The sequence below is a fragment of the Uloborus diversus genome, chromosome 1 (assembly GCF_026930045.1).
Source record: "Uloborus diversus isolate 005 chromosome 1, Udiv.v.3.1, whole genome shotgun sequence".
Lineage (NCBI taxonomy): Eukaryota > Metazoa > Arthropoda > Arachnida > Araneae > Uloboridae > Uloborus > Uloborus diversus.
Window position 1 is genome coordinate 94,391,544 of NC_072731.1, and position 144,179 is coordinate 94,535,722.

The 144,179-nt window shown below is 32.9% G+C and overlaps 1 protein-coding gene across 1 annotated transcript; it reads left to right on the plus strand.

The window, feature by feature from the left end:
- Positions 1 to 29,903: 29,903 nt before the first annotated feature.
- LOC129226516 (3-hydroxyanthranilate 3,4-dioxygenase-like) lies at positions 29,904 to 96,600 on the plus strand. Its single transcript, XM_054861457.1, has 9 exons — positions 29,904 to 30,100; positions 31,297 to 31,378; positions 38,518 to 38,601; positions 53,058 to 53,164; positions 55,529 to 55,659; positions 61,172 to 61,320; positions 89,764 to 89,832; positions 91,554 to 91,636; positions 96,362 to 96,600. The coding sequence occupies exons 1-9, from the start codon at positions 30,018 to 30,020 to the stop codon at positions 96,426 to 96,428; spliced, it is 855 nt and encodes a 284-aa protein (XP_054717432.1). The 5' UTR covers positions 29,904 to 30,017; the 3' UTR covers positions 96,429 to 96,600.
- The last annotated feature ends 47,579 nt before the right edge of the window (positions 96,601 to 144,179 follow it).

Consider the following 144,179-nt stretch of genomic DNA (forward strand, 5'->3'; position numbering starts at 1 on the left):
TATTTTTTGTCTATTCGTTGCGTTTATAAAAAAAATCTTGTGTGTAGATTTGTTTTGTGTTGCTCAATGATGTGAAAAATTAGTGACGAGACTGAAAAATTAACACAAAAGCGTAAAAAGGGAACATAACGAAAGGAAAAAGCAATTAGAAACTTGTATTAAAACCGATAGTTTGATGTGGAAAAAGTAGCAGCGAAAAGACATGAAGAAAATAATGGTGACTTACGTTCGGAAGTTTCGAAACCTTTTGCTTGGGGTATAAGGATCTCGCTAATTCGCATCCGAATGCTACTTAGCACAGAGCTGCACAAAATATGCCAAAACATTTTTTATAAAGCTCTAAAAAGTAGTAGTGGAAAGAGCATAGTATAAATTCTTTTTCACACATAAATTATTTCCCCTCATCTCCCTATCTTCGAGGTATAAGGTCTATCAAAATTTTAGTACAAATGCTAAAATCTAGGCAAGAATAAGAAGGTACCCTCGACTTCATCCATCTTCAAAGCAAGTGAACAAAGTCACGCATTTCTCATCGAAACTCGCTGAATTTGGCACCTTTTTTCTTAACCTCATATTTCAATAACGAACAGAGGGGAGAACATAATTTGTGTTCAAGATTGCTACTTTCTATGATATTTTGATTGCTTTTAATTTAGACGTTATTACACTGTTATATGGTTTTCTGGTTTGGCCATCGACAATTATGTTCCTGAAGTGAATGCATGATACCATTAGCTGAAGAAAAGGGGAAAAATAAGCTTCAGATGTGTTAATTAAAAAGAAAAGATAGTTATTTTAAATTTAAAACAAGTAAGACATGAAAAAGGGGTACTTTACAGGAAACATTTTTCCAACAGCTAATATTTAATTTCGATGATCCGTTATCTTGGCAGATCTTCTGAAAGGGACGTTTTCTTAAAATATTTATCAGTTATTTTTAAGACGTATCAACCAGACCTATAAGACCCCAGGGCCATAGACACTGTATAACCAAAAGTATTAGGACACTCTCAAAAATTCACATTTTGAAGGATTTCTCAGGAAATAGAAGACCAATTGCTTTGTAACTTTTGTCACATAAAAGGTGTGATCCAGCTATCATTTTCCATTAAAAGTAATATCACCATCGCGTTTTGGAGATCAGTCAGAGGAAAACAAAAATGATTTTTGATCATCATTCATCGTACATAGCTGAGAATAAGCTGCAAATTTCAGAGCATAGTTGGCTTACTATGTACAATTATTTTACATACTTTCGAGAAAATATCACTGATATTCACAAAGATATGAACATTTGCTTCAAAACTACGAGTTTTATTTGAAGGTTTTTGTCCATAAACACGCAAAGTTTTTCATCAATGCTTACCAACGTTTCAGAAAACTTGACAGCATATAAGAAAAGTGTAATACTAAATTTTGAAATTGAAATGTTAAAAATTTTGAAAAATTATGGACATTGAATCACTTAATGTTTTACTGCGCATACGCGAAAGATAGAAATTAAAATCTTTCATAATCTAAAATCCAACTAGATTCCTCAACTCACAAAAAAATTCCAGTTCAATATCTTAAAAATTCAGAAAGTTATCCGCGTTTTAATGAGCCGAATTTCAACAATTAATGGATAGGTGACGAGTCTTGAGGGCTCGTTCGAAAGTTTCCAACATTTGCTTGGAATACTTCAGTGTGATTCATGATAACAAAAGATAATTTGCAAAAATCCCTCACGATTCGTCGCCTGTCTAAGAATTGTTAAAATTTGGCTCATTAGATCGTTGATAACTTTCATAATTTTTTAAGATATTGAACTGGATTTTTTTGTGAGTTGAGGAATCTAGTGGGGTTTTAGATTATCAAAGTTAGTGCTATCTTTCGCACATGTGCAGGGAAAAATTAGCTGCTTTAAATGTCCATATTGTATCAAATTTTCAACATTTTAATTTGAAATTTTAGTATTACACTTCTCTTGTATGCTGTCAAGTTTTCTGAAAGTTTGATAAACTATGATGGAAAAATGTGCGTATTATGAGCCAAAAACCTTGAAACAAGTGTGTAGTTTTGAATGAAATGCTCATATCTTCGTGAATGTCAGTGATATTTTCTCGAGAGTATGTAAAATATTTGTACATAGTAAGCAAACTATGTTCTGAAATTTGCAGCTTATCCTCAGATTTTTACGATGAATGATGATCAAAATTTTTTTTGTTTTCCTCAAGTTGTGACTGATTCCCCAAAAGCGAGGGTGATAGCACTTTATTGTAAAATGACAGCTGGATCATACTTTTTATTTGAAAAAAGTTACAAAGCAATTGGTCTTTTATTTCCTGAGAAATCCGTAAAAATGTAAATTTTTGAAAGTGTCCTAATGTTTTTGATTATATAGTGTATTTGACCCCCCCCCCCCCAAGTGGGATTTACAATTTAATCTTAATAGACTATATCGCTACTTCTCGTATTGCAGTAGTTGTAACCAAACTCTTGGATAGTGAAGATATTCAATGCGTGGTCTGACGTGCAAGGTCCCTTACAAAATCCCTGACTCTTTCTGGAGATGTTTGACCGCTTTTGACAAAGATGTGAATCAGAGGGATCACTTAACGAACGTGACTAAGAGTAATCTAAAACTTCTCTAGGGACTTCAACAACAGTGAACTGTCCGGGGGAAGAGAAATAGACCGTTTTATTTGAGCCCAATTATTGCACTAATGATTTCTCTCCTCTTCCGATTTGTGGGCACCATACTCCAAAGACAAAAGCTGTATTCACCCATTTAAAAATATATTGACGTTTCAAGAGGATTTCGCTGACGCTTCTCAACATCTCCTCGACAACATCGTCATCATCATGCTTAGGCGAAGTAAATCTACATCATATTCAAAAGTGGTTATATCATCTTTAAAAGCAAAGTATTTAAGTAAAATTAGACGATTTTCAAATTTGTTACTCTTTTTTCCTTTTTATTACGTATAATGTCTATATTTAGGATTAATTAATTTCTGATAACTCTTAAAGCAAAAAGAAAAAGAAAAAACAAAGTTCAGAAACAGAAAAGAGGTAAATATGTTTAATTGTAAAAAGTACTACACTCGATCATTCAAGTTAAAATCCAAACTGGAAGAATAGGTTGAATTTTTCTTACGAATAGAGTTTCTGTGTATTTCCTATTATAATTGCGGTTTATTTAAAAGAAATGTCATTAGTGTCAACTTGATTTCTAATTCACGCTGGTTTATCCTCCTATTGCGTATTTTAGAATTTGGCGGTCTTAGTATAAGGTCGGAGTCGATGTGCTACGCTTTTTCTCGCGTTGCATTTGCAGAAAAAAGTATACTTCTTAGAGTTTTGACATAAATGAGTGACGCCAAACAATTTGGACGGTTACATTTAAGACAGGTTTACCATGACAACCAGTTTTCTTTTCTTTTCTTTTCATTTTTTAAAATTCACGTATACACGTTTTCTGCTTCGAAATAAAAAGACATGATGATAAATGAAAATACACGTATGAAATGACAAACAGTCAAAGACATGTTTTACTAAATCAGTTGATACTTTCAAAAAAAGACATATTTTGTGATCATTTCCATTTTATCAATTACAATCTTATTCTTATTGCATCAGTAAGAAACAAATCGAAATATTAAAAAAATAATAATAATAAATGAATGAATATAAAGTGGTAAATATTCACACCTTTACTTCGCGCTGTAATTTATGTAATAACGTAAACACAGTTTACAGAGAAAACAATTTAGGTTAAAAATTGTTCAAACCCCGGAAGTAGATTTATTAATTGTAAGAATGTTTGTATCTGTGTAACAACAGTAGCAAAAATATAATACAGTAGTTTCTTAACGATATTTCATTTTTTATGTTGAAAAATAAGAGTTCTGGTTTTAAGATGTATGTTTGCAGTCAAGTTAAAATCAAAATAAGATTAAGAAAAAGACTAGACATTAATTGAAGCCTCAAATAATGTAGGACACCAAAATCTTTCACATGTCTTTCTTTTTTCTTTTAAACTGAGGTTCCTACTGAGCAAAAAAAATGGTGGGCTGAAACAATACAATCAGATATTAAATGAAATGAAATGAAAAAAAAAACACTAGTTAAAATTGCCAAATTACTTTAATTATGAAAACTGATATCAATCGTTCTTTCTTTTAACAGTGTTATTTAATGCTGAATTGCACCTGAGTTATACTTTCCTCCAACATACCAGTTGTCCAATTACTCTCTTCAAATACGTCGGCAGCGATCCATTTATTTTCTTTTTATGCATTGCCACGAAAGAAGAAACCCGAATCCAGAAAATATTTACCTCATAAATACATAAGTGCCATACCATCTTTCAAAAGGAGTGACAACTTTCCAAATCCGTTTGGCAGTTCCACTTTCCATTTGTCAAGTACACTTTCTTATTGATTAAGAGTCTGGACATATTGAGCACTCAAAATAAACTATGAATGATATTGATAAATGATGCATTTCTTGCTGATACCAGCTCTGTTATGATTTTTATAAGGTATGAAATTAATCATAGTGTTCGAGTGATACATTTGCTAACAAGGTTATTTGAAATTCTATGTAATTGTTACGGGAAGAAAGATCCATGAGAATTTTATAAACATTTTTATAAATCATGTACTTTTTTCTACAAAAAAAATATAGGAGAGGGTTACCCAAAGCGGTTAGGCCTTCGTATGCTCCCCCCATGGTGTGTTAACGGCGATGAATACATATATCGTGTTTACCCGAACACCCCCGAGTAATTATCAGTCCCAACGAAGCAGCGGTGAAGCAGCATGGCACAACCAGGCTTAAAAAAATGATACATTAAAAAAAATGAAGTTTTGTAACTTGTGATTAGTCGGAGACCAGCTTATTTTTTTTAATTGTCAATAATATTAACTTGCTCTGGCACTATCTACCTAAAAACTACAATGGTCATTCCGGTTTTTTTAATTATTAATTTAAGGTTATAATTATTGAAATAAAAAACGTGCCTTGGGTATAGGATTTAATCATATATTTATTTAAAATCTTTTGACTCGTATGCCGACTTAGATTTTTTCTTTCAAAGTATAACTTTAAAAAGTTTTTTTTAGGGTGGCACTATTACACTGTAAAAAAATTCCGAAACGTTACTGGTTATTTCCGTGGAACGTTTCGTGATTTCAGAGGTTTTCACCTATTTCCCCAAAAAATCAAGTATCTTCGAAAAAAAGTTTCCTGAATTCCTAAAAGATGCACGAATGAAGACCTTGCACTGGTGTGAAAAATATTTTTTGCTACCAGTTTAAATATTGACGGAGCGTGTTTATTAAGTGTATCGGCTTTAGATTGTTTATGGCCCGTCCGAATTGACTAAGCTTCCGATGGGAGCAAATAAGTCACTGGATAGCTACGTAGCTTTGCGAGGCAGGAATTGCAGGCAAAGAATATGCTTGGATCTTGCTTGCAATTGTAGCGTGGCCGTGGTTTCTCTAATACTTCTGGAGCTTTCTTGGTAAATCAAGAAGGTTCTAAACAAATAAATTAAACCTATTTAATTTTTCTAGAAGGTTCACGACTGGCTTTAATGAGGGAGATTTCTTAATATTTCAGAAAGGTTACTGACTTTTATCAGAAAACGTTCCTGGTTTTTGTAAGTTATGTTACTGACTGAAATTGGGCACATCAGCTGCCTATTATTTTCCAGGAATGTTTCTCAATCGTTTTTACAGTGTAATTAACTCAGTTATTTCTTTATGATTTATAGACAAATGTACTGACTTGAAATTGAATAAGTACAACTGTTTTATACTTTTTTATATAATGGCAGGTAGCTAGTCAACTATTTTAATCATTTATAACTTCATATTTGATTGGAAAATGTACCCGAACCAGAATTAGTTAAGCTTACTCGCTTTGGGCTCAATGGTAGGGCAAAGCGGGTTTTTCACATGTTTGTTAAGTTTGATAATAAATAAATATTGGGTTAGTAATAATACAAAAATCATTTTTTATTTTGAATTTCAAGAACCCTGCTTGGAATTAAAACCGAAATTGTTGCGATTAAAATCCAAAAAATACAATTTTCGAGCGTTCTTCGAAAACCCACTCGCTTTGTGCCAACCTCCCTTATGTTGTTGTAGTTGTTTACAATCCTTCATTGATCCAGCGGCAGCTAGATCAGATTCATGATGCCATGAAACCTAGCGAAGTCAAGCACCAGTAGTGGGTTAGCACAGACACCTGCCAGAGTGAACCCCAAACATCCAAGGATGTGGTCGGGGGATGCCGGTTTCAGATTGCATTTGCTGCACAAAGAGAAGATCTTACACCCAGAGTCGAAAATCATGTTCTTCAGATAACCACTTATGAGTCTCGAGACGGCCGTTTGATCATGTCTGTCACCCTCGAAATCTAACGAGCCTCCCGGGGTCTTCCTGCAGTACCAGGGATGGGCGGGAGGGGTGATCCAGACTTGCCTGTCTCCTTGTTTCTTCATAGAGAAAATTTCCTTATAAGTTAATGTGAATTCCTGGTTGGGCAACTCTGAACAACCTCTTTTAGCCAAGATGTCTGCGGCTTCATTGCCATGGATGTTTACATGAGAGGGATTCCACTGAAAGTGGACTTCCCTTCCCTTGGTTAGGTTTTTGAGATGGGTGATAATCTGAATACCCACAAGGTCGCACACACTGCTCCAGTTCTGTAGGTATTGAATCGAGCTCCGACTATCAGTAGGGATTCAAATGTCACCATATTTAGTGTCATGAAGGATGGTATTTAATCCTTCATTTATGGCGATTAATTCACTTCTGAATACCGAACAGTTACCCGGGTTGCATCTGGAAAGCTGAACAGAAAGACTTTCGATAAAGACACCACTCCCAGTGTTATTCAATTCATCTTTACTGCCATCTGTGTAAATCAAAATGGCATCACTCGGGATGCCATCTATAATTTCTAGGGCCAACTGTCTTAAATAATCTGGAGCATCTGTGTTTTTGTTAGTGACGGACATAGGTTCAGTATGGAAATGAACTCCGGGTAGGCCCACAATCGGGCTCACACAAGGTCTTAGAGAGGACTGCTCTACTGATTTAGAAATTATCTTCATATTATCAGCCAAACTAAATGGGATATATTTCTTTAATCTTTGATTATTTATCCAATTACACAAATATTCTGATGTTCTATTATGGTTTCCATAGCTGCGTACTTTGTTAAAATATTTAACCAAAGTTGATTTTCTTTCAAGACCAAGTGGTGGAAGATTTGCCTCATAGAGTACAATATCGTTCGGGCAGCTGCTTTTCAAACCTGTTATGATACGAGCTGCACATAACTGAACCCTCTCTAATTTGGAGAGATTCGTTAAAGAGGCGCTGAAGTATATTGGGGACCCATACTCTAGGATAGGTCTAATAAGAGCAATATACGTTACCCTGAGTGTTTTTGCATCAGCATCCCAATTTCTTCCACTGATGTACTTAAGATGTTCAGGCTCTTGCGACTCTTGTTGACCAAATGTAGTAAGTGCCCATTGCACGTGATCTCAGGATCCAAAACGAAACCCAGGTACTTAGGATGTTTGACATATGAGAGAAGCTGGTTATTAAAGAGAATCGGGGGGCGATACGAGTAAAGATGTTTATTAGTAGTAAAGAAACCCGTATATGACTTTGAAACATTAAAAACCAGTTTGAAGTCATCTGCAAAGTTCTTATATATCAAAGGAAAAGGATTGATTTTCCCCCCATATCATCCTGCGTCGGTTGAAAAAGTAGCCCTATTTTTTAGTTTTTTAATTTAGTGGTTGTGTCGTTAAAATGTAATTTTATCCGTTTTTCTTGTAGCTGAAAGTTCTTTGACAACCTATTGTTTCAAACCCTTTCAAAAGTTTTTAATGTTTACTGGTTTTTTATTACTTGTTTTAAACTACTGTTGTTTATACCTTTCTCTCCAAAACATTTTTACTTTTTTCATGTCCTGATTTTTTATTTATGTATAAATTTTAAACTAAAAAATCGTTTGGCGCAGTATACCCCTCAAGGGCTCTTGAGCCATTAAAAATAAGTAAACCAAACCAAACCAACTGAAAAAGTAGCTTCCGTTTTTATTAGTATTACACACACAAAATCGTATAGCAATAACAATATGAGGAATATCCTATTTATATATTAAGGAGCCTCGCCCCCTCAAAAAAAAAAAAAAAAAAAAAGTCGATTTTTCAAAGCAAACACCCTCTTATATTTTTCCTTTTATGTTAAAACGATTGCAAAAAACGTTTCATTTAATTTGAATAACGGTAACCCGTGCCGACGTTCGGCTGAAAGTGTAAACCAGCGCTGTGTACTGAACCGAATCGAAAAAAATTTTTTTTTGGAAGTTCGAAACTATATATCGATAAAACGCTGCATACATGCATCACAAAAAAAATTGAAATCAAAAAAAAAAATAATTTGGTGACAAGCAAGAGGGCTAAAATTTAATTTTCCTGAAAAAAATTTTTTTTTTCTATACATGTATATATTTTTTGAATGTGAAGTAAGTTTTAAGAAGTTGTCAAGCTGAAAATAATAAACAGTAGAGTCTATAATAATCGTTATAAATAGCAATCACTGTCCTCTAGCAAAATTTAAGCATCCCACATAGTACTCAAAATATGGATTTTTTCAATTTTAAGTTCAATTTTTCATTTTAAATATGTTTTTTTATTATTCATTTGCAAATGTTGATTTAAAAATGTGTTCAATAATAATTTTTGATTTTTATCTTTTATTTAAATGAATATGTAATTTTTTAAAGCATAAATCGCTTTAAAAAGCATAAAATTCTTTTGAAGAAAATTATAAATGTTAGACCTCCTGCTGGAGACCTAAATATTTTTTAATTTGGATAAAAATATTTTTGTGATACATGTGAGGCTATAAGCGCGCGTTTTATCTGCATGAAATTTTAAATTTACAATTTTTGTTTTATTCGAACTATTACACAGGACTGGTTTATACTTTTAGACACAAGGTTTGTCGTGGTTCAAATTATATGAAACTTTTTTTACTATTGTTTTGACCTAAAAAAAAAACTGTAAGCGACTTAAAAAACCGTTTTTTTTTTTTTTTTTTTTTGGACACCCAAATGTATATGCGTTGACAAAAAAAGAAAATCTGGTTTTTTTATTTTAAACATATTAATTTTTTATCAAAGAGTACTATTCTATTCAATGATTTTCTCCGATTGGAATTAATTTTCGTCATATATAAAATAAAATGCATGTCCCCAACATATTCTTCGCCATATATTAAATTTTATTTTGAAAATTGAACAGAAGCTTTGAACTTTAAGGCTTACGTGAAAATAGGGATTTGAATTGAAATTTCACTAACGTACAAAACTAGTTTCATCCATATTTGGGCGTTCCCTTCTTTAGAAGTTTCAAACTGATAAGCTTAACAGGCAAAATATTCGTGCTTAATATTCCGCTCTTCATATTTGCATAATTTATTTCGAAGAATCTTGAAGAAAGTAACGGAAGACTGAATAGTGTCTTTATTTTTAATGAATACGGTTTTACGGAATAGATGATCCGCATTACGAATAAAATATCGTTGTTAGTTATGACCTTAAAAAGGCTAGTGATATGCTAAAAATGTTCTGCAAGTATTTTTTTCATAGCTAAAAGTAATTTCCTTGACCTATACTTACACTAATCTCGATTCAAAATATCTACCTAATCAGTGTTTATGAACTAAAGAAATTCTAGCATTTCTTCATGGTTTTAGAGTTTATTATATTTAAGCGTAAAATGTAAACGAACATTCTTTCAAAATGTGCATAACAAAGAATAGACTAAGTTTTGTTTAATTTATTCTCCTTTTTCGGAAAGCATGTCCTAGACATAACTTTTCAGCTTTTTGATAAAATATTTAAAAAATATATAAAATAAAATATTTAAAGTTTCAAATTAAATCGAGTTTACCCTAGAATTGCTTTAAAAAAATGCTACAGAATAGCACTCTATAGACGAGTGAATGTAATCAGCTTTAATGTCAAACAAACTGTACTGCTCAATGTGAGAGCGATTGAAGTTACCATCCATACCATTAACTGTGAGAACATTCATTCATTCATTTATGCATATTTCGTCAGTGTTGTTTAACAGAGACGAGAAGAAACAGAGTTGACAGTAGAGACGATTAATCGGCATTGCAACGATTAATCGGCAGTACCGATTAATCGACCATAATCGGCTACTTTGCTGATTTATTACAATCGGTCTAATTTTGCCGATTAATTGACGGATTTTTTAATGTATTTTTTTAAGTATAACTTTAACAAGAAATTACGATGAATACATCAATTAGCAATTAATGAATTTAATTTTCTGTATACATTACTATAACATGCAGCAGGAAAGTGTTCAGAGTACAAACAAATAGTTGAGAAAGTGCGTAAAACTGAATGAAATATTTATTCCATCCTTAGCACCCCACTCCCACTCTTTTCCCACCAACAACTATGCAGCTTTTTTTTTTGTTTTATTATTAATGTTATTTATATTTATATTTTGAAGGACTGCAATACAACAGAAATTAACAAATGTGTATATGATACACTGTAAAAAAAATCCGGAAACGTTTCTGAGTATTTCGGAATCCTCTTTCTGTAATGTCCAGAAACGTGTCTGAGTACTTCGGAATCCTCTTTCTGTAATTTTCAGAAACGTTTCTGAGTATTTCGGAATCCTCTTTCCATAATTTCCAGAAATGTTTGAGTATTCTGTGCAGCTGTGGTTCATGAAAGTTTCGAAAACGTTTCCGAGTATTTCGGAATTCTCCAAACAATTTTCAAAAACGTTTCCGAGAATTTCGGAATCCTTTTTCCGTGATTTTTTCTAAAATATAATTCTTTATTATAGTATTGCATACCATATCAGTTTCAATTCTTTCATATCTAAGAGCAATAATACAAGCAATTTTAGAATCATTCGTGGATTTTTTTTTTTTGGAATTTCTAATGACAAATAGCATGGTTAACAGCATAACATATGCACAGTTATAAATTTTTGAAAAATTATGAAATAATCTAGTAGTTTCATTCCTAATCACAAAATCGTCGGGGAATTGGAGTGGGGGTACCTTCTGAAAAGTGGGGATTGTTTGTTAAACAATCTTAAACTTCAGTTTTTCTCTCAATATTTTCAAGACAAAACTATCAACATATTGTATTTTTAATGCAGAACTTAAAAACATATCTTGTATCAAACTTGATAGCTTTTATCTTCGGATAAAATTTGACAGGACTTACCTACCCTTCGCGTTCCTAAATTCGTTCACCTCAAGTCAATTTCTCTGACGAACAAAGTGTACTGAAAAGTACCAACAGAGAAATTGATGAATTTAAATATGACACCAAGTCCCCCTGCTGGAACCATTCGGGTTGATTCTTCTGTTCTTGCCCTTTTCCAGTTCATCACAAATATAAATACTTATTCAAAATAAGTTACTGATTTTATTTTTACAGTGTGCGCAAAATGCATTATATATTTTATTTATTAAAACATTGAACTCTATTACATGATTATTCCATTTCATATATACGAGAATACCCCCCCCCCCCACCATAAGAGTGATGGTGCACCCATAAAATGCCATGAAGCGCCCCCCCCCCTTGAAAAAGCAACATCATATACATTATAAATCAAAGTATCATATACATTATAAATCAAAGTATCATATAAATTATAAGTCAAATACTTTAATATGGTGTAAAAATACAAAATTATTTTATTAAGTCTTTTTTTTTTTTTTTTTGCTTTTGGTAAAATTGAGGCTCGTAAAACGAAAAAAATGAAGACACTTTTAAATACATATATGTATCTATTTGTTAAAAAAATTAATACACATTTAACTAATTTAAAGCGTTTCGCTAATGCAAATATTTAAAGAGATATCGTCATTTAGATAATACTGAAGCACTATGTTCCTAATTACAAGAGATAGTTTTTTTTTTACTTCATACAATCTAGCTACGCTGTTTACAAGAGAATGAAAACATGCAACCTTAAAGACGAACTATCAAACCTGACAATTCGCATATTATAACATTTAATTCATAATGCTTGATACATAAATGTTCAGCCAAATATTAACTGAGATTGACACATAAAAACAAAGTACACAATAACACTTATTTAAATTTTTTTATAATCTTCAATTCATAAATTTTACAGAATAAAACTAGACACACTTGCACTTTAAATATGTGTTCTATGTAATGTAAAATATTTTCAAATTGCAATAGTTCACAACGAAAAAATTATACTGAAGAAAATAGTTTTTTTTAACGAGATTTATATGAACTAAATCTCTTAAAAGTAATACAGTTGCAAAGCGACTTACCTATTCGTCGGTGGTGCTCTTTTGCAGGCTTTAGTCACCAAAATGGTGATTTTTATGACAGAATAAAATTCTGCCAACAAAAATTACCCATTTGGTATAGAAAGAAGAAAAGTATCCAAGAAAAAAGTAAATTACCGACACAAGTTATGCGACGCAATGAATTTAGATGGCGTCCTCTCGGCAGTTATTTGGTTTTTAATTTCAGTTTGTATTCCTTCCGCGAGCATGCGTCGAGAATTTGCACTTCGTACTTAAAAATAAGTGACATAGCTTCAAATTCAATCTCATGACGATACATATGCAAGAAAATATAAGACTTTAAAATTATCTTCAGTGAATTCATGCGAGGAACAAAACTTCTACTAATCCCCTTGATGAGTGTTACTTCGCATACATGAGTCAGCACTTGTTTTCATTGTGTGCTTTCGAAAGTTTCAGTTTAGATTTACTGCTGGACTATAAAATTGCCGCGGGAGCTGCGCATGCGTCGACTCTTACTTTCTTGCTAAACGGGAAACGTTTTTGATTATAGCAGAAAACTGCGGAGGGCGTACGAATCTGTGTATTACGGAAAACTTTTTTGTATATTCAGAGAGTTTTCCGAGATTTTTTACAGTGTACCATCGCAGCCTCCGCTTAACTCTCTTCAACTAAAAAGAAAGAGATTCTGATACTTTTGTTTCAATTCAAAAAAAAAAAAAAAAAAAAAAAATCAGGATAATTTTCTTAATTTATGTTTTTATGATACCCTTACCCAACTTTTGATGACACTATTTTTCCCCAGTTATTTTGTTCCTTCTAACTAACTACGTCATACATTTTACAACTTAGTCTTTAAATTTTTAATTTTTGATCGAACAAAAACTTGTTATTATTAAAAATTATTGGATTAAAAAATATGTACATACATTACTTTTATTATTATTTTGTAAACTAATGGTTGAAGTATTTTTTTTTAAAATTAGTTTTTCTATTTAGAATAAATATACAAATAATATACAACGTTTTTCATGTGACAATAATTTTCTCCTTCAGCTTAGTGCGTTTGGATAACTTTCTAATTTTTTTAAAAAATGAAAATTTTGGATTAAATGGCTACTAATAATTAAAAAATAAATTTAAATTAAAAATGCTCTTAAATTAACCTGATGACCACAGGCTACTTCTTAATTATTTTCATTTTTCACGTCTAATTAATATGATGCAATTTTTAAACAAAAATATAAAAAGGAAATTGGATAAAACTTTGGACTAATTTCGAAAAATTAGGAAAGTGAAGAAATATGAATCGTCTCTATGAATTTAACTATTGACTGTTTCTGTCGTAGAAAATGTTAAAAAAAAAAATAATATTAAAAATATAAGTAGTATTAAAAATAATCATTATGATCATTAATCGACTCTACTGATTAATCGGCCGATTTGCTTATCGATGCATTCCTAGTTGACAGTGAAGTGGGTTAAAGATTTCATTGACATACTTTTCACGAAAATTCTAAATAGTAGTTGACAAAATTTCATCATATATTATTGTAAAATATTATTATAAATTTGATGAAACAAAAACCCAGTTTTTTCTCCTATTTCTTGCATTAGTTCTGGGTGGAGTAAGTTCTTACTCCATTCATCGAAATAATTAAACCATTAAAATTAAAAAAAAAATCTATGTTTTAATAAAATTATTTTTTTTTATTCTCAAAATTTTATTGCTTGTTATTTGTATTAAACTTTTTTTTATAATTACTTTTATGTTAAACCTTCCTTATCGGTGTTTACATCACGGGAATAATTATGATAAACAAAATACTGTTCACAATGGCTCCCAACTATTTTTACCCGGAAGACCGTATCTCTAATTACAATGAATTCTGCGGGCCAGAATACATGTAAAAGTAAAAAATACTTCATTTCACTTTTTAAGCAGTATAGAAAAACATGAAAAAACGAAAAAAATAATAATAATAATAATAATAATAATAACCGCAAGCAAATTTTATTGATATGAAGTAAACTTCTGCTTTTTAGAAACAACATTATGATTATTTGACCCCAGGATTCCAATTACCGAATGAAGAGGATCGGCTGCGTTAGAAGCTCCCCTACCATATTTTTCTTCTGGTAAAATTGAGCATAATAACGGGCCCATTGATCAGTTTCATTGGTTTTTACATAGTCCGCGGGTTATAGGTTGTGCACCCTTGCAGTAGAACGTCCAAAATTCGAACCAGTTGGAATAATTGGTAGTTCGTATTTTCAAATTTTTCACATTTTCAAATTTCTATTAACCAGAAACTACCTTTTAGGAAAATAATGGTAAAATAAAGTGGCTTTTCAATATGTATGTACATAACTTACAGTACGTAACGCTACAATATTGTTACAAATTCTGTGAATAGTAATTATTTTTATGATTAATTTGTCGTAATCTAGCTAAATTTGGCGTTTATTAAATTATCTTTCATCTAAAATTATTGTAGTAACGTAATCTGTAAATAGTTTCTTTTAATGAATATACAGCCCCCGTACATTCGGCTGAAGTATACGGACCCCTCATTTCTGAATGATAAAATTTGTGAATGGAAAGAAATAAGAAAATGTAGAACGGTGTAACATTTTCTGGAATAGTTGAGAGGTCTCTTTGGATGTCTATAAATAGCCGTTACGCATGATAAAAAGTCAGTCTCAACTAAGCCGTTGGGCTGAGAGCATTTATTTTGCTCTGTGCGTATTAGCTCTCTTTATTGCGAGGCATTTCGCTGTGTTGTTTCTCGTATTTGGATGTAAATACGTGTGTAACCGTTGAGTTTACGATGTTGATTGTTATTTGCTTAATTGCTGATGATTAATTTAGCAGTTGTCAACGATCTTTCCTGTACATAGTGTAAATAAATCTCCTGTGTTTCTCTCAAGAACTGGGTCGTCCTTTCAAGAAAGTTGGAAGTCGCACCGGATCCGTAACAATATGCAATCATTTTCTTTAACAAAATTTAACAAAACGTAACGCTCATTGTTTACGGAAAATAATTGGAAATTTGTTAAAATTGTTGTGTTTCCCTGACGTTTGCTTTGTTCAAAACTACAAAAACTGTTCGACATCCGATGATACAGCTTTCATGCCTCTACCATGGAATGAATAATGTGTAACTTTTATTCCTTATCATGAATTTGAGACAGCTTCAAAAACGCACATCTAGTGAATTCTTTCTCATAAATATATATATGCTCCTGTGTTGTATTTCAAATTTTCCTGTTGAGGAAGTGAGAAGCAAAGGGATGTAAGTGCCGAAATTAAAACTTTGGAGATAACCGTTACAAATAGAAGCATAACGTCCCTTCTGTTTTGGGACAAGAGATAGAACTAGTAGCCGTGATATGTGCTGTTAAATAGCATGATTTAAAAAATAACTTTTCAATGAAAGCCTATCTACAACCGCAACTTTAAACACGTTTTACTCAAAACCTGAAAATGTACTTTTACGTCCTTTTGCTTCTCACTGCCTCATTTTTATTTGGAGGTTTTCCCTCGGAACAATTCGATTTATTGCATTATCAAAAGCAACTATGACATTAAAGATGCATAACTCTATTTAAACGTTTCGATGGAAATGAAAAATTCAAGACCTTATTCTTATTTAAAACTTATACTTCCTGCGCGTTCATGAAATATGCCTGGTTAAAAACCATTGAAACGAGCGATGGTTCTTTTATGTGGCATTTATCACATTATCATAAGGAGCGAAAGACGAAAAAGATGAATCTTTGAAAACTGTTCATTTCTAGAAAGTCTTTCATCTTATAAGGATGTGAATAGTTTAAAATGAAGAAACAGACATATATTAAAAGACCCAGAAAGAAAAGAAGCTCGGTTGGAAGACATCATGCTATTTTTCTTTGAATCTGTCAGACACAAAAGATTCGAAGAACAAATATTCTGACCTTAGTGATGAGCAGAATGGATTCATTCACACCTTTCTGTGATGACAAGATTTGTCACTTTGAGCTTAAATTAGTTTATTTTCCCCCTTCTTTCATTCTTTTTTTTTTTTTCAATTGACAGGAAAAAATAGCTTGTGTGTGTGTGTGTGTGTGTGTGTGTGTGTGTGTGTTTTGCAGTATTTGTATTTCGCTTAGAATTACGGATGATGTTAGTAGAATAGCGGATTGGTGTGCTTCAATATATTTTTCATTTGAAGTTAAGAGTTTTTTATGTGTCAGTGACATCAATATTTGTTTTTAGCAAGCAGTAATAGAAAGTAGATTTTTTATGCATTTATTCAATAAAAGAGGAGGCCATCCGACATATAGCAACATTTCCGACTGCAGTTTTTTTAAGAGAAAAAAAATTGTTCGTGTTTATTTATTTATTTATGTTTGTTTCTGTTAACATGAGTTTAAGATTTAAAAAAATCTTTGTTATTGAATTTTTTCAAATTTTTGTGTACATAAGTTTAAGCAAGGAAAAAAAATTAATGTCAAAAAATTAGATTTTTTTTTGTTTAAGTGAGGGGAAAAAATAGTTAATGTTTATTATTAAATAATGTATTTGTTTCGTTTACATAAGTTTAAACTAAGAGCTAAAGGGACTTGGTTATGATCCAAAAATAGGCGATTTTTAAGTGTGAATGCACTTAAAGACACTTTGTTTCATGGTTGGGGGGGGGGATTTGGGAGGAATGGCATCGCGTCATTTATATGGCGGAAGAAAATGTGAAAACTTATATTTAACTTGTGTGCTACAGAGGTAGCAGTAAGTATTTAAAGTGTCTACACATCGGGCAAAGTGGGCGTGGTAAAGTGGGCATATTGTAACAATGGCTATAAAACCTTTGCGTATTATTTTAATGTTTGTATAATAGTATGTAAAGTACATCCTGTCTTCATTCATACTTAAAAGAACACCAATGGACGTGCACGCAATAAAATTAAGTTTTTACCAACAATTAAGATATGCATCTACCAGATTAAACGCTTTGATCACCTTACCCAGTTCAAAAGTCAGGACGACTCGAAGTATTAATACCGTAATCAGTTTGGCTGTGAAATCTATGAGAAACAGCGAAGCTATTAACAGTATGACAGTAACGTATTCACAAGGCAACCGCTTGTATTAGAGGAGAAGTTTGCTTGTAAGCAGCATTTCCTTCTCCCTCCACAGTAGAATACTTTGTTTTCTCTTCTATTTTTTCTTATTTTATTTTATTTTACAATGGTGCGTACAATTACTTTTTCAATCGCCTTGAGCAAAAAAGATGCAATAGCAAAAATAGCTTGAAAAAAAGAAAGGAATAGTTTTTCTTCCTCTTAAGTCATTTCGTCTACTCCTCTTTTTTCCAAAAGAAAAACAAGAATTAAATAAATTAAAGCTCTAAAAAGAAATATCCCCCCTCTCCAGGGCTGACGAGAGACCATGCCAGCCCAGTCGGAAACTAGGGGGCCTGGTCCTTGAAAGGACTCGAATAAGAATCGGAGTTGTATAAATCTTACAAGCTTTATAGGTGGGCCCGGTGACCAATCTGACAAGGCGCCTGGCGTGGTTCTCGGCGACCCCGTGTCCTCCTGCCATTTTCCCTCACACATTTGTTAAGGAAGAACAAAACAGTAGCTTGATCATGAATGCATGGAAGAATATTTAAGGGCGTCTAATATTTTTCTTTTTTTTTTTAAGGAGCGTTAAGACCTTTACTACAAAGCCTCCGCGTTTGAACTTTTCGAGCAAACAAGGTTTTATCCGAACTGGATTATTATGCCTTAAAATTTAATAAGGGCAGTTAACTGATTAACATGTAGATACATATTTTCATTTTTGTATAACAACGCTTTATTTATTTATTTTTTTTTTTCATCTTTTAAATAGTTTTTTTAATTTGTTATTTTTTAATTGTTTTTGTTTTCAGATATCTTTAATTAATTCAGATACGTTCAGATAGGTTATAATTAGTATAAAATTTTTGTTATTGTTATTCTATTTTTGTGTATTTCTTCCTTTTTTTACTTTCACAAAAAGTAAACTAAACAAGAAAACATGCAAAACAAAAAAAAAAAGGAAAAAAAAAACACCCGAGTTCATTTGAACAGCACAGCACCTATCCCGCAAAGGAGAGGGCAGACTGCTCTCTTGAATAAAAGGGAATATCCAACGTTGTTTAGCACAAATAAACAGATTACAGAATACACGTGTTTCGGGGTTTCAAGGAACCCCTTTTTCAGTTCAAAGGTGTGAGTTTCTAGATGTAAAGACACCCAGTAAAAGCCGTATTTGACCAAACACCTTTGAATCGAAAACGGGGTGTCTTGAAACCCCGAAACACGTGTATTTTGCAATCTGTTTATTTGTGCTAAACAACATATTGGATATTTACTGTTATTCCTCGGCACAAAGGTATTTATTTATTGCTATGCTCTTAAAGTCTCAGGATATGTGGTGTTTTGGGGCGGCAGTGGTGCAGCCGGGGAGAAGTTTTGAACTCAATCTCCCCCCCCCCCGGGCCCCGCGCTGCCTTACTCTGGCACTGCCCCTCTCCCTCCCTTTCCAAAAACTTTGTTTTAACACATATTACCCAGAATACGATAGTTTTTATACATATACGAATGACTATGACCAGTGGCGGCAATTTTTAGGGGGGGGGGACTGCCACCACACTTTTTTCATCGTCAAAAAGATTGCCTAAACGTTAAGTTTTAAATTTCAAAACATTCTAGGCAGGAGCGGACTGGTTGACTTTGGCCCAGTCGGGAAAAGAATATTTTGGCCCAGATCTGTAAATTAAAAAAGTTAAATTAAACAGTGCCGGATCTCAATTCTTCCGAATCGAGCAAAGACATTAAACTAATAAGTACCTTTTTTAAAACTTCTCTTAAAAAGTACCCTTTTAGCTGAAAGCACACTGCCCCTTTTTTAGTCTGGGGGAAACACTAGTTCCCTCTGGGCATATTTTTCTGAAAAGGAAATCAATTTAAGGTATAGTGCAGAGCAGATAAAAGGGTTACGGAGCTATCCCACGGAAATTTCTATAGGTGAAATTTTAAGCTATCTTTAGAGACTTCAAGAGAATGGCGAAGGTTCGAAGAGTTTGGCAATTTTTCGATATTTAAATCTGAAAAACACAATTGAGGGTCTTAATCTAAGAACCAGGTAAGTCCAGACTCACTCATTTTTGGTAAGACCAACAAATAATATCAGTGTCCGATAGAAAGGCTAATATCTTTCCCATGTTATTTACTGCAAAGCAGAGATCTGATCTTACATCTGTGTCTCGTTGTTGCACCAGTCGGAACACAGGGGTGACACATCGGGTGTTTTAAGAGGCAGTTTTCTCATTTTAGGGGGGGAAGCAGTGGCGTAGCTAGTGTGGGCAGAGATGGGCACGGCTGGTACTTTTTTCAGGGCGGCAATTTCACACTTTTGATGCGAAAAAAAAATGCATTTCCCAATAAGGAAATTGCGTTGTTAAACCCTCAATAAATGTCACATTTTTCGGGAAGAGCAACCGAACCTTCCTATCCCTTAACGTCACCAAGCAGCCCAAACGTGCAGTTTTAGGTCTTCAATCTCGAAATATTTCCAAGGGATAACGCCCACCCCATCCTTCACATCACATTTTTTAGCGTAATACTGGGTTTTTAAAACTTCAATACCAACAAATTCCTGAGGGCAGTCAAAACCTGACTCTTCCCGTTACATGATTAAAGATAGTATGTTCTGAAATAAAAGGGGGGGGGGTATTTAGAACATCAACTTCTAACTTTAAAGTTCCCATCTCATTCAGAGTCTCCCAAAATTGCTTCAGGTTGGGTTTTTGAAACTTAATTTTCCAGAAAATTCTAAGGAAGAGACTCTGAATGTCCACGAAATCACCTAAAGTCATCACAGTTGGCTCCAAATTCTGTTTTTAGAAATTTCTGAGGGAAGCCCGCAAAGCCTTTTATTTCTCAATAATGAAGAGCTTAAAATGAGCAACATTTTCAAAGAAGATTTCAGGAGGGAAAACTTTCTTCGAACTCTCTCTCTCTCTCTCTGCTAACGTTGTCTGTCAAACAACGGATCAAGTCACGTTTTTAGGACGTCATTTTCAAAGAGTTTCCAGAGAAGATGGGGAAGCTCCCAATTTCTTCCCAACGTTTGGTAGACTTCCCAACATATTTGGAAAAATTTTCGTCACCCGTTTATGCTACCAATGATAGCCTACAACAACGTTTTTGAAACTTCGGCATCGAAAAATTTCCAAAAAGCTCCCGAACGTTCCCTATTATATTTAACGTCATCAAAGATACCCTAGAATTGATTTCAAATTGGAAAATATTTCGGGAGGAAAATCTAGTATTTGTTGGAGTTAGGGTTCCCTTACACCACTAAATACGGCCTACATATACGTGTTACGCCCCTGAACCTTCCCCGATCTCTTCATGTATCTAAAAGATAGCCTAAAATTACTTTTTTAACACTTCAACTTCGGAAAATTTCCTTAAGAAGTCCCGACCCCCCGACATCACCAAAGGAAGCATAAAACTGCTTTTAATTTTGAAAAAGAAAAAAAAAACATCTGGAGGGAGCTCCAAGTCTCTTTTCCATTAGTGTTGCTAAAAAATCCCTAAAAATCCGACTTTTGACTTAACTATTGGAATTTTTCGGTGGGGCTCGGAATTCCTTTTTTTTTTCTTCTGCAAGAAAAATATGTAGAAAAAAAGAGTTTATTTTCCTCTTAATTAACATCTTGTTATTCCTTTAAATATTTGAATTCACTAGCTACTTCCCATCCGAAGGGTGGCACATTGGGGAACCACCCTGGTCGCCAGAAAGTGATGAAAATGAGATGAAAAATCTTGCATAGCGATAAATTACGATTGACCAATGAAATCTCTTGCCAACTGACAGCATTTAGTAGAATCTGTCACAACCAGTGAGTACCAGGGGTGTGCACAGAAATTTTGGGGCCCGTCACAAATGACTTTTACTGGCCTCCCTCCATCTTGTTCACCCCTACGTCCCTACATATATTTCACTCCTTATTTAAAAATCTCGGTCCCCCTTCAGGCTCGAAACCGGGCCAACAGGTGTCTTCCCCCTTGTGCATGCCAATGCTAATGTATCAACCCCTCCAAAGCATGGCCATGGCCCACTCATTTATAGCATGGCCGGGGCCATTTTGCCTAATGGTGCAAGTCTCTGCAATTTTTGTTAATAGATATAGATATTTTGTTAATAGATAGGCAAATATAAGTATTTAACGCTCTTTTTTCGTCCCGAGCACTTTTTCAGGCCGCGTCGGGACCCAATTTCTCTGACCTCCTCCCATTTCTTCAATGTGGGAGCAGTGACCCCCAGAAGTAAAAACTAGAGAAAAAGTTGATGAGAGAGGAAAGTATTTGCACGTGTGGATTTCGGCTCTTTACTTTGGTCCCTGCTTAGGATGGGGGGAAAAAAGTGTTTCCAAACGCTTTTTTTACATAGAGTAAACAAATTACATGTTTTTTATACCTTGACACTTTAAAAAGTTTTATGGGTGAATTTAAATGTATTAAATTCAATAAAAAAAAAACTGCTTGAAGTGACCCACTCGGCGGTTGGCCCAGTCGGGGATCCCCGACTAGCCGACCTGGCCTTTAAATTCACAGATGACCTAAATTTGATCTATAAAGACACTCCAGTTTGTGGGGGGGGGGGGATCAGGAAGAGAATCCTCCTGAATGGCGTAAAACTGCGTTTTTAGGACTCCAATTTTAAAAAAAAATCAGATATCATTTTCAGAAAGAAGTTCAAGTATGAGTTCTTAGGATTTCATCAGTTAAAAAAAAAAATACTGATAGAACCTCCGAACCCTTTTGTTCCGCCTTCAGTCAATAAAAGATAAGTCTGAAATAACGTTTTAAAAGACGTATACATTTTGCAAAGTTTAAAATGTATTTAAGTCCTTCTAAGTTTGCTAAAGATGACTTTAATTTGCGTCTTTAAGATATCAGTTTAAGATTTTTTTTCCAGGAAAATCACCATAAACAGATTAAGCTTTGTTTTTATAAAAATTATTATTAATTAAAATGTAATTTAATTTATTATTAACGTAATTATTATTAGATTTTCTTTAAAAAAAATACTGGGGACAACATTGGAAACTCCTTTTTATTCCCCAAACGATGACAAAACTATTCTAAAACGGCGTTTTTTAAACCATAATTCCAAACCATTTACGCGGGAGAATTGTCACTTCCAGCCAAAAAATAGTCTTGCTCCCGCACATTTTAAGTCCCAGTCGCCGCCTCTGATTATGACCATAAACCCCACCTATTCTGGATGAGCTAATGTTGGGCATGGTTGTTTTCAGGGACAAAGCATTTAGTAAGACGGGAACGGGGAAATGGGGGGCACCATTGCTCATGAGGGAAGGGCATTAAATAGCAAATTTTGAGAAGGATTCGAAGTCAATAAACAATTTCTTTGGTATGTGCTGCCATCTTTTGGGACTACTTGAAACAAATTATATAAGAAAATATAAAACATGTTTTATATCTAAACACAGACTGTTAATTTTCCCAATAAAAAAATCAAAAGTCTCAAGAATACCCTGTTTTCCAGAAAAATACTGTAGCAAATAAAGGAAGACTAATTTGGCGTAGCCAGAAAGAAGTTGAAAAGAAATAGAGTTTGATTTCGCTCGGGAAGGGGGGTTGGGGGAATCGTCAAAGTTTAGCCCCGGTCAGAAAAATAAAAATTCGGAGTTTCTGGGAGAAGGGAGAAATACATTTCCAAATCTCCATTTGGTTACGCTCCTGTGACTAGTCTGGCTATATCTGACTGTAATTGCACAAATTGATGCAATTTGAGCTGAAAAGAAACAAATACGCATAAGGAACTAATTTGAGGTTTCATTACTTATTCTTCTTTTTTGCCTCTTTACATTTTGCCACCATGAAATTTTTCACCCCTAAAATCTGCAATCAACTTCATAAAACAACAAAGTAGTATTGGTATCAATTAAGTCCTCCCAGTATGTTAAATTGTACTGTGAAAATTTCTCATGTTAACTTTCTGAGTTTGTAATTGTACGTAATTATTAGAATAAATTCAATATCTATCATTCAAGTTCACCCATTATATCATTCAGATTCTACATTCTATCTTAATCTACCATTCAAAAAAAAATGATATTTTTTTCTGCTTTGATTCATGAGAAATTAAAAATAGTAAGACCCCCCCCCCCAAAAAAAAAAAACAAATAATTATAATAAAAATTGAAAAAGATATTAAAGAACATTCCAACTTTAATAGAGCAAATTTCAATTAGAAATTCCAAAGTAATAAGATATTTAGAAACGTTACACGAAATAGCAGATATAATATTAACAGTTGCAGAAAACATTAACAATTAAGAAAACAATTATGAATTAAGAAAACATTAATGTCATGGAGTTGGTAGCTGGTGAAATAAACAATTTTGGAACTAATTTTTAAAAAAATTTGATTGTTAAAATAAAATTAGTTTACTTCTCTTGTGGGGTTGGATTAATCTGACATCTCGGATGGGGGCAGGGGGGGGGGGTTATGAACTAGAAATTTTATGTAAAATTGGAAACTTGTTTTCAAATCCTTGTAACGCCATAGCAACACTTAGTTAAAAATGTAGTTACTTCATATATCTCAATGAGATTTATAGAAAATTATGTTTATGTAATGATGTACAAATACACGTCGTATTATTCAGATGAATTTTTGTCACGTTACTAAGTCAATATCTCAGACGATAATATCTTAATAAGATAGTCTCAGAACGAAACAAAACAAGCTACTCATGTGCGTAGTTTGTTTACGTTTTTCTCTGCATTGGACGGTAATCAAGGGTGAAAGATCGGAGCGTAAGTGACTGAACAAATGACTGATGTTGATATTGCCACATCGTGAACAAAATACTTTTTTTTTAAATATAGTAGAAGTGGAATAAACAAAACAGAAAGCATTGAATTAAATAATAATAATAATAATTACAGGTAATACCCAAAATACCGATAATTTACCGTATTGAACACGAGTTTCGTCACATTGCAAAACAGCACGAAATATCTAAATTCGGTATACCAGCATTGCAAGAGGTATATTTCTCTGATTAAACGGGCAGGTCCTGAATATCGAACAGATCAACCTGTTCATTGTTTATTCATATTTGAGAAAAAAAAATAGCAAAAATTCAAATATCGTGTAAAAAATTGATATTCTCCTATGCTTATTATTTTTTTCCTCGTTAATTAATCACTTCCGTTCTTTTTCAACCGCGGGAAAAAATAATTATAAAAATGTATTTTTCCCCGCTCTTTCGAATGAGTTTAAAATTATACGATACGATATTCATTTCAAATAGAAAGATCCAAATAAGCTTCGAATAAGAAAAAAAAAGAACTATTGACCTAATTTTTTTTGAAATGGTCTGTAAACCTTCCCAGCCCTAACTAACACAAACCCTGAAAATTTCAATGAATTCAGTCCGGTAGTTTCTGAGTTACTCCGGACATACCCGTTTAAAGTTGGTTTTATTTTTTAAAGGTTGAACAAAACAACCATTACAATTCATAGAATGAAATTGTTTTTAGTCCTCATCACGCTTGCACTATTTGTGCAGTGAACTGCGAAGTCCACTATATAGTTATATGATTTAATAACTACTTTTTTTTGTCTGTGAACTCAAAAGCCTTGAGTGAAATGTTAGGTTTTTGTCGATAAACAACATTAACATGGTCTTAGCAGTTGTTCAACAAATAAGAAATATCATTAACTAACTTCCTAGAGGAAAACTTCAACTTTTCGACGGTTCTTTTTTGTCTTTCTTTGACAACGCAGTATTTATTATCTTGTAATCTCACAGTATGATTTCGAACAAAACGGTTGCGTTTCTACGAGAAAACCAATATCAAAATGCGGTTAATAAAAAATTAAACAATTATTTTTAAAATCTTGGAAACGAGATGTAGACTTTTATACTTTATTTGGAAGGGATTTTTTTTTTTTTAAATCTAAACAGAACATATTATAAATTCAACAAAATAAGATGCAAGAAAGTGAGTTTCAGAGCAGATGTGTGATGAACATACTACGAAAAAAAAATGCAATAATTAACGTTTGATTGAATAAATATGATTTGACAAGTTAGGAAGAAACATATCAGAATTCGAAAATGTTCGTATTCTTCATTAACTTTCAATCCTATTTTCGAGTCACCTCTCGGGTGTATTACCCGGCGTAAACTCCACCCATAGTGATGCTGCTTACGCTAAAATTTGTGGTCGTCGGAAATGACAAAATCACGTTGACATTGAATTCATTAAAAAAAAAAAAAAAAACTAAACTTTCTCGATTTGAAGATCTTATCCGATTTCAATATTTCTTATGTTTGTCAATGGGTTTCAGTACTTTTCGTGCGTTAACGAGAATGCGTAAACGACTCGGTTTACAAAAAAAATATCAGATGAAGGTAACATTTTGGCAAGTTGATTTTTTATGACTACAAATACACATACGAATGTATAATTTAGTACCTTCAAATTGATTTTTCATTCAAAATAACTAAGACTATGACACAATGCTTAATTTTATATTAGCAAGTTAATATTTTGCTCCACGCATGATTCTGAATTAAATAATGGTTTATTTTCTCCAAAATTGGCCTTAAATTACAGCTAAGTGCAGTAGTAAGATGCTATAAAAGTTTTTATAAGCTCATAAAGTGGTAAATATTTTTTTTAGCTACAAATTTTAAAACATATTTTTCTACACCTATTAAAACCTATTAAATTGAGTATAAGGCGCCGATGGTTCAAAAATTTAGCCATCAACATCGGCATGGATGCCGACTGGCATGGATGATGCTAGCTTGGAGAAAACATCGGCTCAGCGGCCTTGGAAAACATCTTAATGCTAATGTATCGGCATTTAGATTATTAGGCTTTTATTTATTTATTATTAGGCTATTATATTCATTTATTATTATATTCATATATTCTATACATCTATTCATTTATTATTATATTCATATATTCTATACATCTATTCATTTATTATTATATTCATATATTATATACATCTATTCATTTATTATTATATTCATATATTATATACTTATATTCATTTATTTTTAGGCTTATATTGATCTTTTTTTTACTGTATAATTAAAAGTAAGTAAAGCTTAAGGCCCGAAATAGGGAAGCAACGGGACCAACACCAGGTTTGAACTTAGGAAATATGCCGAGTTTCGGATCATTAGCGAAATTTCTACAACATGGCTGACACTTATCAAACGCTCACTTTAATGAAATTTTTAAGATTTTTTTTTTCTTTTTAGTTGAAATAATTACAGTATGTATTAGCATTTAAGCGGAGCAGTTTAGTACAAAAAACGAGGCTCAAAAAATTTGGGAGATCAACCAAACTCGCGGGAAAAAATTTCCAAGAATTTTCCTTCCCGAACAGAAATTGAAAACCTCGATATTTCCCCCCGATTTTAGCTCACCACTTTTATCTTCACTAAACGAATACAGTGGCTCCCAAAAGTGTTAGTACACTTTGAAATATTTTAGTAAAACCGAATTAACGCGAAACTGAATTCGAATATGAAGTCCAGTATTTTTTCACATCATTCCTACGTCATTCTAAATAAAACCCTGCAGTTTTGTCAAAATATTGTCGGATATTCTTTTTGAAATGGGTCAAAAAACGAAGAGACAGAGAAATACCGCGCCACAAAAGTCATCGTACACTCAAATATTTTCGAATAAATTCATGATTAAAATTATCATATACGTTTATTTAATATTTTTGCATTGTGTTGACCCTTGAAAGTCATTTGGCTTTAATTTTTTGCTTATTTATTCCTTAATATTGTGCTTAATACTATAAAATGGCTGGTATTCGTAAAAAACAACAAACACCATTCGAAATTTGATTTTTTTTTCTTCGCGGTAGCTTTAAATTGGTTTGAAATGTCTCAAAATTAGATAATTTACGCCATTCCATAGTAAAGTGCTAGATAAAATGCTTTAAAGAAAAGAATCGGACCGAAAACAAGGTAAGAAAATGTCAACTGGCAAAGTTAACAAAGCGTGATCGGAGATTTAAAGTTAAAAAAATTTATGAAAAATACAGATTTGAGTGATGTAAATGTTTCTGCAGAGTTAAATTAAAAGTTTTACATTTAATTTTCACCTAAAATTGTTCACCAAGTTCTCTGATTAGCTGGATTAAATAGGATCTCTTCCCGCAGAAATTTTCTTGGTCGTGCGAAAAACAGAAAGCTTACGCTTTTCGTCGCAAAATCAATGATAAATACGCTCAAAACGTTTTGAAACAACGTCTTACTTATAGATGAAAATAAATTCAACATTTTTGGTTAAATTGTTGTAATAGATAATATATATGTAAGTAGAAAAAAAAATTGGAACTCAATCTTAAGAACTTAGTTGGATCAGTTAATCAGGACGGTGGAGGTGTTCTAGTGTGAGGGTGCATGTCAGCATCAGGACTTGGTAGTTTGGAATTTTTTGATGAAATAATGAATCATGCCGTTCCTTTAAATATTTTAAAAACCAATTTTGAACTCTTAGCCAAAAATTTGGTTATCGGAAACAACTTTGTTTTTAATCAAGATAACGATAAGAAGCACACGGCTTTCAACGTTTGCTTCTAGTGCCCCGAAAATTGTCCCAAAGTTTAGAAAATACCCCCTCAATCTCCAGCTTTGAACTTAATGCAACATATTTAGAGATATCTGGTGGCTAGATTACGAAAATACGGCTTTGAAACGAAAATAGAGCTAGAAACAGTAGGACTCAAAGTGTGGTTGAACACTTGCTCAGAAATTACGCAAAAAAAAAAAAAAAAAAAGAATGAAATTTATTCCCAGGCGTTTAAAAGGTGTTGTTGATACCGTATGATATTTTGCTAAATAAAAACTTAAGAAAAATTAGATTATTCAATAGTATATAGACATTTTTAAGAATGTACGAAAACTTTTGTGAGATAAATTTTTCAGCATTTTTTGGTTTTTCATTTTTAAAAAATTAAGTTTTAATATTTTTTAAAAACTTTTCACGTAATTTTGTTAAAAATTGATCATAGATCTTATAGTTAAATACCTATTCCGAAATATTAATTCTAACCAATGGATAGGGCCCAATTTCGCTGAAAGTCGTAGGTGTACGAACACTTTTGGGAGACACTGTACATACTCGCAAATTCTGATGTATAATCTGGTACTTTATTGAAGACTTAAGCTGCAATAAACGCTCAATCGTAAGAATAGTGCCGGAAACGCAGAATTCAGGGTTTGTAGGGCGATTATAATCCCTTAAAAGTCATTTTCCTTTTCACTTTTGAGACTGAGACCTAAAAAGAAAATAGTTTTTTCACTGAAATCCTAATATATATATATATATATATATATATATATATATATATATATATATATATATATATATATATATATATATATATATATATATATATATATATATATATATATATATATATATTTACTTATTTATTTATTTATTTATTTTAAAGAGAAAAAATGCTAAACTAACATCACTATGAATCTTAATGAGTTAACAAAAAGGCGTTTAGAAAAATTTATGAAAAATGAAAAAACTATTGCATCTCTTTTTTCTTTTCTTTTTTGTTTGTTAATGATAATAATAGATTTTGAAAAAATTAAAGGTAATCTGAGAACAAAGGTAATCTCAGAACTTAATAATTGAACTTTACATTTTTTCCCATAACATATTTCTAAAAAAAACATTAAATAAAGAATTTTTTAAAAAATACGATGAAATTTTCCATTTTTTCGGATTTTTAAGCACATTGCGTAATTAGAGGTTCGAAACCAATATCATTTTTTTCTTTGTTTTGTTTTTTTATTAATTATTTTTAAAACTTTTTTAATCATTTTTGCGCGTCACCCTAATACACACAAAATAGATAGTTTACTTATTTATTTATTTTCTCACTATCATTCTTTCTTTTAAAACTTACGTTGAAATGATGCGTACTTTAAATATTTTCTTGCATTTTGAATGTTTTATTTAAATGAAATGTCCAATTTAAAGCATTTTGTTTCTTATTTTACATCTTCTACTTTATTCCGCAACCTAATCAAAGAATCCAGTGTTCTAGTGCTACTTTGTTCTGCAACGTGCTTTTGTATTAAAAATGCATAGCAACACAAATGTCTTAAATGTTGCACATTTAACAATTTCTTTCAAAATGAAAAAGACATGAAAGCAACTTTAGCAAATAAATTTAGATTTATACGAAGCATTGAAATAATTTGTAACATTTCAGAAATAAAAAAATTAAAAAAAGGAACACGAGTCTCCCAAACTTCCTTTAGTCATGCCTCATCAATTTCCTTTCAGTGAAAAGTGTTATCTCTGACGGGCCCCTAACCTTGCTACAACATTATCAGGTCAAGAAATATCAGGTCATTCAGTTATCTGCACTGAAGAACAGTCCAAGTTTCTTCTTGAGCGAGTGGTTTAAGATATTCTTCGGTAAACAAGCCGTACCGTTTCGTCTGAAATAGGGAGAAATTTTTACCTCAGATGTGATTTCTTTGGTTAAGTTTTTTAAGTTTGTAGTAGGTTTAAAATCTTTAAATGGCACCTGTAATTAATGACGTAAACGCGTGGCTTGACGAAAATAAGAAATATTTTCAACCACCAATATGTAACAAATTAATGTAAGTACAGTTTTTTCCATCTTCTATAAACGAAAACTGTAATAAATAAATAAATAAATAAATAAATACTCATAAATTAATTAATTAAAAAATGTAAAAACATTACAAACTTATAAAGTAACACTTAATGCTCTTTTCTTTAAATCACTGCAAAATTTTTAAAGCAAGTTCAAAATGTAATACAAGCCAGAACATTTTTTTCTTATATTCAAAATTCATATCTAAACTACAGTTAAGCTTTACATGCCGTCAGTTTGGAGAAACTAACTTAAGCTTCTCTGTACAACTAACCAGAAATAAGTATTAAGCAGTTGATTATTCTGTTTATTAATATTTTCTTTTTGAGTAGGCTTGATAGAAAAACTAATGTTTTCAAATTAAACTAATTTTACGAATTCATTAAATTAAAATTAAGTGATAGAATTTCATTTCAAAGATATAGTATTTCATTTTCTATAAATTTTAAATTATTTCATTACTGTTAACAATAAATAAAGGACTTACAAAACTGAAATTTGAGAAGTGAACTTTAGATACTGCAAGGAACAAGGAACTTCTTTAGCTTTACTTCTCTTTTTTTCTTTTGGCTCAATCTATTTATTTTATTTTTTTGTTATTTATTTATTTTTTTAATAAATGTTATTTAATGTTACTTACGAAATGGGATTTAAAAAGATAAAGTATATTATTCAGAAAAGTTACGTAATATATAATTAGAATTTTACAACGAACAAAAAAGGAAAAGAATAAATTAATTTGAATTATGCCATTTTGAATTCAAATTATGTTTTTCGCAATCACGAGTGTGTTTGTATGTAGGCGTGTGTGTTTGTATCGAGGCATGAATAAGTGGGTATGCCTGTGTGTGTATAGGTATATGTATGTATGCGTGTGTGTTTATGTCTGTATGCAGGCTTGAGTGTGTGTGTATATAAGTGTGCGTATGTATGCGTGGGTGTTTGTCTGTGTGCAGACATGAGTGTGTGTGTGTGTGTATGTGTCTGTGCAGGTGTGTGTATGTATGCGTGGGTATGTTGGATATGGACGCAACCTGGAGACTGTTTTCGCTAGTGGAGCAGCATCGTGAGGCCGGCTGTTACAGAGGGAGGCGGTGGGAAAATAAAATCATAGGAACTTCAAAACAGTCAAATGAGAACAATAAGCAATTGTGATTGCACAATAATATTTAATTTTAGGCATCAAGATGGACAATTGAAAGCTTTTTTTGTTGGAGGACCAAACTCAAGAAAAGATTTTCATATGGAAGCTGGAGAAGAGGTAATTTTCAATAGAAACATCCTTCTACTGTTGATCTGTTTGCATTTATAATTCATTGATTTCATTTTTTAAGTGAAAAAAAAAATCAACGAGACATTTGTTGACCTAACGTATCTGTTGTAATATATATTAGCGTTAAAAAGGTAGATATTTACAGGATTATTAAAGAGGAAATTTGGTTCTTACGACCCAAAAAATTTGGTTACCCATTTTTACATAATTTCTACGAACTGAATAGAGAACAGATTTTTTCTTTAACCCAGGTTTATGAATTAATCCTTCAATATCCTTTTTATGAGTTATTTTCTCTAAATTTAGAAAAAGAGCTATAAAACAGTTTGTTACATATTTATATGTATGAGAAGCACAATATATTGGTTTTATTAAAATGCTGTTATGTGTTTTTGTTTTAAATCCAAAACTAATTTCTAAAATTTCATCTAGAGTTATGTTTGCTTTTCATTTAGATATTTCTTCAATGGTACTTTAAAGTTCAGTTGGGTCATAAAAGATGAACACTATTTTTCTTAATGTGGAGAATAACATATTTGCTTACCCATACTAAACAAGTAAACTGTAGGTGCTAGAATCCTATCCAAAAAAAAGGCAACTTACTTAAGGGGAGTCAATACTATTTTTCGAATATGAGAAAAAATGTACTTCAGTAAATGCAACTAGATGTATGAAATAGGTGGTGAAAATTTCAAAGCCTAACACAATTTAGTTTCTGAGAAAAAGGAACATTTAGTTTCAAAAATACCATTTCAAGATATTGCAATTTAAAGGTGAAAATCTTACCTCATCAGAATAGGTTTATATTTTTTCAAAGCTTATTTTAACTTACTTCTAATATGAGCACGATCAAGAAGTTTGTATCATTAAAAAAATATTGAAATGAAATTTGAAAATATATAAAAATCAAATTTTTGAAAGTATTTAGGGTATTGCCTCCCCTTAAAAGATATAAATGAAAATTATGGTGTGAAAACTATAAAACTCTGACAGAGAAGGGGGACAAATATATATAATTTCCACTTTGTAATAGTGAATATTTTTAGAAAATTCAAAAAATATCATTGATTGTGCAAAACGTTTAAATAAGTGAATAATACAATCGATATTTTCCTTTTATATCATTTTTCCTATTCTAGACCTTGAAATTGATTTTTTTTTTCATTTCCTTTCAATCTCACAAATTAAGCTCAGTTTTATACTGTTTAACCAAAATTAGAAACTTAGAACTAAGTTCGCAAAAAAATAAGTTTTCTTTTGGAAAGAGAAAATGACAATATGAATACTTTGGTTAAACTTTTTTTTTATTTAATTAACTGATTTTCCATAGACAGTTGAATGAAAATCAAGAGAATATCTTTGATTAATTAAAATAATTAATTCTTCCTCACTAGGCCGGCTATTTCTATCGAAATTCTTCAATCTTTTCCAATAAATCGTTAGACTTTTGCAAAATGTTAATTGGAATGGGTATAGATGGCATGGTGATTTTAATTGATAATTGCTTCTGAAACTTTTAATATGGTGTATGCAGTAAAGTAAAAATAATTACACAAAAATTGAGCATGCACGTCCACTTTTTGGAATTTAATGATGGGGATTTTTGAAAGTATGCAATACAGGCACGTGGCTAGAACTTCGTTAAAGGGGAGCGGGGGGTCCAAGGTTGCATGAACTTCAAAGGAGGTATCCTATACCAGAATTATTAGCAGATAATTACATTAAGATGAATCCAATTAAAACCAGTTATTAAAATATGATTATCTGTTACAGTTAATGAAATAATTGAAATTGATAGAGCCATTTGTTAAAATTTGTTAACAAAAATGTTATATTTCATGGTAAATTAGTTATTGTTAGTTTATAAAATTAACATAAAAATAAAAGTTATCCCACACAAAGTTTCCGAACATAGGTAGAAAATATTCCATCACATAAGCGTCCTCTCAAGCATTATGTTTCTAATGCTTTTGAAATGAGTGATATAATTCCTATTAAGGAAACTAGTTTAGACGGATCAAAAAATTCATTTTTTTTTTAATGTCATGAAATGTTAGTAGAACTATTCAAGAATATGTTGCCAAAATTTCAATTCGAAATTCCGTTTAGTTCCAATGCTATGAGCACTTAAAAATTTTGAAAGATTGGAAAATGTTCACATCATTTTTTTTTTCAATCGCGTGTTTCTCGAAACGACTTTTTTTCAACTGGTGTGCATTCTAGTGCAAAATGTTATTCGTCAGTCGTTTCTGAAATTTTATATGAATATTCTTTATTTAATTACACTTTATATGAAACTAATTCTGAGATGATGATACAATTAAAAATATTTTTTTAATGTGAAAAAGGTGAACAAAACAATTTTGACTTCAAGAATGCACACCAGCAACAAGTTCTGATGACGACCATCCATGGACATCAGCTTCTAACTCTTCTATCTCTGGCAGAAATAACTTGAAAAAAGTACAAAGTATACCTCAAAATATGAATAAAATATCCTTCAAGTTTGGACAAATTCTAATTATTTATTCCCTGTTGAAAAAAATCACGAAGAACACTAAAATTTCTGCCTCCTAAACTGGTTCCCCCCCCCCCTTAATAAACAGTTCGCAATAAAAGAAAATAGGAAAATAAAAACGATTCTAAGAATTACTTAGAAAATGGTTAGGTGATAATGAAATAAAATATTAAAACTTTGTAATATATTTCAACAAAATATGCTCATATATACTTATGCTCATTTTGTTTGAAAAATACACACAAACACACTTTAAATCTGTATCTATGGTATATAAAGTTTACAACATTCTTTCGGCAATCCGAAACAGAATGAAATTTTTAATCTTATACGTTTTTTAATTATCATTTCTAATCATCATTTAAAATCTTAAACAAACTGTTAACTCTATGAGGAAGGCATCTAAGCATCTATTGATGTAACCATTTTTATTTATTTTTTCTTTGGCCAATTTACACAGTGTGTTCAGTTGACTGAAAAAAGAGAGAGAGAAGAAAGAAAGAAAGAAGGGTCTCAAGCAAAGCCACTGTGCCTCAAAGGCTGTTCGAAAAACTTCATATTAAATATTAGAAAATGCGTATTGACGTTTATTTTATCATTATCATTGTATCATTATATATTTTTTTTTTTTTTTTGTTGCAACGAATTGGTAAAATAAGCTATCGTTGGTTCAAATATGTTTTTTTTTCTTTCTATAATGGGGCTGCGTTAGAGTCTTTAGCCTGGTACGAACCACAGATATGCATGACATTCAGTTGTCCATATGTCACCGTTAAGGCGCGGATGTGAATGGCACAAGAAATTTTGACGTTTCCACCAGATGGGGCCAGTTAAGCTCTCTTTGATGCGAAACTGCACTAGAGATTTAATTTTTTTCAAGGGCATTCAAAGCAAAAGTAATACCTAAGGGATCTTTTACATGCCGAGTAATGGAATGTTTAATGAATTAAATTAAGCACCTTTTTATTTTGTTAACATTTTTGAAAAATGCAAAGGATTGATTTTTACAAATATTTTTATAAGGTCATGAATGATTTAAATACTATTATTGGCAATGTTCCTCTGATGTTTTCGATTTGACTCAGAGAATTTGGCGATTTGTTTAAGAGATCAGGAGGGGGCATTAAAACCACCTGTCTGACCACCAAACATGAGTTCTGTTTATTCGGCCGATTCAAAACAACTTCTGCACAAATCAGTCTTTTCAAATTAAAAATATAATTGTAATGAACTACCGAGATAATAACTATAATGAGCTCTATTACGAATCATCGTCACAATATTTGATTCTAAAATTGGTTTGTTTACTAGCAGTATGCAAGTGTCGAAGACTAAAATCTCATAATTTGGCGTAAAATGTCAAATTTTGATCATTAAGGTTGTCTTCACCCTGTTTGCGATGATCTAGAAGCATCAAACTAGATACATTTTCAAGAATGTGTAAGTATAAAGTTAACCAACTTTTGGAAACAAGCGTAAAAACTTCTGCTCCTCATAGCCTCAGTTTGCAAATTTTTTACTCCTAAATCATCTATCTGATGTTCTAAAGTTTAAAGACGGTAAAAAAACGCTTAGAATAATTGTGGTTAAAACTCCAGTATTGATTTAAATCAATGTTTCAAAATTTATATAACAATAATAACATTTCTGGTTCATTCATTTTCAAATTGGGTATAACTTCCATTAGGAAGAATTTTTGCAATTATTCTGTATTCTCGAGAATTTTATAACGCTGATAATTACTTTTTTTCTTGTTTTAAGGTGATTTTAGTAAAACCCACTCTATTGCAAGAAATAGCAATAATTTTAATTTGAAGAAAATAAGAATATAAAAAAATTATAACAATAATATAGAAGTTTAAAAAAAAAGGAAATTTTTTACCTCGCATGTTCACCTTTTTCAATTCTTTACTTGTAACACAGTAGATAGCAAAATATGTCACCTAGTGATTCCGAGTTAAATGCACATGTCTGTTTTTTGTTACGTTTTAAGCCACCTTCGAATTTACTTCCTCATTATAAAAGCAGCAAATAACAATCAGAAAATTTATTGCAGTGAAGCAAATACGAATTTGTTTTACTTGAAAAACGGAGCAACGCCGAAGAAAATATATTTTCTTCAATTAAAATTGACTAGCTAATTTTCGCTTGGGACCATAGAATCACAATTCAATAAGAGTTAAAAGTAATAATTTCAAATAAAGTATTTTAATTACATATGTTAATATGGCCAAAATTGCAATTTCATAAACTGATCGCAGTAATATTCAAGTAATTTTCAACTTCATTCTTCGCTTCATAAAATTTTGATACAGCGAAAAGTAATTTCGTTACATCCACTTCAATTCTATTTGTTCATTTATTTTAAATATTTTACCTTCAACCACATATTCTTTTTAGGCATTTAATATACTCCATGGTCATGTTTAAATACATCTGTAAGAGGGAAAACATACGTAAAAAATTTAGTTTTTTACTCAGAAAGAGAAAGAAGTCTTTCAATGTTAATTTGAGCTAAAAATAAGACGTTTAGTATCCAACAATGTAAAGCGTAAGTTTTCAAAAAAAAAAAAGCAGAAAAAAACTCCGCCCTTTTCGCGATTACAAAAGCCGTTTTATCAGTTCAAAACTTGCAAGCTTCCTGGGGCATAAGTAACCCATTATTGTTAAAAATAAACTGAAATTTATCAAAATATAGACTGACTGAAAATGAATCATAAGAAAAATATAAAGAAATAGTAAAACTAAATTAAGGAGTATAAATAAATAAAATTATGTATAGAGAGTTTGATATAAACTATATTTTATAAAACTCTAGAGTTTAAGGCTATAAGGGATATATATTTTGAGTATAAAGTTAAGGGTAAAAATTAATAAATTAATAATTAATATTCATTTTTTCTCGTCCTCAAGCACTCGAAATGAGCAGAATATCTTTTTCGTTGCTGTCTTAGAAATTTAACTGAATTTTTAATTGGGAAAACATTAACTCATAAAATTGACCTATTGTTAAGAAAGCTTTAGCTGCAACTTACCTAGTTCATGTAAACTTCATTTTCTTCTGATTACAATTTTGTTCAAGGTATATTTTCCAATGTGTGGTAGAAAAAAAAAATGTGTTCTAACAGAAATGAATAGGAATTATCACCACAGCCGTACCTCACTCTGGCTGCAGCTGCAACATGTGTAATGAAGTCCTAACGTAAGAAGAATAAATAAAAAAAAAAAAGCACGCCAATGAGACTGTAGGGCTGCGGAAGTGACAATGCATGTAGGTTTTTATTTACTTTGCTGACGGTAATCTTTGGGGTTTTTCGGTTTCAGTCAATCCGGGCGGAATTTCAAGGTCACGACCCGATAGACTCGGCCGCTGGAAAATTGCCGATTAATGGGAATATTTAAGGGGAAAACACTGGGGTTGAAAGAAAAAAAAATCTCTTTTGGAAAAATTTTTGTTGATAAAAAAAGACAGTGGTCATCCGGGAAGGGGTGGGCGGACCTCAGAACCCCCCCCCCCACCCTCTTGGCTACGCTCTTGGTGCAAAATACGTATAGTTACTTAGTTTTCCAGAAAGTTTTCACAACACCTATCACCGGCATTAGCTAATTAATTTAAATATGGATTAAAGAGCAATGTCCGAGTTTGCCGATACATCGAAATCAAATGTAATACAATCCGGTTGCGTCAAGAAATAGAATTTATAGTCGACTTAAACTGCTGAATATTGTTTACATTTCGAAAAGTTTCTGAACTCAACAAAAAAGCTTTTTCAGGTTTTCTGAAGCTTAGATGGTAAAGCATGTTGGGCTGAAATCCTGTTAGAGGCACGCATGTATCCTGATAATGTTTCATCTCACTGAAACTGAAAGTTGTAAAACCTTCAGCCATCCATACGAATATTTCGAGTTCGGCTAAATAAGTTTGAAAAATTCATTAGAAGTCCCTTACCTGGAATAAAACTCTACATTGAGCGATAGGAATTATTCTAATTTTCACCGAAATCCCTTAAGTGTTGTTTGTGATGTGGGAGTGTTATGAATGTTGCGAGAGCGACACGCTAGACAATTAAAACGGCTGTAATGACACCAATAGTTTCTGTATAACTGCATTTTTTTAAGCGCCCCCTTCTTCGCTCTTAAATACAAAAGTATGTATTTTTGGAAACTACTGAAAGAAAAATTGCTTCCTCCATCAACTAGCGATTTGAAGGACGCCCATCCGTCTGTTTTTACTATGAAACGAAATATGTACTGATCCAGTATAGCGGTTGCTGAAGTATAATTTTCGAACGGTCTATAATCTTTTTACAAAACTCCGCAAGTCTGCTGGAATATTTGTTCGAAAACAGTTGTTACTGGGGGGAAATTCTATCAGACAAACAATCAAATGCGTTTTTCTAAAATTTATTATTATTTTTTTTACTGACGGAGGTTTTCCTCTGAACGCTTAATTTCTATTATGAAACGTTTGTTTTGTTCTCTATTCTTGTATATGACTAAGTTGCAAGTTTTGATATTGCCGGAGAATTTTTGAATTGTAAGCAGATTATCGAAATGTATTCAAAAACTATTAAATCTTTAATAATAATAATAATTATTATTATTTCAGTTTTTTTACATGCTTAAAGGAGACATGAGACTTGTGGTTTCTGAAAAAGGCCAGTTTAAAGATTTGCCAATACGAGAAGGCGAGGTAAGATAATCATCAGTTTTCTTTCTGAGTTTTCTTGTGAACCGACTTTTATATGTAAACAAAACAACTAAATATTTTTAAAGATATTAGAAATAGAACAAAAATAGACAAGGAAGATCTGTTGACGTGCTTTAATGTTATCCTAATGCTGTATATTCCGACGCCACAAGTCAAAAGGGCTGTCCTTGTCCATCTTTCCATGAAGACGTCACAGACGTGGTACTGTATTGAGGTTTCGACATAGGTTTGCGTGTGATTTCTGCATGGTCTATCTCTTCTGCGCACACAGTTGTTGCGTTTAGTAAGCATCGTGCAAGTAATATGATTTCACGTTACAAAGACCTTCACGTTCATCACGCTTCATTCACATCAGGTTTGTTGGTCGCGATCAAAGTTGCAGCCCCTTCAACACTCAGTCCTAACTATCCATCATTTTTGATTAAGTGAGTATAAAGGATTGCTGATATACTGGGCGCGTTATATATATATATATGGCTGTCTAGTTATAGGGGAGGGGGTATTTCTTAGCAGGGTTCTTGAACTTTAAAATAAAAAGTGATTTTGTATTATTTCAAACCCAATATTTATTTATTATCAAATCTTACAAACATTGTAAAAACCCGCTTCGCCCTACCAGTGAGCCCAAAGCGGGTAAACTTAACTAATTGTGGTTTGGTACATTTTCCAATCAAATATGAAGTTATAAATGATTAAAATAGTTGACTAACTACCTGCCATTATATTAAAAAAAATATAAAATATTCGTACTTATCCAATTTCCTGTCAGTACATTTGTTTACAAAACATAAAGAAATAACTGAGTTAATTAATAGACTAATTAATTGCCATCCAAAAAAAAAAAAAAAACTTTTTAAAGTTATACTTATCATACTGAAAGAGAAAGTCTAAGTCAGCACACGGGTCAAGAAATTTTAAATAAATATACGATTAAATCCTATATCCCCGCTTTGCTCAAAGGCACGTTTTTTATTTCAATAACTATAACCTAAATTTATAATTACAAAAATCGGAATGATCATCGTAGTTTATAGGTGGATAGTGTCAGAATAAGTTAATATTATTGACAATAAAAAAAACCCAGCTGGTCTTCGACTAATCACAAGTTACAAAATTTCATTTTTTTTTTTAAATGAATCATTTTTTTTTTTTTTAAATTTTAAGCCTGGTTGCGCCATGCCGCTTCACTACTGCTTCACAGGGACTGCTAATAACTCGGGGGTGTTCGGGTAAACACGACATACGTATTTATCGCCACTAACACACCATGAGGGGGACATACAAAGGCCTACCCGCTGTGGGCCACCCTCCCCTACGGAATACTGAATCTTATTCTCCACCCGATTGTTTTGGTGTTTTAATAAGGACTTTGGAATCTCATTAATATTAATCATGGCCTCAAAAAGCTACTGTCTGTTTTCCTAGAGTTTTCAAATAACAAGAAAAATAACGAAAATCAACGATATTATTATTATTACTTTTTTGATTCGTCAACTACATAAATTAGACATTCTAGAACGATTAACAATTTTTTTTAACACCAGTTAACTACCGTGAATGATGCAGAAACACATTTTTCTAATACAAGGCAATCTTGACAAAAACACATTTGTAATAACTGTTGCTACACTTTTGCAAGTTGAATACAAACTGCTTGCTGACAACACTTTGTCATAGGTTAGTTTTTCACGATGAAGACAAAATCACGATCTCGCAAATTTGTACTATACTACATAGAAAAATGGGATCATCGCCTTGTCGGTCTACATGACCTTATTAGGCGCACCCACATTACATCAACGTTACACATTACAAGATCTCTCGTGACATGAGAAGGAAAACTGATCGTAGAGCATCACTAATTCCCCTTCATTGTTGCCCTTGTTGTAATGAAGTCTTCACATTCTGCCAGACATATCTCCCTCTCCGTAATTAAAGATACTAGGTAACATTTCTGAGGAAATAAGGTTAATTAAAATGTAACACGAACAAACTGTCTGGTATGAATGACTCACATAATTGAAAGGAAATTTATATTGTGAAGTAATAATTTACTAAAAGCGTTTATTTTCAAATCAAAAATTAAAGAAATAAGAAAGAAACAATATTTTATTAAGTGAATGCATGTAGGCTTTATTTTAAAAATATTGTATTGCTTCAAAAAGCATAAAACTTTCAAAAAGCAACGTATTCCTTGCAACGTATTGTTAAGTAGTTAAATGGGTTTTTAAATATTATGACAGTCAAAGTGATCCCTGTCTTAGAAGTTTTTGACACACTTGAAAACAACTTTTTTCACATTAGGAAATAAACAGTCTAGCGAGATGTGTTCAGCGATCTGTAAGAAACACAGACAACTTTCAAATTGATTGACATACATCCACTACAAAAATTAATTTATTTAAGTTAACTTACCCTTTAGTTTCAATGTTATTCATTCACTTGCAATACTGTATTACATAAATTTAGTACAATATTTACAGAGAATGTGTAGCGTACTTTTAAGAAAAAGAAAAACCTAATCAAATTTAATCCAAATTTCTTAATTTCTAGGTCACTCCTAAAATGACAGTAATTTCTCTTTTGATAACATTTCGGACCTCAATGTTACTTTGTCCCAGAAATTTTATTTGAATCGTTATCACACAGGAAGTATGCTTGGAATTTTTTTTCCAAAACAACTCAATTTCGGCCATTACAATTTTTTTTTCTTTTTTTCAAAAATATAGTGTAGCAAAAAAGTTTGTTTTCTTTGCACTATAATATTGGAGTGCTAAGCCTTATCAAAGTGCTTAAAAAATGCTTTAAGAAAATATGTGCTACAACGCAAACGAATAAATGTTGCATTCAATTAATGGTGATAGATTTTTTTCCTGTACGGAAAAAAATTGTATGAAACATAAAATTAGTACAGTCATACAGTCAACTGTCGATAACGCGAAGTCTTAAGAGCCCGGCTGTAACGTTCGAGAGATCGGTAGTTTGCGTTATCGGAAGTCCCTTTTCCAGTCTTCTGAAGAATATTTTTTATTTAATTTTCCAGGAGTAGTACATTATGGATAGATAATAACACTTATATGATTCAATTGAAAATCCAACGTAAATAAAGCAAAAATGAGCACGAAAATACAGCAAATAGCTGTTTCAAAGTTACAATACATTCTCTTCATTACTGCGAAAAAATAATTAATTAATTAATAAAATAACGTGCTCTCACGCACCGTCTGAAAGAGCATGAAAATTATGTTAAACATAAAGATGCTCGTTCCTCCATCGCTCAGCATTGTTATGACTTCTGACCACTGTTTTGATTTTTCATCTGCTAAATTTATTTTTAAATGTTCTTCGGTCTATGACCTCGATTTTTGGGAAACTTACTAGATTTTGAAAAATTCCCATTCTCTAGTCAGTGATTTTTCCAGCACTTCTTCTTCGTGGTTGTTCGTTTTTTTTTTTTTCTACCTCTTTTTGTTTCCTGCCTTCTGATTGGCTATCCCTCCCGCTGGCTGTGCGCCACGGGATGACTTGTTCTTCGCCGATTGGTCACTTGTCTTTTATCGTCAGTTTCTATTGGTTGGCTCATTTGGTATAAATACCGGTGTTCACGGGGTTGACGTCAATTTTCTCGCGACTTTCTGGTTGTTTGTTGAGTCTTTTCTTTCTTTCTTTTTTTTTTTTTTTTTGCACTGATGAAGAGGCTCCATCGTAGCCTTGAAATAGCTATTTGCTGTATTTTCATGCTCATTCGAGCTTAAGTTAAGTTGGTTTTTCAATTTAATTATATTGTATCACAAAGCTTATTTGAACTCTTGTCATATAACACTTATAGTTTGGATATATTTAATTATTAGTATTACGTAAAAGTATCTTTACAGATAATACATTTCATTGAGATACTTCAAAAAAGGAGGTTACTTTTGACTGCTTTCATTTTTTTTTATCGCATCTTATAACGCTGTGACGATTTCCAAAAACATCTTGAAAACTGCGGAGATGACCTTCAGAGGGTGGCGCGTGTGACCGACGCAGGACCCCTGGTGTGTTTGATCCCGGGTGTTGAATAGATCGGTGGACAAGGCCAGGTTTTTGACGGTATCGCCTCTTTTCAACACCAAATCGAACGCAGTACTTAGTGTCTGATTTTGGAAGCGGACCGTAGGCAGGATGTAGACCGTGCGGAGCCAACGTCCTAGCAAATGAAAATTGCTCTTTAAACCAAGGTCGATCGCCACGCCATCACTCGTCCAATGAAAAATAATTACCGGACAAGACACACGCCCCTTGATGAGGAGGCGAAAACAAAATTAAAGATTTGGAGACTTGCAAAAAGATTTCGGGTAGATCGGACGCTCTGACGTGCCCGAATGTGAAGAGCTCAAAAGAGCTGGACTTTGATAATGTGTGATTGGCATCGGATATAGCCCTCGTCGTGAGGAGTTCACGAGACATTATGTTTACCACGAACATTAATTTTTATTGCTGTAAATAAATTATTTAACCAAGAGGATTTACTCCAGTTGAAATGATGTACAAGATAATTGCTGTAAATAAAAATTGAAGTCAAGTATAGTCTGTGACAAATAGTTTGCCGCCAGATCCAGCGCTAGCCAGGTGAATCCTAAATTCGTCACAACGCCATTAAGTTTGTATCTCGTAAGCCCTTTTTTTTCGCGTGATTTCAGTTTGTATTTCTTTTAAACGTATTTTTGTCCTAAAAGTAGATTTTTTGTGTCACCCAGAAAACAAAGGCGCCTTTTTTTCATTTTTTGAAAAAAATCTAAGACTCTCAAAGATTTAGCCAGCAATAAAATTTTACACCGTCAACCATGGCAAAAAGTAGTTCAATCGACTATTTCTCTCGTAATCCTGCAACATTGTACCGTATTACCCCACATTAGCTGGCATGTCGGAAAAAAAAACGAGGTTGACCAGCATGCCGGGAAAACGCGAATTTTCCGGCATGCCGGATAATTCGAGGTTTATTTTTTAACAAAATATAAGTCAAGTCAAAGAATATTTTTCAGTCTAAAAAAATTTGTTTATTTAATCAAGAATGGAAGTATATTAGTAAGAGAAAATTCTTTATTGCATATAATATGTGCTAGTTATCTATGGTAGGTCATTATTAATGGATTTAATTATATGCCAACAAAGTAATCAATTCAGAAGCAATAGTTGTTACTGCGATTCGTTCATAATCTTTTTTAATAAATTGTTTTAGGCTCCTTTTAGAGAAGTAAGTTAATTTCATTTATTGAATGGCTATGGCAAATTCTTTAGCACTGGCTTAGGGGCGGTAACTTACTGCTTAAATGCTTCCTTAGTTTTAATTTTAATTTTTATAAAATTATTCGTTATTGAATAACATTTTTCTTGTTAAAATAACAAATGACATTGTTAGTTTATATATTTACAAGATAAAACTGTTTATTAATAATTATGAGATATGTATAGAACTTACATTATTTTTCGAAGCTGAGCATATGTATATTTCTTATAATGTTAATTTTTTTCCAAACCTCGATTTTTCCGGCATGCCGGAAAGGACATAGCGAGTACTATTGAAAATCTGGTGATCCCCAAATTTTGCGACCGGCCGGCTAATGCAGGGAAATAGAGGATTAAGGAACACTATGGTAAATAAATTATCCCTCTCACACAAGCTGAAAAGTAAAGCAATGCATTTAAAAAAGAAAAAAAGCTTTTTTTTTTCTTATTTTGACTGCATTTTTATGCATGCAACGGAAACGAAACTCTCGTAAAAACTTCGATTTAAAAGAAGTCAATTCGAGATATAGAGAAAACTTTTTATTGAGGACAATACATTATTTCGGGACCGAATGAAAACTTCCGAGATAAAGGAATATTCGAGCTATAAGATTTCAAGCTATCGAGAGCAGAATGCATATCTGTGTCTGTTATTTACGTATCGCAGAAACGGCTCTGATGTTATCTTTCTTTAAAAAAGAATATTTTGTATCACGGGACATAACAGAAAAAAGTTCTCAAATTTTTCGAATTAGAGATGCTTCAAAGTCGTTGAGATAGGGATTTATAATTTTTTCGTTAGACGTCAAATGTTAAACTCAAAACTACAAACAATCTTTTATAGACTTATCAGTATCGTGCGATTTAGTTTTAAACATAAGATAATGCCTTTTTTGTTTGTGTAGAATGGGTATGTGGATCTGGTTTTGCTGCGTTTTGTAACTATATTATCAGGAATAAGTTATTTAATCTTGAGTTGCATAAGGAAAGGTAAAAGTTCTTACACGTACGTACATTAAAAAAACATATTGTAGGCAGTCGTCTATTTTATGATGCATTTAGAAAACTTTTCTGAGCTCTTTAGGGCTTAAAAGAATAGAAACTGCTCTATTTTGGCGGCTAATATTTTAGTTTTTAATTTTTACTTAAACGTTTTCTGATTTGCAAGCATTTCTATCATTTTCTGCAAGCTTCCTGAAAATGAGTTAGAGTAATAAATAAATGATCAAGACCTCAAAATAGATTCCACCCATGCTTACTGATTTTGCAATTCTTTAAATATTTCTAAAATGAGAACTAATCCCAGAGATTGTCAAAAAGGTTACTGTTTCAGAAATTTTTTCGGTAAAAGCTTTATTAGACACAAGCTTGGTTTGAGTTTAAAATTGATGCAACAAACTTCTAATAAGTTAAACGCGACGCACTTTTAATGAATCAAACTGAAATCTAGGTATTAAAAGCTAATTAAAGTCACAGTTATATAAGAGCTTCAAATGTTTGACGTCATTGGAAAATTCATTTTAAGCGGATCATTTAAATTTTCTTCTTGTAAGAATGGAGGCTGTAAGTGATAATAATGGGATCACTGCCTCAGAATTTGTCAGCAACGGAAGGATGACGTCAAGGCAGATTCATCGCTGATGTGGTACAAGATCGTTGTTAAAATTGTATTAAAATAGCAACTAACGGTGAGTTCAGTTAAATTTGATGCGAATATGGCAATTTATCATACAGCTTGAAAAGTAGATTTACCCTAATAAAAGATAAAAATTATCCGAATTACAATTGATCTGTCTTAATATGATCACGTTTAATGCGAAATCAAGGCTAAAATGATCATTTTGTTCGTTAAGTTTTGTTTGCCATCTAATATCTAAAAAAGAAATTTACAGTATTGAACCACGAACACTTCAAATAAAGATATTAGAAATTTTAGTTTGTCTTAGCCGAGACTTTCAATTTACTGTACGTATTATACGTGAAATTTTTAATGTAATTAGATGGCAAACAAAACTTAACGAACAAAATTAGCATTTTGTTCGTTAAATTTTCAAGGCTAAAATGAGCATCTTGTTCGTTAAATTTTCAAGGCTAAAATGAGCACTTTGTTCGTTAAGTTTTGTTTGCCATCTAATTACATTAAAAATTTCACGCATAATACGTACAGTAAATTGAAAGTATCGGCTAAGACGAACAAAAATTTCTGATCTTTATTTGAAATGTTCGTGGTTCAATACTATAAATTCCTTTTTTAGAAATTATTTATCATTTTTTTAGGTAGTAGAAGTCCCATTGTATATCGAGAAGAAAATATTAAATATTTTTTGCACAGAAAATGAAGCCCGTACTTGAGCAATTCAATTTACTCGGAGATAAAACTGTTCATCCTCCATTGTGGATTACAACCTATTCCGCGGTTGTCCATTATCGTCTTCCTTTTTCAATATTTTCCAAAAACATTCATTTATAAGAAATAGTGTTTTTTTTCTGAATGTACTTATAGATTACAATGTATGTATTGTAGTAATATTTTCGAAATATAAGATAAGCATTTCTTCGTTTTTTCACAGAATCAGTCATTCACGGTTGATACGAATTAACGACTAATACGAATAAACTCATGGATTTTTGACATTTCGTATCAATCAAGTTCAACTGTATCAATAAACAATCATATTTTTCCAATACGATGCAAATTCAGGAGCTCATTTCAGAGATTTTTTATACCCCATCCAAATGTATTTAAAACGTATTATTCAATTCAATTTCATTTCAATCAAAGGATTTTTTTTATACAAAACTTAATTTCACATTTAAAATAAAGTAAACACATACACATTAACATATTTTGCCCTCTCTATTAGAAACTCTCTGATTGAGTAGAATAGATGGGAATAAAGGCTATAACAATAGATTGACATTTTCGTAAACATTTTTTTTTTAAGTTTTAAATATAATGGGGTTATTTCTTTCGGTAAAAAGAACTACTTTTAGTCACTGAAATCGATAGAATACGCAAAATAATAGTGATAATAATTAACAAATAAAAAATTACACGGAGCAGAAAAAACTTTTATTTTGCAAACAGTTATTATTTAATTTTTTAAACATAAGATTTTGGAAATAAGGCATGGTCGTTATGACGTCACAAGTGATGTTTTTGGCGCGCTATATGTTTACGCTTGCCAGGACATGATAATTTGCGCTGTGACATCAGTGAATGGCATTTAATCACTTGTGATGTCATGCTCAGAAGCATAATTAATGATTTTCAATCTGCGCAACGATTAAAAGAACTGTTAAAAAGTATTAAAGTAGTTGAATCTTTTAGAAAATGCTTAAATCCTATGTTTTAAGCAAAAATACTTTTCAAATTTTGTAAACCACCCAATTAGCTATTTCATTCTCATCTGATTTATGTTTCTGAAAAAGAAAACGCTTTTTTGATAGTTCTTATAGCACGATGCCTACGTTATAGGCATTTTCTTTTGGATCTTAATAAAGACATCATTCTCGTACCATCACGAGAGACCTCTACCATGCAGCCATTAAGGTAAATGGAAAACCTGTGTATCGGATAAAAGGAATAAAATGGCGCGACTCGCACTTTTATACGTGATAGCAGTAAATTATTCCTCCCAGCAACGGAAGGAAAAATGCTTTTAGTACCTTTCCAAGGGCTCCTGCAGATATAGAAACTTGTATCTGATTTTCGGAGCCAGTTTAGGATCTGATCACAGTTTTTGCGTAAAGTTCTAGAGACGATTTAGAAACTTATTGGGAAACAAAAACATGGCCGTCTTTTGGCTCAGGAAACTTGTTCTGTCTCCTGAACTCGTAAAAGGCATTATAAAAATATTAATATACGTACATATGATTTTATATACGTATATAAAAATATTAATATACGTATATGTTGATTTTTTTTTTTTTTTTTGCTACAACTAAATTAGGAATAAGCTATTTTTATAAAAACTTACCCTTCTGGAAATCCTTCTTTAATACATTCGGGGTTCTTTACACTATTACGAATAATTTATGAAAACGAACTTTAAAGGCAGCGTAGAGATTCTGAACGTTTAAGTATCTTTACCAATAATAAAACTGAAAGTTTGTATGTCTGGATCTCTGGATATCCGGATCTCTGGATATCTGGATGTCTGTTACGCGCATAGCGCCTAGACTGTTCGGCTGATTTTCATGAAATTTGGCACAAAGTTAATTCGTAGCATAGGGGTGAGCACCACGAAGCGATTTTTCGAAAATTCTATTTTTTTTTCTATTCCAATTTTGAAAACATTTTATCGAGCATTTTATCATAACATGGACGAGTAAATTATCATAACATGGGCGAGTAAATTATCATAACATGAACGAGTAAATTATCATATTATGGAAGAGTAAATTATCATAACATGAACGAGTAAATTATCATAACATGAACGAGTAAACTATCACAACGTGGACAACTAAATTATCATATCGTGGACGAGCAAATTACTATAACATGGGCGGACAAATAAACATAGCAAATTAGCAAGAAATTCATTATCCATTATTTGTAAATATACAGGCGAACCAAATGACCTTTTAATTTTATACTACGGGCAAAGCCGTGCGGGTACTGCTAGTGGTAAATAAGATAATTCATATGGAGAAAATATATTTTCTTCCATGTCATACAGGATATTTGAAAAAAATATTAATGTGTCTGTCTTGAAAATGAGGTAAAATATTTTTCTGCTGAGTGATATATTATTATAAAAAAGATAACACTCAGCAGGTATAAGAGCAGAAACGTATAAACTTTAAAATTCAATAAGTGAAAAAAAAAAAAAAATCATCTGATGAATATAGATATTGAAAACAAAATTCTATTCTTTTGTTCTGAACTTAAACTTTTTTAAAGTGTAACATAATAAAATACATTTTTCATAAGTGCTACTTTACATTCATTTTATAAAAACATTTATATTCAGAAAGGTTATTATACATAATTATTTCTTATAGTTTTCTGCAATTGCTAATAATTTCTCCTGCCGTATTTCTAATGAAATCACGAATTAAATAAATAAAGTAACAATATTACTTTTTACTATTACGACTAGCATCAAAGTTGTTCTAATGGTAAAAGGCATAGATTAAAAACTATATAACTGACAAAACTCAAGGAATAACGATCTTAACTTTGAAACCCTTGCGCTCATACGTATGCTCTAATTCTTCATTATAGCGAGAATATTTTCATTAAAAATGAAGAATAGATGCAGTTAAAGATTTTATCGGAAGAATGAAAAATATGATTACCGAGCTAAAAAGTTCCCAAACGAGTGAGAAAATTCTTCTTGACACAGAAAAATGAGCTTTTTGATTAAAGGAACCAAAAAAAAAAAAAAAAAATTAAGATGTAAAATATAAATGAAGTTTTTTACATTTCTTTTTTTAAAGTTTCGAAGGAAATAAAAATTGTGCAATATAATCTTTAAAACAACAGAAACGTCATTTTTCAGAATATTTTATGCACACATGCAGTAATTTGAGATTAAAAATATATTTGAACTACCACACCCATAAGATAAATAAATACCTTTGTGCTGAACAGTAAAGTAAGACAAAACAACGTTAGAAGAAGCACAAATTTGTAAATTACAGCAGACACGTGTTTCGGCGTTACAGGGAACGCCTTTTTCAATGCAAAAAATAATGAGCTTATGGATGAAAAGACATCCGACAAAAGCTTTTGTCATAAGCTCATTATTTTTTGGATTGAAAAAGGCGTTCCCTGTAACGCCAAAACACTTTTCTGCTGTAATTTACAAATTTGTGCTTCTTCTAACGTTGTTTTGTCTTACTTTACCACACCCATACTTAATTAATGCATTTAAATTATCATTTGGGACTGTGATATTGAAGAACATGTGTACTTCAGAAAGCGAGTTAACAGATATTACTGCCGATCAGCAATATTTGCTATTTCAGGTGTAAGCTACCGAAAGTATTTGACTGTTAGATTTTTCGAAACGAGAACCAAGTTCTTAGATTTGAACTTTCAGATTTTAATGCAGATGACTAAAATGAACTTACTCAAACAGAAAACCAGTAAAGGTAGGTGAAAAAACAACCTAATATTTAAAAAAAAAAAAAATCGATTTTGTGACTCTGAGAAATTTAAACAGCCCCAGTGCTCTTCTTTCTTAAGTGGATGAATTATTGAGAAAAATTGAAGAAATTTACTAAACTCAAATGCACTGCTTAAACTGAAATTTACTCTTTCTTTCTTGATTTTTTCATAACCACGTTTACAAAGATTTTATTTGCGCCAGCCGTTATAGCGAAAAAGGTATTAACTCTTAAAGATTTGAAACTTTGCAAAAATAGTAATTGAACATATTACTGTGATATAAACCTCAAAAAGTTGATGAATTCACATGCAGTATGTGGTTTTGAAATGATGATCAATTAAATTTAGGGGCAAAAATCACGTATTTCGGGAGAATGTTTGAAACATTTATCGACAATATCTGTTTTTAGTTAATTATTTCAACATTGGAGGGTCATATCACTCTCTGGTATCTTACGCAGAGAAAGACACAAAAAGTTTAAAAACTGTGAAAAAGCAATTGCACTGGAAGTGGTAAGGAAATGGTAATTGTTTTTGCTAAAAATATGGCTATTTTATTGAAAAAAGTTATAGATCATTTTTTTTCAACAAATATGCACTCAAAATGTGTTATTTATGTCATATTTGATAATCGCCTAAAGTTTTGGAAAGGTGCAATGAATATTTAAGAAAAAAATATTTAGTGCGTTCGCATACCCTAAAATACATCACCTTATTTACTTCCTCACCATTCCCACTCTCAAGCTATTGAGCGATATAAGTTAAAAAAATACCTTTGTGCATATAAAGCAAAGTAAGAAATATCGTCGATTCGCACAAACTGCCAACTACTGCACACAAGTGTTTTGGTGCTAAAACGAATGCCTTTTTAAATGCCAAAGAACGTTTGGCATTTAAAAAGGCATTCGTTTTTGTGCCTTTGTCGGATGGCAAAAATGCGTTTTTGTCGGATGTCTTTTCATCTAAAAGCTCATTTCCTTTGCATTGAAAAGGGCGTTGCTTGTAACGCAGAAACACCTGTCTGCAGTAATCTGCAATGAAGGCTATCTAACGTTGCTTCTTATTACGTTACGTAAGAAAAGTGTGTTAGATTCAATACTAAAAATAGGAAACTGTTGGAATTAGACGTTTTTATCAGCGGAAACCAAATAAGCAAGCTTGTACAACAAAGCTAACGTACAATAAATGACAAAAAAAAAAAAAAAAAAAATGGAAAAATGAAAAAAATGGCAGTTCGTGCTCTTTACCTATCCACGGCAGTGTAGACCTATCAATCTCTGGTATTTGTAATTCGGATTAGTTTTTAGTGTCAGTCGTTTAAAATTTTTTATATTCAGGATTTGTATGAAAAATGGGTGAAGAGTAGTGGTGGTGACGGACTATTTTTGTAATACGTGTACACTAAAAAGAATGAAGTAAATTATTTCAAATAAAAAATAGAACTGACTTAAAAAACTGCAGCTGGAAATTGCTCTAAAAAGTAAAAAAAAATTTCATTCTTTGAACAGAATCTGTACTAATTTTTGAAGTCGGCGCAAACGCAGTAGATAAACCAGAAGACTACCCTAGGTTCTTCAATAGAATTTGCATGCAACATTTTTAACACTTTTAATTTGTGAATCAATATAAATGTTTCGTTCCAATTTTGACTGGTTTTTATGAAAAATGTAAATGAAAAATTGTTGTACATCATTTTCACTATCATTTTTGCGCTGACTTCAAAAATTATATTCAAAAAGTAGTATAGATGCTGTTGAAAGAATGAAATTAATTTTACTTTTTTAAAGCAATTTCCAGCTGCAGTTTTTGAAGTCGGTTCTATTTTTTATTTAAAAATTTTTCAGCATTGAAAAACAAGCAGACAACTGTGAAGCGTTTATGATTTAACTAGCTGCGATGCCCGGCTTTGCCCGGTCTACCGTGAAAATAAAAATTATATCAAGTGAGGCGACGTGTATTAAATAATCATGTTTAAATAAAAGAAGAGAAAAAAAAAACCATAATGAAAAATATCCTTTCTAAACAATGACGACAGTTATTAAAATACTTTTAAGAAATTAAAATGAGAAAAATGGATTTAAAAAGCGTAACCGTGGAAATGTAAAATTAAAACGGTTAACAACGTGAATGCAGATGAGATCTTTCGAACTTTATTTTAAAAGGCTTGTAACCTTTTTTTTTCCTTTGGAGATAGAAACTTAGTTTTTCGATCATTGGCCGAAATAGATATGGAGTAAAAAATGACTTTTTTTAATGGTGTCAAAAAGAAAATTGTGTGATTCACTTTTTTATTGATAGATTGAATGAAGAAAGTAGTGCCTAAATTTCAGCTAAGCATAAAAAAATAGAGTTAAAAACGCGAATAATTCCCGCCGTAATTAAGTTAGATCATTGAAACTCATTGCGTAGAACGCAAAAAGTTCTACCCTTTCCAATGTTGCATGATATTAATATGTGCAAATAATTTTTCGACCCTATATTCGAGAATTTACGTGAAAATTGGGCCTAAATTGGAATTAAAAAAAAGAACTACTCATCGATTTTTTTTCGAACTGGTCTGCAAATATTTCCGGTGCTAAAAGAAATATACTGTGAAAATTTTAGGGAAATCGGCCGGGTAGTTCTGGAGTTTTGCGCATTCAAACAAACAGACGCTTTTTGGAGACTTCATTTTTATACTATGTAAAGATACGGTAATATCTGTACTTCAGAGCCAGACTGACGTAAATCCAAAAATTACGGTTTTGAGTTTTTTGTGCATTTTATGCAGAATTCTATTCCGCAACGAGACAGATGAATGTAGTTCTAAAAAACAAAATTCTTAGTACTTATTTGTAACCAGCGTTAAAAGAGCACGCGTCCAATCTTTTCCATGCGCAAGACAGACTGTTTCCCTCTCTACTGTAAAATTACTGTAAAATCGCGATTATGTGACTTACGTTGTTCTGACTCTGAGGTTCAGACATAAAAGTGTTGGAAACAACGCAAAACACTGTAAAATATGATGCTTATTTTGTTCACAAGTGTAATTGTTGAAATTTTTTAATAGGTGTTCCTTCTTCCTAAAGGAATTCCACACTCTCCACAGCGTTCTGAAGACACTATAGGTTTAGTTGTAGAAAGAGAAAGGCTTCCAGAAGAGTTAGATTGTTTAAGGTTCGTTAAGTGAAAATGTATTTTTTTATTGTCATGCTCTCGTTAATTATTAGTTTACACAACCTCTAGTACATGCAAATCTTTGTAGTATTTGATTGATAACAATTAAATTGATTCCACTTAGCGATAGAATGACTCAAGAGTAGATACCGTTCTAACGATATTTTCAATAAAGCGTCTCTAATTGTATCACTTAATCGAAGTGACATTTGGCTCACCGATTGATTTTCATGGAACCTACAGACAAGAAGCTCAAAATGCATTTTTCGCATTTTGCCAGGAGGTAGACAAAAGAAGTTTAGGTGCATAAGCAAGTTGTGTTGTAACTGCAATTAAAAGAAAAGAGCAAAAAAGAAATTATACAAAAAAAAAGTAATAATTTGAACTTTGACATCTTGAATTCAAGTTATGTTTTTCGCAATCACGAGTGTGTGTGTGTGTGGGGGGGGGTATGTTTGTTTGTGTATGGGGGGGGTATGTGTATGTGTGTAGGCATGTGTTTGTGTGGCGGGTGTGGGGGATGTTTATGTGTGGGTAGTTATGTTTATGTGTAGGTGTGTAGGTGTATGTGTGTAGGTGTATATGTGTGTGTGTGTAGACGTACATGTGTGTGAGTGTGTGTGTAGGTGTATGTGTAAGTGTAGGGAAGTAAGTGACGCAACCTGGAGACGGTTTTCGTTAGAGGAGCAGCATCGTGAGGCGGTTGGTCGACGGTGGCGCTGCAGTGGGAGGCAGGAGGGAAATAAAATCATAGGAATTCAAAACTGTCTTTCTAAATCTACTCTCCTCACAAAAATAAGTAAAATGAATTAAGACATGAAAGAAGGCTTAAGATAATTTCAAAATATCGCTGGAAAAATAGTAGGTGATGGAAAACACATACTTTTCGGTCTGCCTGTCTGCTCCTAGCTATTACATTTTGAGAGAATAGTCTGATTTGAACAAACCATTTTTATTCAAAAGTTCTCGACCAAGTTACCTCACTGCTATGTTTAAATTTCCTTAATTAAACGTTTTTCACTTATGTTTGAACAGTTCACAATTTTTAAAATTAGAGCTTATGTTGAAATTAAAGGCATATATCAATCTCGAGCAGAACGTTGGATTTCCCTTGATAATACTAATATGAAAGAACTTTTGACTTAGAGTAAAAGAAAATGTAAAAAAACCAAGAAATAAATAAATAAATAAATAAACGCTTTACAAAGGTTATTTGACAATCCGTTTTTAAACATTAATTATTTTCTGAAATGATAGCTGATTGTAGTTACAGATATCTTACGTTTTTCTTTTCCAGTAGCATAACAATTTTGCATATGTTCTGTATAAAAAGTTGCTTCATTGACATTTATTTAGCGTAAGCATTAGATATCAGTATACAGGGCGTTCCAATTTAACCTGCAAGACCTTTATTTTCGCAACCATTAATCCTAGATGTATACTTCCAATTTCAAAAATGTTCAAAATCAGACTCAGAGTTACGATATTGAAAGTTTGAAGGGAAAAGAAAAATAAGTCAAAAATTACAAAATTAAACTTTTTATACGGCCGCAGGTCTCCTAACTTATATTTAAGGAAATAGTCTCCATTGAAAAGTAATCCCAGCACAAAAAGATCGAAATTAGTACGACTAATATTCACCGAGATATAAAACGCAGCGTTTTGTGACTTACACCACTTTTCATTCGCCGTCAATAACACCTTTTGAGGGAATATATAGCGATTAACAAGTGTTTAAAATCATATTTCTGTATGGAATATGTCTTCTCAAATTGTGCGAGGTTTTGTAATGTGTTTTTGTGTATCATAGCATAAAACTTGCATTTATTTTTTAACAGCACAGAAAAATATAAATACCTTTTTTTTCTTACTTTGACGACCTGTCGTTCTTCTGAAAGGGGGATAAGTTCCAATCTCATCTTCTGCATGGTCCCTTAAAACTTTGAACTCGAATTTCTCTTTGAGTTTTGGTCACAAAATGTCAAGTTTTTTGCGTCAGTAATAGTTTTCAGTGGAGATTATTTCTATAAACATTAGTTAGGGGACATAGGGCCTGGATAAATCGTTAAATTTAGTATTATTTAACTCTTTTTTTTTTTTTTTTGCATCAAACTTTCAACATTTTACTCTGCATCTGATTTTGAACATTTTTGCAACTGGAAGTATACATCTAGAACTAACGGTTGCGAAAATAAAGGTCTTGCTGGTTAATACGGAACACCCAGCACAAAATAAACAAATTAAGAAAAAAACACCACTAACCAAACGTAGTTTTATTTCTCAACACACATTTATTTTGATATGCAAAAGCGAAAAGAAACTTTGTCCACAAATTTATATACATTGCTCTTTTTCAATTTTCAGATATTATGTCGAAGACAGTGATGAAATTCTGTACGAAAAATGGTTTCATTGTGATAGTTTAGAAGGACTTGTACCGCTAATTAAAGAATTCTTCGCTTCTGAACAACACAGAACTGGGAAGCCGATACCTGGTATGTAACAGAAAAATGTTCATTTTAGCAATCATAATCGTAATCGATTACATTCCCTCCTAAGTGACTCCAAGCCTGGTACATACCTTACCTATTAAAGTCTCTTTGGAACTTAAAACTATTCGCCAAATAACGTAAAAAATAGTCACCTGCGGCGACCAGCTGGTTCGCCTTTCTATGAACGGAGCTCCAAAAGGAGCGGGGGGGGGGGGGGGGGGGGGAAATTGAAATGTGGTTTGGAGCTGCTTGAAGGCTGGGTTCAAGTAGCCCCATTTTAAGGCAACCAGTGCACTTTTACTAACTTGTATTAGTTACTGTGTTAGATGATATCAGATGTTTCCATGAACTTACATGTGTAAGTTTGCAGACACTAAAAACAACTGTTTAGACAACTTGCAATCATAACCTCAATCAGAAAAAAGGCGGGGATAGCAGAATCTTTGTTTCATGCACCAGCCTCTGTCTTGTACTGATACCTGTCACGGAGAAAATTTTTTAAAGTCTATACATTGATTTTTATAGGACCAGGACGGATTTTAAACACTTTTTTCTCATGGGTTCAAGTAGCCCCTGGAGGCTCACGGTATGTACTCCATGGATCTCAATCTTATCCTACTTGGATAGGGTACCAATTTAGAAATTGCCGGACAGTAGTTCCGACACGTGTCTAGAGTGCCCCCTAAAGTTGTACAATTGAAGGGCTCGGAGCAGAAATGTGACAAGCCACAAACAGTGACTTTTCGATCAAAATTTTTGTTTCTCATAACTAAAATTGGAATAAACATGACGATGGATTATGTCATTTGGAAGAAACATATCTGGTTTTAGTATTGCAGAATATAGAATGTATAATACCTTTGAAAAATTCTAAAAATGTGTTTAGAAGTTGGAAATCGGCCTGCGGAAAATATGGCAACATGTGGCATATCACATTCACACTCTTGCCTCGAGCCCTTCAATTGATGTAACTGCTGCAATGGTGCAACTGCACATTACGTTGATATTGCACTTGCATGGCTAAATAAGCTATATTAAACATTTATAACACTCAGACTACATACGCGTGAGAACTATTCAACATGGGCCCACATCCAAAACAATTATTTTTACTTTCTTCCATATCTAATGTATAGAAGATAGTAATATAGATTAATGAAATTTTTCGAATTTTGAAGGATTTGCACGTTTTGAGGTGTGCTGAGTCCATTTTGTCCATTTTTGGAAATCGAATGTCTGTCTGTGTGTGACCCGATTTTGTTCATGGACGCTCTAAAGCGAAAACTACTACATGAAATCACACGAAAATTGACACACATATGAATAAGTGCCCATTAGTTTTTGACGTCCGTCCATCCAAAGAGGGTGAAGCAATCGAAGGTTTTCCGCGATATGCATGGCTGCTATATATTAGGAAGTAAGAGGCGAAATTGAAAAAAAAAAGGTCCATATGATGCTTTTTCCTACAAAATATAAGTTAAAAATCAGGAAAAGAAGCAATGTAAGCGGTATAGTAAAGGGGCGATTCCACGAAAAGTTGTCCTGACACACTGAAATATTTTTTTTCACACAAACTGAAAATAACTCTTTTTTTAGATTAAAAAATATCAACTGTTTTCAATTTCAGCATCACTTTTTTTTTGTGATTTTGACCATACTTTGCAGCACACAGACAGCAAAAAAAAAAAAAAAAAAAAGCATAGTTATAAAGATAAATTTAAAAGCCATGTTTTTCCTAATCATTAATTTTTTCTTGAAAAAAAAAACTATGAAATAACATTAAAACAAATGTTATACTTGAACTATGAGTTAAAAACTAAAAAGTAAGACTTTTATTAAAATTTCAACCCCAGAAAAAAATAAAACCATACTCAGACCATTTTTTTCGGTAGCACACGTAACGCGTAAAAAGTAAAGTTTTCTCCTAACCTAAATTAGCTGGCTAAAAGAAAAATGTGTCATAATATAAATTAACTTGATATGTTAGTCATATACCTGAAGTTTCATCTTTCTACATTTGGTAAAAAACATTTTTTAGAGCTTCATAAAAGAGGTAACACACGTAACGTTTTTGTATGATTTTCTTCAAATATTAGATCTTTACATTTGGGTATTAAGGTAAGGTTTTAAATTATTCATCTAAACATATATTGTGTGCTGACCCTAAAACTATGCCTCAGTGAAAAAATGAAATAATGTTTCATGTGCAAATATGAGCTTAAAAAATGGTTGTACTTGAAGAATGAGAACAGAACTAAAAGGAAAATTATTTCAATACCTAAACAAAAATGTAAATAAAATATTTGTCATGCATGGCAAAGAGTTTAGTGACAGAGTGAAAAAAAATATAAAATCTTTGGTTTAGGATGAAAAGTATCAGTAAATTGAGAAACATAAAAGTTCAGTCATCAACTGATTTCCTTAATGTAATAAAGCATCCTACATATTCAACCAAAGTATTTTAATTCAATCAAGTTGATACTGAATTGAAGATAACCTGTGCAACAATGTATAATATACTCCAGGGTATCAAAATAATAAATGTTATGTCAGCCAGGAAGAGCTAGAGCAATATCATGGCATGCAGATGATCTGCTCGTTGTATTTTATGCATAATGGGCAATTTAGGTTCACTTTCGTGGCGCTATCTGTTGAGAATTAAGAGAAACTTTTAGAATATATATATATATATATATATATATATATATATATATATATATATATATATATATATATATATATATATATATATATATATATATATATATATATATATATATATATATATATATATATCGTTTTAAATTTTTTTCAATAATATTATAAATAACAGGAATTTCGAATAATAAAAAGCCATTCAGTTACTTTTTCTGAAAAAAAAAAGTAAAAATGTGAATGAAACTATTCTATTATGTGAATTCGTTTCTTAACTATTCTCCCTCTTTTTCTCAATTGTTGCATTATCTAAGTTAGATTATCGGCACATAAAGAAATACTTTGCATCTCTTTAAATTCCTATTTCAGTTGTACCATTTTCATTATTGTTGCAGTACTGTAAACTATACTTTTTAGTTACGCATGTCATTTGATTATTATTTTATGCAGAACTAAACCCAGTATCAATTTTTAAAAGTTAGCATACATTAAAAAAAAAGAAACTAATAACACTGAATGAATAAAATGTTAATTTTCAAAAGTGACATTCATTTTATTTGCATCGATTTACAAGATATAGATTTGCAACGGTACAAATAGAAATGCGGCTCAAAAAAAAAAAAAAAAAAAAAAAAAAGAAAAAAAAAGAAAAAAAAAAGTTCGCTGAAGGAAATTAAAGAAGAAAAAAAAATATTGTTCTAGTTAATGATTTTTTTAGTCTAATAAAAGTTTTAAAGTATAGTGCGGCACATTCTTCACATTTGCTTTCAAAGAATTGTTCTTACTTGCTTTATGCAAAAATTCATATCTTAATAATGATCTTCACTTAGCTGTAATAAATGAGTTCTAAGTTTCAAAACATGTATCCGAAGTAGAGTATAGATATCTTTATAAACGTACCATGAAAATATGAAATCATTGCCTTTCAAAAACAGCCACGGACATACTTCGAAATTACCGAAATGAGGTTTACAAATGAAGGAGACATCACAATTTGAATTTTGCTTGCGCTTGGAGATCTAGCCCACATTTTAAATAATTACAAAACTGTTTTCAAAAGTGTTAGGTAAAAAAATAAATTTTTAGTGCAAACATATTTTGATCTTCAAGCAGTGGCGTCACTACGGGGGGATGGGTGTACGGTCCGCCCCGGGTGTCCTCCGTCTGGGAGGGAGGGGGTGACATCCAAAGTGGAATTGCAAGTTTTGAAAAATATGAAGCAAAATGCATTTTTAAGACAACAAATTTGAAAATCTTCCGGGGGGAGAACCCCCGGACCAACCTTATTTCCACCCCCACATCATAGAGTGAATACTATACTCAGGATTGCATTCATATTGTCAGTACTTAGGCCTAGTAGTGACTTCCTCTTATCACCAACCCTATCCAACACTGTATCAAAGTAATGGTTTCGGACCTAAAAATTATAATGTTTTGCGGAAATAAAAACGCTTGACGTGCACAAAGTAATAATGAATACGTATTTTCAGCAAAACAGGTCACCTTGATTTCCAAGTTGCATAGAGAAAGTAAACTTATACTTATTTTCAATTATTAAAACTTTATTTTTTTATCCGGAAAGAGTAAACTGACTATCCTTGACTTGTATACATTTTTGACGTATGAATACATGATGTGTGTGCATTCTTAATTGCTGTTCGCCTTTTAGAACTTTTAATCACGTATGTGGAAAACCTTTGCAGCAAGGACTGATCCAGAAAGTACTCAAGGGAGGGTGCGGTTGATTTCACATACTACTTACTCTTTTTTAAATTCCCCAACCTTCGCCCAGTAACATCATGGAAGATCGTCTTAAATTACGTTTCTATGTAATATTGACATAAATTAACATTGATCAGTTAAAATAAAAGCGTTTTTTGCTTTTATGAAAAAATCGAGAAAAGCAACTATTTTTCCAAAATTTGGGGAGAAGTTTCTTTTTCCCCCGTAAATGTGCCCTTGGAGAGTGTCTCAACACGGAAGGTTGGTTAATTACAGAGCTCTTTTCAAAATTAACTTATTAGGATAGAAACTGTAGCTGTTTCATCGGGGGAGGGTGAAATTTTTCGAAATTAAAGGTCGAAAAGCGTAATTTTAGGCCTTTTACATGTGTGTTCATACATATAATTTTGAGTCTCATGGTGTGTGGACCCTTCTTCTCTCTCCTGGCCACGCCACAAAGGACTTAAAAACCAGGAGCTCTGCAAGGGGAGTGATACCCTCCTGGTTTTGCATTTTCTTATGGATAAGCACATTTTTGTACAGATATATATGAGACATCGCGAATCAAAAGGATGTACTTTGATTTTTTGAAGTTTATAGTAGAAGGCATTTAACTTTTGAACCTGAGGTAGGCTTTAATTCAAAAGTTTTCCGAAAACAGGCTGTTTTGCAGCACTTCCCAAGGCCATGAATAAAGTTTGACTACGGAGTTGCAGTGAACTGGAAGCGAAAACGGCCCACTTCGTTTTGTAATCGGTAGAATCAGCAACAACGCGCAAACAGTAAATTCTGCGTAGATTTCTCTCGTAGATCCAACCTATTACAAAATGTAGTGATCTGTTTCCGCTACGAGTTCATGAGATATCTTTCCGTGGTCAAGCTTTAATATATTTTGACACCCAACAAAGAACAGGTTCTCCATCTATTTTTACTACAGTTGGGGCAAACCTTACCTGACGCAGATCATAATCATTGCATTTTGAGGCTGTTAGATTAGATTTATCCCAAACCCCACGAATTTTTAGTTTTCTCACTTACATCCTATTGCTTCTTAGGTGCCTTCACGTAAAAATTTTCTTAATTTTTATCTTATTCAAACCTAAGTTTATTTAGTTTGTTTTAATTTGTTCGTTCGCAGGCACGATTCCCATTGATAAGCCAGTGCCTCAAGATATCCAGCGCCAATTAGAACTTCCTTTCTCCCTTAATGAATGGTTAAAACTGCACAGACATCATTTGGATACCAAAGGGAAGAAAACGTTATTTGAAGGAGTTTATGCATCAAGAGTAATTATAACTTTTATTTTCATTTCCTGAAATGCCCAATTAAAGAAAAATATCTTGACATATGTATCTGTTTAAGATGTATTACGTGTCAATGACTGAAATATGTTACCTTTGAGGTAAAGGGTAATCCAGTGGTTTTCGAACGATTTTTATCTGTGTTCCTCTTTATTTTTTCTAATAAAGCTATTGTTTTGCCCCTTTAATTTTCAATAACTCAATTTAAAATGCTGTCCTAAAGCCTCAGTTTATAGGTTATAAAACATTACATTAATTCATATAAAATAATTTCTCTGCTCTAAAAAATTAAAGCATATTTTATAAAACATCTTTTAAATAATTGTTTTGTAACTGCTGATAATTTTATTACATTTAACAACTCACACAAAAATTACAGGAAAATGAATGTTTCAAATGCCGCACACGTAAAGTATTAATTCAATGTTAATGTGATGAAGGGAAGTAGTGGATTTACCATATCGCAATTGCGACTCCCGCTCACTTCCCCCACAACCATAAGGGCTCCGAAAGGCCTAAATGCACTTGATGAATGTTTACTTTACACAGTTCTGTGATGGACAAAGGAGACACGCCCAAAAATGCATCGCAACAGGTTTCTAAACCTGCAAACCCGCTACTGATGGATTGGCTTTCTTTAGAGAGCAAATTTTCTCAAATTGTCATGTTGTTAAAAAGATTTGCCTCAAGCCTGAATGTAGTCGCGATGATAGTATGAAAATTTCTATTTCCTGGACAGGTTTGATTTCTTTTTGTGAGTGTATTAAAAACAATAGGTTGGCAACAGCTGCTGGCCCCCTAAAAGTTATACCGTGCCTCCTAGAGATGGTGCGCACCACAGAGGCGAACTACAGGATACTGTGACCTTAATTTTTTTTCCTGCATTCGGAAAAATTGTGTCTGACAACTTGGCAAATTTGGTTTTCATGAGATGTAAGGTGCGCATAACAGCATTTTATCATTCTACAGAATTTGGAGTTTCTAAGGGCCCCGAAATGCATAAAAAATGCACTTGATGAATATTTTACACAGTTCTGGGGGATGGACAAAAGGGCCACATCGCCCTTCTAAGTCCGCCCTTCTGATTCACGTTCTGAGAATTTCCGACCTTTCAAAAAAGTTGGGGGCGCCTGTGCATCTGAAATCAAAGTTCGCCTTTCTACAATTTCCTTCCTTTGAGATTTCAAGCTTATCTTATTTTTTTTCCTATATGCCCCAGGGGTTCTCAAATTTTTCTGACTCGCAGCAACCTTTGATCAGGGACGTAACTAGAGGGGGGCAGACAGGGCTCGCGCTCCGGGCGCCAGATTTTGGGGGCGCTAAACTGACTAAATAAATGCTTAAATTTAATTTTTTAAAAAAGGACAAGTTATTAGAAGCCCCCCCCCCCAAAAAAAAAAAAAAAACAATCTGTGCTGGTGCCGGCAGAAAATTTGCACGGTTTAATGTGGATAAAGAGTGGGAAGGATAAACAGAGAGAGAGATAGTAGGAGGGCGCACTAAATAGCATGAACGTGTTTTCTCAGAGTGACCAGTACTTGCTGATTTGTTGTATCTTATTTAAGAATTTTCGTCTCGGAGGAGAAATATGGGAGCTAAGCTGAGGGAAGTACACACCAATACAAAACAGCGGAAATGCTCAAATGTCCTTTTTCTACAATTAAACTTCATAAAGCTGTCAACATGATGTCTTCCTCTCAGCTTTTACAATGACGAGAACTTGTCTAGTCCACCCCAAGGGCCTAAGGGAAAATCGTTACACTGTTCCCTTGGCCGTAGCCCATGGCTTAGGAATTGGAGCCACTATCTTGATCCAACAGAACCATTCTCTAAAGAGTATCTTCTCTAGCTCGTACCACGAACTTTTTTTCTGATTTTTACTCTGTTCTCAGGATATTTTTTGCTTATTTTGTATAGTTTTAAATCAATTTTAAAATATGTCGAAAAAAATATTTGAAGTTGAATTCAGAAAGTGAGCGAAAGACCACGAAAAAGAGACCCTCAACAATCTTCGTCTTATTTATCATCGTGGTTAAATGCTAAAGACGTTAGGAGAGTAGGTAAGGCATTGTTTATATAATTTGAATGATGTAATACAAATGTAATACAAATTTTATAATTTTTCTCATTCTTGGAAAACAATCTCGCACTATAATAATGGAGATTCAATTTAAAGTTCGGGAGGCTGCCGATTTTTCTTTAAAAAATACTAGGGTTATTTTGAGGATAAATTGAACTAAAACGATAAATTTTCGACTTAGTTTCAATATATTTTTTCCACCCACACAATATATTATATATGCTTAAATCATCAACGTCAATCAATGTGTCAGAAATCAGGTATTTTTTACGGCTCTAAACTTGAATTTTTCCTTGGTACTTTTGAAGCATATTAATAGTTACAGTAGAACCTCGTTTATCTTGCTTCCGTTTATCCAGATCTCCAGCTTATCCAGATCAAATTTTTAAAGTTAAAAAATATGTTGACTGAAATGATATAATTCTAAATTATGATAGACGGAACGAAACTGTCAATGTAACAAATATTTGCTCTTTATTTTGATTAAATACACAACTCCTGCATAGGATGTGCAATAAATTATAGTCATCTAATAAACAACATGGCATATTTGGAGTGCCATTAATACACCACAGCAGCTGAACTATAAATGATTAAGTGTTTGCGAGTAACAATCCTAATTAATTTTGTTACAGCGTTTTTTTCTGCTTTAAAAGATGTCTGCTTATTTACGAATGTGTTATACAAATTACCCGGATTTTCGTTATCCAGATTGCCTTTAGTCCCCGCTAGTTCGGAAAAATGAAGTTGTGCTATAAATGAAAAAAACCTGAGCGGAAGCGCGCTGAAAACATATAATATTTAACATTTTTAAGATATGTTTTTTTTTTTTTTTTTTTTTAAAGGTTAACAGAAAGAGTTTTGATCTCAAGCACATTAGGTTTCTGTTTTTCTATTAACTGTTTCTCAGATGTATACTATGTGCCATAGTTGGGGGACGTGCGTCCTTTATAAAAATTAGTTCTTGTAATAATTAATATTTAACTGTACAGATTGAGAAAATTCAAAATGTGTTGCACATAAAATTATTAAGATAGAGTTTAAATAAGGTAATCTGTCCTTTTGAACTACAGCAAGAGTATAGTAATATTCAATTATTTTCAAATAAGAAACAAAACCAAACAACCTGCTAAATTTTTTATCGGATTTAAATTTATTTCACGCATTATTGCGATATGTTGCTCTTTTGTAGTTGAATATTGTAATTTTTCTTGCTAATTTCTTCATAGTAGTATGTTAAAATACTGAAAAATAAATAATTGAAAATGTTTGTCGTATTGAAGTTATAATTTTTAATTTATTTTTTAAAAGCAATATTGCAGCAAGTTGTGAATTACTCTCTTGTGAAAATATAAAAATATTTTTCCTTGAATAACTTCATATGTAAAATAATAAATAAAATACTTAATGATTTTTACCCCCTATCGCTATTTTTAATACAGTGATAAAGCTATATAAAAGTTTATAATTACGTAAAAGTCGCATTTATAAGGCTTATGACATTATAGGCAGCGGACTCCTTTTATCACTGCCCAATTCAAATATGGCTTCCAGTGGTGAAACGGTTCAAAAATGATACCAAATGGAATGTTATTTATCTATTTGCTCTACTAGTTAAAGAGTACTCCATCACGGTGTAACGAAAAGTTACGTTACAAGACATGTATAAATTGCAAATGTATTTCCTGTAAAATTCGTCCTTGGCTCATATCAGGCAGTGAGAAGCAAAGGGATGTAAGTGGACATTTTCAAGTTTTGAGTAAAACGCGTATAGCCTAGGTGGTAGGCTTTCGTTGATTTTTTTTTCTAAATCATGCTATACCTCAGCACCTACGAGGGTTACTAGTACTATCTCTTGCCTCAAGACAGATGTGGGGTTCACCTACTATGTGTACTAGGGTGTCCCGAACATTTTTTTTCCGTTTTTCTTAATGCAAGACCTCTCAAAATTTGCGAAATCGATCGTAAATTACAAAAATAATTTGAAAAATAGAATAAAACTATGTCTTCAGGGCTCTACCGATCGTCAAAGTTTTGAAAAATTGTCATTTTTATGGCAACTGAAAAAGAAGTACTGTGAATAAAGTTATAAATTTACTGTGAAATAAAAGCTCGACAGCTGAAATAAAAAGAACGTGATTCGTAATATCAACACGAACAGAAAAAAAAAAAAAAACATATGGTGATTATTACTGTAAATGCCTATATGGGAATAACCCCCATTTCCGCAGCAGAATCGTCCACGAAGCTTGGCGCCACGTCTCGATTTTCATGCAACAATATGTTACTGACGACTTCGACTTTGTTTGGTTTCAACTTGCTAATTCCTTTTACTTGTTTCGAGGGCTTTCTTGGCTTGACTCACGGGTGTTTTCTTCGTAGCCAAAGTAATTTTAATGCTATAAAAGTACAGTTGCAATTGTTAGTGTTATATGCCGATTCTGTTTGTTTTAAGTAATGAGTTCGAGACGTAGTGAGACTACTTGTGCTATAATGGGACCCTACAAGAAACTTGATGATCGGCAGCTACCTACTGTAAAAGACGTCAAAAAATTTATTTTATTTGTCAGGAGCGAACAGAAATGTATGCATAATGGAAAGGACCCTTCCATTTCAGATATATATACGATTGTTTCTGAAAAAATCAACAGTATTTGGACAAAAGCTTCAATTCCAATCGTAACTAAGGAACGAGTAATTCAATTATTAAAATTCTATTTCGAAAAGTACGTCAGTTTGAAACGATACCCCAGAAGCAAACGGAGTGATAGTTTTGAAAATAAACTGAAGTGCTTTTTAGAGTCATCTGAGAAGCTCTTCGACGTTGCGGCTTGTAAGTGCCCTGTATTTGAGTCTTGTTCGTGTTTAAAACCTAAAAAAGTTCCCATCAATGAGAGAAGTTTCTTGTTGGATCAAAGAAATGACAGGAAAATGGTGATAAGAGGTGTCGATAAGAAAGAAACAGCTAGCTTAATGAAACAACAGCAGAGAAAACTTGAAAGGGCAGCAAAAAAATCTTCTACTGAAAATAACGATTCTGTCTCAGCAAATTTTGATGACAATTCGATGCGTGAATTTTCTCCAGAAACGTATCCCATAACAGAGACGAATACGACCTCTACAGGGACACCATCAACTTCAACGACAAATAAAAATACACTGATCTTGCCAACAGTTGCTAAGGTCTGTGATAGATACGGTTTGTCGACGCGATCTGCTGCTGCTGTTGCTTCTGCAGTTTTAGCTGATGTCGGCTTGGTTTCAAAAGAAGATTTAACTCTAGTTGTTGATAAAAACAAAATCCACAGAGCTGTAGCTAAAGCTCGGAAAGAAGCTTCCAAAGATATTGGAAGTATTGTTATAAAAAGCATTTACTTTGATGGACGTAAAGACAAGACTCTGATAAATGAGAAAATAGGAGCTCGTTACCATCGCAAAGAAATTTTAGAAGAGCACATCTCAATTTTAGCAGAACCCGGATCAATTTATTTGGGACACACAACGCCAAGTCGTGGCACTGCAAAGGCAATTCTAACTTCGATTACAGCTCTATTAGAAGGTCAATGCTTGAATTAAGAAGACGTGATTTGCGTTGGATGTGACGGAACTGCAATAAACACCGGTTGGAAGGGTGGCGTGATTCAATATTTAGAGGAGTATTTGGAAAGACCATTGCAATGGTGTGTGTGTATGCTTCATGCCAACGAATTACCCCTTCGTCATTTATTCTTGACCTTAGATGGTTGCACTTTGGGTCCTAAAGAATATTCCGAACCTATTGGAAAACAGTTAGCTGGTTGTGAAAATAAAATGACATTGTCTTTTTGCGCGGTGGATGGTAATTTGCCTAATTTGCCGAAAAATGTGGTTGATGAACTAAGCACGGATCAAAAATATCTTTATGAGATTTGTCAAGCTGTATCAACTGGTTTCTGTAGTCCTGAGCTGGCAAATCGCCAACCTGGAAAAATGGCGCACTCGATAATCGTATACTCAGACTTTATGTAAGTACTCTTAATCCAACAGAAAATTTGCGATTACTTGTTAACTACGTGGTTAAAGTGTAGGCTCCAGTTTGGTTCTTAATCAAGAAAAAGTCATCTTTTAAGGAAGCAGCCAAACATCTTTCTCAAATGATTGTGTACTCTCGATTTTTACCCGAAAACTTGAAATCTGTTGTGTATTCTGTTATCGAAAGAAATGCTTTTTTTGCGCACCCAGAAAACCTGCTGGTCAGTATGTTGTTTGATGATAGGGAGCACATTCGGGAGTTAGCATTACGAAGAATAAAAAAAGCTAGAGAGGCTGAAAGTAGCACTAAACGCAGAATATTTAAAAACACCAAAAATTAACTTCTCTGCTAAAGATTATACGGAAATAATTGTCTGGCAAGAGTGTCAGGTTACAGCACCACCTGACTGGTGTTCTTCGACATATTTCTAACGAGAACCTTCAAATTATGGCAAAAGATAATAGCTTAGAAATCGTTGACTTTCCTTGCCACTCACAATCTGTGGAAAGATGTGTTAAATTAATAACACAGGCTTTACAAATTGTTACTAACGCTACTTCTAGAGATGGCTTCGTTAGAACCAGGTTGCAATCTCGCACAGAAATGCCAAATTTTGGACACAAAAATAAGTTTAAATTCTAAACTTTTGTCATTATTTATAAACTGTAGTTTGTTTATTTTGTTTTCTTGTGCTTTGTTTCATTAGTTTCTTTAAAAAAATGCTTTCTGAACTTTATTTTTGTATTTTTTAAATCATATTGTTTAGGTCTGTCAAAAATGTAAAATATGAAAAACTTCAAAGAGCGGTAGAGCCCTCAAGATGACACGCAATTCCATTTTTTTATACCTTTTTCGTGATCTGTGAAAAATTTCGCAAATTTTGACACCTCTTGTGATAGTGTAGCTCATTTTTTTTTCTCATATATGGACGGGACACCCTAATGTGTACTGGTTATCTCCAAATTTTTAATTTTGCCATTTACATCCCTTTGCTTCTCACTGTCTTAAATGTAATCGTCTCCTCCGTGATTCTGCTCCATTTGCGTTGAAATTTGATAGAATTAAATTTCAGATTTATTTAAGATCTTAATTTTAGGTGTAAGTTCTTGTTTATTGTCTACCATGTGGTGCGTTTAGCTCAATATGATTTTCTGTCGCGCATATACTGAAACTTAAACACCCTCTTTTTAGTTGTAATTTACTTTTTTGGTCTTTTGACCATAATTATTGAATCCTCCACGGCTGATGAGCTCTTGATTTAACCTTTCAACTTTTTCTATCGATTAATGCTTGTATTTTTCTTTTTCTCATTATTATTACTCTTGTGACGTCGTGAGTCACAGATGTAAAGATTAACAATTCCAATCTTTTCATTAAATCAACAGATGTAAAGATTAACAATTCCAATCTTTTCATTAAATCAAAACACACCACGAACAAGGAAGGACTAAACCCCTTTTTAAAATTAACGAAAAAAAAATTTATTTACAAAAAAAAAAAAAATAAAAATCGTTACATTGATGGGGTTACAAAATCAGGCAAACACAGTTGCCTCAGTGGTGGTCACGAAAAAAAAATCACGGTTTCCAACGAAACCGGAGAAATGCCTAAGGGCACCTGTTTCTCTCAAGTCCTAGAGCAATCTGCTTTTTAAAAGTGTGGATCGAGGTCTTTTTCGAAGAAACGGGGCTTGTCCACTAAGCCCCCTTAAAATATCCCATTGGTGGAAACTTGGTGACGAACACTGCTACGTTGTTTTTGTAGAAGAAACCAGGGCCCGGATTCGTTGGTCGACCGGCGCCTCATTAACATGGAGCACACCTCCCCGTCTGCGGTTTTTCGGCAACGACAAAGTCGGACACCGTCCAGGGCTGTCAGGCAAACTCGTCACACCTGGTTTTAAAACTGTCCGAAGTGGTGCCAGACAGTCTAGTCCTTTATGTAGAAGCGGTATTCCAACAAAGGCACAAAGGCGTAGAAGAAGAATAGCTGTCCGTCAGTTCCACAGAGTACGGTCGGGCATCCCCGTCGCACAATGGACGCGCGACATCAAAAAGGGCACAGGACTGAAGATGCCACAGCTCCTCCCCCCTTAGGAAGGAAATTTCGTTGTGCAACCACATCAAATTTCAGGTGACATTGACGTCCAAAACACATTTAGGAAAACGAGGGTGTCCCAGATCAGTGAACTAGACTCCCGAAAAGGCAGCCTCAGTTTAACAGAACATATTCAGAAAAAAAACAAAGACACCCTACCCGTGAACCAACATCAGGTTCTCATGACCTAAAATTCTCTCCTATTTTGTTCGTCATTGCCAAAATTTTCAAAACTAACCTGCGCTACATTAATCAGTTTGGAAATGCACCATACTCCTTTATGATTTTCATGACGTCCAAAACTTTTAAAGTTCTTAATAATCATCCGAAAAATTTAGTAACACAAACTCTCGAGCATAAAATCCCCAAAAATATTTAACACAAATAATTGATCAAATACTTCTTCGACCAAAACAAAAAAAATACATATATAAATACCAAATCCAAATAAATTGCGATAAATGGAAATTAAATACTCCCAAAAAGGTATGTTAATTTACCAGAATTTTTTTACAAATAGCCTCGGGGCCCGTTATGGTTCCTGTCTGCTCAAACCGTCGGCGTTACCATTTCTTTTCCCCGATTTGTGTTCAATTTCGAAATTGAACTGTTGTAGACATAAAGCCCAACGAGTAAGTCTGGCATTCGTTCCCATCATTTTTTTAAGGTATGTGATAGGGGAATGATCGGTTTGTATACGGAAAAATTGGCCGTTTAAATAGTGAGCTAGTTTCTTTAACCCATAAACTATAGCGGCTAACTCCTTTTCGATAACACTATAATTTTTTTCAGCTTTCGAGAACTTTTTACTGAGATATAGAACTGGATGTTCTTCCCCATTATGCATCTGAGCTAGTACAATCCCCATTCCACTCTCACTTGCATCACTTTGGAGAATGAACTCTTTCGAAAAGTCAGGGGCATAAAGAATAGGGCTCTTTAGTAAACTTCCCTTTAAAGCACGGAACGCCTCCTCGCATTCATCCGTCCACACTACCTTTTCTTTTCTGATCCTTCCTTTCAATGCGCTTGTTAAGGGGGCTGCTACCTCGGAAAAGTTCGGAATGTATCTGCCGTAATACCCTACCAATCCTAAGAATGACCGTATTAACGTTTTAGTCGTGGGGGTTGGAAAATCTTGCACGGCTTTTAACTTCGCCTCGCTCGGAGATCTCTTCCCAGAACCGACATCATGCCCCAAAAACCGGACACTATCTTGTGCGAAACGACACTTAGAAGGTTTTACTGTTAATTTTGCGTCACCCAATCGCTCTAGCACTTTGTCCACATCGATCACATGCTGTTCCCAACTTTGCGAATATATGGCTATATCATCAATGTAGGGTGCCGTAAAATGTTCAAAGCCATTCAAAACTTGCGCTAAAAGTTTTACAAAGTAATACGGAGCGTTGAGTAAACCGAACATCATATTCTTTGGGCGATACGTCCCAAAGGGCGTGACAAAAGCCGCGTATCGGCTTGCTCTTTCGGTCAGGGGTATCTGAAAATATCCCTTTGTTAAATCCATCAGCGTTATGTAAGGCGCTGCGCTCACCCGCTCAACTACTTCCTCAATGTTTGGTAAGGGGAAAAACTCCGTGCGCGTAATTGCATTCAACTTACGATAATCTACGCAAGGGCGGGGGTCTTTCCCAGGCACCTCCACTAAAATTAGGGGGCTAGTATAGTCGGACTGCCCGATTTCTACAATTCCCAGATCTAAAAGTCTTTTTATTTCCTCACGCACTATTTCAGTTTGCCGTGGGGACATCCTATAGGGTCACGATCTCACGGGGTCGGCGCTGGTCAGCTCAATGTCCATCGTGACCAATTTAGTACACCCAGGGTCTGAAGAAAACACTCTTTTATGTTTCTGAAGTACTTTCCCTAATTGATCTATTTGTTTTTCCGACACGCGTTTTTCCAAATTGCTAGCCCGCAACATCTCGTGTAAATCAAAATATGTAGGGTCAGGCAAGGGAAAAGGAATCTCAGCTTCTTGCTCGACATCTTCCCCCTCCTCCTCTATTATTAAATTTACTCGTTCGGGGCGCTTATGATAAGGTTTAAGTAAATTTACGTGATAAATGGTGCATTTGTCCCTCCTCTCAGGGACGTCGACAACATAGTTAGTTTCCGATATTTTGCTCGTAACTACTCCTGGACCTATCCAGTTCACTGCCATTTTATTCGCTTTATTTGTCGCCAGTACTAATACCTGATCGCCCACCTTAAATTGCCTATTCACAGCATTCTTGTCATACCAAGCCTTTCTTCGTACCTGCATTTCACTCATTTTTTCTACCGCCAAATCCTGACATCTTTTCAAACGGTTGGTCAAATTTAGAATGTACTCTACTACATTTGGGTCAGATTCTTCTGGCACCATCCAATTCTCATAGAGCAAAGTTTGCGGAGTCCTCAAATTTTTCCCATGAACGAGCTCGGCTGGGCTAAATCCTGTACTCTCATGATTTACTGAACGGAGGGCAAATAAAGCCAACGGTAAATTTTTTTCCCAGTCTTCTCCCGATTCCACGCATAATGCTTTTAATATACGTTTGATGGAAGAATGCATCCTTTCAACCGGATTTGATGACGGGTGACAAATAGAACTGTGTCTAACCTTTATTCCAAACCTGTCAAAGAATTCTGTCGTTAATAAACTGGTGAAGGAGCGCCCTAGATCGCTTTGCACTTCCCGAGGGAACCCAGTCCTGGAGAACGTTTTTAACAAGGCATCAATTACATTCGGGGACTTAATATCGGGCACAGGTATAGCGTCAGGATATTTTGAGGCCATACAGATGGACGTTATTAGATATTTGTTCCCATTTTTTGATAAGGGCAAAACTTCCACAGCATCTATATTTATGACCGCAAACGGTTCTGAAATGATAGGCACGATTTTTAAAGGCGCTTTCTTTCGATCACCTTTCTTTCCTACGCGTTGACAAGCATCACACGCCCTCACATACGACTCAATTTCAGCATAACAATTCGGCCAAAAAAAATGACGCAACACTTTATCCTTCATCTTTGTAGCACCCAAATGGCCTGACGCGCCATCATGACAAAATTTCATAATCTTTTCTGTCAATCTCGAGGGTATACAGAGCTGCACCCTTTCTTCTCCCAGCTTAGATCTACTCAGACGGACCAGTTTTCCTTTCATGCATTTAAAATCCTTTCCCTCCCCTTTCGAAACCTCTTCCCACAAGGGTTTTAGAACAGAACACAATTTCTGCTCTTTCTCGAATGATTTGGAATCTATTTCAGCTAACGCTAATCCCTCAAAAGGCTCTATGGGGGGTAGTGAGCAAGTGTCCAACTCTTCCCCTCCGGGAGGGGGAAAAACGTTTGCGTTCAGAGTTTCCTGTGTTGTGGAATTCACTTCCGTTCCTCCCTGTTTTCGACGTAAACTTCCCCTCGTTTCGACTGCATTTAAGGCCTCTGGTTTTGGATTTGACCGAGAAAATAATTCCGCTGTCCTATTTCCCAAAAGATAGAATCTCGCGTCGCTATCCGTGTTTTTTATCGCTGCCTTAGAATACACACAACCTTCGTCGGTCTCTATGTATATTTTTGCCAAAGGCAAGCATTTACACTCTTCATCTAAAGGTTGCTTCACGTAAACATATTCTCCCGTAAAATCTTCTGTTTTGATCCAACTGCGGGGGCAGACATCGATGGAGGCCCCGCTGTCCCGAAGGATTTTCCGAACCTCCCCATTTATTTTCCCAGTACTTATATAAGGGGCAAAACACTCGCTTAGTTCTTTCGTGTCTCCAATATGATTGATTTGTTCCCCTTGCGCTCTCTTAAATTCGGGGCAATTTGGTTTTATATGTCCCTTTTGTGAACAAAAATAACAAATAATTTCCTTTCTTTTTTCGAAATTACTGTTTTTTTCCCATTTGGGGGGCTCTTTCTTATTAGCACTTTCCGATTTAGTATTGCTAGTTTTTTCCGGATCATTTCCTCCTTTCACCCATTTTTCTTTTTTGTGCGTTTTGGGGTCGTTTTGTTTTCCCTCCGATTTTTTGAAAGTACGCCGAAGGCTCTCGTAGTGATCTAACCTTTCAGCGAGGTCTGACGCCTTGCGGAATTCTTCCCAGGAGTCCAGAAAGTGTTCCCTCACCTCAGCAGGGGTTCTCTTTTTTAACTGCTCCGTGAGCAATAACTCCTTTAACTCCTCGAATGTATTTACCTCCGCGGTTTCTAGCCAATTGTCTAGATAGCTTCTTAATTCGAAGGTGAGATCTGCCCAGGAGGAACCAAACTTCCGATTATGTTCTTCAAACCTAATCCGCAATTCCACAGAATTTAGTTTGAACCTCTTCATTAACAGGCGCTTCATGTGAGGAAAATCGTCGCTTTTCTCAAGGGGTTCCTTCACAATTAGCTCTGCTACTTCCGGGGGCAACAAAGGAATAAGCTGGGAAACCCACCTCTCTTCCTCTATCTCCTCTTTCTTAGCCTGTCTCTCAAAAATTTCAAAAAATAACGGGACATCTAATTGCTTCGGGTCAAATTTTGGAACCAGATGCTTTAAATTTGATCTCCTAGAAGTATCTGTACTCGCTGACCCATTTGAACTCAAGCTAACCGTTTCTGCTGCGGTAGTTAGTTTCAGTTTATCTAGTTCAAATTGTCTTTCTTTGTCTCTTTTCCCGACATTCTCTCTCTAGTTTTTCTCTTTCCCGCTCTCTCTCCCTTTCTATCTCTTCTTTTAAAAGTCTCCAAGTCGATTTTGCAAATTCTTCATCATAATCAGTAGCCCCTACAATCGCTTTCACTATGTACCGACGTGTATCTGAGTCAGACGTTTCCACGCCAAACTCCGAGGCTATCTTTCTCAGATTATCTTTTTCGATTTCAAAAAGAAAAGAACCCATTTTGCACAAATAGATTTTTAGAGCGTTCCCTTTTTTTTTTTTTTTTTTCACAAGCAAAACTCTATTTATTTCATGCAAAATCCACCTAATCACAAAAACAGCATGCACATAAATATCTTTTACAGATCAATTTCAATTGATTTACTTAACCTGAAATCTATATCGTCAAAATAAATCATTAATTTATATGAATTTCCTTTCCAAACTGAAATAGCAAAGATCTGCAAAACAATTCTTTTGCAGTCTAACTCAGAATTTAATTCTCACAAGAAACCTTTAGTCCAATTCTATTTTCGAAAACATTGAAAATTTTTACCAACAATTTTACTCCGCTTAAATTCTCTCAAAACAAACCCACTAAAGCTGCCTCATCGGTAACCAAGAAACAAAGACCGGACTCACCCTTTTCTGCGTCCGTCTTTAACATCAGAGTAATCCAAATCCAATTTGGGGGAATGGCACACACAAAATCTTATAGGTTTCGATCAGCTCTAGGACTACTTTATGTAAAAAAGTACTTAAAGTTTTTAAAAAGAATTATCTTTCAAAATTGCATAAAAATAGAAAGACCAAAGGTAACATGGGTCTGTTTCAATTTTTCTGAAACATAATCGCACCCGCTGCCCACCAAATAAGCTGTGACGTCGTGAGTCACAGATGTAAAGATTAACAATTCCAATCTTTTCATTAAATCAACAGATGTAAAGATTAACAATTCCAATCTTTTCATTAAATCAAAACACACCACGAACAAGGAAGGACTAAACCCCTTTTTAAAATTAACGAAAAAAAAATTTATTTACAAAAAAAAAAAATAAAAATCGTTACATTGATGGGGTTACAAAATCAGGCAAACACAGTTGCCTCAGTGGTGGTCACGAAAAAAAAATCACGGTTTCCCAACGAAACCGGAGAAATGCCTAAGGGCACCTGTTTCTCTCAAGTCCTAGAGCAATCTGCTTTTTAAAAGTGTGGATCGAGGTCTTTTTCGAAGAAACGGGGCTTGTCCACTAAGCCCCCCTTAAAATATCCCATTGGTGGAAACTTGGTGACGAACACTGCTACGTTGTTTTTGTAGAAGAAACCAGGGCCCGGATTCGTTGGTCGACCGGCGCCTCATTAACATGGAGCACACCTCCCCGTCTGCGGTTTTTCGGCAACGACAAAGTCGGACACCGTCCAGGGCTGTCAGGCAAACTCGTCACACCTGGTTTTAAAACTGTCCGAAGTGGTGCCAGACAGTCTAGTCCTTTATGTAGAAGCGGTATTCCAACAAAGGCACAAAGGCGTAGAAGAAGAATAGCTGTCCGTCAGTTCCACAGAGTACGGTCGGGGCCATCCCCGTCGCACAATGGACGCGCGACATCAAAAAGGGCACAGGACTGAAGATGCCACACTCTTAAAAATTGTTTAAAACGTGTTATTTGACTTGTATATTTTATACATTTAGGGTAGACCGACCAGTGAATGAACAGTTAAGCACAATTTCATTTTTAAAAATCCTAGTAATTTTAAATTTTATACAATGCAGATCGTGATAGTTAAAAAAATTTTAATTGATCTATGTAAATATCTGTAAAAAATTTCGGAACTTAAATGGTACCGCTTCCGACTTTTTTAGGTGTTTAAAGAAAAAAATGGCACAACGACCCAGTGAATGAACACCGCGAACCAGTAAATGAACACAAATTGGTCCAGTGAATGAACATGATAAATTTTGATTCAAAAAGAAACTCAGTTTCTTTGAGATCTATCTACCTATATAGCTATCTATATCTATTTATCTATCTATTTATATAACTATCTATATCTATCTTTTATATCTCTATCCACCTATCAATATACTTTTCTATCTATCTATCCATCTACTTATCTATCTATCTATGTACTTATCTATATATCTATCTACCTATCTTCTTATCAGTATATCTACCTATCTATATGTATCCACCAATCTATATACAGTCGGACCTCCATATATCGAAGTAGCAAATTTTCGGAAAAAAATTCGATATACAGAAACGATCTTTTTTTATCCTACAAATCTCCTAAAACCATAAAATTAAAGCTAATTTTACTGTGTAAAACCCAATTTCTAATTTATACGAGCATCGGATTAAATGAAAGTAGAAGAATAAAAAATGAACAGAAATTGCATTTTTACGCCGTCATACATCTTCATTCTTCGGCAATTCACTTGATTCGCAACATTAGGGAGGTTTTGTTTTGACAGTGTAATCGAAAGAAAAGTAAAAAATCAATCTACTTAACTTGAATAATTTTTACAGAAGCTAAAAGGACTAGGAATGATAATCAACAGACAAAAGGGATAACTTGAAACTGATTTTTACAGTGTTACTGGTTACAACTTAGATTTGAAATAAACTTGAGGGAATTAAAGAACTCCAGAACGGAACAAAGACCTATCTACACAGCTTTCAACCCCAGATTCCTTATGAGTTTCGTAGCAACCTTTAGCGAACATAATTTTCTTCCCTAATTTCATTTTTCATGAGACAAACAGTCTGAAGTGGAAAAAAATATAGGAATGTCACGAAATTTTTTTCGCTATATAGAGATTTTTTCGATGTATAGAAAATTTCGACTATATATATATATATATATATATATATATATATATATAATATATTATAATATATATATATATATATATATTATATATATATCTACGTATATCTACTTATCTATCTATCTATTTATATATCGTATCTATCTATTTACTTATCTATATATATATATACTTATCTCTCTACTTATCTACTTACCTATCTCTCTATCTGTCTATATATCTATCTATCTCCTTATCAGTATATCTACCTATCTATATCTATCCACCAATCTATCTCTATATTTATCTACCTATATATCTATTTACCTCTTATTTTTTATATATCTATTTCTATATCTTCCTCTATCTATTTATCTATATATCTATATACAAACATACATACATATCTACTTATCTATTCTCTCTCTTTGTAAATATATTTCTATTTCTCTATCTGTCTATCTACCTGTCTATCTATCAAGAGCAAGGGCGCCCATATAGGGGGCAAGGGGGAAGGGCTCGAGCCCCCCCCCCTTAGAAATTAGAACTTCCTTGCTTTTAGTACTTTTTTTCTTGCAAAAATGTAAAAACATTTCTTCTCCAGCCATTAATGAATAAGTTATTAAAAATGTCAAATTTTAATGACTCTAATCTGTCCTGAAATCTGCTTTCATGGGGAAAATATCCTGCTAAACCATGGTTAAAATATCTGAGCCCCCCCTTACAATTTTCCATATGGGCGCCATGATCAAGAGAGATAAAGATACAGAAAGATAGATGTAGGTAGGTAGGTTAATATACAGGTAGAGATATAGATAGATAAAAGTTAAAACACATGAAAAAGTGCATTGTTTACAAAGACAAAAATAAAGAAGATATAAAATATGTAATGAAATACATAAATAAATAAGCATATAAAACTATCTGCATTACAAAAAAGTACAAAAATGAAAATATCTCAAAGAAACTTCAAATTTCTTTTTAATCAAAAGCAATTTTGCCAGTGTTCATTCACTGGGTTTTCGCAATTTTTCGTACCCAGTGACTGAACACCCCTCTGCATGAAAATCTATATGCATTCTGCATTGACTGAAACAATTTAAATCCATAGTCTAATCATGTATACTTAATTTTTTTTTCGTAGAGTTAAAAAATAAATTTATCGATAAAAATAATATGTATCAAAATAATTGCTAGTACGAAACCAGCCTTATTATTTTGAAAGAGAGAAAGAACGATTCACGGCAGTAAAAATTTCAAATTTTTTCCAGGAAAAAAATACGTATCCAAAGTAACCAATCAGGTGTCAGATAGCTTAGAATATCAATAAAGAACGCTTTTGTAGTGAATTTATTCAGAAAAAAAAGATTTGGAAGCTTATTTTTTAAAAAAAATGACGTGTTGTTCATGGGGGGGGGGGGGTTGAACTGGGTGGTGTTCACTCACTAGTCGGTCTACCCTACTTGGCTTTTAAGTTTTGCTGCATTGCGCATCTATGGGGCTTTTGTTTGGTCTTTTCAATATTCTTTACTTGTATTATAATTATAATAATAATACTTTATATATATATATATATATGGAGCCTGTATTTTCTCTGTAATGTATGTGAGGGGCCCTGGTGTTGACGTTCTATCCTTTCTCGGGGATTTTTTTTTCTTAGTTTGTTTTGTATGGGGGAAGGGGGGGGGGGGCGGCGGCGCCGGAGCGAGGTCTTGCCCGTGTTCGAAAAATGACCTAAGACAATGACACTTACTACTTCAATCTTTTATCCCTGAAAGTTTCTCTTTTTCTGAATTTACTGTGGAAAATAATAAATTTTGCGACTCGTTACGGAACCCTTCTCATCCTTCGAAGGAACCCAAGGGTTCCGCGGAACACACCTTGGGAATCGCTGGTCTTTTTGATCACATTTTTCAAACCCCACCTAACATATTTATGTATACCATGAGCCCTTCGTGCCACACCTCGCCTCTTACGGCACCCAGTTTGAGAACTCCTGGATTACACGATATAGTAAACACAAACACAAAAAGACACTAATGGCAAGTGGCAATCACATGTTATAGTGCTGCCATCTGTTGTGAAAAGTAAAACACAAAACATAAATTAAAAAAAAAACTACTTCAGACATTTCCATCAGGCCGTGATAACTGATTACACGAAGTGCACCCTTCGCTTTGAGAAAAAAAAAAAAAAAAAAAAAAAATACACATTTTTGTGACTATGTTTCTTATTTTTTTCCAATAGAATATGCATGGAGGATGTAACATCCCACTCCCCCTGAAAAATTTGGCAATAACGCTTCTGCTTTCCGCTGAGGAATGTAATTACAAAATTACAATGCTATTTTAGATGCATCTATTCTTGCTGTAAAGTTATATGAAAAGAAATGATTCTAGTTTGACAATACTATGAAATATTATTTAAATGTGATTTTATTTTTTACTAGAAATAATGTTTATTTTATTTATTTACTTTTTTAAAGCAAGTTAGGAAGATTGCCAATTGCTTCCACTTTGAATTCAGACGTCTTAAGGAGGCAAACTATTTCTTTTCAATTTTACCTGGCCAGTCACATGACCCTTTTAATAAAATTTCTACTCGAAAAATAGTTTCACAAACTTGAATTTTTTGTCAAAATTCTTAGGAAGTTTCGCCTTACTTTTCGACAATTTAAATTTCGGCCAAGAACTGATTCTGAAAAATTAACCATTTGACATTGAAACAAGAAAATACCTAACGTGTTCAATAACACTGAAGCAAAAAAGAAAATTTCATTTTAATATCTTTTCATCACATATATGGTAACTTGGTAACTCAAAAAATGTACTAAATTTCGATTTTTTGATTCATACAAGAGTTTAAAGAAAATATATCAATTTGCTCTGTAGTTGTATTAAAAATTTAATATTTTAAACTCTATTTCTTTCTTGCCGTTAATGATCTCACGCCAGAGGCTGCTCGTTGGAAAGGTCAGAGAGGGCCTGCGCCCCCTCACTTTTTTCAGACAATAATTCGTATCTTTTTATTCATTTTCTCCCTTTTCTTTCTTTCTTCTTCTTCTTTTTTTTTTTTTTTTTTTTTGTGCTTGCGCGTGTGCTTGAAATTAAAAAAAAAAATGGATTGCACATGCGGAAGGGAAAGGAGGGGTCGGAAAATATTTTTCAAAATGTTCTTTGTTTCATTTTTTTCCTGAAATGTGTATCTTAATATTTTCAACTTTTCCTTAAAAAAATATCGGTTGGAAGCCAGCCGTCATTTTAACACACAACACAAGATTGTGTGATCACACAAGACATTTATTTGTCAACAAGCATTTTGGTCTTAGAAACTTCTAAAAACGTATCTGAGAAAAACAATAGGGCAGAAGAGATTTTAATTCGAAAAAAAATAATTATGTTAGGAAAAATCTTGATTTTTTTTAAAAAGAAATAATTAAATATTTCAGAATAATTAAATATTCAGAAATATTAAAATATTTCAATCGCTACAGCTAATTATTCAGCTAGTTGTTCCCCCTCCCTTCCCGTCCATCTTTCTTTTTCAAGTTCGTCTGAAAATAAGAGTCTCTCCTCCGAATCCCCCTTTCCTTCCCGCCAAAAACATTACAGAACATCTTAACTTTCATTTCTAGATCTCAGTTTCGTAAACATTTCAGTGGAAAACTCCGAACACCTTGCAACATCGCTTAAAATTGTGTGTTCGAAAATCGCTTAAAATTGCGTTTTTGAAGCTTCAATTTCAAAAAATTGTTGTCCCTAATAATGTTACCAAATATGGTCCTTTAAGACCTCATTTTCAGAAAATATTCGGGCAATCATGAAAAATTTAAGTGGAATATTCTCTGAACCCCTCCTCATAATATCATAGAATATTGTGCTTAAGTTTTTAGAACTTCAGTTTTGAAAAAAAAGTAAGGGATCTCTAATTCCCTAAATCTCTAAAATCTTCTAAGTTTGTCTACAATTGCGTTTTTGGAACTGCAATTTCGAAGTATTGGTGGGGGGGGGGGAGGAAGAATTGATATATATTTATTTAAAAAAAAAGAAACACGGTTCGGGAGAGTCCCGGAGCTCCCTTCCTTACACTTAGGTCAAAAAGTAGGGCCTATAACCGCGTTTTAAGGATTTAATTTCTATAAATTTCTGCGGAGTCCCTCTACCGTTCTTTCCCCTAACATCACCAAAGACAGTCTTAAATTGTGTTTTTGAAATTAACAAATTTCAAAATTGAGAGATTTGAGCAAATCAAATTAAGCAAAATGTTGGCACCCCCCCCCCCCCCCTTTATTGTGCCCAACTCCCCTCCTTCTTCTTAAAAGCTATTTTCTTGCTCCGTCACTGTCGTGTTGTGTCGTATGTGCGTATCTGCATATATCGTTACAAGATCATTTTTTTTTATTCAAAAAATTTCTTGCCTTTGTTACACAAAAATTATTACTTTTAAATTACTGCTCATGTAGTAAATAGTTCGATATTTTTTTGTCTTTGTCTGCATAAAAATTCTGAATCTGGCCTACGGAGGCCGGCGGAATCATATGCAGAAAGGTACACCCTCGTTAAATCGCTAAGAATTTTTTTAAAACTAGTCTCTATCTAATTTTAGTTTTTTTTCAAAATTTAGTTTATCTATTTTTATTTTATATATTTTAAAGCAAATACTGAGAGTGAGGCGTACTGCAGCGCCAGAAGGCGTACTGGATATAAACATGAGATTAATAAGTTTCGTGATGTATTTTGTAGCTTTTCCCGGTCTGATTAATAAAATTTTATTTTTGAAAGTCAGGCGGTGAATGTACTCCACCCTGCCTGCAATCATGGATGTAAACATGAGATTAATCTCTTTCGTGATTTATTTTGTATTTTATGTATTTTATAGCTTGTTCTTTGTTTGAAATGAATTTAATTTTTTTTCCACAGATAACTATGTTAAGAACATTTAAGTTAAGAAAAAAAAAAAAAAAACCCCTGGTAAGGACAAACATCGATGTTGACATTCCTGCCCTTGTAAAGAAAGAGGATCGGCCTCAGTTTTCCAATTAAAATTTAAGCAAATTGTTTAATAATCCTTCTGTTTCATCGTTTTATAATCAATAATTCAACTATTAGTTGTTATTGTGTGAGAGGTAAGAGTTTATTGTTCAACCTTTTTGAAATGCGGCTTGCCAGGTGATCAGTGACCGGAATTCTGGCCCGCGGGCTGTTTGCAGTTGGACAGCCCAATGCTACAACATAGTTAAAATGTTACCAGCTAGGTGGCGCTGAAAGCAAATATTTCACCATTTTACTTCGCCCGTTATTTCACTTTGCCTTACATTCCCCTACTAAATTAATTTTAAGCCATCTTTGATGATGTTTCAGATAGGGATGGAGCTTAGGGACTCTTGTACGGATTTTTTTTTTTTTTTTTAAATAAAGATCTTTATACGCATAAGTGAGCCATCTTTGACATCGTTGGAAAAAGAGAATCAAGATTCTTTCCCCAAATTTCTTCGAAATTACAGTCTTTAAAAATGTAGCTGTCGGGGATCTTTTATGAAATTAAGGAAAAAAAGTTGAATTCAGAAAACCATTTCTTGGAACAATCACAGTTGCCACTGCTGGGAAAATCCTTATTATTGGAATTCCTTACTCACGTATTTAAGCCGATTCATTGCATGTCCTTTTTTAACGTACCAAGCAGCGGCATGAAGGAAGATATTAGAGATGCTCTCTCATCTATTTTAAAAAAAAAGCGTTTTTGAAACTTCCTGTTGCATTTAATATTTTTCGAGAAAGACAACAGGCAATGAATATATTTTGCAAATGAGAAAAGCAAAGTGTGCGAAAAGGATTCTGAACTGTAGGTCCTGATATTATTTTGTTAATTACTTTTTAACCTCGCATTAAAAATGTTTGCTATTTTAACATTTTTTGGAGATAATACTTATTTACAAAACTGTTTGCTATTGCTGATATCCGATTATGCCACCAGATTAAAATCGTAATGGAACCATACCGATTATATTTACTCATTTTCTTTGATTTTCAGAACAGGTATTGTTTTCCGAGAACGGAAAGTTAAATTTTGTTAAAAAAATCTAAAGATTTAACAATCAAAATGCAAAATAAAACGCTCATTTCATTTGTCTTTTAGACAAAGAGAGTTCTGATTAATTTCTTCTGAATTTCTTTCCGAGCTTTTCTTATTTTATCTTTTCAAGAAAACTAATAAAATCAAGCCACCAGAGAATATCTTTACTCACTCAGGGATACAATGATTCAAAGACCAGATTATGTGAGATCCTTTTCATTTCTTAAGGAAATAAATTAGCAAAAACAAAACCCTTTTCATTCTTGTTCCAATTGTTTATTGTTTTCTTTTAAATTTCGTCGCAATTAGGTCTCTCTTCAAACGTACCCAGATTAAGAAATATTTGTGCATTAAGAATTAAGCAATTCCTTTTGGGATTCAACATTTTCTTATTAAATTTACCTTCGAGAAGTCGAATTGCTTTTTTTTTTCAACTGTTTCGCTGTAGATTACAACTCTCGAGGGACATTAATTTACGGAACGCATATGAGAGCTTTGAAAATTAAAAGATTATATCTTTTCGCATACACTCTAATCTTGAAGATGAAAGAGTTGCTGAAGAAGATAAAGAAATTTATGTTTAATAAAGTTGTTCTTCTTAACCACTTACTCCGATGTTAAAATTTATTCATTTTCCTATTACAAATGTTTATGCAAAATGTATTCTGAAAAATAGAAAACTAGGACATGAAACAGAACTGACTATTTATATTCAAAATCCAATATGTTGAAGCTTAACTTCAGTATGGATGGATTCAAACTTTTTTGTAAAAACTTTTAAAGACAGTTTTTTTATTGAACATCATATTAAAAAAAAAAAAAAAAAAAAAATTCAAACAGAAAATATAAATTCTTTTTTTTTTAATTTTTTCTTAAAATGAAGTTATACAGTGGACCATCGTTTTACGCAGGTTTATTTTACGCGGTTTCGATTATACGCGGTTTAAGATTTGACACATCTTTTTTTTTATTTTTTGCGAATGAGTTTTGGATTTACGCGGATGCATCAATCAAACACATAAAATTTTCTCCTCTTTCAAAACAACCTCCTAAAGATTGCAGATTACGCGTAATCAACTGCATTTTGACGTACTAATAATCGAGGTTGGGCCACTGAATTCCGATTGGTTCCAGAGCTCTTTCCAGAAGTAATGTTATTAAACTTACACAGTTCAGAACTCACTGGAAGAAGAGCTTTTAGGAGTGACAAAGGAGGCGAAAACCAACGAGGCAACCAACGTCGGTGACGCCCAGCCAAAAGCGTTCACATTGAAAGTTTTGAGCAATTCCTAGACAATAGAAATGATCTCTCTGATTTGTTAGTGAAGAAAGATTCTATCATGGAAATGACGCGAGTGATCATGGATACGTTAAAGCTCTGCAAAGAATTACAGGGAAAAATTCTTAGTGGCTGCCAAAAGACGATCTAGTCAGTTTCTCTTTATAAAAAGAACACGAAATTTATTTATGTTTTCTTTATGCATGATGTGCATTAAAGTCCATATAAGTACACATTAAACTTACTATACAATTAGTCATCACTAGAATGAAGTATATTTTGTTATCTACGGAACCAAACCCCTATTTTAACACCAGTATTAGGTCTCAATTTAAGTGGCATTTCCGTGGAACGTAACCCCTGCGTAAAAAGAGGGTCTACTGTAATTCACTCTTTCAGTAACTGACGAATGAGAAATAAGACATTTATTAACTGCAAAAGGGTGATTCTCCAAAAACCTGACATTTGCTTTTCAAAATAGATTGAATATAAAAATGCTTGAAAAAATCTAAAAAAAGATCATATCTAATCTTTGTTAGGAACTTATTAAGGGAAAAATGGAGGGAACTCACTAAACTACGCTACACCCCTTAAAACAGGCGGTCAAATGTTCACACACCAGGAGAGTAATAAGCAGTTTGTTTCATGGAAGGTTATCAAAAATTAATTATAGTTGTAATATAGAAATAGCTGTAACCTAAACCAATAAGTATGTTATTGCATGACAAAACAAAAGCTACGTAAAACCTCCCTTAACCGACACTTCCTAATAACGAACATTTTTTCGAGTCCCGGTTCCTTTACATAGGTTTTTCCACATTATCCACTATATATATCTTATTCTCCGAATAACGCAGAACTATTCTAACAAAATATTTTTTTTTCCAATTGCTATTTTAAAATTATAAACCAGAAAATTAGTAACAATGTTTGCATTGAATTCTATTGCTTGTTATTTCTAATTTTCTAATTTAGAAAAGTATTTACCTAATTCTAGGATGCTGTGCTCTAATTATCTAAGTCATAAATTTAAAGCAACTTCATTTACCTATTCGAGTAACAATAAAATTAAAAAATGAACAACCAACAAATCTATTTTAAAAAAATTCGTCTGAACAAAAAAAAAACGAAAAAAATAAAATAATAAATAATAATAATAAAATAAAAAAGGACTAAATAAATACGATTTCTCTACTGCCACATCTTTTATTTATCGTTGACAAATTCAGTTTTTTTCTTAAATCATAATCTTATTTTCTCACTTATGTTTTTTAAATAAATTCCATTCTACTAAATGAGAATAGGTAGAGAGGTGAGTTGACTTTTCTTTTGCGCCAGGAGAATGACATTTTCCTTGTAATTTACCTGTTACGTAAGCCCAGGGTTATAATTAAGGTAACTAATGTTATTTTTCTATTCTAACCTCTTAGCTTAACTACACACTATGAGTAGAATTATTATTTTTCTTTTATTTAACACAGAAATGTTGTCCAGGAGAATGACATCAAAAATTCTACGTACCTATATTTGAACTTCAAAGTTTTAGTAAGAACAGCAGACAAATCATATTAACAAAATACTCAAGGAATCCAACAAAATGGTGATAATAAACTATGTTGCAGTACAATATATTAAATTTTTTTATGCAAAATGATTAAACTCATTCTTAGAACAGGAGAATGACATGAAAACCTGTGGACAAATCTAAAAATGACAAACCTTGATTGTTTAAATAATTAAATTTGTTTAAAGAGTGTTATTTTAACTTTTTAAGTAATTTAATACTACAAATCAAATTTGTGGAATGTTGATGTAATATTCTAAAAAAAATTAAGTATATTTGAGAAACAAATGAGGACAGCCAAAACAGTGACTTTCTCGTTGTTTTTGTAGGAAAAAATGCATGAGTTATTGTTTTATAAATAATGGAACAACACCGGAAAAGTTATTTCTAACTATTAAAAAAACAGAGAAAAAATTCTAGGTTAAACAATTTTTGTGTTAGGCTCCTGGGACATAATATAGTTAGGATTTTGAAGAATCACTAAGATACTGCGACTTTTTTTTTTCGGATGTCTTTTCAGTCATAAGTTCACTTACTTTGCATTGAAAGAGGGGTTCCTTGCAACACAAAGCACTCGTCTGCATTAATCTGCAATTTGTTAACCGACTTCAAAAAGGAGGCGGTTATCAGTTCATACCGTATGTATGTTTTTTTTTTGTTTGTCCACTCATAGCGTCTCACCTAGTGAACCGATTTTGATGATTCTTTTTTTAATGGATAGAGGATGGCTCAACTTAGGTCCCATTACTTTGTTTGACCATATTTGTTCTTTAAATAAAAAGTTATGGGCAAAAAACAGTAAATTTCCCTATTAAATGATTAAAATCATATTGTAGCGAAGTTCGCTCTTTTCATCCGTGGATAACGGTGGCTCAGTGGCTCAGTGGTAGAATTCTCCTCTCCTACACGAGCAAATCGGGTTCAAATCCCGACTAGGACAAAGTGAATTTTACTAAAATTTCGTTTCAACTGTTTCCCGTATTTTCTCGAATGTTCTATTAATTTCTGTATCTTTTCAAGTCTGGAAAGTTCCAGCACTTTTTCAAGTTGTATATAAGGAGATGTAACGTTCATTCGTGGTTCTGAATAAAGAGCTCGAGTTGAGACTAACGAGTATTCGCTTCATTTGGCTTTCACATTGTCTTCGCTATCTTCATCTACGCGACAATATGAAACTCATTGTTATAAAAGTTTGGTGCCATATAACTGTAACATTAATAGTAATTGTAATGATAATTTTGAATAAAGGCTTTTCTAAAGCAATACAGTGATATAGAGCCGCACTTCTTACTAGGTAACTTCTTACTTTTACTGAAATATCTACATTTACACTAAAAAGAATGAAATAAAAAAATTTTGAAAAAAAAAAAAAATAGAACCGACTTCAAAATTGCTCTAAAAAGTGAAAAATAATTTTATTCTTTAAACACCTTCGATAATACTTTTAAACATAATTTTTGAAGTTGGCGCAAAAACAAAAAGTAAAATCCATTATAACCATGCTTCGTTCATATTTGTATCAAAAAATCATCCAAACTTAGGAACGAAACATTTATATCGTTACTCAAATATGCGTAATGCATGTGGTAGTGAAGAAACTGGACCTGGTTAAATTTATACTTGTAGTTGAGTTATGGCTGTGAATGATTTTATCGATCGTTTTTGCGCCAACTTCAAAAATTATGTTTAAAAGTATTATCGAAGGTGTTTAAAGAATAAAATTATTTTTCACTTTTTAGAGCAATTTTGAAGTCGGTTCTATTTTTTTTTCAAAATTTTTTTTGTTATTAGACGTTGTAACTTTTCAAGCATATAGGTATTTATTAAACTTTTAGACGTATATTATTGTGACTAAAATAAATTATAAAAGCACTGTTAATAAAGCATAAAAGAAGCAAAGTTCGTTTTTTTTTTTGTTTGCTCTATGAAATCTTTTTGAAATTATTTAATGGTGTATTTTATCCTGTGTAGCTGCGTCTGCTTCTTTGGCCCCTGTTTCACAGTTTTCCTCTTACTCCGATTCTAAACAAATATTCCAGTATAGCGAATAAAGATAACTAATCTAAAGCAAATAACTGCCACGTGCTTGAAAACATGTGTAATGGGGGTTACAAGCAAAACTTTTTGTACGCAAGGTAAATGAGTTTATGGGTGAAAGAACATCTGATAAGCTTTATTCACATTGTTTTTATCATTTATATTTTCATAATGAAGAACCTGTATTGACATTCCATTTAATATTTCTGCATTTCCATCTTTTTTTTTTTTAAATTACGTTTAAGTTGTTTTTTTCAAACACTGAACATATACAGCTGCTAGAAGCTTTGTTGCTATACGTATGGTTGTTATTAATATCAAATTCAACAATAATATGAGCAAATAACAACACATTAAAGCACTATAAGCGGTTCTTAAAATACGGATAATGCTAGGAATTTTCTCATTACTCAGTCTAAATCAATGCTTGTTTAATCTTTTAATTAAATGATCTTTTAATTTTGGCAAACAAAATTATGTTTGCACTGCTATTAAAGAAACATAATTAAAAGTCACTTAATAACAAATTTGACCTCTGAAGAGTTGTAAAGAACATTAATATCCTGAAATAACTTTAATAAACACTCGAAGAAAAGTTTCCAATTTACCTTTAGTAAAGTATTCAGCAAAATTGGTCCAGTCAAAATCAGCCTTTTGAACGAGCTTAAAGCAGGTTGGGAATAAAGTTTCTTTGTTTAGACTCCCACAAAATATTTTATTGATTAATATTATATTTATTTCAATGTATAAATATAATCAGACATTTCAATTCTTCTATGAATTTATAATCTGTTCACACATTTATTTAAAAGAAATTAGGGGGTAAAAACTTATTTGACTAATATCCGTGAGTGTGTAATACGCTCAGCACATCTGGTGTAATGTCGCAGGTGTAATATACATTTTCCAGCATAAGTGAGTTTTGTATAATTTCAAGCCTAACATTTATTTATTATCATTTTTTACAAACATTTGAAAAACCCGCTTTGCCCCTACCAGGGGGCCCAAAGCGGGTAAGCTTGACTAATTGTGGTTTGGTATAATATTTGCCAATAAAATATAAAGTTATAAATGATTAAGATAGTTGACTAGCTAACTGCCATTATATTAAAAAATGTAAAACAGTTGTACTTATCCAATTTAAAGTCAACACATTTGTTCATAAAACATAAAGAAATAACTGACTAAATTAATAGGCTGATTAATTGCCATCCTAAAAAATAACTTTTTAAAGTTCTACTTATCCTATTGAAATAGAAAATCTAAGTTAGCACATGAGTCAAGAAATTATAAATAAATAAATGATTAAATCCTATACCCGTTTTGCCCGACCCACTTTGCCCAAAGGCACGTTTTTTATTTCAATAATTATAACCCTAAGTTTAAAAATGAAACAAATGAAACATAGTAATTTGTAGGTGAATGATGTCAGAATAATGTAATATTATTGGCAAGCAAAAAAAAAAAAAAAAAAAAAAGCTGGTCTTCGACTAATCACAAGTTACAAAACTTCATTTTTTTTAAAAAGAAATGCATCATTTTTTAATGTTAAGCCTGGTCGCCATGCCGCTTCACTGATGCTTCGCTGGGACTGCTAAAAACTCGGGGGTGTTCATGTAAGCACGACATACGTATGCATCGCGGCTTACATATCATACGAAGGGGCATACGAAGGCCTACCCGCTTTGGGCCACCCTCCCCTATGTGCGCGTTACTCTTACATTTGACAAAGTTATTATTTTGTTGTTTTAAACAGATAAAATTGTATACTCTCATGTTATAGGACGAAAACAAATGTTTTTTGCCCCCCATCTTTATAGGTCAATGTTCTAGGAGCTGGGATACACAAACCGGATCTGGATGTTCCTGAAACCTTTTTATGGCAACTGGTATAGTGAAAAATGTTTTTAAAATGATTTTCTTAAAATACTTTTTGTTTAATTCTAAAGGTTTCTTTAGTTTTAACGTCCATAAATACTTCTTGCGACTTCAAAATCATTTCCTTATAAACCTCCTTCAAACTATAACAAATGAATATTAATAAATGTCGAATTAAACTCAAACCAAACCATAGTACCTCTCTGAACTTCAATAGCCTGCAAAAATTTTGATAATGGAAACCGTATCGGATACGCACTATCTGAAATATTATCAAATTAACTGAGTGAAAACCATATCAAGCAATACTTAACTGTAATAATACTAAAAATACATTTAGAAAAAGAGAGAAATACTCTACATCGGCTCTGATGCATGCACAATAAACTCTTTAATGATCAACATTAAAGTCAAATAGTAAATTAATTTTAAGTAGGCATACAGTAAAATAAAGGAAACGAAACGCATCGCACCTAAATGCATTTAAGTTGCTCAGTTATATACTGCTACTAATATTGGGACAAACCGCAACAAAAGTAATAACAATACATTTCATATCGTAAATGAGAAAAGGTTCTTCCATAATTTGCGTTACCCGTTTTTTGATTGAATGTAAAACAACCTTTTACTGATATGTATCAATTTTTTTTAGATTAGTTTCTAAAAAAATGCATTTTAAATCAAGCATTTGTGCTTTAAGAATTTTTACATAAAATCAAGTTTAAATAAAGGAAGAAAACAGGAATAAAATTAATTTCAGTATATTCAGTTTGCAAGTATGAAAGGTTATTCTCTACGCGAACTTTTCATTAAGTAAAATGTATAATATTTTCTGTAATTATTATTTTCATTTGTATATGTAAAATCAGTATTTGCTTCAGTTGAATTTACAGTTCAGACAAAAATAATAGCCACAAATTTGGTTTGAATTAAGTTATGTTTGGAGAATGAACTTCTGAACTGAATAATTCGGCACTATTTTCTAACAAAAAATAGAATTAAACTATCTTATTTGTCTTACTAATGAATGCTTCAAATCTACGTATTTATTAAGAAAACAAAATATTATTTCTTTAAAAAAGATAACTTTAAACTCAATCGGATGAGTTATTTTCATACTTACTCTGCTGTTTGTTTTCTAGGTCATGATGTGTATTTGCGTGACGCAAAAAAGAAAAAAAAATCTCTTTATCTATTACTGATAAACTTGCTAAAATTTTTTGATTGTATTTTCTTGTAATCATTCACAAATGAATTTCCGATCAATCACATCTGGGAAGCAAATTATCGTTTTTAACGCGAAGTTTTTACTTCGGCTTCCGTACTTTTCCGATGTAAAACCGTTAAATTTAGTTTAATGATTTTTTAAAACCCTTAGGTTCCTTAAATAGTCTTATGGTCTAGCTCTCGAATCCTAGTGCTTGAAAATGTGGAAGCTAGTTTAAAACTATACTTAAGTAAAAGCGAATGTTTAGTGTTTTAGTAAGTATACCACATTAGTTTTAATAAACAATTATAAAGTTAAAATTAAAGACATTTATTCCGTTTTGGCATTTAAATCAAGACTAGGGAACACACTACACTACTACTAAGAGAAACGTGTTACACACATATTCGCTATTAATTTCTTTAAACTCTTTTTATTATTCGTAAAAGTTATATTAATTGAACATAAAAATTACTGTGTAAAACATAATACAATTAAAAAAAATATCTTTTCTATATTTATCAGGAGGGAGTCACGAATCTAAAATCAAATGGGAAGATGTATACAATTAAGAAGAATCAAACTGCACTTTTAAACCAAGGTGAAAAGTAAGTAGCACTCACTTTTTCACATTTGACGACTATTTACGCTTACCCAAATATTTAATGATTAATATAGCAAATTCTACTAGGTTGAGTCAAAAGTTGCTTTTTATTTTCACCAACAAAATAAATGCACAACGAGTCCCCGTTGGTGGAGGTGTCTATTGATGGTGCTTTGGGAAGGACCAAGTTTTGCTGATAATGCTCGAGTGATAGAACTCGGCTGGTGTTGGATAGATTCCAGAAAATTTCGTTATCGACAACAGATCTGGGTTTCTCTTCAAGGGTCGTATCCACCATCCTTGAAACACTTAAACCAATTTTGAGCAGTGCGCTCATTCACAGAACCTGGATCCTCAACATCATTAATTTGTTTTGCCGCTGCCCTTGCGTTCAGACCTTTTTTTCCAGAGGAAACGCAAAATAACACGAATTGCCAGCTTATCATCCCCCATTTCAAGCGACTGCAACGTCTACCCAGGTACGAGAAATCACAGCAACTGATAAGGATTATCAAGGTCAAACTCTGCTCTACCATTTTAGATCAGCTGTAATTTGCATATGTTACAATCAGGGCTGCCAATCTGGGACAGGGAAAATACGAAAAACCTTTTGATCAATCTGGTATTTGAAAGAATTTTTCATCATGCATTTTTTTACTTGTTGCACACACTATGGTCTTTCAATATGCACGGGTAGATGTTGGTGGTATGTCGCGGCCATGCTGTTTTTTGACGTCTATTTAATCTCTTGTTTATTATTCAGTCATATCAAATTACCATGGCACTTTACACAATTGAGCAGCACGCCTGAATGATAAAACTTCATTATCAAAATGAATTTTCGTTTAAGCAAACGCTGCACGCCTCGTGCTTGTTTTATGGCAGATGCGATTGCCCTTCACAACCACATACGATACGACACCAACCCACACGAGATCCACCAGATGGCAATGAATCCGCAAAGAGTAACTGTTTGATGCGGATTTTGAGCCAGTTGCTTAATTGGGGAGTACTTGTTAAAAATCGACGTTGGTGAGGTCATCACCGTCAACAGTGACCGTTCCAAATTGATAACAATAAATTTCTTTTGGCACAAACTTAAGAATATGGATATAGACAACACGTGGTTTCAACCAAACGGTGCTACTTGACACACAGCGAACGACACGAAGCATTTTGCACCAACTATTTGAGGGTATGGTTATCTCTCGCAAAGGTGACGTGAATTGTGTACAACGATCGTGCAATTTGACACAGCTATCTCTTGTAGGATTTCCTAAAAGTAGGTCCATACAAATAAGCCGCAATCGACCGATGGCTTCAAAGACAATACCTCCCACACAGCTTGATTTATTCTATTTAAACATCTACCTGATCGTGCTGAAAAATCATTTAGCATATCGTGGTAAATTTGAGCTACATAATTTTCTGTTTTTGTATGTGCCTTCGAAATAAATCATTTGAAAAAGGACGGGGTTGCTATTTTATTAATTAAAATTCTTAAATTATATTAATCAAAATATATAATAAAAAATAACAAGTTTTATTTGCAGAAATTCATAAGTATTTCAATCAATAGTCATCAATAAAGAATGGCAAACACAGAGGTAAAAGTAAAGTGTAAGAAGCTGTTAAGCTTCTAATGCATATCAGCTCCTGCTAATAAGAAGCTGTGAAAATCGTCACTTATAGTTTGATCACAATACTCAATCAGTCGAACTCTTTACACGTTTTAATAAAATTTTAAAATAAAAGCTATCATTGCAACAAACACTATGGTCTTTAACTAAAAAGTTTAAATGAAAATTCTTTAAAATCCAGGTTATGTTAATAAAAAGTAAAATATGGTCTTGGTAATGGTAACTAAGCATGGCATTGTTCTAAGTACGTGAGACCTAAACATCTACAGAAATTCGAATGAAAGCCAATGGCTAACCTATTTCGCTGGCCTTGACATTCATGAACTTGAACAATTAGTATAGAGTTGAAAAAAACTAAAATATCCTTATCTACACCATCTCTTACAGTTTTACTTGTTAGACTTGTAGTAACATCAACATAACAAACGGGTGTTATTTCTTGCACAGGACCAAACAAATGTAAATTCGGCTTCAATAAAATTCGAGAGGGATTCATAAGCATTTCCGTAAACTTAAATCTCATCCAAAGATTCAAATTTTGAACTAAAAGGTACTGTATTCGCTACTATATTTTCTTATAATGTAATAAATAGTGCAGAATCAAAGGAAGATTTTTTTTAAAACAAAACCAGATCACACATGATTATTAAAAATTGTCACAGGGAAAAAAAAGTTAAACCAAACGGAAAAAAGACAAACACTTGAAATAAATTTTTAAAAGAAGAAAATGAAAGAGAACTTGTGCCTTAGCGCTTCGTTTTTTTGCGGAAGTGACAAAAAGATGCATTCTGTCATCCATGACAAATGGTAGCTTCGTCTACGTAATTTAAATGTCTGTAGCTGTTAAAGAAAATTATATACCTATTTCCGGTTTTCAAGTACAATGTTGAACCTAAAGAACGAATTATTAATATATTTTTTTTTTTCAAAAATGCAGAACATGTTGTAAAAGTGGAATGCTAATTTTTCTTATGTTTCTACGGATGATTAAGGTTGGCATAATCTTTGCTTGCACTGACTGTTAGCTTCACCCTCGAAGATTTTTACATAGTGTGTGATTTTTGCAGATCTTATGCAAATACGGATTAAATAATAAGGCTTGAGTTTCCAAAATTATTTTTACTCATGAGGTAGTGATATGCAATTTTTAAAATGGAGGCTTTGCACATATTCGTTATGGTCACAACTTACTGTTTTTTTTTTCGTTGGTGCTGAAATTTTTTATTCCTATATTTATTTCAGTTTCTTTCTTTTTTTTTAAAACTTTCTTTGGCGATTATTATGCCTCAGTGAGATATAATTTCTACTAGTTTAGGACTGTTCCTGGTAAGTAGTTTTCCCTAGTTTAGAAGAAATATTAAATTTTGCTTTAAAATCTCGATTTTCACAGTAACTTAAAAAAAAAAAAGAAAACATCGTCGTGAAGTCTTCATAATATCAGTTCCATTTCATTCCACCGAGTATCATTCCACCCGTTTCATCCCTCACGTAATTCTTTTCCTACAACATCTCCACATTTTTTTCTTGCTGCTTAAAACGACAACTTAAGTAGCAAATAGCGAAATGTGTCTAAAATCAGAAGTGAGATGAAACTTATCTAATTTAAAATTTAATGCTTCGTAGCATGAACAGTCCCAGTACACTAGCTCACCCTTTTTGATAAAAGAACTATGCGAGGTTAGTACGATCATTTGGTAAAAACAAATAAATTAAATTGTCAGTGATCGATTTGTGAGACATTCTGGACGGTTATGCCTATTGCGAGAGCAAAACATTAACCTTTAAGTGATAGGCCGTTGCTTTTACTTCCAAAATATAAACGGTAAGCTTGTTTGAAATGTTATAACATAGTCAAAAAATCACACTCAGAATGAATTTATTTTAATGACCTTAGAAAAAATGCAAGTATAGTGTGGCTCTTATAAGTTGAGCTATGATCTTGACAATAATGACCTCTTTTTAAGGTAATTGCAAAGTGTATATTCCGCTGAATTGAGTTGTATTACATTCGCAGTAGTCTTTCAAAAGTACTCCAATTCAAATCCATGCCAATAATACGTCCCTTCATTGTTGAAGGCCCCAAAAAGATGATAGTTTTTCAACGCCATAGCTATAATTATAAGATCCACGCTGTAAACGGTTGACAGCAAGCGGGTGTGATAGTAAAATTGAGTAGAAGCAATGGTATGTGCAGAATCTACGACATGTTTCTATTACCCCTGCAATTGGTTTAAAAAAAACCCAAAGCTATTTCTTAATGTGCTGATGGGTGCATCACATGACTTCCTTTTACGCCAATTTAATGATAATAACGCCTAGGAATATGCAAAGAAATACTAAATATTTTCACCCCTAGTTTCTTACGAACCGAAGCAAAGAAAAAAAGCGTTTCACACTGATTCATTTCCCCATTTTTGGCACTTTTAATGTGATTCAGTGATCAACTCTTTAAATATCACCAACATTGGCCAAATTAAAACCAGATTTAAAAATTAAAAAAAAAAAAATTGCCAAATTTTTGACAAGTTGGCGACAAAACTTGGCGGCAAAATGCTTGGCGATATATCGCCAAGTGTTTGCCAAATTATAACACCACTTGAAATTAACAATGATTGAAATTAACAATGATTTCCCCCCAAAAAGGTGTAAAGGATCCCCTACGTACCGAATTTCAACTTTCTAGTACATACCGGTTTTGAGTTATGCGAGATACATACGCACATCCACACATATGCACATACATACGTACATGCTGATGTCACGAGAAAACTCGTTGCAATTCACTCGGGGATCGTCAAAATAGATATTTCGGATGTCTGTACGTTCCTAGGCATATATCCACTTGAGGTCGGGTCGAAGAAAAAACAACTCAACATTCATTCGGGGATGAGCAAAGTGGAAATTAAGGCGGATTTTTGAGTGAAATTTTTTTTGCGAATACAATACTACCTTTTTTGTTAAAGGAAGGTAAAACGTTTTAAAAGAAGATACAAAATTAGTTATTTGAAATAATTGCATTTTTGCAATAAGTGCTGCAAATCAAGTTTAGTATTTTTTATTTTTTTATTTTTCTTTCCTTCTTTTTTCAGATATGAACTGGAAAATGTTGTAGGAAGTCGGACACTATCTGTTGTTATGAATGTTACCGAAACCTAGTTTTGCTCATGACTTCTTTCTTTAGCATCTTGAGATCCATTGTTATGTAACATTGACTGGTTGTAAAATTATTGGCTGCTTGAATAAGAAAATTTTAATTGCGCACTGACTGAAAGAATATACGCAATCTGTGCAAATGAGAATGCTTCAATGCTTAATAAAAAAAGAAAGAATGCTCCTTTTTTGCATTTACTTTGGTGGTCAGTATTTTTATTTAAGAAATAGTGCCTGAAGAACACAACCACTATCAAATTCTCGCCAGCGATGCCCACAAAAGTGCTTTGGAAATATATATTTGCGGGAAAAACAAAAGAGAGATAGATGGAGAGAAAAGATACAGAGAGAGGGGAGGGAAGAGAGTGAGAGAGAATGAGAGAAATGAAGAGAGAGATTGATTCCTATGCATCGTTGAAAAACTAAGTTATTAAAGTGGATTCCAATCAATTATGAATGATGACCGGGATTCAAAATCAAGCCCATGGAATATGTGTCTTACGTTGTTCCACCTATGCCACTATGCGAATGAATTTCTTTCTTTTCTCAAAAATCAACCAATCACGTCGACGGAAATGGCAATAATCAATGCGCAAAAAATAACAAATAAGTAATCCAATGTGGAAACGTCTTGCATATAACCTGAGATTTTGAGTGTTCATACATGAAAATTTCTTCTCACTTACTGCATACGAAAAATTGAGAAAAGTTTCGGAAAAAAGGTTGAAAATGTTCAACCACCCACTGTGTTCAAAATATATCTTTATATAAATACATGAATATTAACATTTTCGGGTAATTCGATCACTCAATTTCATTTTATAAGGACGCATGAGAAATATCGAATTTATTCATATAAAGTATAAAAATTTTTTACTTGGATAAATATTTCGCTACTAAATGTCAAAAATAATATTCAAATACTAATTTATGGTTGAAGTAAAGAAATTCGATACACTCAACTAGCAGATAGTATTGTTATTTTCGTGCGTCAGGATATATTTTCGTCAATAAATAAACTCGAGTCATAAAACACATTTTATTTAGTATGCGACATTAACAATCTTGAAAGCATTGTGGAGTACAAACAGCGATAACCGTTATGTTTACGGAATTTCTGCAACGCGGTTTTTACGACAATGGACACTATAACGTTGGAAAAAGTGCACTTTTTACACTGCATAAATCAAGGAATAAATAACATGGTTTGAATTTTATTATTTTCCCTCAATAACTTCTTTATTTATGAAAATGCATTTTTTTAATGCAAGATATTTCTTTTGCCATGCATAATTATTTAATATGTTTGCAAACAATTTGCGTATTTTGCCGTTAACGTTTTAAACCAGAATCGAGGAGTCGGAAGGAAAATGACTGAATCCGACTCCGTCAACTTTAAAACCATCGACTATGACTCCGACTCCTTTACTCCAAAAACAGTTTGACGCCGTCTCCGCAAGCACTGGCAAAGTTGCAGACTATGAGGAAAAATAAACGACTCCGACTCTTGGAACTTTATACCTTCGACTCCGACTCTTAACTAAAATTTTATTTGACTCTTAGAGTCCGACTCCGAGGTTCTATTTTAAACCATTTTCCTTGTACAAATCGCATCGCTTCAAATGAAGATATTTCTGTATTAGGAGCTTTAGCATAGACTTTTCGTTTTTTTTTAACTGGAAAAAAAACCTGTATAAGTTTAACTATTTAAAGAAAACATTAACTTCATAAAAAATCACAATAAGTTAAAATCATTTTTGCTCGATTACGAACCAAACTCTTTCTTTAAAACTCTAATAACATAATCATAGTGAAATACTAAAAGGGATTAAAGTATAAAATAATTAAAATAAAACTAGTCAGTTTCACGTTACAATCATCATTCATTAGATTGGACTATGAATTCAAAGTATGCTTTGCTCAAAACAAAATGCATTTTTTAAAATTAATGCTATATAAAATTATTAAAAAAAAGTCTTTTAAAGATTTCATTATGATTAAGATTAAAAAAATATATGTCTTTAGACTCTAAGGCTATGATTTCAATATGAAGGAGAGCTTATCAAATTATGAAAGACAAACAGAGAAGATCAATAGAAGTAGAACAAGAGTTCCTTTGTTTCTCTTAACAATGGTTTCTCCAGATGATTTAATTCATAGCCCCTAACGAACTCTATTTGCGTTTTAAAATAAGAAATGAAAAGTGTTATCTAAATTCAGATTCAATGTTTAAATAAGTAAAGGGGGTCATTTTTGTGTGCTTAATTACGCTCCTTATGAAACATTCTCTATAAAATTTAAGATTACAGTTCGTACCTGTAAGCAAAGATTTCGATTTTCCACCAATTTCTTTCGAGACTGCAGTGATTATTTATTTTAATTGTAACTCTTGGGCATTACATATTCTAAAATGCAAGAATACAATAAAGTTGGCAAACTGTAATGCACAGAACTACTAGTGAATTCAGAATTTACTTTCTGGGATTATAATTTCTTCGGTCATAGCAGTCTTTACATGCATAGAAACTACCATATTAAAATTGATAATGTTTTTTTTAAATTAGGGGTTACGGGGTGTGTTTTTCTACAAATCTTACACCCCCCCTCACTGCGTTCTTATAAATGACTAATACAAATTATTAATCAATGTTTAAAGTAAAGTATTTATCAGTGTATTAGAGTAAAGTAGTATTTATGCTGTTCTGGTATAAAGAAAGGGGGTATAAAAAAAGGGCTCTAGTAGTTTTGCCGCCCCAGGCGATGTTGACAAGTGCTGCCCCCTCGTCTTGACTCTTGCGACAAACATTACTGCATCTGAGCGCACGAAATAATATTTGTTTCAATTTTAATTTTTGTTACTGATGTCTTCAAATTGCATGCCTTCTCTTGTGCGCTTCCTTTTTTCCGTTTACTTTTTTCGGTTCTTCTTCATAATGTTCTTTCTTTGAAATTTTTAAGGCGAAATGCCTTATGAAACGATTCGAAGCACAGTGCAGAGTTCCACACAGGTCGACTAGTGAGCTTTTATAACCAAATATAAACATTGATTTTAATCGAACTTGTTCTTACATGCAATTACAGGGTGCGGAGAAAGTTCCCACAGTTTTATTAAATATTTCAATAGGCTGTAAATAACACATAATTCAACAAATCAACAAGTTAAAGCGATAAAGACTCTTTATTGAAACAATAATAATAAAATTAAACAAAAAATTATAACAATTGTTTAAAATTGGCTCCTTGGGCTTTAATACATTTACGGAGCCGCAGTCTGAAATTGCCGAGGATGCTCGCACACTTATCCACCGTCATCTCATTCCAGGCATTTTGCAGTGGTTGGACGACCACTTCGTGGACGGTCGGCAGTCACTCCAGTCTCCTTGTAGCGTTTCACAGCGTCATAGACTGTTTTACTCTTGAATCCAGTCGTTCGAATAATATCGGCTGTTTTCATTCCCTTTTTTCATTCCCTTCTTGTGTAATTCAACGACAGTAACACGCACATTTTCACGATTCATAGCTCACTAATTCAATGAACTAACAAATAACAAATGATTAAATAAACAATATGTGCCAAATAAATCGCCAAGATACGATTTTAACACCAAACGAGCTGATGTGTGCCTCACATGACTTCCTTTTACTCCATTTTAATGTCATTTTCCCATTATTGGCAATTTTAATGTGATTCAATAGTTTAATCTCTAAATATTAAAAACGATGGCCAAATTAAAACCAGATAAAAAAAAAATCGCCAAATTTTCCGCCAAGTTGGCGACAAAACTTGGCGACCAAAAGACTGGCGATATATCGCCAAGTGTCCGCCAAATTGTAACACCACTTAAGTTTGCATTGATATTAACAATGATTTCCCCCCAAAAAGGTGCAAAAGACCCCCTTAGGAGCATCCGAAAGCAACCAAAAGGGGAGGTGCACAACTAGACCCCACTACGAGTCTATGTACCAAATTTCAACTTTCTAGGACATACCATTTTTGAGTTATGCGAGATACATACGCACATACGCACATACACACATACGCACATACATACAGACGTCACGAGAAAAGTCGTTGTAATTACCTCGGTGATGGTCAAAATGGATATTTCGCGTGTCTATACATTCTTAGGCACTTTTCCGCATGTGGTCGAATCGAAAAAAAAACTCAACATTCATTTGGGGGTGAGCAAAATGGAAATTAAGGGCGATTTTTGAGTGAAAATTTTTTCGCGAATACAATACTTCCTTTTTTGTAAAAGGAAGTAAAAAACGTTTTAAACAAAATTGTGGGAACTTTCTCCGCATCCTGTAGATAATAATTAAAGACCTTGTACATTTTAAAGCTCTACCCACTTCATCAGCCACACGATTTGAAAAGAAAAATCCATTGAAAGTTTGTCCTCTTGCCAAAGCAGAGGAAAGTAACCCAAAGATAGGAAACTTAGCACAATAATTTGTGTTAAGAGTTTACAAAATTAAAGACATGCCCGTTGTTTAGAATTTTTCCATGGGGCATAAACTTCGTGAACTCAATGCAGTTTTATCGGAAAAAACCACAGAACCACGTCCACTTTATATGTAAAAACGTTAGTTTTTTTTAAGTAGGGGCACTGACGCCCCCTAAAATTTTAAATGATGGACTCGTATTTAAGAATTTTATGTAAAATTCTCAAAACTCAAGTCTCTTGCCAGAGCAGAAAAAATTAACTCACAGACTTGAAATTTTACTCAGTAGTTTGTGTTAGAAAGTTAAAAAAATACCGCACTAAGGCTTAAAAGTTCAGCAGAATTTAAAATATTTTGTAAAATTACTCTTTATTTGGAGTTTTTCTAAAAATCTCATCTCTCAAGTCTATTGCCATGACATTAACTCAAAGTCATGACATTTTGCACTGTAATTAGCGTTAGGGAGCCTCAAATTTTCCGCACTAAGGCTAAGTGCTCATAAAAAATTTCGATTTTTTCCGCCCACCCTAATGCGTATGTATGTGTATACAGGGTGTTTCTGAACTCTTGGGGAAATCTTTAAGGTCTTATGTGTATATCTTTAAGGTGTCACTTCAGGACAAAAAATGTAATGGCAAAAATAAGGGTCCCAAACGTCTTCCGAAGGAGATAGGCGTCATTAAAGTTTAGGGTCTAAAATTTCAAATGATCATAAAAAACAGAAAAAATGGGCGATTCGTTTGCGGTTTTCGCTAAAATTACTCTTTTTATCAGTATTTTTTTTGAAAATATATTTTGAAGATGTAGTTTAAAAAATGCCGGTAGAGGGCGCTTTAGACTTTGGAGTGACGAAAAACTATTTTTTACAGCTATTTTTGAATCTTATCAGGTTTTTCCTAATGGTTGGAATAAAATTAAAATTTTCAGCTCAAAATCAGAATCATTGGGCGTGATTAAGTGGAGCAAACTGTAGTGTGTTCAGAAATCATAATACACTCTGTCAAAAAAAAAAAAAAAAAAAAACATTAACCCACAAGGAAACGAGCGATCTTCACAAAACTTAAAATGACTGTAGCCTATGACAAGATTAGGAAATGATTACAAGTTCAGAACAAAAGATTGTTTTATTAAAAAGTTATTGACACAATAAAGGTTAAAAAACCATAAGTTGTATAGCATCCTCTAGGAGCTATACAAGGCAAAACATGGCGTAATATGAAGTGAAATAGGTGACCTATTACCACTGGGACTAAAGCGGGACTCATCGTTGAAGATAACATGCCACCTGTATGTCACAACTCAGGTAATCAAGTGCAGCGAAAATCCAATCGACGAAAATCCAATCCACTGCAATGGGCACCGATTCGGGACACCAACGTCTTTCAGTCCACTCAGGATTTTTTTTTCTTGATATCATCAGTTTCTTGGAAAGTGTTAAACGCATGGAAATAATGTTAGCAACCTTGTTGATACGGTAGTGGCCGCTTTTATGATGTGCAATCTTCGCGCTCAATTCTGTTTCTAGAATGCCTTAACCTACCGCAATGGTGTGATTAATTTATTTTTACCTACATTAAGCTACTATTATTACCGCTCCGATGGAGGTGGCGGCAGTTACGCGCGTACAACCAGTCTACCTCTCTAAGACCTACTAAACCTACCTTTAAAGTCCAAAAATTGTTGGTGTACCTTTAAAAGGACGCCCTAGTCACAATAACTTCCTTACACCTCGACAGTTTCGTTTGAAGTTCACTTTAACACAAGCTTTCACACTTTTAATCGTACCTATCTGCGCATCTTGTATGCGCATAGCCCTTTGATTACTGGCGACGAAAATTTAATCATCTCTTACCAAACTTCATTCCTACCGAGTTTGTTGGTTGCAGCTCAATTTATTCTAGATGTATATATGTTTTTGTGATTAAGTGTATTTCAACCTTTGAAGACAGTTCAGATTTCGCTACTTTATCACTCCCAACAATTCAGATTTTAGCTCAAAAGTTAAGTTTAAGTCCAAGCATTAGAAAACATTTAATAAGATTCAAAAATAGCGGTAAAACACAGTTTTTCGTTGTTCCAAAGTCTAAAGCTCAATCTATTGGCATTTTTTAAACCACATTTTTAAAATTTATCTTCAAGAAAATACAGATAAAAAAGAATTTTAGCGAAAAACGCAAACGAATCTACCAATTTTTCCGTTTTTTATGATTATTTGAAATTTTGGACCTTAAACTTTAATGGCGCCTATCTCCTTCGGAAGACGTTTGGGACCCTTATTTTTGCCATTATCTTTTTTTTTTTTTTTTCCAGATGTGTACCATCCCCCTTTAAGTTTTGTCAAGAGTTTAGAAACATGTATATGTATGTAGGTATGTATGCATGCTTCCTATACAAATTCACAATTTATGTCGGATCTCGATCAAATTTGTCAGCGAGTTACTTGGATATCCGAGAAGGAACGTAAGGAGGTTTTCGAGCCCCCAAAAGTACCGAACCGTTCGAGGACCCGAAAGTGAAGTTTTTTTTTTTTACAATATGAGGACATAAAAAGCTCGCAAAATTAAAATATAATATATTTATTGAAACCCTTGATTTTTCTGCATGAGACAAAATATTTTCCAATGTTAAAAGATAATTATAACTATTTTCAACTAATTTCAACTAAACATATAGGAAAGCCTTTAATTATAAATTCATTGTTGACCACGGTCATTGTGGAACAATGCTTTTAGTAAAGTTTGTAGCGTGAAGAAAATCACTGAGAATGATCTGTTGCCATTTTTTTCTCGAATATAAACAAATAAAATTCTGTTGAAAATTTTCCTCTTTGGTTATTTTTTTTTTGCAATCTGTTGGGAAATTTGACGTTTTTTCTTTTGTTTTTTTTTCAAGCGTGATTGTTGAACACGCGTCACTTGACTTAACTTTTATTTTCGAGGACCGTACAAAGTCGAACGACGCAGCTAGTAAACGTTAAAATGAAAAACATAATTGAAATTTCAGGTAAATGGACGCATCTTATGCTAATGTCCTGGAGTATATATTAAAACAATATACTTAAATAAAAAAAAAGAATAATTAAACAATTAACTATTTTCCACTTAAAAAAAGTACTTAAGAGTTGATCAGCATTTACGAATAAAATTGTCAGCCAATATTATGCCTTGGAAAAAATATTTCCTCATTTATATTCTTCCGAAGTTTAGCAAATAATGCTAATTTCTAATTTCGTCCTTTGTTTAAGACTTCAAAAATGTCAAACAGCATTTCAGTAGCGATAATTTCATTACCCTCCCACTATATAAAACGGAATATTTCCTACTGGTAATTAAGCTGAATGCAGCACAATTTCAGTTTTAATTGGAGAGTTTAACTAAAATACGACAATGAAGTAATTTATTTACTGAATTTAGTATGCAAAGTCCTGCATCTTTTAAGTGTTTTAACTGATTTATTCATTACTGCTGAATGAAATGCCCGTAGTGCTATTGTTCAACTTTTGTGTCGACAGTAATTCAATGAAGTCTGATCGGCATGAGAGAAACCCTTTTGTTATTATACCAGAACAAGCAAAGATTATTTCCGTAAAAGGATACATAAAAATAGTTAAATCGTTTTGCAAATTCTTTTTGTTAGCTCGTGTCTTTCATCTTTTTTGCATCTTCTTCGTTAACAAACCTTCTTCGTTCAAATAAAAAAAATGAATAAATTTTTAAACGTAGGGATACGTGAGGCAGTGAGAAGCAAAGGGCCAGATTTAAAAACTTTGGAGATAACCAGTAAAAACGATAGGTGAACCTTTCCTCTATTTTGAGGCAAGAGGTAGTACTAGTGGTCCGAGTAGATGCTGCTAAACAGCATGATTTAGAAAGACCTTTCAATAAAAGCCTACCGTGAAACAAAGTTTTTAACGCATTTTACTCGAAATTTGAAAATGTCCACTTACATCTTTTTGTTTTTCGGTGCCTCATATGTGCTACAATAGAACAAATTTTGCAAACTATGTTTTTCTGTTCACAATTGAAGCAGTGATTGGTAAAGGGATATGAGTGCCAAAATTAAGAATTTGGTTACAATCTGCACAAACGTTAGATGAGCCTCTCCTCTGCGTTGGTGCAAAGAATAGCACTAACATTGATATGTTCTGCTATAAAGCATGATTTAGGAAAAAATAAATCATTGAAAGCGCACCTAGGATCTGAATTTAAAAAAGTGTTTTTCTCGAAACTTAAAATAAAGTCCGCACATACCTTTGCTTCTCACCACTACAATTTTGCATGAAAGCTGATATAATTGATGTAGACTTTTATTTCTTCTTTCAAACACATTTTTAAGTTTTACAACTTAAAAAAGGTTTCAAACTATCTGTTTGATTGTACCCGTATGATGAAACATTTCAAATTATTCAGGAAAACTTCTTCAAATGTAGTTTATTTTGTGAACAAATCTTGATTAATAGAATGAAAAAAAAAAAAAAAAAACATAATTGTTAAAATGATAGAATGCAGCAAAGGGACTTCTATGAAAATTCTCTAAAATATAACTTTATAATAAAATGCTTGTTTTAGATCAGAAAATGCGGAAAAAAAAATCTAGAAATCAAATTCTAATGGTTTAAAGAAGTATCTTTCAGTTATTTTAAAAAATAAGTTCAGTGTTGCATTTATTCTGATCGGGTTTAATTGCAGGGATGGAAAGAGAGAGAAAGAGAGAGGAAAAAAAAACAATTTCAACCAGTGGTTAGAAGTAGCACGCTACAAGTAGCGACGCTGCTACAGTAGCTCCTTTTTTAGTAGTTTGTAGTGTAGTGCACTACTTTTTTAAAAAAAGTAGTGTAGTGAGTTTTTCGATACAAAAAAATAGTAGTTTTTAGCGATTTCTGGAAACTACTTTTCAATAGACTTCAGGAAAAAAAAATCAAAATTCAAACAAATTTGACTGGCGCAAATTGTACACAAGTGCATCAGCGGATGCAATGATAAATAAGACTTATAAAAATGCGAGCTGATGTCAGGCAAATCATTTTGACGCCATACGTTCTATCTGTTTGACGCCATTACTTTGTTTGCCATTGTAATTTTCATATTTCTCCAATAGTATTTGTATTGAACAGAGCTTGACTTAAATATAAAAGTATGAATTAGCGATAATCACCAATTTATTAGCTCCTTTGTTTTTTCTGGCTGCCAAGAATGTACCATAAATGAATGTTTTAGATTACAAAGAGATTATTGTTCCAATACTATTTTTTTGCACTTATTTTCGCGAAAATAATGATATCGGTGATTTCGCGAGTTGAAAATTTCGTGAATTTTATATGAACAGACCGAAGGTTGAAAACAAAAATACGTATTTCGTGAATCTTAAATTTTCGTGACTACGATGGGCACGCGAAAATCGTGAAATTTAAAGTCTCTCGAAAATAAGTGTTTTTACAGTATTTACCAAATAAAGAGGCTACTGTAAATGTTATAGAGTTTCTGTTAAGCTATATGCTAAGTTTTCAAAACTGCTAAAAATATGAATGGATCTTGAACAAAAAAATCGTAACGCATAGTAAATGTTAACTGTAAGCATACAGGCGAACCAAATAACCTTTTAATAAGCAACAACGGGCAAAGTTGTGCGGGTACAGCTAGTTTTTTTTTTTTTTTTTTTTTTTTTTTCAATGTGTCTTCCCGTACAAACAGAAGCATCAACATCCCTCTTCCACCTCCCTACATTCCACTCATGTCATCAGCTCATCTTAGTGAAAGCAAAGTGCAGTTAAATTTTCATTTATGCATTTAATACTGTAGATTTATCAGAGGTGCTTAATAAACGCATATCAAGTATGAATATTTATTGCATTATTAATCTTGTATTATGTGATATAAGTGGCATTATCCATTTAGATTACAGTTGAATTTAATTGATATTTTGCCTATGAAAATAAATATTTTCTTTAGTAAAAAATAATATTTTGGTATGAATTTAGGGATTGCAAACGAGGGGGAAGAAAACGCCATTTTTTAAATCATGATAAAAAAAGTCAAACTCTCATATAAAATATATTGTCTATCGCATGTCATTGGAATAATTTACGCAGTTAACTTCCAGATACATTTTAACAGACCAACATTGAAAATAATAATATTTTGCTGTTCCTTTCTATATTCCGGAAATTGACATGTAAGCATCATTAATTTTACGTTATAGAAATTATAAGCAGTAAAGTTTAGCACTGCCAGAAGAAAAGATTTTTCTTCATAAAGGGCACAAATTTATTGTGACAGAATAAACGGGAATAATTTTGAGCTAAAGAAGTTTGCTTTCAAGACAAATGTCTTACATAAAATTTAGTACAGGGAATGTTTTTTTTTTCATACTATGAAATATTTATTTTGATAAATAGATTACCTTCTATGTATCCTCAAATATATTATGAATTTTTTCAATTCTTAAGAATAAAAGAACGAAAATATTTTATGAAGCAGTAAATGTCGCATAATGTTTCGTGAAATATTTTTATTATTCATGTATTTAAGGGGACACTGGACGTTCAAAAGGAAGAAATTTTTGTCAAATTTTTGAAATTTTTATTTTTTGAATTTATTTGAATATAAGGACAATTTTGTGAGTTTTGTTTTATTTATTATGGTATAGAGAATGACTTAAAATAAGTTTCAGTGTTGTGAAATCAAAATAATTACGCAAGGGACTTTTCAAAGTTTTGTTAATTATCGTTAAGGTTATTTACATTTTTTTAAATAATTGGTCTTCTAATTAAAATTTTCTAATGAAATTTTATAATTAAGCTTGTACCAGTGTTTAAAGTATATGATTAAAATTTCATGCAAATCCATCAATAATTAAAAAAGTCTGTTTTCAAGGTCCAGTATCCCCTTAAAAGGAGAATGGCAAGAAATATTCAAAGTTCTCTTTTTTTTATTTTCATGAGCTTTTCTAAGGAAAGAAGATTTTTTGTTTGGGTCAGATGAAAAGCCATTGCGGACATACAAAGTTCAAACCGTAAATCTGTCAACTTTTACTGAACATAAGAGCTAAAAACTAAGTCGGCAGAAATCATAAAGCAATGCTTCAAAGACAAAACAATTCCATCATACTCCAAAACAATGATGCCATAAAACTGTAAGATAGCAATATATTTATTCATGTATTAGGAAGCTTTTATTTTTGACTAGAAAATCGTCTGTCATGGTATGACGCGTGAAAATTGTTTCTACATTTGAACGAAGCAATTGCCTGCTTGATGATATTTTGGTAGTTGAAATTTTAACCCTAACTCCAGTGGATTAACCCTAAACTCCAGAAGATAGCGCTCATTCTTGACCACTTTTTCGTTTCCTCATTCTCCTAAAATGACAGCCTTACCAGTTAAACAGTTAAGTTACCGGATCCAGTTCAGCCTTATCAAAATAAAGTATTTCCCTGCATGTCAAACATTACCAAAACAATATTATTAAATAATCATGTCGTGGCGCGAGTTTCATTGTTTGTGACATCAGCGTTACTTGATCAGTAAATTTGCTATTATATATATTTTTTTTTGTTTGGAAGAAGTGTGCCACAATACGAAATATTTATTTTTCTTTTTTCGCTTAAAGGACTTCAAATGACGTTATCTTCTTTGGAAATTGACCGATTTTTTGTTCTAATAATAATAACTGGAGATCACATCAAAAGTGTTAAACTTCAAACACTTCTCCTGTAAAATTTCACTTCGTATTGTCGCACTCTTCTTCCAACTAAATGATATAAGGATTGGAAAAAAAAGTTTTCAGTTCAAATGGGGTATTTAGTCGGAACATTAAAAAAAATAACCGAAATTCGTTTTGAAACACTGAAAAGTAAAGGCAGCTCTTAGCAAAAATTTGAACAACTAAGCAAGCTTTCAACGGTCTTTTCAAAAATGTGCTTTTAAATAAAAACAGTAAAAGCAATACTCTCAGATTTGCATCGTTCACTTTCAAGTATTTTTCCATCGTTAGAAAGCTTGCGTCATTTCGGAATCATTCCGAGCTGAGTCAGAATAAACCCAAGAAACTTTCGCCAATTTGATGAAAATTTACACAGCTTAGCGAAAGCATCAATCCGGGCATTCTTTACGCTACCACTTTGTCGAATACAAGGACTTTTCATGAGATTTGAGTTGGATTTTCTGATGCATAACATTATAGTTTGCAGTTTTTCTGTCTTATAAACCCTTTATTCGGCTTACTTAATGACCAAAAACAATGCTTCAAACTATTGTATGTAATAAATGTGTGGGCCGCGACCCTTGGGGAGGTCAAGACGTATTTACTAAGCGGTCGACACTTTTCTTACTTTTCTGATGTATGATACAGTAAAACTTAAAGTAACGCGTTAGACTGGATCAAGAAAAAAACTTTTTAACAAAAAAATTGAACCGCCGAAAAAACTGAAAAGCAAAAAATAATAAACCATTTTAATTAAACCTTAATAACTAAGTTCTTAAACTGATGTAAGTATACCTAAGTATATATTTTTGTAATAATTTAGAATTTTTAATTAACCTTAATAACTCAGTTCTTAAATTAATGTAAGTATACATAAGTAGTTTTGAGTCGGTGCCAAACAAGCTAATTAATTATTTTTGTAAAGCGTGAGGTGCAGCGGTGGCGTATGGCGACACGCCCCTTCGCCGGAAAATGCCGAGAGTTCACGAAGTTAAACCCGAACGTCGTCGAGTGGTCTCGAAGAAGCACGTGTCGAGTATTTGGCTGCTACTGAGCTTTTGCCTCATATACAACAGTCAAAATGTTTATATCATTGTTCATCATACTGAAGAAGGATTTCTCATCTTGTTAAAAGCTCAAATAAATGTTTTTGTGGGTCATAGTATTATTCAGCGTAAGTATGGCATAACAACTGTAGCCGTTGATTGCATACATGATCCTGAAGATTTTTCTCACTAGTTGTTTGCCTCTCTCGTGCGAGGTCCCAAAGGTTTCAAAGCTCCAACGAGAGGTACTTTTTGTTGTATACGATCTACTAGTATTCATGATTTAATGATGGCGTGTGGAGGGAGCATTTTTTGAAACATTTGTGTTTATCGCCGGACATTTCACATTACATTGCTAATTTTATTTGGTTATTTCTTTAAATTTAGGTAATTTAGGGATCTTTGTTTATTTATTGTTTGGCACCGACTCAAAACTACTTAGGTATACTTACATTAATTTAAGAACTGAGTTATTAAGGTTAATTAAAAACTCTAAATTATTACAAAAATATATACTTAGATATACTTACATCAGTTTAAGAATTTAGTTATTAAGGCTTAATTAAAATGGTTTATTATTTTTTGCTTTTCAGTTTTTTCGGCGGTTCAATTTTTTTGTTAAAAAGTTTTTATTTTATAATTTTTTGTGGCTATAAGCTACTAATGTGGCTATAATCTGTATGCTTATATTTTTGATTACTTTTAAAATAGCTACCTACCTTACTTTAGCTATTAACATATATATATATATATATATATATATATATATATATATATATATATATATATATATATATATATATATATATATATATATATATATATATATATATATATATAATCGTATTTTAACAATTATCTGTTGTGTTACATAAATAATTTTAAAAAAGCAGGCTTTATATACTAACATGGGTAGGCCTACAAAAAGATGCTGCTCGGATGAGGAAAAGATGTTTAGAAGAATCTATTAATGAGAAAGAAAAAAGGTTGGAAGCAAACAGAAGAGAATTACATTAACACGTTCACAGGAGAGTTTAGGTCAGCGCGAGGAAAGACTGTCGAGAATGAGAAGCTACAATAACGATAGGTTATTGCAAGAAGGTGATAAGCAGCGCGCTCGTCGTTTAGATATGATAAGAAAGCGACTTTCAAATGAGAGTGAAGAGCAACGCGCTCATCGTTTAGATCTGATAAGAGAGCGACTTTCAAATGAAATTGAGGACGAACGTATGCTGCGTTTGGATGCTGCTCGTAACCGTTCAGCAATGGTGGTACTTCACGAATCTTCCGAGGAGAGAACTAATTGTCTGAGCGCCATGCGACAAGCAGCTCGCGAGCGAAGAAACCAGTGTAACGCAGAAAACTTTAAGAAATCAATTAATGTTTATGCTGACTTGTCGTGTTCAATATGCAAAAAAAATTTTTATCCTCAGCAACGTAGGAAATTGCAAACTAAAAATTTAGGCTCTATTTTGCCTAACGAACTGGTAGCTTTAGGTAATATAATTACTTGTTCACGATGTTCAAACAATATTAAAAAACATAAAACTCCACCCCAGGCCTATTGGAACAAAATGTCGGTAGCTGCAATACCTACAGAAATTGATGAGTTATCGCAAATTGAGAAACGTTTTATTTGCATAGTGCCATTTCTCTTAAAATAATAAAAGTTCAAAATCGTTTGAACCAAGACTGGTGCAAAGGGCAGGCAATCCTTTTTGCTCAGGATGTGGTCGAGCTGGCGGAATAACTTCCGCTTGAACCTAATCAAACTGGATTAGTGCTCGTAGTAGAAAGTCGTGAAAATTTAGAACATTCTAGGGAGTTTCAAATTGATATAGGTAAACTTCAAGTGGCATTGCAGTGGCTCCTAAAGAATAATGCACTGTATAAAGATGTTCGTGTGCATTTTCCTACTGTGATCGATATTTCTACGATAACACAAATTGCTGACGAATTTGCATTTTGTCATCTATTGTACGTTAGCTTTGTTGTACAAACTAACTTATTTGGTTTCCGCTGAAAAAAATATATAACTCCAACATTTTCTTATTGTTAGTACTACTGAATCCAACACACATTTCTTCAAATATCTCGAAAACTCATTTCTGCAGATACTGCCGCTTACCTGCCCACGGCAGTACACACGAGAGACATACAGGTCTGAAGCTCATTCATCGTGAGCTTTTTTTTTTTTTTTTTTGTAATACCCAACTCAGAATCAAAAAACCTTGGAGTGAACAACTAATCACCCCCTCCTCCCCTTAGGGTAAGAATTTTTCCCTCAAATTTATATAGGAACAACTTCAGGCTATACCCTTTCCAATAAAAAAAAGAAGATTCTAAATCGGACTATTCTGTAAAAAGTTATGTGTGGTCATATATAAAAAAAATCTGTGAGTGAACAACAAATCTCCCCTTTTTCCCACCCTTAGGGTAGGAATTTTTTCTCCAAATTTATATGAGACAAACTTTAGGGTATAACCTTTCCAATAAAAAAAGAATTATCAAAATCGGACTATTTTGTAAAAAGTTATGTGTGGTCATACATTAAAAATCTGTGAGTGAACAACAAATCAACCCCTTTTTCCCACCCTTAGGGTAGGATTTTTTTTTCAAAATTTTTATGGGACTACCTTCGGGGTATACCCTTTCCAATAAAAAAAGAATTATCAAAATCAGACTGTTCTGTAAAAAGTTATGCGTGGTCATACATTAAAAAAAAAAAAAAATATACGTGTCGAATTGAGAACCTCCTCCGTTTTTTCGTCGGTTAATAAAGAGCATAATTTGAATTTGCGTAAGTGTCAGAGACATTATTTTCCATTCCTTAGTAACTGTTAATTTCAACGATTAAAAGGGAATGAATTGATAACATAAAGAATTTTTGATTAAGGCAAATATTTGACGTTATGGCTCGTTATGTAGAGGAACGTGGAGAAAAGTGAAATGGTTAAAATGGCCGAGTTCTTTCAAAATGAACCATTCGAAAATTGTCTGAAAATTACAGTATACATAAAAAGGATATTATAAAAGATAAAGATGTATTTTATAATGAAACAGTATTTTTTTTGTTTTTGGCAGTAAATTAGAGTCTTCAAAAATGTCCCCTTTTTTTTCATGGGGCAAAGTGAAATATAAAATATTTTTCTGATGAAATATTTTTTATTCCATTATAACACATATTTTTGATCAAAAGAATTAGTAAATAAGTTGTTTAATGAATAAATGAAAATATAATGAAACAATAAAGGAATTGTTAAATTAATAAATCAATATATGAAGAAAAATAAAGGAGCAAGTAAAATAATGAATGAATAAGAAAATAAGTGAATGAATGAATACATAAGATACTTAATAAATGAAAGAATATTAATGAATGAACTAATAATTGGAAACCTAAGTGATTCATATTAAATAATTGAGTGAGTAAATGAAACAAACTATTTCACTTCGTCCCATCAACTTGACTAATTGTACAATTTATTTAAAATACAAATATGCTTAATATTAACTAAATGAATACTGCATTGAATGTTAGGAGGTCTCAATTCATGTTCATATTGTTAATAATATAAACTTTATCATTTTGTAGTAACAAAAATAATTTTTGACTTAAAACAAAATGTTACGATATGAGTATCAATATTTTCAAAATTGCCTGATTACCAAATACTTTAATCTTAGGCGGTATTTTTGTCCTGACTAAAATAGACTACATAGGGTACTAAATAGTTAAAATAATACCAGATAGGTGGAGCTAAAAGCAGAGTAAATATTTCGCCATTTCACTTTGCCCCGGTATTTCACTTTGTCCCATGTTCCTCTATATTTAAATTAGTATTTTTTGTGGACTGAAGCAAAATAAAGCTGCATTGCTGCCACAGCTGTAATTTGGTTTTCAGTAATAGAAAAATTAACTCTTTTTTTATGGTATGGTTTACAAGCCATTCAGATCAACATTAAGATAGGCAGATGGTTTTATCTGTTATGTTTCAATATAAAAAAAAAGTTTGTTTTTGGACGAGCGTGATACCTCAACTTACTCTGATTTAAAGGATTATTCCTGATTTTACACATGCTATAATTCAGTGGCGTACCTAGCATGGGTGACACCCGGGGCGTTAATTTGTGGTGTCACACCCCCCCTACCCTACAAGCACAAAAGAAAAAAAATGTAAACATGAAAACAAAAATTCATGCAATTTTCAGAATTAACTACATTTGTTCTAACGAAATTTTAAGTGAGCTAATGTGCAAAAAACAAATAAAAGTAGGGGGTCCGTGGGTTCCCCCATGGAAAATTTTCAACTTTGTAGTCTTAATAATGTATTTTAGCTTCATATTCTTGATAAGCTTGCATTTCCACTTTGGGTGTCAGCCCCCAGATGGATGACATCCGAGGTGGACATCCCCCCGCCCCCCGTAGCGGCGCCACTGTATAATTGATATGAATTTTTGTAACGAAATATTTTTAGTGAAAGACATAAAATTGAACTTGTTTTTTTTAAATTCAATTTTATGGTTTATAGCTCAAACAAAAAATTTATGATACTGTGGCATTCCCTTTTAACAAACATCTGACGTAAGAAAACTTTTTGACTTTCAAATATTTTCTTCCTTTCTGAATCAAATAAACCTTCCAAAGTAAATATTTTTATGTCTAAAACACGATTTTTGTATCGTAAATAATCGAAACGTATCATAAACTGTCAAGTAAAATTTTCCCTCCTTTTCATAAATCCAGTGAGTAGTAAACAAATGAAAGAATAGGAAGCTTCAAAGTTCGTTACTTAATATAACAACACGAGCTGATGTACAGGTTAAAATATGTGCTTTAAAAAAGACCTATATCGTAGTCAGAAGCTTTGAAACATAGAAAAAAAATGTTTGACGTTTATTCAAATGCGAGAGAACCAATATTGGATGTACAACAAAGTTATTACTTTTTATATTTGAGTTTATACTATAAATATTTTAAAGAAGTTGACGTCGCTTCTTCAGTGAAACGAAAAATTAACGTATTTTTAGTTGTATAGTGAGTTTTTAAACAAAATTCGACATTAAAATTATTCGTTAAGAAATTTTGTTCTGTTATAGAAAGGTAGAATCAATAAAAAATATTTAAAGGAGTATTTCAACGTGCCACACGTTGTAACATTTTAAGGTTAAAATCGAAATTTTGTATTTATAACTCTTTTTTAAATATTATTTAGCAAATGCTTAAGTTTGTTTTGCTCCTTGATTGTAATTTCGCAACCAAGAACAAAACACGCTACTGCATCATATGAAACAAAGGGAAAAAATCCGCAAATAGCCCCAAGATGGCAGACGTGTCGCTACTTAAGCTACGATCTTAGATTTTCGTCCATTCAGCTTTCTGCATGTTAAGATTATTTCACTAACCAAGATTGTCTTGACTTTTTAGTTTAATAGTTTATTTTAAGTTCTGTAAACACGTTAAAAGTTCAATATAGTATTCTTAAGTACCTGCTGAATCTTTATTTCTTACAGCAATTCATTCTCTACAACAACTCCAGTCTTATTAACGCCCTAGCCAAAATTTGCTTATACCAGGAAGATAAGCCCAACATTGATGGATTTTATCTGAAGTTAAAATCTAGGAAAATCCAGTCACCTTCCAGGAAAAGATTTAAGTGCAGTTAAAAGTACCAAGAAGCATTTCAAAATAGGGATTACGTTAATTAAGCAGGCAAAGGGCTTGTCTAAATCCTAAACTTTCAGAGCGCTGTTGTTATCGCGAAATGTAATTCCTCAGAGATTTTAGATGCAGATAACTAATAATATTTACAGGTGAAGTTAAATTCATTCTAGCTATCAGATAATGCCGAAACATTGTATGAATGTTTCTTTCTGAATTACTGAAAAACTATTAATTTAAATCGGTTCTATCATTTTAATACAATTAATATATTTTCCCCCTAAATTGTTTGGTGCAAATTTTGGTAAGAGACATTTTCTCTTTGCCTGTCACTTTTTCATGTGTAAATGGGTTTCAACAACAAACTTCACACGTTAAAGTAAATTAGTGCTTAGACCTTGTTATTTCAAGAAAGAACTTTTTATTCATTTATTTTATATAACTGGTAAATTGCCCGTCGAGGTAGGACTGGTAAAAATTGCTTCAACATTTAAACGAAGCAATTGCCTGTTTGGTGATACTTTGATAGTTGAAATTGTCACCCTAAGTCCAGTGGATTAACCCTAAACTTCAGTAGATAGCGTTATTTCTCCTAAAATGACAGTCTTACCAGTAAAACAGTTAAGATGCCGGATCCAGTTCAGCCTCTTCCAAAAAAAGAGAAAAAAAAAAGCATTTTCCTGCATGTCAAACATTACCAAAAAATATTATCAAATTATCATGGCGTGGAGCGAGTTTCATTGTTGATGACGTCAGAAGTGTTGCTCAAACATTCGCTATTATATATATGAGGACTAGAAAATCACCCGTCAAGAAGATATGACGGGTGAAACTGGCTTCTACATTTGAACGATGAAATTACCTGTTTGGTGATATTTTGATAGATGAAATTTTGATAGCTGAAATTTTAACACTAACTCCAGTGGATTAAGCCTAAACTCCAGTAGAGAGCGTTCATTGTTGAACACTTTTTAGTTTCTTCATTCTCCTAAAATGACAGCTTTAATAGTAAAACAGTTAAGTTACCGGATGCAGCTCAGTTTTGTCACAATAAAGCCTTTCCCTGCATGTTAAATACTACCAAAACATGTTAAAATATTATCATGCCGTGACGCGAGTTTTATTGTTGATGACATCAGGAGTGTTACTTGACCATTGGAAATTATATATATGAGGATTACAGACAGCCTTTTCTTCTTACTTTATAACCAGTTAGATTATGTTGACACTTTTAACAAAAACTTATGGTGCTACAAAAGGTGATTGCAATGACTTGTGTATTATCACTTTAAATTGAAATGCAGTTTTTTTTTTCAATCTTTAATATAGTTTAATTTAAAAATTTTTTTTAATATTACATTTTTTTTTTTGAAACTATTCGTTTAACAGTGTTGTTTTGGATTCTTTTCGGAGACGAAAGTTGTTTCTAAGCATCCAAACTTTAAATGTAGGAGAAACAACTTTGGGAAGCACATTTCCATTGACAACTTTAAGCGTAAATCTAGGATTCCTTATAACCGTGGAAGGCGTATATTCAACTTGTGTCCAAGAGTGTTTCTACCACAGTCATTTTTCATACGAAATTAAACGTTTCACAGCAAGAGAGAAAGCTTGAGGTTTTACAAAACTTAAAGATTTATCACTTTTGTTTTAAGTTACGAAACATAATTGTGTTCCAATTAATTCATGTTTATACGCTATTTTGAGACAAGAAAAAACTTGTATCAGAGAAAAATGAACTCACATGCAGGCGCAAGTATAGGGGAAACTAGGGAGACTTGACCCAGGTTTTATTTTCCACTTTTTTTTTTTTATTGTAGAATAATAAGAATAAAGTTAAAAAATGTACACAATAATAGTTTGCCATTTTGCGCATTATTATGGCTACAAATAATAGCATAATTCTAAGTAGAAAAGGTTTTAAAAAATATATTCATCACGTCTGCAAAGGGGTCAACTGTCTCTAAAGCTACGGAGACTTGACCCAACACCTATTGAGATATGACCCCATTATGAATGTAAGAAGATTCATAGATATTGAAATCAAAAACGCAGGTTTGATGGTCTTTTTGCTTTAATAAGTGATACATTAAGTGAATGAAAGCAGAAAAGCAAAAGTCCAATTCGAAATTTTATCATCTAAGGCCTAAACAATATTTCAGTTATTTTATTAAGATACAAATCATTGGGCTTAAAGATCAGTAGTATTTTAGTTATTTGTCAGATAAAACCAAATTATTAGATCAAAATATTTTAGATATTCTTTAAGTAAAAAAAAATCCTCCTTCATATTCACAATATTAAAGTTATTGCTTAAATAAAAATAAATCAGTATGGTTTAAATCTCAACATTTTAGCTATTTATAAACAAAAATTTATTGAAAAAAAAATCAAATTAATCTTTGGGTCAAGTCTCCCAAAGTAGCTTTTTCTTGCTTACATTAAATTTTTAGCAACTTAGATCAATAAAATCAAATCATTAGGCCTAAATCACAATATGTTCTCTATTTAAAAAAAAAATTCATTGAAAAAACATCAAATTAAAAAAAAAAAAACATCAAATTAATCTTTGGGTCAAGTCTCCCTCGTTAGCTTAGGGGTCAAAGTTCTTTCGTTGAGGTTTTTTTTAGTTTACCTTAAATTTTTAGCAACTTAGATTAAAGTTTATAAAACTACTGCATATCAATAGATAGCTAGAAAAGTGACTAAAACATGTATAAGTTAGACCGGGGCAGGTTTACGCATGGGGTACGCGTGCGTTTACGGAATACCCTTTTTCCAAAACGAGTTATAACTGAAGAGTCAACAGTCATACCAGATTGATGCTGCTCCCTAGCAAATAAAATCACAAGGTTTTGAGCATCGGTCGAGCTTTGGTTTCGCATGCGGATGCTTTGTGTGCTTCTAGCGAGTCAGTATTGCGTTTGCAATTATATGTTCTTGACGAATCTTGCTTCTTATCATTCCCTCGGATATCCCTTAAACTTTTGCCCAAATGTTTAGAATCACCCTGTATTTACAATGATGCATACGAACATTTAAACAAGGATTCTTTCTGCGTCATTATTAGTTAACGACTTGGAATTGGACAGGGTTTATTCATTATTTTAAATTAAAAAGGTTGATATATCTGGTTCGTATTTGTTCAATACTGGCATTCCTTTGATGAATAGTGCTTGAATTTCATTGCGCTATTATGTACCTCAAAACGCTATTTGAATTACAATCCGGTCGAAAAATTTAGTCGTAGTCATTAATGGAGAACTACAGAAAGCTCCCTCACCTCATCATTTACTTCCACACCAGTAAGTATCAAAGAACTGTACTCAGACTAGAGCCTGCAGGAAATCGCCGCACGAATTTTAAGTGACTTACTAAAGCATTTTAATTGCTTTTCAAAATTCTTCGAATTCTAGATGAGGAAACTTCAAGTTTGTTAACTTCCTGATTAAAGATGATATCTTTGAACCCGGAAGCCAAGTTCGTGGAAGTTTGTTTCCTTCGATTAGGTGCGCAATGTAGCTGAAGAACAAGTTAATTTTTAACAGATGAAAAATCGAAAAAGTCTGTAGTTAAATTGTTAATTTAAAAAACTCTGTACTTCGACACTTTAATTGAAACACGATCTAACCAGTTAAGGAACGTGTGAGAATAATTTCATCTTCTGAAAATCATATAATAAGAAATTCATAGCTTAAAAACGTAGCGTTTGGTACATGATCATTACAAACAATTTTACGAGCGTAAAAGTAGAAGAAAAAAAGAGGAGCATTTTCATGGTTCTGTTGGCATGAAAATTGGTGAAAGGTTAGTTTACAGAATGGTGGTGTGCATCTCGAAACGATTCTTCACAAATACAAAACGTTTGTACTGTGCTGTAAAGCATTTATTTGCAATGTAATGGCTGAATTCGACGAGATTACTGAGTTGATCGGTCACCATTGTACGAAGTGATTTCCTTTTTGAGGAGAAATAGTTCTCCTTTCAAGATAAGATCATATTTCGATATGCATAGGCTTAAATTATTGTAATATTGAGCTAAGTACAATATGTTTTTTGAACGAATATTTTTTTTTCTAATCTTGTTCATTTTCCCCAACTTTTCTTAAATTTAATAAATACTACCGATTAGTTATTTTTACGTCCAGAAAATAGTTATCATATGCACATGTCCTAGGGGAGCCTTAAGTAAAAAACAAAACTATAAACTAATGCTGCAAGACAACTTCCGGTGTTCCACTGTATTATGTTACATTTTTTAACCCGTTATTATTAAAAAATAAAAACAAATACCGATCAATTTAAACCATGACAAAGATTGATCAATAGAAACCTCTGTTGTAATTTTTTTCCTTGTGACTTCCATGAAATTATTGTTGATAAAAATTTAACGATTTATTACTCTTTTAGAAAGTAAAATAATTTATCTACTAGTATTTTTCAGATTTTACAAGTGATTTCAACATATTGGCCAGCTTTGGGACACTTTGCTCTAATAGTGATCAACAAACTGTAATTTTGAAATGGTATTATAAAAATAAATACACTGGTGTGCAAAAATTAAGGACGAGACGGTTTTTTCAATATAACTTTGTACAAAAGCTTTCCAAATCAACACATTTAAAGCTGTAAGATCCCTAACACGTAAGGACATGTGTAATGTAAGCAACACTTACTAAAAGAGAAATCAGAGGGATAAAAAGAATCTTTATTGAAAAAGTAGCATGGAGCGCAATGCGGCTGAAGGCCGAAACATCCCTGTAATGGGTGTCCAGCAAGAAACATCCGGTCTTTAGTAGGGTATATGATCTCCCCCGACTGCTAGGCAGGTTTCACAGCGTCTGCCCATGCTGAGAATGAGGGTGTCAATGAGTTGTTGAGGCATTGCTGCCCATTCGTCTTGCAGCGCCAATCGAAGCTCCCGAATCGTTACTGTGGTAAGGTACGAGCTGCCAAGCGTCTGCCTAGAAAATCCCATACATGCTCGATGGGATTGAGATCCGGAGATCGTGCCGGCCAATCCATACGTTCAATATCCTCACTCTCTAAGAGCTGTTCGGCAGCTACTGTGCGATGACATGGTGCATTGTCGTCCATGAAAAGGAACTGCTTACCCATAGCGCCCAGGGTTTCCGAATACAAGGGCTAGCTCGTTCCTTTGATCTTTTCATCCACCGCGAAGTGGACAGCGAGAGGAGAAAACTCGTTTTTGACGTCATCGGGTACACTCCGCGGGACAATATCCACAGCGTATGCCGAAAGAACTGTAGTATGCCTTAGCTAAAATACAATTTAAGAATTTTTACTCTGTACAAGGGTTGTTTAAGAGGCAGTTGATGGGGCCGAGGTCACTCCCAGACAAGGTTAAAAATCACTCATTATGAATAAGGATATGAATATTGTTTTCAAGGTTTAATTTTAATTTGGAAATGTCTCATAACATTTGACTAGGGTTTCCTCAGAAATAAGCGCCTGCTCCTGCGCTAAATCTGTTGGCAGGTTATTTTTCTTTCATGTTATGCTAAAGTAGACATAAAAGTCACATTTTTTAGAATCGAAAATATTTGTAATTATATTTGAAAGTATTGAAAACGCCTTCACGTGCTGATGGCCTAGTTACTGAAAAAGTTCTGGAAACTTAAGCTTTCCCTCAAGATTTTCAAAGAGCTCAAAACACATCCAAAAAATTAGGAATACAACCTTCCTTTCTGTTTTTTGATGCTTTTTTTTTATGGAATACGAACTTTGAAGCTGCTTCAATAAATAAATGGGGGAAGAATTTTAAAAAGTTAGGGGGTTAAAAGGTAAAGAGCAAGACAAATTTCATAAAATGTGGTGTACGAAGTTATTTTTTAATGTAGGATTTGGTTCAACCCTGTCACAATGCAACTTAATATTATATATAATGATATTTAATTAGCTTAGTAATGGCACTGTGAGACCGTAATAAATTTCCTCAGCCGTAAAATTACAATGCATTTAGATGCAATGCATGAAATTTCTTTGTAAATATTATTCAATAGATTTAACTTAATTTCTTGAACACTGTATCCCCATGCTTAAAATAATTAATAATTCGCATTGATGCGACAATGACTTAAAGATGGGAGAGGGGAGATGGAAAATGAGCACTATATCTTGATTATCTCAATCGTGTATCTATTTTTAGGGGTTTTTTTGTGATCATTTAAAGCTTTCAAATCAGATACATTAGAGTTTTTATGATTGTACAAAAGCTAGGCCATTTAATTGTTCTTCTGTATTGAAAGACCAAAATCTTGACCCATATAAAAATGCTATTGAACTTTTTTTTCGAGTAAGAACATTTGGAAGAATTCGATATTTGAATGAAAAACTTTCTGAGGACAAAAGGTAAGCCGGCAAAAATATATTTTTTTTAATGGACTTAATCACAGAAAAAAACTTTGTAGAATATTCGGAAAGATTTCATTTATTACTGTAACGTAATGATTTGTAGAATTCAGACGGGAAGAAATTTTTCAGTCTACAAATAAGTTAGCTTTATAAATTTAGTGATAATCATTGAAGATTTAAATTTGGTTTACGTTGCTAAATTTCAATATGTTATTTTTAAATTGAAATGATTAAAATGCCGATTAACAATTTCAGTAAACACCTATTAATCTAAACTTCGCTTTATAAATAAAGAACGCGTTAGCGTAATAACGTATTTTTGTAAGGCTGTATTTTTATTTTTTTAACTTTTTCTAATGCAACTTTATATTTCATTCTCTTGAATTCAAAATACCATTTTTACTGTGTTCAAGTATTTTACTTATGAACATTGGTTCAATTTATAGGTTATTTTGCTTAATTCGTTTTAAACGATCTAGATGACATGGATCCTCTATTAGTCCAGGTTAATGAGGTTCTACTTCAGTTTTCAAAAACAACATTTGTTAAGATTCTTGGTCAGAGTTATAGTTACTTCGTAAAAAAAAAAACTTCCTCTAAAAAACATCGGCAGTATTTAGATTCAAATAGGGTATCACGAAATTCCAATATGTTTTAGTTATTCCTTATATCTATCTTATCTCTTTCATTTTCTTTGAGACAAGTTGGAAAAAACAATATTATAATTATTTTTTAAAGTCTAAACTGACAAAATTATGTACACACAAGAGGAAACTTGACAAGCACAGTAAATTATTTTCATTTCTTTATAAGCTCAATTTTATTGTGCGAAATTTCCGCTTTCTACCCCTTTAAAACACGCATATTGGATAAAGAATATCCAAAACTACACAAGAGAAACTAAAAATTTGTATTGTAGATTTTAATTATGTTTATTGTAGATTTTAATTATATTTTTGTTTTTAGTATCGCTTATTAACTTGTCGATGGGACTCAAAACATTTACCCTTGTATTTCATTTTTTTTTTTTTTTGAAACTTAACCCTCAAGAAATTTTTAAACATAAAAATCGGAAAAGAGAGTGAAGAATTACGCAAGCAAGCACTATACAAATGTCCCAGATCGAGTGTACCCGGTGACGTCACTGGCACTTTTCCCCTCGTTCCTACTTTCGCGGCGCTAAGACCCAGCCCTTTTTCTTCTATGGCTCTGCATAGCGCCTCTAAAAAGACGCACATATGGAAGAAGAATCTTGTTACTTTAACGGGTCCCGTTGACTGAACCTGCGTCGAAGATGTGAAGGTCTGTACGACTACCAAGCATGATGCCTCCCCAAACGAGAACACCGCGACCTCCATACCTGTCCCTTTCAATGATGTTTGAGGGATGATTGCGACTTCCCCGCTCTCTCCAGATGAGTATGCGATGAGAATCGCTACTCAGACTGAATCTGCTCTCATCTGTAAAGAGTACTCGTCCCCATTCAGTGTCTCTTCAATTCCGGTGTTCCCGGCACCACAGAGAACGCCTTCTCCGATGGGCAGGCGTTAGAGGTACACACCGTATAGGGCGTCTTGCAAACAGACCACCACCGTGCTGTCTTCTGGCCACGGTAAAACGCGATATCGGTCGTCCAGTCGCCTGTGTCGTGTGTCTAGCGATTTCTCCCGCTGTCTGCCGCCTGTTTCTTCTGGCCTGTAAGACAATATACCGGTCATCTGCAGGTGTGGTTCCTCGTGGACGACCACTACTGAACCCCCGGATAGCTGTTCCTGTAGTTTGAAATTGTCTCCAAAGTCGTGAAACGATGCTGTGAGCACAATTCCGAACTCTGCAGCCACACTTGTCACACTGCGGCCTTCCTCCAACTTCCCAATGATTCGACCTCGGGAAAAAGCATCCAGATGTCGTCTAACAGATTGATTATTCGCCATTTCTCGCTGAGGCAGGAACTCGGTGTGATTTTAACTGCTATACGGCGTGCAATCTCTTTGCCAGAAATACTGATCTTACACCAACAACATGCTTTATACTACTCAGACACTCCCCCATTACGTCTGCCTACATATCTGCGCATGTGCTACCGTACATCACCTTACTTAATCTCCTGATTGCTCTTTCTGTCCGCTCTGCCTCTTCGTTCAGCTAATTTTTCGACTTCGTCCTTAATTTTTGCACACCAGTGTAGATGCATTTTATCTAACAAAACAATGCACTTTATTTGTGTAACAGATAATTGTAAAATTCAACGTAGAAAGCTTCAGCTAAATACAACTAATCAGAGTATAATTAAATATCTTCAAAGCTCAACCACGATGGCTAATATTGCAAAGGCTTTTACATGTTTTATTCAAAACCACAACTCAAGAGAAAACTCTGTACTTTGAAAAATAGGCACAAATCTGCGATTGGCCTGAACCTTTATCAGCTGGTATGTCTTGCAGATTTCACTAAAATTAAACTTGAGAATCGATTAAAAAAAAAGAAAACACTAAAAATAGTCCTTGTGCTGATTGTTTACGCCTTAAGTTTGTTAAAAAGCTGAGCTACCATGCTCGTTCAGTTTTATTGAAAATGGTAAATAATAGGTGGCAATATAGTGTACCTTCTGACATATATTTTTGGCGGAATTATAAAGCGAATGGTCGCTGCCATACCTATAAGGTTTGGAGCATAATAACGGAGAAACTCTCATTACCATCTTTCGGCTATACAGGGTGTTCCTGAATGTTGTGTACAAACTTCGACTGCAGGTAGAAAACATAACAAGCAAGTATCACTCAGGAACATATAGTCGCAAATGCAATGCAGTTGCGCTGCATAAACATGAAACCGGATATTGAAAGATGCGAAACAGCTAAAAATAATGATAAATTATCACAATTGTTGCACACATTAAATTTGACATTACATTTCAGCTTGTAGAAGGGCTTATTTTAATGTTGCGACTGCAGCTGTAATACATGCGTGACAATGACAACGTACCGAGCGTCGTAATTACGAGTCATTTTGACAAGTTCTCTTTCATCGTCACTGCGGCGAATTACGAGTCTTATATTTCAACAACCGCTTTGAATCAAATCTGAAATGTTGCGTATAATCGTCTTTGTGTAATATATATATGACCTGTTTCACATCCGCTAGTGTCTGGCTTTGTGTGCATGTAGTACGTCAGCATTGCGTTTGTGACCATATGTCCCTGAGACTATAGAAAGGGATGAGGTTCGTCTTCCGAACAATGCTTTCTTTAAAAATATGGAGTTAATGGTAATAAAAATCTTAAAACTGAAAATGTATTGAAGCAATATGCCTATGCCACAGCCATTTATCTAGACGCCCACAACAGCAAACGGATTCTACCCGGACCTTTAAGTTTCCTAATACATGGAGAGTTTTCAGCACTTTGACATTTGAGTATAAATTCCAGTAAAAGCCACGTGAATGAATTTTAAACCCATACAATTGATCAATCAACTATTAGAGATAAGTATCCTGTAGATTTAGGGTTACATGTCTATACGGACGTCCCCTTGTTTAACGACGAAGATAGAGTGGGTCGATGTGTATTGTAATTCGTTCCTAAATTTATATAACGATCGAGGCTCATTCCACACATTATGAAGGCGAAATTGAAGCTATTTACGTCATTCAAGCAACTCGTCGTTTGAGCGTCAGCTTTCCAAACAGCAGTAATCTAGTCTGCTCTTCAGAGTCATAAAACCTACATTCTATAAAAATACCTTTTATTTCCCAATTACATATTACAATTAGAACGACACAAAAAAGTTAACATGAACAATAGAATAATTTGAAAAATGGAAAAGAAAAGTTAATAATGTGCTCACAGCGCCACCATGTTTGAATGGATTTCCAAGCAAAAGATATAATTTAAAAATTTTACAGAAAAAATAATTTCTAGTACGTGTATTGCATACAATAAAAAACAGTAGTATTAATAAAAGTAACAGTAAGAATTTTAAGAACCAATAAAAGAATTTTAAGAACTCAAGCTCTTTAAAATATTTCTGTAGTAGTAAGTACTAGTATTAAAATTCTTACAGCTAATAGTAGGGATAATAAGCAGGTTTAAGAAATAGTAGTAATAATAATGTTGGTATCAGTTATAGCAATTGTTTTAACAAAAGTAACAGTAGCACTACCAGTAGCAGTAACAGTAGCTGAGCAATACTGCCGTGCGCAGGTAAACGGAAGTATCTGCAGAAATGAGTTTTCGAGATATTTGAAAAAACGCGTTTTGGATTCAATACTAACTATTGGGATATGTTGGAATTAGACGTCGTTTTCGTGCCTTTTTTTCAGCGGACACCAAGTAAGCGAGCTTGTACAGTAAAGATAACGTATAATAGATGACAAAAATGCAAAAAAATGAAAAATTTGCAGTTATTGTCCTTTACCTCTACACGACAGAATAGTTGTACATAAGTAATGGAAACGGAGCAACAATAGTTTGTGATTATATTAGTTGAACAGATGCAGTAAGCAATAATGCTGCAGCAAACAATACGTTTGGGTAATAGGTGTATTGATATAGATTTAGTTAATATTTGTAAGTGATGCATTTTCCTCTCATTGTTATTTACGATAGAAAATAAAATGATTAAACGAATTGTGGCATGATATTCGAATTTTTCTATTTCGATTTTTCCTCTCTTCCTTTTAATTTTAAACATATCGCTCATTTCCTATTTTATTGAATAAATACCATGACTCGATGAAAGCTAATGACGATGTGGTACTTTTTTTTTCGCCATTGCATATGTATCAAATCTACCCGCGGTGAGGAAGGAGTGACATTTTTACAACCGAATTATTTGAGATGATAAGTAATTCTTCACGTAATTGAAATTCATCGTTTGAAAATGTTTTCTGATATGAAAATTACTTCTGAAATGGTTGCAGGAATAGCTCATACTGCAGCTCTAATCGCTATTTAATGATGTTCTTAGCAATGGGGGAGATGTTAGTTTATAAACTGATGAGAAAAAATACATTCAATTAAATTTGAATTGGAAATATCTGCTTCTTGCTTTTTTCCTCCAGCGCATCATTTTGGTTTGAATCGTTTTAAATATAGAGTTTTATTGAAAAGCAATCATTTTCTCACAAAATAAAAGTTTACAATTAAAAATAAAGCTTTTTCTTACCGGAGTATTTTATGTAACTTATACTGCATCATCAATTGTGCGTTTATCAAAATATAATGCTATGCAGTTTAAGTACTATACAAGAAATGTAAATTATGCATAAGAATAAAAGATTTTTTTAACAATAGCATTCGACTTCATTTTTTACATCACTCATCTTGAATTATTTTTGTAAAAACTTCGTTAATTTAAAAAAAAAAAAAGAAAAGAACGTAGAAAAAAATACTTTTTTGAAAAAAATTTTAAATTTTATGCCTCATGCGGCATATCTAAGTATTTTTTTGATTTGAACAGAACTTTTTGTGTTACATGTGTGCCTGTAGAAGCAACTTTTATCATCTTGACATTTAAAGTTTAAAAAAAATCGACACACCCTAGTGAGCATGTTGTAAAGTCACATTGTTTTTATTTTAAATAATGATAAAACGAAACAGTTCAAACAAATTTCTACGTGAAATTAATCGTAAATCAATTACTAATTACACTCTATAACAAAAAAAAAAAAAAATCGACGAACCAAGAAGGACGCTCGTGATGGCAACATTGGTATTAGAAAGTGATTACAAAATGAAAGCAAAATGATGGTCCATTAGTAGGGCTGGGCGGTATACCGATATAAAGTAATATATCGGCACATATTCTCTACCGTGATGATGATATTCAGATTTCAATCTGTCTGATGTATCGAAAACCGGACTTAATTAAGAACTAATTGAAATAACGACTTAAAATACACATTCATTCATAGTTTTTTGTGCTTAATGAGTGGATCATGCCTGCCAATTCCTCCTTCCTAGAAATTTTACGGATTTTCATGCTTCTTTCCGTTGCCCTGATCACGAGTAAAATTTTCGAGTATTTTCGTGCTTTACAGAGAAAAAAATTTGTATTTCGCCAGTTTTGGTGCTACGGGTGTTTTGTGGATCTGGAATGCAGCACCGCGCCGCGCCGTGTTTAAAGCCAACAAGGTTGCCGTAAGAGAAATTCACTTGTTGCATTCAGATACTCAGATAGAATCCAAAAAAAAAAAAAAAAAGGCACGTTCGATTGAATGAATAACTCTGTGAATCTGAGAACTTACGACATTGTAAGTTAGTAACGGAGTTCGAGAAGTAAAGCCGTTTGCATGTCTTCCAATTTCGACAATGCGCGTTTGCTTTCAATACCGATTGCGTTTTCTTTCAAAATGGTATTGGAACTAGCGGAGTTATATCTTGCTCGTTCAAGATTCGATATTTTATTTGCTATGACTTATTAAACATTGGTTGCGGAATTAGGATAGCATATATTATGATTTCCGGTTTTCCGGGAAACATCGATTTTTTTAGAAAACCGAAAAGCTTGCATTTCTAAACTTGTATGGTTTTTGTAAATTATGTAAAGGAAGAAAATCACTTCAAATTTTTCAAGCACCCTTCGTAAAAATTTCAACAATTTGGTCTATGTTGCGACTCCTCCCCTCACCTCATAAGCGGGGGGACGTTCGCTGTAACAAATATTATTAGAAGCAATTACTGGAATATTACTTATCAAGATGTCCGAGGGCTTTTATCAATTGAAGATCTTGATATGCATAGATAAATGTCTAAATCCCCCCGCCCTCCAAAGTGACCGCCTCAATTTTAATGAACATCCCCCCCCCCAAAATAAACACGAATTAGTATAAAAGAGACTAAAATCCGTTTTAAATAACTTCATTAAAAATTTCAGTGGTGAAGTTCAGTGGTAAAGTTTCAGGTTCTCATGTCCCCCTAATCCAATGGCATGGGCACCTCTACTTCAGCTGTATTAGTATTAGAAAAAAATACTGAAATATTTACTGATCAAGATTTCCGATGACGTTTCTCTATTTCAGATTTTAATATGCAGATGATATAGTTAGGGGTGTAATTTTCGCCAAATGCGTTGCCCCCCCCTCAAATTTACCAAGCCCCCCCACCCGCCAAAAAACATAATCCTCTATCAAAGAGACTAAAATCCTTTTAAAATAACATCTCTGATAATTTCAGATATATAGTCTGCCTCATGATCCCCCCCCCGCCCCATGGAAATCCCTGCTTTAGCAATTATTATTGGAATAAACTACTTTAATATTCACCCTTTCAAAATGTCCGATAGCTTTTCTCTATTGCGTATCTGAATATACAAATTACATAGTTAAGGAAGTCCACCATCCCCCAAGTGCAACGGCACCCCTCAATTTTACCGAGCGTCTCCTCCATCCCCCCCCAAAACGGGCTCCCCTATTGAAAAGTCTGAAATTCTTTAAAAATAACTTCTCTGATAATTTCAGTCGTATAGTAAGCCTCATGCCCCTAGCCCTTCAAATGCCCCCTTCCCCCAGCTTTAGCTATAGAATAAATTGCTGGAATATTTACCTTTCAAGATTTCCGCAGGCTTCTGCAGATCTTAATAAAAATGTAGATAATAATGCTAGGGCAGCCTATCCCCAATAAGTGCGATGGCCCTCCTCAGTTTAAATTTTACCGATCATCCCCCCCTGCCCAAAAAGAAAAAAAAAAAAAAAAAGACTCCCTATTTCAGAAACTAAAGTGCTTTTAAAATAAGTTCCCTGGTAATTTCAATGGTTTAGTCAACTTCAACACCCCCCTACTCCAAATGAGTACTCTGCTCTAACCAATATTATTCGACTAAATTGACGGAATATTTGATCACAAGATGCTCAATCTGTATTGCAGACCTTACAATGTATATGAAGAGACTAAAAATTTTAGAGAATTGGAGAGACTAAATTCCTTGCAAAAAAAAAAAAAAACTTCTCTGATAATTTTAATGGTATACTCAGTATCATGACCCCCCCCCCACACATGGGCACGTCTGCTTTCGCTATTATTCGAATGAATCAATGAAATATTTTTAATTATCTATAAAGTGTCTGAGTATTATTAATGTCCGATTGCGTTTTTCTGTTGCAGATCTTAATATGCAGATGTGATGTAACTAGGGGTTCCCATTTCCCCCAACTGCGATGGCACCCCTCAATTTTACCAAGCCCCCTTTCCCCCCAAAAATTGCGACCCACGTATAAAAAGACATTTCTTCTGAAGTAATGTTTTCAAAAGTTTCAATGGCATAAACTGCCTCATGATCCCCCTGCACACACACAAGAGCATCCTGGCTGTAGCTATCATATTAGAAAAAATTGGTAAAATATTTATTCACCAAGATCGCCGATGGCTTTTCTCTGTTGCAGATACTTACTTATATAACAGGTATTGCATTTATATGCTTTGTAACCCCCTCCCCCATAAAATGTTGAATTTTACGATCTAAATATATCGATATATCGATATTTAGAGAGCGATATATTGCGGTATTAAAATTCTGCTATCACCCAGCAGTATGTATCTATTAGTAAGAAAAGAGCTCTCATGATAAGAGACTTAAGTACCCTGATGAGCCACCTCTAACGTCCTACGTCATTCCGTACCACAGTTACTATAAACGCTAAATTCCTTCGATTAAAACTTATAGGCTTGTCCAATTTGCTGTCTGAAGTGATCCCAGATGTGATCAGTTTGTGACAAATCAAGGCATCGCGCCGGCCAGAAAGTACCTGTATGCTGTTATAGTGCAGAGAATAAATGTTAGGAATATTTGTATACAGTAGCACCCCATAACGTTACTCCAATTGTGAGTGCAGAGTGCCGTTGAAAAGCAAAAGCGATATTACGACATTTACACTGCAGCTTTCTTTAAGAAGAGATAAAATGGAGGCAGTGAACTTTCATTCGTAAAATTCGTTTAATTCATAAATGGAGGCAGTGAACTTTCATTCGTTCCAAGTCACGTGATAGATTTTAAAGCAAAGCATTAAAAAAAAAAAAAAAAAAAACAGGTTTCTTTCGCTAGTGTCACGCAAAACGTTTCAACATTTCGTGGTTGCTGAGTCACTTGACTTGGGGTCTCTACCCCAGCTTTTGCTAAGCAAATCATTGCACTTGCTCTCTCCCATTCACTAACTAATTCCTTTTCCAAGGTCGCTTCCATTTGGAGTAGTGTCGAGTTCGACGGGATTTGACTGCATAAGGATGGAGCCAGATTGTCTTTAAGTAATTTATAATTTTTACTTACCCATATTAATATTTTGCTGCATATGAATAACCGGAATTCTGCCTAAGGAGGGATGAGAGCTCATTAGCTAACAAAAGGAACAACGGATAGAAACACAATTTAAAAATTTTACTCAAAAGAATAATTTTCAAAGCGTGTATTTTATCCCATAAAAATGTCCACGAAGTAAGTAACGTTTAAGGTAACGAAAATAGTGTTCATTTCAAAGCCAAATTTTTGCCTTCAATGTATTTCAAAGGGAAATTTTTAAGTTGTATCTCAAAAAAAGTAAGCTGATGTAAAAAAGTAACTCCAGCTAATAGTTTCATTATCAACGCAAAATTGTTTACCACTGAAATGCTGATCACATTAGGCTTTTGCATTATATATCAAACATTTCTACCTAATATTCCCAGTTCAAGTTCCCGAATTTTAGTTTATTTTGAAATCAGATGAAAACTGCTGAAGTTTAAAACTAAACTTTAAAAATTTAGGAATAGCAGTTACGTACATATGAAAATTTTTGTTCATTCTTTCATGAATCTGATCACATTTCGACAAACCACATTTCGACAAACACATGCGTATACATCATCTGCGAATGCATCGTTTACGAATAGAAGAATAAATTCTTAAATTGTCACACGAAATTTTATTTCGTCTGATTCAAGAATGACATGGAAATAACATAAAAAAAGGAAGTACTCGTCAGATAGCATTATAAATTATGAAGATGTGTTTCTTTGCAATATATGCAACAAAACAAATATTTAAAGTAATATATTTGATGTCAATTACTATCATGCAGCATTCTAGCATTCACACATCATTTATTCACGCGAAACAAATCATTAGCAATAAACTGTATCTTTGCCGTCAAAGATAATGTTTTCTCAGAAAGAACATAAATTAGTTGTGACAGACTAAATGGAAATAATATTTAGCTTAAGAGCTATCGTTCGCTTAGGAGAAAAGGCCTTATTTGAAAATATAATGCATGACTACATTTTATTTTTCTTTCTTCAAATAATTGTTTTACGTGAATGCATTTCCTTCTGCTTGTTCTCTGTGTTAAAACTTTAAAAACTTTATTTTTTAAATACATAGAAAGCGAATATTTAATTACGAAATAAACATTATTTTTGTTGCCTTGAAACCATTTATTTCGTTTGCAATTATTTTGGGGAAACAGTATTAATACTGAATCTGAAGCTGTTCTTTACAGCTTCAATCTACGAAAGGCAGACATTGTATTTTAGATTGAAAAATAGTGAAATTTTATTTTTTTGTCTGTTTACCGAAAAGATTCCTTATGCAATAATTTTTGTTTTCAGTTCTCTAATATTCGATTGCCTTAAAAAGGGGCGTCCATGGTTTTGTTGAGAAAGGCTTTATTTGCAAGATGGAGGTCATGGGCTCTATTCCTAATGATGTTCTGGCTGTCATTTACTTTTCTTTATGTTTTTTGTCTGGTACGTAAATAAAATAAAGTCTAATATCTCTAGGCAAAAGTCCCCATTCTCTCCATATTGCATGCAAACTGGAGACTCGACAACATCAACAGCAAAAGGACAACATATATATTTCGAAGACAATACTTATAATTTATCTATGAGCAGTTTCAATGAAACATAAGAGAAGGATTTTTCGGAGAATTTACTGAGATAGAGACTTATTGCTTAACTTTTATTCCTGACTCTGTTCTGTTTAAAAAATTATGGTGAAAGACATCTATGTGCCACCTACGTGTCAAAATCTGAAATTGAAAATATCTTTTACTTGTAAAACCAATTTCTGGGGTATTTCTTTTTGATTCACTCTAAGCACTCCTGCCGAAAACAGCAGGAGCAAAAAAAAAAAAAAAAAAAAAAAAAAAAAACTCTCTTGTTTGAAAACATGTTCTGATTTTTTTTTTGGCTGGATATAGGAGTTTGGTAGCCACAATATAAAATGTGAGTCAAAAACCATAACCTTCGTTTTTGCGCAAAAGTATTGGCCTACAATTACCAAGGGGCATTTGATTAATTTTAAAATGGGCTTCAAAAAATATATATTCCCCTTTGTTAAAAGGACCAGACTAACGCTCTATCAGTTTCTGAGGAACATATGTTTCATTTACAAAACGTGCGTCAAAATTTATTATCTTGTTCTTACTGAAAAGTGGTCGCCTTCCCCTTTTACGGGGTATTTGGTTTATCTACAAAAATGCTTAAAAAATCCTGGGATTCACAAAGAATGGCCGGATTTCATACGGCCACTGATTCCGGAAAAATGAACCTACTGTTAAACCACGGATTGAATGGAAGTGATAAACGTCCAGTTAAGACGAGTCTATCTGAGTGAGGGAGAAAATTGAAAATTTGAAGCGCGAGTTCCGCTCATTTGAATGAGACTCAGCTTAATTTAGAGGCTAATATACATTTGCAAAAGCTGACATCCCTGCAAACTAATTGATGCATTCATTTCCGCTTGTAAAACGGATATTTGCCTTTCCATGCGCGATCTGACAGTTTACTGCTCTCAAATTGAAGTTTGAACAAAAGAGCAAGTTTTAAAGTTTCAAATGGCTAACTTATTGGTATCTTGTGGAGTGCAACTTTTTAAACACAACACTTCCTCAGTATTGGATAGACCGAAATGGAAAATGTGATTTTGCACATTCTGAGTGGCCCTCGAGGTTGCTAAAGATAACACTCTGTGAATTTTTCTTATGGGGATGTATAGAGGATATTGGGTTCTTATCCCCATTTCCTGCTAATATTGATGAATTGAAGATTCGGATTACTGAAGCAATTATTCTGTTGCCGCGAACATGCTACAAATTGTATGGCAGGCGTTTAAAAACAAGTGTAATATCGTTCGAGCGTCAGAATAAAGCCACCTCCGAGAATCTTTGGAATGATTTAAGTACGTAAAAATAGTTTTTGCTCTTAAAATAGGTTTTACTTCCTTAAAAAATACTTTTTCATTCTTAGAAATATTCATTTTTAAAACCCTACCATTTTTATATAATTTTTTGAATCCCCCAGCATAATAGTCTTTCGTAGAATTCTAAAATAATTTTGTTGTTATATTATATACAAATACGTACTTAATCCGCAAGTCTATTTAAACTTCAAGTATAATTTGTAGTTAAGTGATTTCTCGTTAAAAATGTGTTTTTCAAAACTGACAAAATTACAAGTATATATATATATATATATAACTATATATATATATATATATATATAGAATATATATATATATATATATATATATATATATATATATATATATATATATAACTATATATATATATAACTATATATATATATATAACTATATATATATATATATATATATATATATATATATATATATATATATATATATATATATTATATATATATATATATATATATATATATATATATAACAATTCTTTGCTGTGCTCAGTTTTTCTAATCATAATAATATAAAAAAATGATCCATTTCCGTAATATTTCGTAAAGTTCGAAGAACATTTGTTGTCATGTTTCATCAACTTTATCATAATAAACCTGATAATTTATTATAATAAAGTTTACATAGTAATAAAGTAAAGATACATTTTTTTCATTGGAATGTTAACAGTTTTTGTTTTACAGATTTGCAGCAACGATAGCACGATGAAGTGTATGGCTGTAAAAATAAGTATCTGCTGAAAAATTAGAAAATTTTTTGGAAAAAATTCCAATATGGTCGCTACAAATATATTGCTGAAACCTTACTCATAGTAATATAATCATATTGCTGACAGCTTGCTTATAGTGCTAAAAACATATTGCTGACAACTTACTCAGAGTGCTACAAATCTGAAAGAAAAAACACGTGATTTGACTTCTAAAAGGTTTTCCCTTTTAAAAATATATTTCATAAACTATTACACTTAGCACTATAAATGATGCACAAAAATAAACTGTGAAATTTTTTTTTTCCGTACGTAACTACTTAAACGTGCCCGTTCCGCACTAGCGCAGTCAGAAGTTCTTTCTGGAGATGGTTTTTCGGTCACTACAGTACTTACACTTGTATTAACTACTGAATTAGGATTAGCAACAATGTTAAAACCAAGACCTGGGCTCTGGTCCCCCTCCCAATTTGCTACGCCATTGACGTTCCGCAACACTGGATTGGCCGTGCAGGTGAAGATGATTTACCCTTTATGCGTTGGCCAGCCAGATCCCCAAATCAAACCCCATGTGATATTTTTTGCAAGGTTTCATCAAAGACAATGCTTTATACCACCATTGCAGGCAACATTGCAAGCCAAAAACATAACCTTGCGCCAAAAAACCTAATCAAACCAAACAACACTGCTAGAACTGAAAGATTACATATATGTAGCATTACGAAAAATTGACAGTGAAAAAATCCAAAAGTGTATGTTGTAGGTGTGTGTCGCGTTACGAAAGGCGCACACATTGAACATTTGAGAGGGAAAAAAAACCTTCACGATGTATTTTTATTTTTATGTATCATTTATAGTGCATAGTGTAATAATTTATGAAGTATAAATTTTCAAAACTGGGATATTCTTTTATGCTAACCCTGTGTATCTGTAACACTTCGCTTTAACTTTCATTTGCTTTGTCGTAACATTTATTTGGCAGCCCTTTCAAAAAGTTCTTAACATAGGTTAGGTCAAATAAGTGTAGAATTAAACTGAAAGCAAAAAATCACTGATTTTGTTGTTTCACTACTTCATTTCTTCTAACAAAGATATACTTTTCTCGCAGTTGGATATTTTGTTCATTTGTTGAGCTGAAGACACTTTCAGGGAAATAATTTGTGACTCAAAAATAATTTTACTCTCGAATATAGCGAAAAGGTGTGATAAAATGTCAAATAAAATTCCCCTCTCTTCCTCAAACTGCGAGTGAAATGTAAACAAGTGAAAGAATGGAAAGCTTCAAAGCTCGTTATGAAACTTGATACAAGAATGCAGTATTCAATACGGCTATAAATATCTGCTTTCCGAAGAGTTATATGGCATGGAAAGCTTTGAAGTGTCAGATCAAATTTATGTGACGTTTATTTAAATGGGCAGGAAGGAGTATTGGATGTAAACAGAAATTTATGTTTTGCATCGTCTAACTCTTCAGTCTAAACACTTTATAATGAATAGAGCCTTTGAATTTTTAAAACTCACTTATGTATGATTAATGTATTAAGTAAATGTAAACATATGAATGATTGTACAACGTATAGAAGTTTAATATGAAAATTAGTAATGCGTATAAATCTTAATTATGTTTATTAAAAAAAAATGCAAATCTTATGAGACCTTTTAGTACAGTCTAACTCGCTAATAACGAGCTCAAAGGGACCACGATATTTGCTCGTTTTAACTGAGTGCACGTAAAAAATCGAGATCGTGAAAAAGAAAAAAAAAAAAAAAAACTCATTACAGTTATTTTTCTTCTTCTTTTTAATCACCAAATAAGTACCGATTAAGCTGGTGACTTTGAACTGTCTCAATGTCTCTTGTTTATGTCAATGTTTTTGAGGATTACACACGGTGGCGTACCTAGCATGGTTGATACCAGGGGCGATAATTTGAGGTGTCACCCCCCTCTATAAATGTAAAATAAAAAAAAAAAGTTTTAATATTCTATGTTCATATGAAATCATGAAACTCATACAATTTTCAGAAACAACTATATTTGTGTTACAACGAAATTTTAAGTGGGCTAATGTACGAAAGGCAAATAAAAACTGAAAACTTTTTGTATAACATGCAATAGGCGCAATGTGCAGGCCGTCAAGAGATTAAAAAAGTAAGAGGGTGTATGCAATTGATGGCCTCTTAATTATTTCAAACACAAGGAAAGATAATGGGGTTCATTTTTTCAGTACAAGAGGAAGTCACTACTAGGTCAAAGTATTGACAATATGTACAATATGAATCCTGAGTGTAGTATTCACTCCATGATGTGGGGTGGAAAAAGGGAGCGAGGTCCAGGAGTTTTCCATCGGAAAATTTTCAAATTTTAGTCTCAAAAATGCATTTTAGCTTCATATTTTTAAAAAACTTGCAATTCCGCTTTGCTTCTCCCCCTTCCCCCCAGATGGGTGACACCAGCGGCGCTCCCCCCCCCCCCGTAGCGACGCCACTGTATACACACATATATATTTTGAAATGTTTATTTACTTTACAAATTAAAAAAAGTGCCGCCATCGTTTGTTTTCAGGATTTATGATTCATCACTAGCTTTGGTTGACTTTAAAATGTTCAAGAAACAAAAAAAAAAAAAAAAAAAGGACAAGCTGAGCTGGAAGTCAATGGAAATTTTACGAACACAACAATATTGCTCGTCTTAAGCAAGGTTAGCTCCTTAAAAATGAGTTAAGCTCTCATAGACTTAACATTGTACCAACCAAGTGTATTTGTGATTTCCTCGCTAAATCTGGACTCTCGTCAATTCAGGGCTCGTTATAACCGAATTCGACTGTGTTGCATTTTACATTGCATAAAGTAAAATATATGTGTGAATATCACATGCAATTTAATTAAAGGTTTTGAACCTAATATCTTTGGCAAAAATAGTTTTATACTTGCTTAAATTATTTAAAACTCTCTGTTCGCATGTTGTGATAGATATTCTAAAACAATGATTTTGGTTCCTTTCAGGGCTTAATTTGTATGGAAACTCACATAAGTTTAGCTACAGCATTTCTTTTTTCTAAATTTCATATAAATGTCCACACATTGTACAAGATTCAGGCACATATTGAAATAATTTCTGACCACCGTGAGACTCATACTCTTCTTTGGTTGGAAAGTAAACCTTTTTCCATTTAATGATAGTTACATTATAAATAAAGTAATTAAAAATTGTTCAATAAGAACAAGTTAGACATCTGAGGGATTATTTTTCATTTCACAATTTAATTTATTTATTAAAATTTTCGACCAGGAATTATAAAAATAAAATCTTTTGGAAATACTATCTTTGATACTTTTTTTAATAACATGAAATTTGCTTTCTGAAATAGTCTGAATTGAGAATTAAAAACAACAACTACATGTATTCTGAAAGTATTATTGATAAAAACAATGTCACAACTAGAAATGTATAGCTCGTGGCAGAAATGTGACTAGCCACAACTTTTCGATCAAAATTTTTGTTTCTCATAACTGAAATTGATTATGTTATTTGGAGAGAATCATATCAGGTTTTAGTATGGTAGAATATAGAATGTATAATACCTTTGAAAATTATTGTATGATTGAAATGAGCCGTAATGATTGTTTGAAGATGACCCAGAAACAACGAACTTTTTAACGCTTCCTATACTTTTGGAAGAGTAAACTTGGAAGCAGAATACACTTTGTGTCTATTTTACATTAATTCAAAGCAGAATGAATTTTTTACGATTTTTAAGCGCTTCAGATTACATTTGAAAGATTCAGTGGGTTACATGCGACCTTCGGGTCACAAATTGAGCATTTTTGGTGTATAATTTTTAAAACTACTAAACTGACTATGCATGACACATACCAACATGAACCACATGATTAAATAAAGGTGGGTAAAAAGAAACATGCTGAGGAAAAGGAAAAACGATTTCATTCGCTGACAAACAGTCATAAATGAAAATTTTTTCGCATTCTGTTTCTTTCGCAGTCTTGTATACAGTGCACAAAGTTTTTGGTCTCAATTCATCCCTAAATACTAAACTATAAACATTAAACACTGCCTCCCTCATCTGACCCTTCCCTTCACGAAATAGAAGTTGGGAAAGTCCATGACGCTGGAACCATCTGCTTCAAATAGTATACTACTGAGGCATATAGTAAAACCTGTAAAGTTAACCAGCTGTCTAAGTTGACCGTATTTTTCTGGACAGAATTAGTCGTCGATCAGAAAATCATCTGCTATAAATTGACTACCTGTTTAAGTTGACCACTAAAGCAGTGCACCACAAGTGGTCAACTTACACAGGTTCGACTGTGTTTTGCATTAAAAATTTACATTAAATAAGGGCTTATTTGCATAAATATTAAACCTTCGCGAAACTTGATATATTTTGTCAGATCAAAGAGAGTTTAAATAGTGTTTTATATTTTAAAACTGTCTAATTAAAAAAAACTCCACAAACGTTTTAAGGAAATAAAACAAGTTCACACCATACAGGTTATCAATAATCTATGTATTAAAGTAATTATCAACCATTAGAGATTTCTGAAGATAATGAAACTAACCCAGCTTACCAAACCAATTCTTTCTTATTTTTAATGAACAGAAGAACAAATAAACATTATTACTATTAAAAAAAAAAAAAAAAAAAAAAAAAAACCGATAGTAGCAATTTCAAGATCTTAAAAATCCAATCGTTGCATTCTTTTAGACCAGAAACACATCATATTGTGTAAATACCCTCATCGATTTTGAGTAAAATAAATAAAAACGAGCGAGGAATATCATAGGAATCTAATTTCCCCCGAGCACTGAGTCACAGAATTTCCTCCTCTTAAATTTTATTGAAAACCATTAAACTCAAGTTACTATTACAATCGATTGCAATGCATGAAAACATGAAAAATGCCATTAAATGCAAATGTCGTAGTTTAAATTGAGAGAAAAATCAATAAACACTTTTATTTTCAGTCGGAAAATCCTCTTTATTTATTTTAATCCAATTACTACTGAATTAAAAAAAGAGCTCAAACAGTTTTTATTATAAATTGTATCTTATTTAACAGTTATCCCCAGAAAGTAATAAATAGGAAATTAGTATTTACTAGCGCATCTTAAAATAACAGATTTTTGTAAATGAAGAGTTTGATAAAATTATGTGTTACTACCTGTTTTTGATAAAATTATGTATTTTATTTATGACCTTTTTCTTTTTTTAATTAATTTTTCAGCATAATTTTGTTACAAGAAGGTTTTCTTTTATAGCAAAAATTAAAGTAATTTCAAAGAAGATGACTTTTGTATTTCCAAGAACTATTCAAAACTAACTGCAAACATAAATCATATGATACAAAATGAGGAAATGTGACTTCCCGTTACTACTAGTGGCATCTGCTAGCCAAAGTTAAAGAAAAATGGTTAATATCGTTCTAGTTGTGTATTTCCAACGTATTAAAGTTACGTTTTTGTTTTTTAAGTAAACTTTCGATGTGGCTTTATTTCGTTTCAATGCAAACACCCCATTCTTACCATTTCTTACTAAGCGTGTTAACAGCGATTAAAAAAGGAACAGTTCTGCCGTGCTAATCACAAAAATCGCAGCTGTAGCTAGGTGAAAAAAAGGAACTCTTTTTTAAAGTTTTACTCCACCATATATTTGACTCAGTCTCCCCTTTTCAGATTTTTTAAATAAAATATTTCCCGTTCAGAAATGAGCATAAATCATTGTATTCAGGTAAAATATGTTATGAAGAACCACCTCGGGACAATAAATTTTGATAAAAAGTAAAAATACGACTTTTGTGCTTAGCACGGCAGAGTGGTGATCGAGATTAACTCCGGAAAACATTGTGGAAGCGGATAATAAACCTGGTCTTTTGCAAAATTTTATGTACCGACTGTTCCCACTCTTTAGACTGTGTTGGAAAACTAGGGTAACGGCACCAGTTACAGACATGCTTAAGACATCGTTTTCAGATTAACTCAAATTTAGGAGACCTTTAATGTATTTAGACTTTTAAAGCTATTTTCCTCTCATGCAACAACATATCATTTAACGTTTGGCTGCTTCTGGATCCTACGAATTAGTTAATTCTAATTTTATATGCTCCATTTCGAAAAAAAGGTCCGATCCCCAGTAACAGACACTGAAAAATCTGATGATACCCATCAACAGACAAGATGAGTACATGATGAGTAATAAACAAAATTCTCATCATCTCTTCAAAATGTGCCGAAGTTCTTTGTTTTTCCATCACTATCTTGTAAATAACGACTGCCTTATAAAATTCACTCTGATAACACTACAGGTCTGCACCGCATTCATGGACCACAGCTACATCAGTTATACCTGCCTAAAAGACTTATTATTTAAAGGAAAATGACTGGTCTGTTACTGGACCCTTGTCTTTTTATGGTAGAATTACACTAAGACTGTTAAACACATCCGAATCTCGTAAAACAACATAATTCCATGGTACAAGATACATTGAAACTATTCCATAATCAAAATCACGAAACAATAAAGCTTGATCAACATCATTTTGTTTGGTAACAATTGTCAAGAACCAATTCATCTGCACAACATGTGATGAGTAGCGAAAAGAATGTTGGAACAAGCTTTATTTGATGCAAAAAAAAATATCTTTTGAACAACACCAAACTAGAATGTTAAGAATTGTAAGGAATATTTTATCCCTTCAACATGCAATTCAAGTAAAATTTTAGTTAAAAAAAATGAATTATAAAAAAACTAATTCGAAAAAAAACCCTGGTGCAAACCTCTGGCGCTCGAAGTAATTTTGTACAAAATTTCAACGCTGTAGGTGCTAGCTATGGGATTTCGTGTATGCTGGCCCACCACAGACTTCCTTTTGCATTTTCTTTGAGGTTTCCTTTTTTTTTTGTGATAATCTTACTTGTTTTCCTATATCAATACAAATTTACATTAAACATTCTTGTTGTAAACCGGTTGCTTGTGCTCGAAATAACAACTGAGAAAACAACAGAAACATTATATAGTAATATATCGTTTCAAGTGTCAAATTTACTATTAAAGTATATTTTTTGGAGACATTAACTCATGACTTTGAAGTGCCACTCTGAGGCATTAATTACGCAATGTGCCATCTTCTTGAACTTCCACTAATCTGTCGATCTCTGACACGATTCATCTAAGTAATTTCATTTATTGATTATCACACTTTCTTGCATAAGTTGCTAAGTTTGTAAAAAAATATTTCGTTTATCTCAGAAACAAAAGGAGATAAATGCGAAAAATAAAAAAGAAGGTCACTTTCGAGGAATAGAATCCATTCTAAGACTAGAGTGGGTGCATCTGGCAAGCATCATTCGAAAAAATGGGTGATCAAGAACATCGTTCTGTAAATGTGCTGCTTTGAAATTGTGGAGGAAATGAACATTTGTCAAGATGACTGAGCCGTTAGTCGTTCAAGAAGTGTAAAGTACTGTAGCTGTCACCAGGACTAAGCTATTAAGGTATTTTTAATAGTGTTTTTACAGAATTTCTGGTAAGAAAGATATCAAAAGAAACGATCACAGTTATTATTTTGCTCTCTCAGTTTAGCTAACATCTTTTTTTTTTCAATTTATCATCACTTGAATTTATAAAAACAAGCAATATAGGTAATGGTTCGAAAATAAAATATTTTAGTTGTAAATTTAAAATATTTAAATTAAATTAAGTAAAAAAAAAGCTATTTTTTATTATACTTTTTATAATTTTACATTTGCCAAACTATGTTGTGGTAAAATTACACTAAATGTTACCTTTCGTTTTAACAAAAATGTCATATTAGTTGCATTGCTGAATGAGTTAAAACTTTGTTGAAAGTATGTATCTCGAGATGGTTGGTAGGATGGTGAATTCGCTTTTTGTTTTTGATAGCATTTTCACATTTCAAAATAAGAAAAACAATTCAATTTTTCAAAATGCGGCTGAAAAAATAAAGAATTCATTGATTGAAATTTCAAAATTTTAATTCACATAGTAAAGCGAGACATTTTTTTCTTTTTTATATTATGTTCGTTATCTCACTACCTCCTTCACTATTCCTCTCAGAAGATTTCAGTAAGAATTTAAATTGAAAAATCATAACTTTTAATGCACGAAAATCCCCCTTTTTTAAAAACCTTCTACTTTATTTCTTTTTTTGATTTTTAGCCTACTTTCGAAGTAAAAGTCAGAAAAAGAAGAAAAAAGCATGAAAGAAGGCTTAATGCATCTTAAAAATATCGCGAAAAACAAAAAAAAATCAAAAATAAATAATATAATTAAATAAATATTGAAAGATCAAAAATTGGAAAGTTGGGTAATGAGATGGGAAAAAATGTCTGTCGGTCTGTCTGTCTGTCCGTCGGTCTGTCTGTCTGTCTGTCCCCCCTCCCTAATAACTTTCGAATGAATAGTTCGATTCGAACAAACTTTTTTTTGTTCGAAAGATCTCGGCGAGGACACCTCATTCCCATATTTCACTTTTTGATTTGAACTATTTTTGTTCAATTTTGAACAGTTCAAAAAAACTTAACATTAGCGCCTACGGGGAAATTCAATGCAATTCCGCACTGTGAGGCGAATTTGCTTCAAACCAACTTTGTAGCAAAAAGCTTTTGATGAAAAACTTGTATATAAAATATCTTTTTGATTTGAACAAATTTCCGTTCAATTTTGAACAGTTTAAATCCCTTAACATTAGCGCCTACGGGGAAACTGAAAGTCAATGTAGATTCCGTACTTGAAGGCGGATTTACTTCAAACAAATTTTGTTGGAAATAGCTCTTGACACCAAACTCCAGACTTCGACTCCGAGAATTTAGGGGCACTTGACTCCGACTCCGACTCCTGTGTCAGATAATTAATCGGACTCCGACTCCCCGACTTCGACTCTGACTTCGTAGCTTTGTCAAAAATTTATACACGGAGGACAAATGAATAACTCCGATTCTTGGATATTCAACTCCTTTATCCCAAAATGAGATTGACTCCGACTCCGCAGCTATGGTTTTAACTGTGAAATAATTATTGTTGATATTTATTTTCACGCTGAAGTTTTAATTTGGGCATTCAGTTTTCGGCGAAAAACTCGAAGTCATTTACTACTACATAAAGTTATGCGCAGACGATTTTTTTTTTTTTTGACAATAAAAATTATTTCTTTAAGTTGACATTTTATTGTTTTTATTTATTTTTGTAAGTGCATTAATTCGTTTAAAAAATTGTTTTTGGCAACAGGGAAAAAGAAACGATTTTTTTTTTTTGATATGATGTATTTTTTTTAATGAGCTGATAAATTTTAATTATTTTTTTTAAGTTTTGACAGCTGTTAAAGATTTTTTTAATGGAAAAAAAGTGTATTAGCTGCTTTGTTAAAAAGTTGCTGCTATTTTATTTGTTCAGTTTTTTTTTTTTTTTTTTTTTTTTTTTTTACGCATTTAATTTTTTTTAGATGAGTGAGGAATATTTTATTCCTCGAAATCAGCTTAAAGTATTTTAAAAATATGTTTGAAAACATTTGCGATTTTAGCTATTTTTGAGAACATTGATCAGGTACTAGAAAGTAGTATGGGTATACGGGAAAGTAGACTCGTCTAGTTCTAGACAGAACTTCT

Bases quoted from the DNA above. Each gene is read 5' to 3' on its own strand.
- LOC129226516 (XM_054861457.1), top strand. From the start codon at position 30,018: ATGGCACCTGTAATTAATGACGTAAACGCGTGGCTTGACGAAAATAAG. The intron at 31,379-38,517 runs GTAATTTTCAAT...TTATTATTTCAG, and splicing joins ATATGGAAGCTGGAGAAGAG to TTTTTTTACATGCTTAAAGG. The intron at 38,602-53,057 runs GTAAGATAATCA...ATTTTTTAATAG, and splicing joins TGCCAATACGAGAAGGCGAG to GTGTTCCTTCTTCCTAAAGG.